The sequence below is a fragment of the Nelusetta ayraudi genome, unplaced genomic scaffold (assembly GCF_046127955.1).
Source record: "Nelusetta ayraudi isolate G7.1 ecotype Tasmania unplaced genomic scaffold, CSIRO-AGI_Nayr_v1 ptg000006l, whole genome shotgun sequence".
Taxonomy (NCBI): domain Eukaryota; kingdom Metazoa; phylum Chordata; class Actinopteri; order Tetraodontiformes; family Monacanthidae; genus Nelusetta; species Nelusetta ayraudi.
The window spans coordinates 7575533-7678378 of record NW_027466056.1 but is presented as its reverse complement, the minus strand read 5'-3'; the positions used below and the strand labels follow the sequence as shown (position 1 = coordinate 7678378).

At 47.2% G+C, this 102846-nt stretch overlaps 1 protein-coding gene across 1 annotated transcript; it reads left to right on the top strand.

Moving 5' to 3' along the window:
• The first annotated feature begins 4040 nt into the window (after window positions 1–4040).
• Window positions 4041–101709, top strand: LOC142882865 (beta-1,3-galactosyltransferase 1-like). The gene is made up of 3 exons (XM_076017571.1): window positions 4041–4300; window positions 51480–51537; window positions 99181–101709. Exon 3 carries the CDS (start codon window positions 99447–99449, stop codon window positions 100431–100433), a length of 987 nt encoding a protein of 328 aa, XP_075873686.1. The 5' UTR covers window positions 4041–4300; window positions 51480–51537; window positions 99181–99446; the 3' UTR covers window positions 100434–101709.
• Window positions 101710–102846: the final 1137 nt, after the last annotated feature.

The window sequence follows — 102846 nt, the reverse complement described above, 5'->3', positions numbered from 1 at the left end:
CGATGAAAGCTACAGTAGGGAAGGACGATGGAGCGACGGAAGCTATCGAAGGGAAGGACCACGCAGCGTCGTGTGAAAGTGCGGATATGATGCTGGAGAGGAGTGAGGAGGAGACAGGTGCAGAGGGGCGGCAGAAGGAGGAAGTGGAAATAAGTGGACGTGACAGGCAGACGGAGTGCGGGGACGGCGAGTGGGAGCGGTGCGGGCAGCGGGGCGAAGGAAATAATGATTCGGGGGCTGCGAAGGTCACGTTAATGGACGAGGCAGGATCGGCACTGAATCCCAACGCAAACAACAATAACAGCAATTACGACGACGACGATGGTCAAACGCTCCCTGGCGGTGACGACCCATTCCGGGGGCTCGCCGAGGACGAGCGCGAAGAGGAGTCGGAGTGGATGCCAAGCGAGGTGCTGCGGCTGGCGAGGAGGGAGGACGCCTTTGTGCCGGCGGCTGCCAAAAGCGCCGCAGTGGCGGGCCACCCTTCACACACCGCCGATTACCCAGATGTGGGAAACGAGGCCAGCGAGCTACGGATTAGCGCGTCGAGCTTCCTGGAGGACATCCTCGCCGGCTTGGGCACCAGCGGCTCCGGCCTGCTGTCGGATCTCCGATGCGACACGTTGGAGGCTCCGCCGCCCTCCTCCTCGGCCCCGGATGACCTCCTGGATTTTGGGGCTGGCGATGCGACCGACGCCCAGGGTCACGGCGCCTCCTTGTGGCCGGAGGATGAGGTGGACGACGACGGCGACTACCTGACGGTGGAGGAACGGATCAAGAAAAACAGATACTACGATGACAACGACGACGGCAGCAACTCTTAAACTTCCTTCACATCGACCCCACAATATCTTGCTTTACCAAAGTCCATGGAGAGACAAACTGCTGCTGTTCCCATGTAGTGTTTTTGTACCGAGTAGCTGATTCACACTTTTATTGCTCTTTTATTCACTATTCTTATGCTGCATTGAATGCACCTGGCGTGCAGAGAGACGTGGATGTTTGTCCTTGTAAATCATGGAGATACATATCTAACTGATTTAAACCCGGCTTTTGTTTTCATATTCACCTCGCGGTATGTGCCTTTAATGACAGACTGTTTTCCTGTCTGTTTTTTCCCCCTACGACTGAATGGCTGCCAGCTTCCTTTTGTGACTAACAAAAGAGGCTTCTTTTTTCGTCCCCCTCCCATTATGTTTTCTGTTTGAAATAAAGCATGAATATCACCTTGTGTGGATTTCTTTTCTTTCTTGTTTTCATCAGCGACTCAGTAATGGCAGCACTTCAGCCGCTGCTGAGTGTTTTAAACCAGGTTCTCACACAGGTAGCAATGACCACCTGATTTTTCTTTGAGGAGAGCCAAATTGATTTTGTACTGTCTTCGCATTGGCGCATTTTTATCTGGGTTTTTCCCAAGGTAACCTTTAAAAAAAAAAAACAACATACTGTAATATTGTTTTTTCTCTCTTCAGAACATGTAAATGACTCTTTATTTAAACAACGCAGATCAAAGTGACAAAGTATCGTCCTTTGATCCATTCCTACGTCAAAGCCAGTGGGTCGCGCTATTTTAATTGTATTGTAATATATCACAAAATTAATTACACCAGCGAAGGAGGGGAAAAAAACTGTACAGCGATGTCAGAAGAAGTGATGGGTTGCGCTCACACATTGTGCTGACGACGTAATTTAGGTCGAGGAGTCACTGTTGCTGGTTGAGCGCTTCAGGATCCCTCACTAAAATGCTGATTGGCAACTTTTTAATTGGGCCGATTTTGTATTCAACGGTCCCCTCACAACAGCTCCATTAATACTCTAATCTAGTTGTAATTTTGTCATTTTTCACTTTGTTTACCCTGCTGGCAAGCGCAGGGTAAACAAATCGGTCCAAAAAGAGGAAAAATCAAAGTAATGCCAAAAAAGTAATTTGTGTGTATGTGTGTGTGTGTGTGTGTGTGTGTGTGTGTGTGTGTGTGTGTGTGTGTGTGTGCACATATATATGTACACGTACATACAAGTAGGTAGGGGAACACAGGTGAGACACTGAGATGCAGGTGAAAATCTTGCAATAACAACGAGTGGGACAGGAACAACACCTCGAAACAACACAAGGGAACACAAGGACTACCGAAAAATAAATAAAATAAAAACCAGAAACCCGGACATGAAAATCACTACACCACATTTTTCCCATTGTGTGTTGCACATTCGCACATCAGCAGAGCGGCCCTGTCCTTGACACCGATGGCTCAAACCCTCAAGCGCCGTGTCAAAGTGTTGCAGGTACTTGTTAAAGTAGTTGGGTGTGTGTCGCCAGTGGTGGCGGTGTCATTAGGAGTGATTGCCACAAATTCCAAGCTCGCGTTGCAGCTGCGTGGCTCAGTCGGCGACGCTGAAAACGATCAAATTCAGCTCGCTGACGGGCGTTTTCAATCAGCCTTACTTAGTATTTCACTGGATTCCGAGATACTCTGCCTTCTGTAAAGAGGCAGAAGGTGTGAGAGTGACTGTTTTCTCAATAGATGAATGAAAAAACATCCAAAGGATTTGGGGAAATATTCCATTCGGGAAGTGAAAAAGAAGTTTAAAGTGGAGACTAAATAGCCCCGCAGCTCACTCCTTTTTATAATATGATTAGAATGCATTGTGGGTGCTGGAGCCACACTGCAAATTTGAACAACTTCAGCTAAAATAACTAACTGCTTTAGTGTTCAGATATTTCCTGAAGACAGCCTTCTTGTTTTATTAATCTATTAAGGAAGTTCTGGAAAACCCTGCTCTCACTGCTGCTGCTGCTGCTGCTGCTTCTGCTGCAACACAACCGCTGATAAACTAAAGACAGTCGATAGATACAAATTTTTCCCCCGCCGCCCTTCTCTACCCGGAGGCCAAGCCGGCGCGTAAAAAACGATTTCTTTCAATTTCATCTCAAAGCGCAGCATTCGAGGAATGTTGGAGGCAATGGCGGCGATAATAATGTTTACCACCTTCATATTTCCTTAATCCCTAATGAAAAGCAGTGTCCTTGGGTGGAATCCAAGTTGGAGCCTTCGTTGGCTAACTCCTCATTTTACAATTCCCTCGTCACCTCGCAAGGACCTTGAATGCTGCAAAGAAAAAAAAAGGAATGCTACCAATCAAAAGGTTCCTTGATGAAAAGAGCCAGGCTCATTAAATTAGTAGATTTTATGGGTGAAAAAAACGTTATCTTTGAAAGTTAATTATTTTGTTTGACATGCTGCACACTTGAAAGGATCTTTTTTTTAAAAAAAAAAAAAAACGGCATCAAGAAGAATGATTCAGGACTGTGAATTAATTTCTAATTCACCAACCAGATGGTTTCTTAATTAATTGTTAACTAACGATCATACTGCACTGAAACCCCATGGTGGTCTTCAGAGGGCAGTGTTTGTGTCCAATTGTAGCTGAACAACATGGGGCACTTACACCAATCAATACTTTATTATGGCCCCAGGGGGCAATTAGAGCTGCCAGTCATTTACAAGCAACTCTCCAAAAATAGACAGTTTCATGAATACAGCCAAAGCAGATTACAGTTGGAATTAAACAATTTTAAAAAGCAGTTCCGCTTCTTGGAGGGATATATACGCCAAATTGTAATATTTTTTTTTTTTTACAATCGGCACCTTCTTAGATATAAGTTGACGAGTACCAATAATTAACACAAATATTTTCCCCTTAAATTAAAAGGTTTGACTCTTAATAGAAAAAAATACCGAAAGTCAAAAGTGCATCGTCAATTGACCGATAATCGAGATGTCAAATGTCAGCGTGTTACATTACATTACCGACAGCATTTAAATTAATCCCTGGCATTTCCCGGTGTCCCACTTAAGCTCATCTCTTTCATACCAGCTGTGATGTCAGGGTATTATTAGCAGATACAAATAAAGTTTTTCAGTCTTACTTTTTACTATCTATTTCCCGGATGTACCGGAACGCACCACGAAACAAAGATCAGTCTTGGTAAGAAGAAGAAGAAGAAGAAGAAGAAGAAGAAGAAGAAGAAGAAGAAGAAGAAAGAAAACAAAACCCTCCTGTTGGCTTTATTAGCCATCCCTGTCAACAGCGGCCGCTCATTGGACGACGCCTGTCTTCCGTCGGCGCTGCCGCCCCGCCCCTCTTACACGAGCGCGCTGCGCGAGGCGCCCAGCAGCGCAGAAGCGGGAAGCGCGCGGCGTGGCGTGGAGCGGACGCCGAACCAGAACCAAACTGAACCGAACCCGGGCGAGTCCATGACGAGTTTTATTTGCCGCCCGCAACTCGGACAGCGACGCAGGTAGGGGAACCAGAAAGCGCTCTTAAAACGGCGCTTTTTTTTTTTTTATCGCGTTTTGTGTCAACTCGCTTTGGATGCTTATGCGTTGCGTTGACGGCTCGCGGCGTCCGTCACCTGCTCGCTTGCCGCTCTTCTTGGACGCGCAGTTTTGATCATCTTCGTCAATTCCTTCCCCGCGTTCCGCGCTGAAGCCGCGTTGAATGTACTTCCACTTCACCGGCCGATGGTCGTCGAGGCATTTAAACTTGAGTGGGAAGCGTTAGTTTGTATGGGCTGGTTCCCTGACGGATGCTGGGTGCTGGGTGGATGCGAGCCGCCTCCTCTGCCTCGCATCCGGGGTCAACAGTTGTAGGCAGGAGCCACTGATGGACCGCTGTCCCATCATTAAATAAAGGGGCTGCCTGCTGTATTGTGTATGGCTTATTCTCTCTCTCTCTCTCTCTCTCTCTCTCTCTCTCTCTCTCTCTCTCTCTCTCTCTCTCCCTCGCTCTCTCTCGTCTTCAGAGGGAACACACAGAACAGGAGAGTGGAGACGGAATAAATCCTGATAAGTAGATGAGTGCTTTGTGCATTTCACAATGCTGCGCCGCACTTTACAGCCCAATATCAAGCACAGTGATTTATCTAGCTGCTAATCCGTGTCATTTAATACCAGCTAGTCAAATCCACCAGTGTGTGTGCTCATTGCATAAAGGGATGAGTGTCCCCACGCTGTGCTTTATCACTTCTGCCACTCTCAGGATGTGGATGTGGATGTTGGGCAATAAAGGAGAAACGGAGAGATGGGCGAGCTGCTGCTCCGCACAGAGGGCTTTGTTCAAATGATTGTTTTCTTTACCTTGTTGTGGGAGGGTCATGATCAGAATTCACGGCTGCAGCGTCTCCGCTGGCTGTCAGGCGCGTGCCCCCCGAGGCTCTAGAGAGCCACCTGATTCCATCTGACACTTGCTCCGGAACCCGAATGCCGCAAATGTGAGATGCTGCAGGTTTGAAGCTCCCTCCTCGCCAAAGTCATTGCATCAGTACTTCATCTTCACGCTGTCTCGACTCCGCGGCGCCGACAGCACGCCCGGGAAGCCGTCTCCTCTGTGACTACGGTTGCCTCGCGACCTTACAGAGGCACCTGTGTTGTTAATACCGTCAGCCCTTGCCAGAGTCGCCCATTTAATCCTGCGTGCTGGCTGGCGTCCGACCAGCTCTCGGAAGAGCGATGAGGGCTCGGGGGTGGGGAGGAAAAAAACCAAACTCCCTCCTCCCCCATAAAGACCACATTCCATTTAATTTCAGAAATGTTCCACAGCGCCCCAGTCATCTGTCCCGTGGCACCCAACACAATGGTTTAATCTCAATTAGGCTGGTGACGTATCGCAAATGGTTGTGCTCCCCACACGTGCTCTGGCACAGATTAGGAGATGTGAAGATCGGGGAGCTGATGGGAAGATGCTAATTGATTATGTTAGCGGACGTGACTTCCTTTCACAACTCTCCGTCCCTCTTTCTGTTGTCATGTCCACGCAGCTTCACTTTTGAAAGGGCTGGATTTTCACGCAAGCGTTTCTCTTTTTTCCCCTTCGTTGAAGCTCCTAGAAAATGTGAGACGCTGTTCCCAGAATGAGGGTCGTTAACAGGCTCCCCCATCATGCCACAGCTGTTTGGTTGTCATGACTGGCGTGTCCCGTGAATTCCTGCTGCATCACGAGTGTAAGAGCCCCCCCCTCCCAATCTCTCCCTGCTTGGAGCTGACAGAAATCATTGTTCTTCCCTTTTCTGCTCTCTGAAAGAGAAAAAAGCCATGATGGCAGGAAAGCACTCTTTGGATCATTTTTTTTTTCCTTTATAAATAGGCAGTTTGCGTGTGCTGTGTTGTGAATCACATTTTATTGATATCCAGCGAGAGGAAGCAACCACTGTGGGTGTGCAGTGAATATCGGATGGTTTTAATTCATTTCGTCCTCGTGCTACTCAAGCTTTCACGGTGCAAATTCATCCAGCCCGGCAGTGTTGCCTCAATTGTGACCTAGAAGAATTGATTTTTATATATATTTTTTGAAATGTTACATGCCAGATGATTTAGCGCTATTATCACTCATGGCGCAGCGCGCAACGTGGGACATTGAAACCTTTTCTTATCGACTGAAACGAATCCGCAAGAAGCCAGGCGAGACCGTGTTCTCTTAATCACGTCATATTTTAGCCCTGCGACTGATCGGAATTCAATTCATAGTGCAACGTGGCGCTGCTGCATGAGATAAACTGCGTGTGACAGTGACAAACGATGTTGAGAGCGCAAAGAGAAAAAAAAGTACATTACAAACCAGCTTATTAACTGATTTGCGATTTTGGCGTGTTTGGCTTTCTCTGCCGCCACGCTTCTTGTCGACATGAATTAAAAGTGAAAATCTATCACCGGGGTTGTGGTTTATTGTTGACATCGCCGTGGCCTCCGGAGAAAGTAACTCCTCCACTTTTGTTTCTGCTGAATAATTTGCCCTCCCCGCTATCATTCACGTCACTGTCACTGGTTCAATTTATGCCACTCGGGATTTATTGCCGCTCGCGATTCTCAGACGTTAACGTTCAGCTGTCAGGCTTGGAGGAGGGGGGGGGGGATCCATCACGCAGGAATATCAGATATCCATTTCTGAGCTGCGCAAGCGGCAAGGAGGGCAATTAAACATGCAGATGGTTTCACTGAGCACTTCCCGTTGCTCTAAGTGACATCATCAGGTTTCGACCCCATGCGCCAATGCAGGGGAGGAGAAATGATGACGACACACCGGCCAAAATGGCCTCTCGTGTTCACACCTTTGAAATTCCCCGCCAGCCGGATGTGTTTGTGGTGTGTTTGAAATGGAGCGGGGGGGGGGGGGCAAACTTTTCGACTGGTGGAGCCACAATGGGTTCTAAAATGTGACAGGGGGGCCGGAGCAGCAGCAGTTGGATGGAGTGTTTTGGTGAGCCACCTCATAGGAGGAGAAACTCTATCACGGGATGTGAAGAAAACAATGTCATTAGAAAATGAACCAAAGCATTACAACAAAATCAGTGTCTTTGAAGCTCCACGGTATTGAACTCTTTATTGAAAGGACTCTGAAAGCACTGCAAACATGAATAAATCCAGCTATTGTATGACTTACCTACTATTAATATCATTTCTTCAAGTTTGGAGGCCCCGATGAAAGAAGAAGAAGAAGAAGAAGAAGAAGAAGAAGAAGAAGAAGAAGAAGAAGATGCTCTCGTGCAGGGGTCGGGAACCTATGGCTGGCAAGGCAGATGTGGCTCTTTTGATGACGGCATCTGGCTCACAGAAAAATCTTAGCCGACCTTTCTTAACACAAGTAATGAATGATTCGGCTGATTTTCAAGTAAAACATTACAAAAATCACAGTGTTCAAAATAATCTTCCCAAAAAATTCTTGTGCGTTTAATAGGCAACAATATATATATTATTTTTTTACCGCAAATGTTCAGGGTTGCGCTGCTGGAGCCCAGCACATCTGTGCTTCAGTATATGGGAGGGTTCGACACCTCTATTTCTATTGGATTAAATGCGGTCGCCTACACGAGTCATTGTGAGGTGAAGCAGAACTTCCAGCCGTTTCATCAGAAAGTTAGAAACAGCGCAAACCCTTTTGCCGAAGAAGATATATCTATATATGTATATATTTTAGCTTTGACAGATAGTTCTGAAGCCCGTGTGGCAATCTGGGTCAATTGATAATAAGGACGCAATTAAAGCAGAAGTGCCACTGTGCTCTGGTTTAGCGCAGGCAGCTGCATTTCTGGACACTGCGCGCACGCCGTGGTTTGGTAATTCGCTCTCGTACTATAAAACAAGACTTTGATGCCAGGACGGTTGCCCCCACGCAGCGCGGACAAAGACAGAGTGGAGAAGGGAGAGGAGAGGAGAGGCGCGGAGGTCAGACGTGGAAACGGCCACAGTGCTTCCTTCAGACTCCAGTTTGGCCAAATCTCTGTTGTTTAGTTGTATTAAGAGTTGCTCATTAAAAAGAATAAATATTGTGCGGCTCCCACGAAAATAATTATTAAAATATTAGATCTTTTTGGCTCTCTGAGTCAAAAAGGTTGCCGACCCCTGCTGTTAGTGTATGGAGAGAACCCACACAGACGCAGGGAGAACATGCAAACTGCAAAAGGCTCCCGGGAGTCGAACCCGCAATTTTGCCGCTGTGAGTGTGACAGTGCTAACCGCTGTGTGCCCCTCGCACAAAAAGCAAGTGGGAGTGTGACCGACTGTATGGACTCTGCTTCTCTGTCACTCCTGCCAGCAACATCAAAAAAAGGAGCTTTAGGTCCGCCGAGCACTTCATGGGAGTCGTGTGCGCGCCAGGAGCTGCGCTTTTATTGCCCCTAGAATTGCCCCAAACCTAAATATGGCAATAAAAAACTGGTGAGGGAAACATGTTGGCTCAGGGAAAAAAGTAACCTTGCTTGCCTCTTTTTCTCCTTTCTTCCCGCCGCTGCATTTCACCTCCAGACGTTTTTTTTTTTTCTCTCTCTCTCTCTCTCTCTCTCGCAAAACGCAATACAAGAGGCAGACGTTTTGGTGATGATCTGCGACGGCAGAAGCCGGCCAATCGAAGTGTGATATACACTGCGTTGGAAGTATCCTCCTCTGCATGAGTCATACTGTTTAAATTGTAAAGATGGAACGATGCGCTGCGGTGTGCAAAGGTGCCGGGAGTCAAGCGCGCACTGCCAGCATGAATACTGGATGATCCATGCGTTGAGGTCGCTTCAGAAACATGAAGTAAATGAGCATGTGCAATATGGGCATGTCTCTGTTTACCATAAAAACATGTCGAGATTTCCAAATAAGATGTGTTCATCCAGCAGAAGAAACATCCTTTTTTTTTATTACAAATTGCTGTTGAACAGGATTGTTTAGTTTTCCTTGAGAGCCTCTGTTCTCTTGAGGTTCCATGCAAAGCGAGTGGAGGTTGTTGCGTCGGTGGTAAACGTCTTTTAAAAGCCTCCCAGGTGTAAATATTCATTGTTGCCAGCCAAATTTGTTGTTTCAAAAATAACTGAACGCCTTGATATCGACCCCTCTTTGACCCCGCGGGGCATGACCTCAGCCACTGTTAATCCACAGTCTGATTCAGAAAAAAATGACCGCGCATTAATTTACACGTGATGTTATGTAAACAAATGCGCACCTGGAGAAAAGTTGCCTTTTCTTGTTTGTTTACTGTTTGTTTCCTCTCGGAATAATAGGCCAACTCGTCACGAGGGAGCGAAACCCGCTTTCATTTTTTAATTAATTTATTTGTTGAGATGGTGAGTTTAGTGCCGCCGTGGCTCCGGCATCTCTTTCTCTCTCTCTGATTCTGTTCTTTTTTCGGGGGAGGAGGGGTTGGGTGTTCACTGGTCTCACATTGATGTGCTCTGTCCCCTCCAACACTGGGGGCTCTGCTCTCTCTCTCTCTCTCTCTCTCTCTCTCTCTCTCTCTCTCTTTCTCTTTCTCTCTCTCTCTCTCTCTCTCTCTCTCTCTCTCTTTCTCTCTCTCTCTCTTTCTCCACGGCTCTCGGCGCCTCTGCGGCGAGCGCGGGGGCTTTGGAGAGCGACACAGGCAGGCTGTGTGTGTGTTTGTGTTTGTGTGTGTGTTTCATCTGGCGGGCTTAGCCCCCCCCCCCCCCCCCCCCCCCAACCCTTTGCATGTTGCCATCGCGCCTGTGACTGCCGTCCAAAGTTTATTGGATCATTTGATAATCTCATTGGCCGGGGCTAAGCCACACGTGTCTGCGTCTCTGCCTATGATTCCAAAGGCGCAGATGATAGATTTTAATCCGATGCCACCAGACTGTGATCACACTGTGATTTTCTTTTCTTTTTTTCTTTTCCTCCGCCGCCAACCCTCTTCTCCCCCCCTCCACCACGTTCCCTCCAACGACACGACACAAGAATCAAACCAAAAAAACCAAACACCCGGCTCTGTCTCCTGGTTTTGCGTAGACTTGACGGATGCCTCTGTTGAATTAGCGGCGCGGCTGATCAAAGTGCGCACAGTCACCGCACGTTATTCGAGGTGGGGAGAGAGAGAGAGAGAGAGAGTGGGCTGCTGTTATCCTGGGCGAGCGGTTGTCTCCTCCAGCTCCGCTGCAGAAGGCGATAACCCCCCCTGTGCATTTCTGGCATCGCCATCCCCTACGTTTGATAATCCAGACGTAGAAGTGAGGAGCGAGGCTGAGTGAGGTGAGACTCCCGGCAGCTGCCTTTCCATGACAGTTTTTTAATTTTTTCTCGTCCCGCCAGACGCCACTTTGAGGAGGACGGAGGGGCAAAACATTTTGCCATGAATCTGCATTTCCATGTGGTTTGCTGTCCGGAATGGTTGTTGTATTTTTCTCTTTAAATACTTGTAATAAAATTCCGTCTCCTCCTCCACCGTCCAAACGTAACGCGGCATTTTCACTTCACAAGTGAGCTGGTCACGTGACCCCGTACGTCACGTCCGCTGACGTGTACATGCGAAAAAAGTGTTTTGCGATACTCCTCGATGTGGATACGTCTGAAAAAACGCCTCATGAGAGCGTCAAAACCTCTCAGCCACATTTGAGAGGTTTTTCAAAATGTAGGTGTTTCCATGACCAGTTTTTTTTATTGCGATATTTAGGTTTCGTGCAATTCGGGGTCGTGGAAATGCAAGTACTCTCTGTCTCGACATATACAGTTGCGAGGTGTCGTTGGTCAAAACAAAAACAGCCTGTGTCTACCAGCTCGTGCATCTGCTGAGAGCCAAAATGAAGTGCGACTCATTTCTTCTTCTTCTTCTTTCTTTTTTTTTGCGCTGCGCAGCATCATTCAGCGTCAGACTCCCTGCAGTCCGGAGCCGAGGTCTGGGATGACGCTCATATTGATTCTCTGGCGAGAGGCCATTACGGCCGCAATGTATAGCCAAGCCCCCGTGACATTCATTACTCTTATTGTTCTGTTCTGTCAGGGCGACGGACGGTCAGGACCGTGTGCCCGAGTGCGCCGTAGTTTCAGCCGCGCTGTTTTAAAACCAGCCACACCCACCGGTTGAGAAACGCCGTCATCCACAACACTCTTGTTGGAAGACTGAATTTTCTGTCTCGTCCACTTTTTTTCCTCTCCTTCTGTGAGCTCGCTGCCCGGAGAGGCGAGAGACGGGCGACGAACCTCTGTGACAAACAGGACGACCTCGAGTCGGAACACGTTGGCCTCTCAGGTTGTTCACGACAAGCAGCCGCAGGGCAGCGTGGGTACGAAAAAGGCGGCGTGAAATTGCAGGTTGAACAGGTGGAAATTTGGGTTTTGTGTGTGTGTGTGTGTGTGTGTGGGGAGGGGGGATTCTCTCCATGCCAATTTCACCCCGTTCCGAGCCCCCGTGCGCTCTTCTTCATTCCTTTCCCTGCGATTGTCACATCAAATAGAGCAGCGGAGGAGATCCTCGGCTCGCTCCCCCGCATCTGTTATCTCCTCCTCTGCCTGCCGCGCTTGAACCTTGGCTGCAGCCGCCTCTCCATTTCCACGCTCGCGAGTTTCTCTTCTTCCCACTGCAGCTGCAGCAGCAGCAGCAGCAGCAGCAGCAGCAGCTGCTGGCACGGCACGAGCTGCAAAAGCACCTCTTTGAAAAGAAAGGGAATCTAATAATTGGGCTCCGACGACAGGACGACGCTGCTGCTTGTGTGCAAAAAGGCTGGTGGCAGCTGCTGCTCCGTCCCCCCCCGCCACCTCCCCACACACCTTGTGGGTGATAAAAGTGAGTGGTGGGAAGCCTATCAGCCGCCTCCCTCTGCAGCGCCACAGGCTGTTTGGCCTCTGAAAGCCCAGACTTGGAGCTTTGTGCCGGGATGCGATTCTGTTTTATCTCAGACAGAAAAAAGTTGATGCTTACATGGCGGAGGGGGGGGGGATCCATTTGAAAAATTCATACCAGGAGAAATAGCTTGTTTATTTCTTATTAGTGAAATAAAGTGCTTTTCGACCGCAGCATTGTTCTTCCACGGTACTTTCAGATTTATTTATTTATGTTCTTTAAAAAATAAATAAATAAATGAATAAATAATGCCACAGCCTCAGAAAAATAATCTCTTTTTACGTGTCCCGCTGCCTTCCTCTAATCCTCTTTGAAAGAGCCCAACATGTTTCCGTGCTGATATTTAAATGGGGCAGGGTTGTGGGCAGGAAGAGTCAAAGTCAGGATGTTTTAAGTGGGCTAAATTAATTAAAGTGACAGTGCGGCTTATCACGCTGCAGAGAAAATATATTGTGCTCCGCTTTCTAGAGGCTCCGTGCGAGACGTCTGCGGCTGCTTTGGATTTTCTGCTTTGCTTTATGCAAGCTTTGTTTTTTTCCTCCGCCGTTGCTGTCGGTGAGAAGCCGGGCCTTTGCGCAACACATTGAATCTTGAAATTTTTTTTTTTTTTTTTTTTTAATTCCATAAGATAGCAACTCGGCTCGGCCGTTATCCTCGGACTAATTAGACGCCGCCGCGTTGCAGGTAGGTTTTTCCACGGAGCGCCGGGTGAATGTTTAAAGCGTCTCAATCTTCAGAGTGCTGCCCGTATGTAAATTTGACATTTTCGCCTGCCAAAACGATATCTGCCAAATTGATTTTGAGGGCGGTCAGATTTAATGTGGAGCGACGGCGCTCCCCGACTCATCCCCCAGTTGGCCTTGTTAACTGCCTCGGCCGTAAGGAGGCGATTGTATTTGCATCCGGCCGACGGATGCGCGTGCTGATTGAGCCGACTGATCTTTTCCGGGGGGGGGCCGAGACAGATGTTTCTGATCAAACAGCAACCAGGCTGAATCACCCCCCCCCCACCACCACCACCACCACCACCACCACCACATCCACCACCTTTAACGCGCACTTTGCGAGATCCCACCCATGAAAAACCGCAGGTGCGTCATTCCGTTGACCAAAGCTTGAGGTTCGCGCTGAGATTCAAAGAGGAAAGTCATTTGCTTGGGTTGCAGCGGCGTTCATCAAAACCGGGCTTTTGGGAGGTGGCTGGGGGCGTCCAGGTCAAAAAAGGTCAAGTGTGTCTTTATTGCATCTGTCACCAGAGTTACTTATTCAGCAGGACTCCAGCCGCAGATCACAGGCAATCTGCTGTGATGGTTCTGCTTTCTTGGTGAAATGTCAGATGGAAATAGAACCGGTTTTGTTCAGTCAGGGGATCCAGTTGTCCAATCCCGAGACCAGGGGTAGGGGGGTGGGGGGGGTGGGCAAACTGGCGGGGTCACAATGGTTCTAAAATGTGACAGAGGGGCCGGAGCAGCTGCAGATGGCTGGAGTGTTTTGGTGAGCCACCGCTCATAGGAGGAACAAAAAAAGATCTATCGTGGGATATGAAGAGAACGTGTCGCTTTAATGTCAGTTGAAAATGAACGAAGCAAAGTTACAACGAAATCAGTGTCTTTGAGGCCCCACGGTGTTGAGCTCTTTGTTGAAATGACTCTGAAGACACTGAAAACATGGATGAAATGCAGCTATTCTATGACTGACTGACTGTTAATAAGTTAATAAGTTCTGAGGGTCAGATTAAAAAAGCTTAATCGGCCACATAATATGGCCCCTGGGCCGTGGTTTGCCCTTGGCTGCCCTAAACCTATTCAGCTTCTTACTTGTAAAAAAAAAAAACGTTTTACAGGTCCGATTGTTCTTTCTTCTCCCACTCTGTGCCGTGGTGATCCAGCGCTCCCACAAACCCCCACGAAGTGATAGAGTGATGGAAAGCTGATGAATCCATCATCTGCCTAATGAACCTCGCCGCTTTTAATTCAGAATCCAATCCTTTGAGGTTGTTTCTTTTAATGAAGCGTGAGGGAAGGATTTTTTTAATTTATTTTTTCCGAACATATCTCCAACCCATTATTATTCCGTGCCGGCTGACATCCGTGAACTCGGCTTGGCTTCCACCGGGGAGGAGCTGCGCTGCGTCTGCAATAATGTCAAAAAACAGCCGAGTGGAAGGGATGTAAATGCGATTGTAAAGTTCAGCAAATGTCAGCCGGCTTATTTTTCCACATGCAGAACGCTCCAGAATGTTACCTGTTCACCGCTTGGGGGTTGCGCGCCCCTGTGACCCGCAAGCAAAAGGTCCACCGCTGGATGCAGCTCAGAGACTGAGAATGGAAAAACCCCAGCTGACCCCCGCACGGATTTGCTGAGATTAAAACTAAAAAACAAAACAAAAACAGAATTTGAGCTTGAAGCAAATAAAGATTTCTAAGAGATTTAGTCGGAGACATATTATTTATTTTTTTAAGTAACAAAATAATTAGTCTTGCCAACCGCCCAGAGTAAAACTGAGGCTTTTGGGTAAAGAAAAAAATGATTTATGCAGTTCAGAAGGAATAATGACGTGAAGTAGTGCCCATAGGTACAGCCTGTGCAGAACACGAGTGAATTTCACAATGTTCGCAATGGGCTCTCAGAAGCGTCTGTCATTTATTTCCTTCCTTTTGCCCGGAACAGCTGTGAATAGTCCTTGAAAGGTCAAATAACAGCAAGTTAAGCAGCCTGAGCGATAAGAAGGCACTTCTCTAACGCTTTTGTTCCGCACTTGTTTCCAAAGGAGAGGTGAACTTGTCGAGATGCGCTTACCTGCAAAAAAAAAACGTGTTTCTCTTTATATTCTCGGCCCTTCTAGCACTCTGGAGATGATTAAAAACACGAGAGGCTCAGTGCAGATCAGATGTTCAAGGAAGAAGGAACGGTTTGAGACTGAACTAACGTATAAACGTGGCAAACAAGAGTCCAAATCAATTAAGAAATACGAGAGAGAGAGAGAGAAAGGATAGGATTGGGAGGACGAGTGAAGCACTCAGACAAGAGGCGAGGTGTGTGAACTCTTGAGGGGCTTTTAATAATCAATGAACAAAACAGAAGTTCAGCTCTTTTCAAAGTTGACTTGCAGAGAAAACATTGTGGCGTAGTAGAAAACTGAATGGAGTCATCTCACGAAAGCTGTCTTGCCCAGATGGTTTTTCCTCCTGGACTCCTGGAGGAGCGGCCTCACGTCTGCCTCATCAGCACGGTCAGGAGCTTGAGATCTGTTCGCTCTGACTTTAAGCAGAGTGCAGCGCCAATGAACTTTTACTGTGACGTTGGCAAAATGTGTTTGATCCAACACGCGGGGCGTTTAAAGACAAAGGGAGAAGCATTGCAATTCCATTTGTGTGAAAAATTCAAAAGGCAGAGAGTTTCATTTAACGAAGCACTTTTAGTCTAGATTCTAGAGTCTAGATTCACTTCTTATTTCTGCGATTGGTTGACTTTTAGTGACTAGATTTGCACAAAATTTGAGTATGTATATGAAACACACCGGGGTGCGTTCATTTCACGCAGGCAGTCAGGTGGCGCTGAGGCGTCCCTGTCTTCGCGCGTTTCCTTCCAACTCTTTATTTATTGCACTGGCAGCTGTTTACTTTACTCTGACTGCACACTCGGAGAGAGAGAGAGAGAGAGAGAGAGAGAGAGAGAGAGAAAGAGAGAGAGAGAGAGAGAGAGAGAGAGAGAGAGAGAAAGCTGCGTTCTTCTCCTTGAGCACCCACAAAGACACGGGGATAAAAGGAGTGCAACATGTGAGAGAGGAGGTTTGTTTGGTGCAATCGTCTCTCGGGGTGTGTTTATTCCCAGGCAGCCAGGGCACTGTTTTGTTATTTTTGTACTCCGGGGGGCAAAAGACGTGCAGCAGCGCCTATTATTCTGGAGAGAAAACAAAAAGAAGCCTTTCCTCGTACATCGCGTTCGGATCAAAATATCACCGAGCAAATTGAAAAGCGCAAACGTGAGAGTGACACTTTTGTCTTCTTGAGTCACTTTCAGGAACGTGGGCCCTCGACCCGTCGCCGACGGAGGGAGAAAAATAGGGAGATGAAAAATCGGAGAGGCTCGTTGCTTTTCCGACGACGCTCCGTGTTTGAACTGCTACCATTATTCAGACGATGCAGGGACGATCGAATCAAGAACAAACGCGTTAAAAAGAACCGTTTCTAGCCAACAGCCCTCAATGCCAGAAAAGCAACACACAGACACACCAAGGCAATTACAATGCCTGTGTTTTTTGTTTTGTTTTAGTTCAAAATTGCATGAATGACTTTAGTGTGTGTGTGTGTGTGTGTGTGTGTGTGTGTGTGTGTGTGTTGCTTATGTATTAAGCGGTTTTAATGTTTTTGTCATAATGCACTGACTGTCCCCCACATTCATTTTTCACAATGTGGTTGATTACAGTCCTCCGGTTGATTCTTCATATTTAATCGGCTGCAGGCGCAGCGTAGGGTGGTGGTGGTGTGGTGGTGGTGGTGGTGGTGGGGGTGGTTTCACTTACATGAGTGCGCACTATGCCATTAATATGCACTGTGTCCACATTGGGGGTGCACGTTTACTTTTTTTTTTTTTCTTTTTTTTCCTTCCATCCACTCGCTGCGGCTTTGTTTTTTTATTGGATACTTGGAGTGGATTTAGCGCTTTCAAGCCAACGGAGGCAACGGCGCCCCCCACCTGTAGCGTACCCAGCCATGGCTTCCGGCAAATCCTTTGAAACTGCATCAAAAAGCGTGGCGTAGCGATGCGCGGGTGCGCTAACGGGCAATTGTATTTATTTTTCAAATATGTTTTATTGAGCATCCACAGTAAAGGTCCTTAGAATTTGTGAGGTGAATAATTTGCTATTTTTTATAAAAAAAAAAAAAAAAAAAAAAAAAAAAACCTCTTGAAGTCAATGTGACCTTCCACACTGGCAGCTAATTTCCTTGGAGCGAAGAAGCGGCTGTTAAAGCGCTTAGTTTTTGGCTCTTGTGTCAAATTTTGCAGAGGCGAAAAGCGAACCGCTCGACCTCTGACCAATCAAAATGATGCCGTCACATCCAAACCTTCTGGATCGGTGGGCTCTCGGTAGTTTATTCTCTCCCTCTGCAAACGTGGAGCCAGTTGACGGAGCGGTGCTCCAAACTGTGCTACGGACATTCTGAAGTACTGGCCAAATTTCACTGGGTAAAATTTCAGCTTCCGGATCGTGGTTTTGAACTCTCCCATTCTCTCTCTCTGAAGAACAATAAATATTGTATTCCAAATAAAAATTTGCAGTTGGAAATTTGGCATTTTCGCATTGCTTATTCGCGCCGCCTGACCTACTGGCCAGTGTGTAAGGACACGAAACAGAATGTCCATAACAGCGCTAACCCGACCCTATGGAGAACCTGTTGTTTGTCTCTTGTGTGTGTGCAGCCCGCTGAACCTTCTAACAAAAATAAACAAGAAAAATAAACAGACTGTCAGACATGTGTGTGTGTGCTCTGAAACCTCTTACTTTTATTCAGCCAAATTTGATTTGATTTTTTTTTTGTTGGCAAATTATTCTTTTCAAAATTTGATTTTTTTATTTATTTATTTATTTTTTGCTAACCACCAACGAACGCTTCTGTCTTCATCTGCCAGTTCTGCAATTCCCTCTGCAGTCTCATGAGAGGGGGACCTTTGATACAGGACTGGTCTTGATTACCGCTTCCTTCCACTGAAATGTGCTCTCCAAGCCACAGTCCAATTTGAAAACATGTTTTTGTTATTTTATTTGAAAGTGACCGCTAGGGAATTCAAGCACAGAGTCCGCGGAGACGCTCTCGAGGAAGCGTAAGAATATCGTGAAGTGTATGTTTGTGTACGGCATCCGGTGTACGCGTATGTTTGGCGTAAACTGTCAATCTGCCTCGGTCTCAGTGTTTTTTTGTTTTCTTCCCGGATTACTTCAATCCCTGAGAAGGAACAACAGAGGAAAAAATTGGCATAGCAGCTCCGTGGGGGGGCCGCCTGCCGCCCTCCCCCGCCCCCACACCCCTCGCTGCTTCTACAGCACGACTGCTGCCGCTTGGCGCCAACAGCCGAGGTGTGTTTGATGCGCTGTGACACCTCAGGACGCCACAATGAAAAGCCCCGCAGGTTCAAAAGCAAAAGGAGTTGCCCTGTTCGTCTGTCGCGTCAGATAAAGGTTCGCTGGCTGCGACCGAAGTCATCAGTCCGCTCGCCTTGAAGCTGCAGCTGCTTCCAGTCACATGAAAAGCCGAGCGTGACGTCGATACTTTGCAGCCCCGGCGTTTATTTGGCGCGTGTGCGAACGCTGGGCTCTTCAATGGGGAGCAGCTCGCCGTGGATAATGCGCCATTAAGACAAAGCGAGTTAAAACCCGGCGACTGGGATGCTCGACGCGACATCAGTCGCCACGATCAGATCCTCGGCGCGCGTGGCTCACTTTGCGCACCGGAGCGAAACATCTGCAGACAAGAAAGGCAAACGGGAAGCGGGGGCGGGTTGAGGATAAACAGGTGTCAGTTTTTTACGCGTTCGAGGAAAGGAAATGAAAGGAAAGGGTTTCTTTTTTTGTATTGTTTGAGTGTGAAAGGATCTCACGTACACTCGCGTCAAAGGTCTTTGCGTTGAACTCAGCCGGAGCTGCGTGTTTTGCGGCGTGCTATTTTTTGAAAAACGGAGGAAGAGAAATAGGCGCTGCTGACGTGTTTTCTGAAGTATTTCCTTTTCTTTTGCACAACGTAAATGGGGCTGAGTGTCGTGCAGAAATCTCCTTTTTCACGTGATGCCATCTTCGATACCTTTGGTTTGACAACAGTTCCACAACAATACTTCTATTTCCAATGAGTGGATGTTTTTTTTTAACCAATTTGATCAACAACAAGAAGCGCAAAACTTTCATTTAGCCATTTTACCGGTGACCCATATCAGGATTTCCTCCAAGGAAAGTCTGTTGTATCCCATATTTTTTTCCACTGCAATGAAGTGGAACTCTAACCTAGGGAAAAGTTTGCGAGTATCTTTGGTTCGCCTCTCCGTCGCCAACGACTTCAGATCTTCACACAGATACACCAAGTCATTATTGGCTCACAGATGCTAAAATTGGTCTTGGATATGAGTTTGGCGCCCGGCCCTAAATGCACGGATCTCAAGAGACACAGCAGCAGCAGTAGCAGCAACAGCGGCGGCGGCGGCGGCACGCGCGAGCACGGAACTCCGCCCAGCAAATTGGCCCTAAACGATCACGCGACTTGCTGGCTTTCTGGAAGAATTCCTGGCGGGCTCCATTGATCCACCGCTCCGGCCTGCCTGGTGCGACGAGCCTATTATTACGCTCATCTCCACGCCGCCCTGTGAGGTGAGCGCGAAGCGCGGACTGATGCTGCGGCAGACGGGGAAAAGAGCAGCGGAGGCGTCTGTTGCTGCATTCGCCAAAGCGCTGAGTCATAGTCTGTGCCGCTTCGGAGTCTCCTGTGCCGCCTTTCTGAGGGGGGATTTTAGCCCAAATCGGCCCAGAATTGCACCAGCAAACAAAAACAAATCGGCCACATTTTCTTCCTTTTTCTTTTTTTTTTTTTGTGCCCATGGTGGAACGTATCTCTCTTTATCTCTATTGGACTTATTGTGGCGATATCACTTCATTGCTCCTCTCCATCACTGAATCAGCAGGCGGCCATTTCGGCCAGTTGGCGCGCATTCATCACCATTAAGGAAGCAATGGTGAAGCTTGGCATCGGGCCGCGGGAAGCAAGTGGCCTGGAAAAGGCGGATCTAAATTGGCCCCGCCTTGCCCCCGCTTCTTCCTCCTCCTTAATCGCCCATCGTTATCGAGTGCTGAGATTAGGGCTGCAACGATTAGTCAACGTAATCGAGGAGTTCACAAATACTGTTGAGGATAGGTATTTCATGGATATTTTTTGTGTTGGGTTTATTATTTGTTCATTAATTATCAACTGTTATTTTGGGCATATTCATTTGATATTTCTTAATTAATTTATGAATTGTAACAAATCTGTTTAAGGTATTTAACTGTGGTTGGAACATTGCAGTGAAACATTGCATATGACCTTTAAATCATGAATTAATATTCCTATGATATTTTACATTGAAAAATATAACAAATGTGTCACAGATAAATGCTTTTTGTGTCATTATTTTTGATATATGCTGTCTATGCAACTGCATAGGTGAAAATAAAGAAGACAATTGTGACTACTGGAAAAAATCTTTGATAGATTAGTCGACAACAAAAATAACAAGTTGCAGCCCGGGTTTAGATGTGTTGAGCGAGAGAGCCGGTGCGGCGCGTCAAATAAAAGCAATAACTGGAAAAAATTTAAAAAGCAGGAGGCGGACGGGCGTGTCCCATCTCCAGCTTAGCCCTCTGTGCGACAGGAGGGATCAGATAACGCAAGTTCATCGTCAGCCCCTCCCCCGTAGACGCCTTATTGCCATTTTTCCGTCCTGGTCGGCCTCCCAGGGAGAGATTAGCGATCCAATAACCCGAGGAGCATCCGCCACAGCAGCAGGAGCAGGTGAATGCCGATGAGAACTCCCCCAGACGGGAACCGCGCCGTGTTTGCTAATGGTCCGTCCTTCTCCTCCCGCGAGGCCTGACCCGCCGCTGATCCGGACTTGTTGATAGTTTTCAAATGTTTCCTCGCACATCCCTGCCAAGCGCCGCCGAGCCTTCCCGCATGAAATCAGTTCCGCCGCTGAAACCCTGTTAAGCACCCGACGGGTGACATTTCTCGGGAAAATGTCGGCTAATGATGAGGAATGGTGAATGCGTTTACTGAAACAAAAAGGTGAGAATTAAAATAGTAAAAGGACATTGTTTGAATAAGGGAACTGTGCGACATTTGCGCTGTTGTTTCACTCGTTCAGGCACTCCTAATTACTCGCCTCGAAGATAATCACACGATGACAAATGAACCGTTGGCGCGATCGATGTCACCGCGATCCCCGGCGACCACCCGGGGCGCTTTAATGAATTCTCGCATGTAAAAATCATCTCTGATGGTGCGATTCCTCGCCTTGGCTTTGCACCCGCTCTAATTTGAGCCCGATGAACGCACCGAAAGCAATCACAGCGTGCGAGAGTCAAAGCCTCATGGAAAAAAAATCTCTTATTTATGGATTGAATTAATGAGAATGTGTTGTTTGTGTTGCCATGTGTCTTGATAGCTGGTGTTCAGTTTTGATTAAAAGATCCACATTGCCTGGTTTGGTTGACGGTTTCTCTTTTTTTGTGGGGAATTTCATTTCTATGCAATTTTAACACACTCGCTTTCAGACACGTGGATATGTTATTTAGTTTTTTCACACACACACACACACACAGACACACACATATAGTCCTCTCAGACATCAACTTGACACAAAACATCTGCAGGCTGTGTATTTTCTTTTTATGGAGCGTACAAAGGGGCTTGAAGGCCCCATAGTGTAAGGCCACAAGTTGTCTCCCGCTTGTCCATAAATCCCCTCTGGCTTTTCTGCCGCGGGGCGAACTGCGATTTGTACGCACTGTGTGCGCTTCGTGTTTTTCTGCAGGTTTGTGGGGAGGCTCGCCTTTTTATGACGGTCTCGGTGAGATTTATACTTCTTACTCTGCTCCCACTCTTGCCCCTCTGTGATGTGGAAAAGGGGTGACACTTCTCCGAGGTTCATCAGACCAGACGTTCGTTCTCCAATTTTTGAGACAACCTGCTTTTTTATGTCCCTTGTTCAAAAGCGTGTCAGGGCTGAAACTACCTCGTCTCAGGACGCTGAAACTGAGCATTTTGTTGGAAGCTGCAAACAGAGGGCTAAAAAAACGCCCTCTTCTTGAGATCAATTCCTTTTTTTTACGACCGATCTAGCAGACTGATCCACAATTCAGAAAGTGGGGGTTGCTCTTGTGCGTAGGCATTTAATTCCAGGGGACAGACATAGACTTCTGCACGCAACTGGATGAACATTAAACCAATCCACTCCGCTGCCCTCCCCTCGCCTCCAATCCAATTCAGTGCAATCCAATCCTTTCCAATGTAAAGCGTGCAATGTTAGCGCCGCGACAGCCCTGTGCAACACGAAATACACGGCCGCCGCGGCCAGGATGACTTTTAGCCCTGTGAAAACCAAGCCGGGAATGGATTCGACACCAGACATGCGTGTAAAGCGTATTCATTCGTGAAGTGAATTATGGGTCTGGCTGCGGCAGGCTGACATTTAACCGAAGACAGTTCTATCTCCCGGCTTCCATCCTGCTCTCTGTCTTTAGATTTGCAAGAGAAAAATACAAACAAAAAACTAAGCCAGCTAAGATATTTTGCCGTCTTCAGATGCTCCACGAATATTTCAAAGTGTCGGTTTCTGATGTTTGCAAGCCAGAAAATAAAACCAAGATAAAGTGGAGACGAAGCTTTACGCATTCATAAAAAAAAAAAAAAGGACGTCTTCGCTGTGCTGCGGGGTATCTGCAACTGTCAGTGGGAGATAGGGGAAGCACAAGCTCGGAAACATGAGGCGCAGGTGGATCTCGCTTAATTGAGTGAAGCTCGGCAGCCCACGAGAGACGGCACAGGTGCTCAGACAGGAGTCGGTGTGAGCCAAGGCCCCAACAAACGAAGAGAATCCTCCCCTTCGCTGCTCTTCCGTTACTGTGGTGAGCGTGATCTGCCTTCCACTCTCCCCCCCCCAGCTTCCTTTCTGGGGGAAAAAAGGAGAATGGGAGAAAAGAAAAGAAAAAAACCTACGTGCATGAAGCAATCACCTGGCACCAGTCTCGCCACGTCAGGCTTGGCGTTCTTTGGCCCGCGAGATGAGGAACAAATGGAGACTGAATTACATGGCGGGGGGGAAATTAGTGGGGCGAAATGAAAACGGATGAACGGGACGTCCAAGGTGCAGGTGTCACAGGAAGCAGAACGACAGATGCCAGGCTTCACACGTTGCCACTCACAAATTCCCAGCGTTCCCGTATAAAGGAAGATGGGGCCCGAGTTGCAACAAGGAACATTTGCAGACAAGCGGCGCGCTGCTCACTTCAGAAGACAGCAGTTCCGCCCCGGGTTTCCTGCCGATCCCTCAGGTGTCACTCTCTCTTCTGTGGGGGGAAAAAAGAAGAAGAAGTGAAGGGTTTTATTTGGCCCGTTGTTGAAGGCACGTTTATTTATTTGGCTGGATTTGATGGAGCAACTGTCAACTGTGCTGACAGAGAAGCGCAGTCATCGTGCGACACCAAAGTGATGTTTTTGGATATTTTGTAAAGGTATGAGGGCCACTCTGTTCGTCATTGGCCCCCTACTTTCCAAGATTCTGAAGCCGAGCCGAAAAGGTAACATCATCCCTGTGACATTTTGCGTTGTTTTGATTCCACAGCCAATTGACGCCGCTGCGGTCTCAGACGTTACGGGGCGACTGATGTTGCCCTAATCTCCCGAGTTTATTTTGAAAATGTCACACGAACTTCAGATATTTCCATAGCTCAAAAAGAAGGGATTAAGCGGCACCTTTTTTTTTTTTTTTTTTTTTATCCCCCTCTCTGTTTATCGTCTTGATGTACACTCGCAATCGCTGCTGCCGTCGCTCTTTGTAGCGAGACTCTTGACTGGCGGGACACCTTCCACCCCCGCACCTCCCTCCACCGTGTGCTTTTTGGATTATAGATCTGGGGCCTTTTAATAATCAATGACCAGTGTGGTTGTCGCGGCAGATTAAGCGGCGTAATCCCAAGAGCCTGCCTTTATAGCGCCTCTTTGCACAGCACTCAGAAGCAATAAAATAGCCCCAGATTAGCAGAGCTAATGTTTGTCCCAGGATTGGTCCCCATTGAGCTACGTTATTGAGTTGTTTTCCATCCTCTTCCCTGTCGGACTCGTCAGCTTGGAGAGTTTCTGCTCCTCCTTTTTTGCGATTTTCGATCGAGTTGATGGATGACAACGTGAATTTGCATGGCACCTGCCTTGCATGGATTTCAACTCCCGAATACTCAGTCTGTCTCGCCGATCCCCAACAGAAGCCGTTTTTAAATCCCTCCAAATTTTTCCCCAGGCGACGGGAGATGCGCCCGACAGTTAGCACAAGGCAGCGGCGGCAGCTAACACCAACCCCGTAGGAGGCCTCAAGCTGGCCAAACTAGCCGAAACAAATCCCGTGATCCCGCTCGGATGCAAAAGACAGACGGTGTTTGTGCGAACACCTTCCAAGTTTTGCCTTCTCCGAACACTTCCCCACAGTCTCTTCACCAGATGGGCGTGTGAGACGAATCCAAAAGATTTCGTAAGGCTTTCCGTCCGGAGCGCCAGGTTGATAATCGTGGCCGTCATTTTGCGTGTTGTTAGTCCTCGCGCCAGACTTTTGTGCAGCACCTTTACCTTTTTCTTTGTGTTTACCAAAGCGTGAGCTTCCCTGGCTGATTTCCCAGTGCCGGTAGCTGATGGGAGCAAGATGGCAATGGCCCGCTGATGGAAAACGAGGTGCGCTCCACTCGGTGCAGCGGTGTAATTATGGAGTGAGGGGCCGCAATCAAGCCTGGACATGACTCTTCAGAGCCCACTCGGTGCAATTTCACAGTTTATATTTAGCGCATCGGTGGGAAGCGGCCCTTTTTTATGTGGAAAGCTCTCAGCGTGAGAGGGATTGTCTTTGGATTGGCAGGTAGGATTTCACAGGCTGGGGTTTGCTGAGGAAATCCTTCTTTTATTTTTTGGAAAAGGTGTGAAGCCAGTTTGAAAACTTTTTTTTTGAGACTTCAGTCTGCTGTGCCCTTCGTGGTTTAATCGCAGGGAGTGTTTGAGGATTTGAAAAATAAACTCTGCCTTGTGCTGCCAGTGAATTCCGACAGCGAGCGTTTCTCGGAATTAATCTCATGCACGTTTCTTTTTCTTTTTCTGCCTGCCTTCCGCTGGGAGCCGCAACTGAAATGGCTTCGCATCAGACGGGAATCGTTCACCTGAAGTGACTTTTAGCATCTTGCTTTCAGTCGACGGATGAGCTCAAGATGCGCCACCTTCTCGCTCGTTTTAATTTGCCGGACTATCAAAGCAATTTTCTGCGGATTTGAAACGTTGACAGATGACTTGCTCTTGCAGTCAGCCTGGTTTTCCTGCTGTCCAACACAACAGGGGTCGAATTTCACGCGACTGCGTGCTCACGTTCACGGATGGTCATCGATCCGATTGAAAAGGAGTTTGTGCCTTACGTTCTAAGCTTACGTGAAGCAAAGAAAAGCCAAGATGTCGTGAGCAGGCATGTATGATTCAATATTCCATAGCCCCTAATAGGATTTACCGCAGTGAGACTACAGAGGCTTCCCCTTCTTCGCTAAACCCTTTGAACCTGTTTTCTGTTAGATTTATGGTTTCCCTCCTTTAAACCAAACACCATTCAGTACATTTGCACGTTTGCGTCTTTTATTTCGTGCAGGGTTTCATATTTTTGGCTTAATCAATAGAGAATATAGGCTTTTTAAAAGCTGTCACATTAGGCTCAGCCCATTATGATTGGATGATACATGATTTGCAGAAGTACCAAAAAAATAGACTTGATCCGAAACACAAACGTGCTGCTTTTATGCTGCCTGGCATTTGGAGGATCTTGAGAAATGAAAACGTATTTGTGACAAACCTGGCCAACACAGCATGAGTCTTAAGACGAGGTTCTAACAGTGTAGCCTGTACATTTTTAAGGCGTAACAGCGCTGTGGTCTCGACTGCAGTGTTTCCAGGTCAACTGCCTGTGCAGGGCATGCTGGGACCCGAGGATGGGGGAAACTTGTTTGTTTGTTTGTCCTCTGTTGTTTAAGGCCAGCGGAGCTCAAATCCTGTTGCGCTGCTGCAGGGGAGCTGTCAAATTATTGATTTCCGCACGGACGTCATATTGCTCGACGTCTCAAAACGCGCATGCACGCGCAAATTCTTTGTGCAATTAGAGCCGGCGATCGGCACGGCGGGCAAAAATAGCACAATCGGTTCAGCGTGTTGACGTGCTGATTTAATTCGTCCTTGGTAATTAAATGAAATTCAAGCGTCTCGTCCTCGCAACTCTCATCCCAATTAGGGAACGGAAAAACTGCGAACACATGGATTGGAAAAATTATCAAACGAGCCGTCAGAAGTGAAATTCTCTCGGAAGGACGGGTCTCTCTGTCTCCCTCTCGCTCTCTCCCTTTGTATGAAGGGAATGTGCAACTTTGTTAGCAAAGGTTAACATGGTCATTAGAATTCAGCAAGTGGCGTCTCTAATCTATGCCCAAAGTGGTGCTGTTCATTTATGGATCCCATCCAAACATAGGCAACGGCAAGATTTCTGTAGCACAAAGCCATTTGACGACAGATTTGGAGATGTCCGGTCTTTGACTCCCTGCCCAGGGTGGTCGGAACCTGTAAGCGTATCTTTAGCATTTGATAGGGAAAGTGGCTCCAGGCTTCCAAACATCAGGAAGTACTTTTGTTTTTTTTGTTTTTTTGGCTGGTTACATGTTTTTTAATTTCTTGTTACTTATTTTGCTTTAAGCGACACTCACTCCACTTTGCACCTCCAGTAACCTAATGAAATGTTTTAATTAAAGCTGCGTTAGTCGTCTCTGTTAACCTATAACTTTCAGTTCATTCGCTGGCTAATTGCTAAAGCGAGCCTGTGCCTCTTCATTACGGGTGGCCCAATTAAACGGCCCTGAATGCTGCGCGTACGCTGCGGCGGCTGCATTGGAACCCGTCAGGCGCGACCTTCCAGTCGAAAGGCGGGACAGTTTAGCTTGCATGAGGCCCACTGCTAAGTCCACGTGCGCTTAATCAACGTCATCACCGACCGGCCGTGGCAAGGTCCTGCTGCCATGATGTGATCATGCGGTACAATACTGTGTAGCTTACATTAAAAGCGGTTATTATTTCCCACCCAAGCGAGTAGAAGGTTTGACCCGATGATCTCTCCCTGTTTTCGTACATTACTTCCAATTAATACTCAAGTGGTATTTAATTAAATATCTCTAGGAGGGATAATCTTTTTCTTCCCCCCCCCCCCCCGAAATCGTGTGCCTGTACCCGATTTCTAATTTCGCAGTCTCCTCTATTGAATTGTTGTGTTGTGCTCCAAAAAAGGTATTGAATATCAAAATCGAAAAGCAGCTAAGTGGGCCACTGTTTTTCTTTTTTAAGCGAGCCAATCGGCGTTAACCTCTTCCCCTCGTCCGCCTGCAGAAAAGTATCTCGCGTCGCCCAGCAAGGGAGAACATTTTGTTGTCTCTGTAAGTGCAAACCCTTTTAATGGCCCCCCATCTGGTCTGGTCCCTGCTATTGCTTGATTGCTTCAAGCGTGTCAGTGGCGCCCTCGATCAGCCCCATACTAAGACCTCTCCTCTAGCCCCGAAAAGAGATTGCCAAGGCCTTCCCGCAGCCAAGGTGGATCTAAAACTTGATTTCAACCTCAGTTTTATCACCTAATGGAGAGGGGGGAGATAAGATGATATATGAGACAATTACACTGGAAATATCTTGGCTATTACTGCAAGCTACTTAAGTGGCCGCTAAGATCCAAATTAGAAGTTACTTATGTGGTGTTGGAGCAGCTTTAAAAAGCCGGCTCGGACATTTAATTAAAGATTTGGCCCCATAAATTCTTCCGTGTCCTGAACTGAATCAGTTCTCATCCAATGGCAGGTATTCACAGTACACATTCAGAGAGTTCACTGTCAACAAGAGGTGAACAGCAGATGTCATTTCTGCTTAGTTTGGTAATGCAGAAAGAAAATAAGTTGTTTTTTATGTTTAGATGAAATAACTTGCTGCTTCACTTTTCTAATCTTGGCTTCTTAACTCTCTCAACACTTTTCGCCACTTCATCACAGTTCCGTGTTTGTCTTGCACCCCATGTTTCTCGGGTCTGTGCCGGCCTTCCAGCTCTTGACGTTGTTAAATTCATTTTTTCGAAGACGTCCTATCGTTTCTCTGAAAAGTCTCGTTGCCTTGTTGTGATTGCAATCAGTCACACAGCAGAGACTTGCCCCCCCCCCCCCCCCCCCCCACACACACACACACACACACACACACACACTCTCCACACCTCCCAAAATAAAAGTCTTATTCAGCGGGAAACGCTCCACTTGACCTTTTGCTTTAAGCTCCGCCCACTCACGTGATAAATACAGTAAGTGCCTCCCCTGTTGTGGAAATGGAAAGCAAAATCTGAGCCACCGGGGAAGTTGATGTTCGTTAATTCAGTCGTCCGGCCTGGGGTAAAAACTTCTCCCAATTGCTCTTTATTTTCCGCCCTTTCAGGTGAAAAAGGGAAACAGTTGTCAGCCTGATGAACTCCTCGGCCCAGGAAAAAATAAAAGATGCAAAGGCATTTTGGAGGCGCCCCGTATCTCTGATTAATGAGTGGAGGTGGAGGACCCATGTTGCGCCTTTGATGAGGCAATTTGTACAGTTCTGCACAAAAACAATGGCAGTTCATTTCATTGCAATGTGTCTCCGGGGATGCATCAGTGTGGCGGCCGCGCTGCGCGATGAGGAGTTTAGCCCGGTGATAAATCAAAGGAATGCCGGCTTACCAGGGGATGGGTGGCGGCGCCGCCCGGCCTTTTTATGGCGGCGCGCGTTGGCTGCAGTTCCATTTGGCTGCAGCGCTTAAAGTCAGCCTCACATTGTGTTCAGTTGCGAGCACAAAGTCGGGGGCTGTTAACGCCGGCGCTTTGATGCCTCCCTCTGGGCATGCAAGAAAGGCAGCAGTGGATCATTTACCCGTTGCGTTCTGAACATTTGCTTTTTTCCCAGATGCACGAAACCGGCAGAAAACGTGTGGGAGTCACATTAACGGCATCACAGGCCCGCTGTCTGCTGCGCGTCGAGAATAGGGACGCTGATAAGCCACAGCCGCTGGGAATCTGATTTCCCCCTTTCTTTTGCTGACTTGAATGCAAAAAGGATGGCGAATCGTCCATTTTCTGGCAAACACATTTTTTGATTGCTACTGAGAGTAGCAGCTGAAAGTCATCAAAAGGAAGGTGTCGCATTCTTGTGATTCAGTAGCTGCGTATCCATTGCAGTTTTCCGCAAAATAAACGCAAATTGCAATTTGCAGGTGTTTCCATTGAATGGCGTGAAGCGTACAAGCCGCGATTCTTGTAAAATCTCGTCCTGCAAAAGCCCACTTTGAGGTGGATGGAGGGACAAAACATTTTTGCGATGAATTGCTGTCAAGAATGTTTTTTATATATTTTTTCTCTCAGCCGTAGCTAAGGGTACATTAGCTGACTTGCGAGACACGGATGTCAGATAGCATGCAAACACTGTCAACGCTCCAAATATTAAAAGTACAACGTAGCGTAGGCAGAAGTATGCAATTTACCTGAAAAAAAAAAAAGGTTGGAAGGTTGTCCAGCTACAGTGTCAGGGAGACAAAATTGCGCTCTTGGTTTACGAACAACAGCTGAAAAAGAAGTGAGCAGTGGAACACGGCGGGAAAAACGGACACGAGGGAATATTTAATTGCATTAGAGCGAAAAACCTCTTTCCTCTCGCTCCTTCAGGTGGCGCCTTTCACTGGTCACTGCCGGCCCGTGACCCTCTTGTCGAGTCTCACGCTGACTGTCATCATCATTAAGTCGCCCAATGAGAGCAGTGGGAACATTTGGCTCACCCCTCCTGAACCGTGCACTTTTTTTTTTATTTCCCGTATGTGGCCAGTTCGCTGAGGCGGGGGAGCGTAACCACCTGCTGCAAGCACGAAGCCAGGCTCTACAGCGTGCTGCTGATGAGTTGAGCACAATAGCTCGAGCTGCAGGGATTTCAATTTTCCTCCCGCTTTGACAAACAAACGGATGGTAATAAGACGAGGCCGGGTAACCGGTCTCTGCGGTGTGATGAATATTGATCAGGTAAACGCTGATTATGAGGAGTAATATTTCATTCCGTCCTTCTCACCTGCAGGCACACTTTATTAGATTTTCTGTACGACTCCCCAGAAGTGAAATTCTCATTACCGCTTTCATATCTTTGCAACATTTTTTTTTTTTTTTTTTTTTTTTTTGTCAGTGGGCTTTTAAAAAGTAATCAAGCTGTTGCCGCTGCGCCCTGGAGCTGCTCCTGTGTGTGTGTGTGTGCTGTGTTATGCTGAGTCTGCATCGTGGGTTTTATTTTTTGGTCAGCCAAGAGTTAGCAGCAACAACTTCAGCCGCATGTTTCCCTGCGTTAACAAACGCCGTGGCCGAGCAAGCGTTAAAGCGTGCGTGATGGGCCATTATCGCTGCGTACGTGTAGGATGTGTGGTTGGTAGCGTAACAGCTCGGCGGCAATCAGCTCAGAGTAGAGCAAGTCCGCGTGATTGACTTCATGCGGTTTTTCCCATTTGCGGGCTCGGCGGCGCCGCTAAGCCTGGTCACCTCTAATTAAAGACATGAAGTGCCTCTTTCAGAAAAACCAACTAAAAAGAACAAAGGCGGGAGTACATCTAAGCCGTTCAGATGGATTTTAGCATTTGCATTGACCAGTGGTCGGTAGCTTTAATTCTTAAAGTGAGGGAAAAAACAAAAAAAAACAGGAAGTTTTATTTCTTTTTTTTACTCGCCTTGCAAAGCATTTTGGACATGCAAGAGGTGCCAAGGCAGTGGTGTAAATAATTGAATATAGGATTAACTGGATTCAGTGCATTTCACCTTCATCGCCTTCGCTCTTTGGGACTCTTACAGAGCAGAGCCAAGGTTCGGCGCACCAGTCTTTTACAAATTCGTGACGACCAGTGGCGGTGTTGCACCGACAAAAACAATGTTTGCCATTTGGGGTGTATGATTCCTCCCATCATGGAAAAAGGCTCAGAAAAACCTGCTTTTGAACCATTGACTGCATATAAAGATTGGCAGAGCCCCCAGTTTCAGAAAGAACGACTGAAAACGATTAGCACTCAATAAGTACCATTACAAACTGGCCGAATTTTGTTGTCGGCCATTAAATAGGCCTTAATGTCCATATTACCTGATTTGAATTATGGGCATGGCTACAGTTTAGTAGCCAAGTGGAGTCTGATTTCCAGGAGGCAGGCAGGTGTTGAGGCCCACAATGCACTCGCGCTCCAATCATTGCTCACCTGCGGTGCCGCCCCAACACAGCCAAACATGGAATCATCCAGTTTCAAAACAGACGATACACGCAGGATGGCAGCCTGGGGCGACTGTGGCTCAGAAGGTACAGCAGGTTGTCCAATGGCCGAAAGGTTGGCGGTTCAGATCCCGCTCCATCCTAGTCCGTCGTTGCGTCCTTGGGCAAGACACTTAACCCTAAATTGCTCCCAATGGGCAATTTAGGGTTAAGTGTCTTGCCCAAGGACACGACGACGGACTATTGGTGTGTGAATGGGTGAATGAGAGGCCTTTATAAAGTGCTTTGGGGTACTGTGAAGGTGCTGGGAAAAGCGCTATATACAGTAAGTGCAGTCCATTTACCATTTAACCAACCTCTCGGCTTCAAAACAGATATTTACAAACCAATTTCAGTTCTCGGCCTCCAACTTCACCAACAACAACAAAATGCTGGCAAAGTCGATGGAAAACAGAAGTCCAAATTTGCAAAGTAGCATCCAGGGTCTCAACAGCTTCTTTGCATCGGATTTGATTGCAGTTTTGCTCATTCTGTCAACGGTATTGATTGAAACGATGTACATGGGTTCGACCACAAGAACACAAGGGAAAACACTGTGAAAGCCAGTGCCAGAAATCCAATAAAACAAACAGGTGCGAGGGCTCTTTTTGCAAGTTCTGAAGACTTTTCTGCTTTTATCCTGATGTGTGATAATGGTGGCAAAATAGCTTTGAGTGCTTGGTAATCATGTGTAATTTCAAGTCATTTGGTTATTGTTCGAAAGTAAGACTGTTCCCGAACAGTGGGGGAGCTGCAGAGTGGCACGCTTGTGCGATCCGGAGTTCGGCGCGGATAAAAGACGGAAAAATGAGCCTCATCATATTGGGGTGAAAACGTTGCGGCAGATGAGGACTGAGAGGTAGCAGAGAAGGCTGCGGCGAATACCAAGAGGGACGCTGGCGGCCAAAAGAAACTTATTCTGTGTTTTTTTTTTGTTCGTTATTATTTATTTGCGTGGCCGCTCGCTCTCCACGGTCGGGCCCATGCATAAATGAATACAGATGGCCTCGTCGGAATCAGCCGAGCTAAGAAAGAGCTCGGCTAATCAGTCCAGTCGACCCCACCGTCCGGCTGCGTGCACAAAAACATTGCACGCGCGCACCGGCCGCAACCGAGCACGTCCGCAATATCCATTCGCTCTCCCGTTTCGCTTTGCTGGCCATGAAAAAAAAAGCCCAGCGTGAAAAAAACCCCAGCTTATTAAAGAATAAATAGACCCTACATCACTGCGCGCGGTGACAGTATTCTCCTTTTTTTTTTTTTTGCCTTTAAAACAAAATTTCTCGCTGCCGTTGTCATTGCGCAGTCACTTATTTTAACGAATTAAAAACACTCAGCGCTATTCCCGGTGTTTTTTTTTTTTCCCAGATTCACCCCCCCCCCACCCCCCTCACCCCCCCCAGCAGTCTGCCAGAGTTCCTGTCAGCGTTGGAATGGGCTGGGAACCTGACGGAGGGCGCTCCAAGCTGTCATTCCACGCGGCGGCTCCTCAGAGAATATATTAGAGCAGATTATAATAAAGGTGATAGAGAGCGCCCTGGAGGTTCTCCACAAGATAATGCACGTTTTTTTCTCCCGTCTTTTTATTTCTTCCACAGCCGTGGAATTTTAATGCCACTTCTGAATAAAGCGGCGTTTGGAATATATTCGGACGTCAATAGACAGCGACGCGTTTAATGCGGAGGCCGTCGTTGCTGCAGCGGCTTCATTGTTCAGTGATGGAATGTCCCTTGTTGACAGATGGCTACTTTTGTTTTCTTCTTTTGGCCCTTAATTGGAAACCCAAGTGTCAAATGGGCTCAGACTCGATCCCTGAAGAGATGCCTGTTTGTTTTTTTTTTAATATATATTGGCCCTCGTCGCAGACCAGTCGTCCGCCAAGTGCGGTGACTCATGGAAAGCACCTGCCGGTCAAATTGATCAAAGAAATTGGCGGAGGAAACTACAAAAAAAAAAAACTACCCAAAGAAATAAAATGAGGTCAGTGATGAGGCAAGTTGTCAAAATTGAAGCAATCCCTGTGCAACAGCGACTGCCTTCCCCACTAGTTCCACCAGCTCAGTGGTCTAGTGGTAGAAAATCCACCCTGAGACTTGGAGGTCGTACCAGACTGCCTCCCTGCTTGGCACTCAGTAGTTCTCAGTTGTAGAGAACCCTGATATAACTTAATAATGAGTCAAACAGTTCACAGAAACAATGAACAAACAAATAAGAACCTGAGGGTCACCCGCTGTCACTACTGCAAGAAAAGTTTAGAATTACCATACGGTAATTAAATCAGTGAATTGAAAACAAAGCAGTACCAGTGAGGTCAGAAAAAATTTACTCTAATGGAGGTTATGAATAAAGTGAATTTGTTCCTGATTTGGTCAAATTTGTACTGTTGGAATCATAGCTGGATGGTTCTACTTATATATATATATATATATATATATTTATTTTTTTTTTTCTCGATTTTTGATTTTGATTATGATTTTTTTGGTTGATAAAACTACAAAAGACAATGGAATCAATTATTTCAAATATTTCATCTTTATTTCATCTTTATTTTGTTATTTATTTTTTTTTTAAAGAAAAATAGGAAATGAAGTGCAACTGAAAGATACTGTAAATCCTCCTTGGGTTTAGTAAAGTGACAACATCTACAGTCTTCTTGACCAAACAAAGATGAATCCCTTGGAATTGATGAAGTGAGAACCTCACTCTCAACAAACTTCACTTGAAAATGAATAGGTTCTTCATAAACAAAGACATAAACAAAGATTTATTCCCTTGTTTGGGAACAAAGTGAAAACTTAAGAACCAAAAACAAACAAATCCCTCTGTGGATAAAGTGACAAACTGAACTGTCTTTCACCAAACGTCACTTTAAAAATGAAAGGTTTTTCTATCATCTTGAACATCGATGAATGAATAAACTGCAAAACATTTACATTTTGCCTGGAAGCATGTGAGACGAAAATTAACATTAAGATTTTCCTTCTTTTTTTTTTAAACATTGTCTTGACTAATAAATCCGATTTTGATTTAAAATCGATTAATAGAATAGGATAATAGGAGTTCTGGGCGCTAGCGTCACCGCTGCTGCTCACTGCTCCCACAGCCAATGGGTCAAATGTGGAGGACAGATCCTTCGCGTCCGTTGGGTGTGACGACTTTAACCGTGACTTTATCTACTCGCTGCCGTCTTTGCTCTCGGAAACAATCCCACTGCTATTTTTGCGAGACTCCGCGATCTGTCGGTGGTTTGTCGGAGTACAGAGTCGCCCCGAGAGAGTGGGGCCACGCCAGCACCTGCGTCAAAGCTCTGTTAGCATCTGTGCTTCGAGAGCATGGCAGGTAGCCACGCGCTCTCCTTTCCAATTACTGTCACCGCTCAAAACGCCAACGTCCTTTTTAAAAAGCTCCAAACAGCCGCTGCCAGGGTATAAATCCAGCATTTGTGTCATACGATTTCCCGCCCAGGCATTTATTGTTGAATGAATGAAAAAAAAAATGAATGAATGAATAATTCATTTTTGAAGATGTAGGTTATACATTACACAGATCAATCATGAAGGGTATTTAACGACGTTGTTGATAGATTATCTACAAATCCAAAAAAAGAGTAGGAGGAGTCAAAGCTTATTAAAACCGACCCCTATCTGTCACTTGTCAGTTAGTTAGGTAGGTAGTCGGCGAGTATTCCGAGTTCGGAGTTCACTCTGCACATTTGTTTTTGCCGAAACCACCTGAAGCGAGCCGCGCTAACTTTATTGCAAATCAGAGGCAGTTGTTTGGAATTATGCAAATGTCAATGCAAATTCCTCCTCGGAGCGCATTAAAAGCTTTTATGGGAGCGCAACTAAGTGGCAGGGCCGCCGTCCTTCCCCCCATCGTGAGTCTACGACTCAACCCATGCAGAAAAAACGCTGACTCGCTTTGGGCAACGGAGCAAAATCTGAATTAAAAGACGTTGGTTTGTTTGTTTGTCTGTCGCTTTTTCTTTGAACCGCTGTACAGAGGTAACAGGAGCCAAACAGTTTTCTTATGTCTTGTGTAGTTTCGCTGACTAACCCAATGAGTATCGCGACCTAAATTGTATTTGTGTGTGTGTGTGTGTGTGCCAGGCGTAGCTTAATGCGTTTAGGATCGCCTGTCTAAGTAAAAAAAAAAAAAAAGCAAACAAACGAGCAAAAAGGAAAGAAGGAAAAAAAAAACCCTTCTTCCCCTTCCTTGAACACGTGCAGTCTTGAAATACATAATAGATGGTTAGATGAAACAGTGATGGGATGGAGGGGGTTGGAAGGAGGCAGAGTGACATACTTTCATTTGCTCGCACCCCTTATTAGCGGCGGAATCGGGCACGAGACGGCGGCGGCAACGAGGAGGAAGGTGGCAGTCACTCACCACAACCTCCCTCCTCCACCCCTCCGTTTTTGCATCAGAGTTTCACGCGTTTGCGTGCATGTATTACTCGGCCTCCTGCCTTGCCAGCCATCACTCTCGCCTGCTTAGCTTTTTCCGGTTGCAGCAATGCATCCGCCACCTGGAGGGGAGGTGGGGATGGGGAGGGGGGGTATTGTGTGTGTGTGGCTGGGTGGCATTTTGACATGATGTTTTGCAGCTGACAGCTTCGGGATAATCACCTCCTGACTCCCAGGAGAATCCCTAATAAGCTGAACACTGAATGTCAGCCCGACTTTAGCTCGCCGAGTGTGAATTCACGAGAATCCATCCTCCTCCTCCTCTTCTTACTCCTCCTCCTCCCTTATTCCTCCTTTTGTCTTCATTTCCTTCCTTTCATTTCCCCCACACACACCCCCCCCCTTCTCGCCCGGCGATTTCAACAGCTGTTGTTCTTAATTTTCTCCCGTGGCTATTTTCCCCGGGATCCATCTGGTGCTTGCAGAACGCGAGGGTCGGGTCGGTGTGGGGCAGTGGCGGGCGGGGAGGCCGAGCGCGGGTAAAATGCACGGCAACGCAACGGTGGGGAAACGGCGGCTGCTTGCGCCTCGGCGAGGGAAAAGGTAACACGTGCTGCACACTCGCGTGACGTGCAGCCCGCACGCGCTAAGCCGCCGCCGCCGCCGCCGCCGCGGTGAATCATGCGGCGGACAGTTATCGTGCAGAGAGGAGGAGGAAATGTAGAGGAAAACACAAAACTGCACTGTGAATAAATTCCCAGGCAGAGGCCTGCGCAGCGCTATTTATCTTGGAAGAACATTCTGGAACACAACAATCTGGAACACAACAATTTAGAAAGAAAAATGTACGTCGTGAAAGTGTTCCGAACCTCAGCGAGCAGTTTTTCTGCACTGAGTATGAGTACTCACTCTTGAGTACTCGGCGAGATATATATATATGTATATATATATATCTTGTCTGTATACATATGACGACTGTCAGTCGATTCAAATTTTTAATCCCGATTAATCGCACAATGTCCTGAGTTAACTCGTGATTAATTGCAAATGAATTGCATTTCTTTTTTTTTTTACCCTGCTCTATATTTCATTTAACAAGATATTTATTGTGTTTCTTATACTCTAGGAAAAATCGGAGAGGATACACCCATACATATATTGCATATTTCCAGCAGCACTCCATTCATCACTCGCCACTGTAGATGTAACCATGCAGCCCGACAAGCTGAAACACGGCGTTCTGCTGCTCTCTTCCTCTCCTAACACTTGCAGGCAGCGTAGCCATCCTGCGGGTTGCTGTAACTCCGAGGCCAATCACACAAAGTGTGTCGGCCAGCCACTGTCACCTTTTGTTGCCATCGGAAGAGTTTTAGTTGGTGCAGGACGAGTCTGCGTGTGTGTGTGTGTGTGTGTGTGTGTGTGTGTGTGTGTGTGTGTGTGTGTGTGTGTGTGTGTGTATTACACCCATCACCGATGCCACAAGTAATTTTGATACCCATCGCCATATGTAGAAATTAAATTACCACAACGAATTTCAAACAAAGACCTTGAAGAGTAGAATACTTGAAATGGACCCAATCCCAAGTACGATAAAAAAAAAAAAAGGATAATCTAGTCAGATAGCAACAACAATTGCACGTGTGCACGCTTCACTCTGACTTCACCCCTGGTTGCTTTTCTCCACTGTTCATGTGCAGACAGGGGGAAAACAAACAAAAAAAACAGGCGTCGGGCAACCTTGTGTGTATGTACAATACGTCCGAGCGTAAAACAAGCCCCAGCCTCAGTGGACATAATGGCTTGAAAGCAACACAGAGCGGGTTTGATGGTGGGTATTGACTCGCGTGCACGCCGCGATGCAGCCAATTATTAGGTGCAAGGTGGGGAGGGTGCGCGCGCCGTCCGTGCACCTCTTCAAACGTGTGTGTGCAGAGGCAGGCCAATTACAGCACGCGCGCGTGGATCTCCTCTTTGGGCTCCCACAACAAACTGTCTTTCTTTTCTGTCTGTTCCACAGTGCTTTTGCTAATGTTCTGCCACGGGCAGTTTGGTTTTTTTTTTTTTTTTTCCATTTATCTTTTGTCTGCTTCTCAGCACAGATTATTCCAGCTCGTAGTCAGTTTCGCCTCCGTTTTCATAGAAGCCGCAGCACTGGCAACTTTTCGGATTTTATTTTTGGTTGTTGTTGAATTCGAATATCCCCGCAGTTTTTGCCATTTTTTTTTTTTTTTTTTTTGCCAGGGTCAACGATGGCTGTAATCCCATTCATCCAGAGAACAAATCCCCTCTAATCCCCTTTACATTAAGGCTGGACACTGACGCTGAGCGCCAAACAAGTGGCGGCTCATGTGTTTTTATCAGTCATTAGCTGTGTTTCCATTACCCCCAGAATTGCTCAAAACCTAAATATCGCAATAAAAACCTGGTCATGGAAACACCAACATTTTGAGAAACCTCTCAAACATGGCTAAAAGGTTTTCATGCTCTCATGAGGTGGTTTTTCGGACGTGTCCATAACGAGGTATATCGCAAAAGTGTCGTGGAAACACTTCTGTCGCATTTACACGTCGGCGGACGGGACGCACGGGGTCACGTGACCCGTTCGCTCCGAGTGAAAATGGCGGGTTATGCTTGGACAGAGAAGGAGACGGAATGTTGTTTGTTTTTTTTAGTTTTTTTACAATTCATCAAAGAGAAAAATGTAACAAAACATTCTTGACAGCAAACAAAGCTAAACAAACAAAAGCAAACGTAATTCTCGGTAAATCACGCGGGACGAGATTTGACGAGAATTAGGGCTTATGCGCTTCGCAACATTCAGTGGAACTGCCTGCAAATCGCAATTGCACTTTGTCGAAATTTTAGAAACATTGCATGGAAACGCGGCTCGTGTTTGAAGATGAAGACGGATGGAAGAAGACACTTCCTCTCCGATCCACTACCGACTTCCTGTATTTGGATTTTTTTTCTTCGCCAGCCGTCGGGAATGAATCAGCCTGACTTCACTCCTCTCACCCCTCTTTCCACCTCCCGCCCTGCTTTACAACTTTCTCACCTTGCTGCATGTAAGCTCCTTCTCCCCTGCCTCTCCCGAGTCTTGCCCTCGCGTCCTCACATCATTCCCTTTAAACCCGTTTCTCCAGCAGCCTCCCCCGTCTTCCTCCCCCGAGAGCCTCGTCGGGTACGGCCAGAGGGCTAGGTGGCGCCGCCCGTTCCGTGGCTGACAGTCGACCATGCCAGTTAATGACACTCGGGAGGCTTCCCGCGGGTTCACATCGCCGGCGCTTGCCAAGCGGAGTGGCTGGGCTGAATCAGCAGCGGGGGAGTCGCAGGTGGGGGAGTCGCACTTTGGCAGAGCTCCCACTGCAGGGGAAAAAAGCGAAAGTGACATCAGCGACTTGGCTCTGGCAGCCTCCGCGTTCCACGCGCTCTCGCTGCTATCGATTTCCTTTGCGTGTGCCGCTGGATATGGAGATAACAGATCGGGAAGTTATGAAAGTGGTTGTACTTTGCCATCAAGTCCAAGTAATGTTCAAGGATGAAGGGGGGGGGGGTTGTCAGAAAAGAATGCGAGGGCTCAGCTTTGTGTTCGAGGACGCTTCTGTTCAGTTGTTGCCGCACCAGGCAGATTTCTTTAATCAAAGAATTTGTTCAAGGATATCTAACGTAAGCTTTTGAAACCTTTTCTGTTAGGATGTGCTGAAAATGTTGGCCTACTCTGTAAAGGGCCCAATATGCAATATTTAACAAGATCTAGAGATTTACTAAAATATATGTGTGTGTGTGGGTATATATATATATATATATATATATATATATATATATATATATATATATATATATATACATATATATATATGTATTTGTGTGTGTGTGTGTGTGTGTGTGTACTGTGTATATATATATATATATATATATATACATACATACATACATACATATATATGTGTATATATATATATATATATATATATATATATATATATATATTCTATATGGATATTGCCATTGTAGATGTAACCATGCAGCCTGTTCCCTGCACCGTGAAACAATTTTTTCCGACAAGCTGAAACATGGCGTTCTCTTCCTCTCCAGAATGCGTGCAGGCAGCATAGCCATCCTGCCGGTCGCCATAACTCCAAAGCCACCTTTTGCTGCCATCGGAAGAGTTTTAGTCGGCGCAGGACGGAACTTTTGTGTGTGTAGTTTATGCGCGGCGATGAAATGTCGACTTTCGGTTCGGCTGCAGACATGGCTCTTATGAATGCTCCCATTCATAAAAGTGCCCTTTGGCAGGATGATAATAACGTGTAAGCCAGCCAACGACATGGCCATCGATCCCAGACTGCTCTGCCCAGTGGTCCATTGCCGAAGAAAAACCTCCAACGATGGAACACAGGTGATCAAATGTCCTCGGCATCCAACGCAGGCTATTGTGGTTGCTCTCTGGGTTTCTATGGCAACCAGCATACGGCAAGTTATGAGTCATTTGTAAGTTGGCTGTTAAACAACTTCTCTGCAAAAATAAAGCACGTCAGACAGTTACTATCATTGAAACTCTCGGCAGCATTTAGTTGCATAGAAATCGTACACGGGGCCATTACTTACTATTTTCTTCTTCGGCCCCAGTGCTGTGATTATAGTGATCGTTCCATTTTATTCAGCCTTTTCTGCATCTTTCAGCGGATCTAAGGTGGCACAAAAGGGACTTACTTCGACGACATCTCCCCCTACTTTGTGATTTCTCCCGTGACCCACGTCGTCTGCCTCTCCCACGTCTCATTTTGGAGCACTTTTGTCCTTGCCTGCATCATTAACCTCCGCCGGTTTTTGCCCCGCGGCAACAAGGGATCCAATCAACGTGCACGCTTTGTCGAGCTCGCCGCCTCCTTTCTCGGAGACTGTGACAAAAGAAATTAACGGCCTGCATATTCATCATCATTACACTGTGAGGGGACTTTGAATTCTTATTGAATATATAAAGAGCAGACGAGCGCTGTTGTGTAGGTACAGACGCTTCCATCTGTCCCTCAACATTGAAATTCTGCTTTGTGAGGCATCCAGTAGGGACAACTGAGTCTTGCGTGGAGGTGAATCACCACCCCCAGTATACACGAATTTCATTGCAAGACATTGTTATATGACAGCGGTTACATTTCCCATCTGCCCTCTGAGGTTGAAATAGCCCTTTTGTCAGGCACTCAGTAATGATAAACAAGATGTTGAGAGGCCTTCAAATGTTTGATCAGTGACAGGAGTTTGAACAAATAAACGCAAATATTACAGAAATTGGGTATTAACTTTGCATATTGAGCAAAGTTAATCAGTGTTTTTGGTAGACTCATTTTTTTTTCAGTATTTTAGTATTTATTAAGCAAGTGGACCAAACTCTGATTTTCAGTCATGTCGTTTTATAGGATTCATCTATTTGATAGATGAGGAAACAGTATTGCGGATCGTTAAGGAAAGTTAATGAAATTAACTCGGGCAATGAAAAAATATTTCAAAACACGACACTATGAGACCAGAAGTTGTTGAAACTGTAAAAAAAAAAGATTGCTCTATTCAACAGACAAGTAAAACTAGCCGTTCCCTCAGCAGCAGCATTAGCGCCATCTTCCAAAGAGTCGTCCGAGTTTTGTTTGTTTGTCGATTTCTCTGCATTGGCCCGTGCAAGGGTGGGCCGCGGGCGCTCGAGCGAAGAATAAGTCCACTTCACACAAGAATAGCAGCGAGTCGTCACTGGGACTCATACATCATACTGTCTTTGCTTCGGCGGAGCAGTTGCAAGAAATTAGCCGAAACACTGACAGACGAGCCGACTACATGGGCCGACAGACAGCGCTCTGAACGCGAATGCTGGCTTTGATTAATTGCGGGGCGAGAGCTTCTTGGCTTGTGGCTGGCGGCGGCTTCGGCGGCGGCGGCGGCGGCTTCGGCGGCGGCGGCGGCAGCCGGGTCCTTCCGGGACCCGAGCCAGCCCCGGCGAAGCGCTGGGGCGCGAGGATGAAAGAGCCCGGAGACGCGTGATGGGGAACTGGGGGAACAGAACGGACAGATGCAGCCCCTGCGAAAAACTTTCGACGGCTCGCCGGCTGCCAGCGGGAGGATGACGGCCGGCGAGAGGGAGAACAGGAGGAGGAGCAGGGCCGCCTCAAAGAGATCAAAGGTGCGGCCGTCGAGGGCTCGTCTCTCCTTCCCTTTGACAGAGGGAGGCTCGGTGACCGTGACAATTTGCAGGCCGGAGCTGTGGAGGAGAGCCGACGTGTCCCTCTTCATATCCGTGCACTCGTCTTTGCTGTAGGTCATTTGCGATATTGCTTCTGCCGTTCCTGGAAAATGCTGCTTCTATAACCCTGTTGGTGCTCCGGGCAAAAGAGATGGACGGAGAGTTGCATCATTCTTAAGCCGCACTGAAAGACGGCTTATTATTATAGATATTATATAGGACCTATTATCTGAGCCTGGCCTTTTGATTTCTGCTGTAAGGAATCGTCATCATCATGTGGGGGACCATTATAGCAAAGTCGTCTGGAGGGAGCCCTCCTACCTTGCCGCAAAACACAGCTCTCCAATGCAGAGTTGAGGGGTTTACAAATTTCTTTGTGTACGGCCATTTGTGACACTTTGAAATTCGAACATTCTGTTGTTGTTGATTGGAATCATTTTGATATTGTCAGTGACCACAATGGTTGTGGTGGAAAGGAATAACACCGTGCTTTTACCACTGTGGTGGTGTGTATCCTTGAAAAGAAAATCGATGAAAGTAAAAATAAATAAATAAATAAAAAAGAACTAAAAAAAAAAAAAACTCAATTTGGGGGAAAATGGATTTTGGAGCCTTAGCTGCAGGTCAAGGTCTAGAGACATTGCAGTACAAGTGGGACCTGCAAAATTCTTCCTGGAAAACAAACAAATCTGACCTGACGAGCGAAACTTGATCATTTCAGGTATTTAAATGTTGTTGATTTTCATTTGTATCCGTGTCAGATATTAGAATTGTTCAGGAAAAGTCAAAGTTTTGGTTTGTTGGGGGGACCTTGTTATTGTTGGTGTTTTTCAGCCTAATTGCACGGGCTTGAGGCCTAATTGCTTAATGTGATGACACATTTCGCTTGGATTACTTGTAGGTAAAATAAAAAAACAACACTTTTTGTTTTTTCCTTTTTAGAAATGGTAAAACTCAACATTTGGTCTAATTTTGGCGTAAAAGTTTGCTCGCATTGCCGGTGGATTGTAGAGGATTCGTGATTTGTTTGATCCCTCGTGCGTAGCGCGCTATAAGTCAGGCTGCTGTGAGCTCATTTCGAGCGAACACGAGGAGGCTGCGCCCAGCCGTCACAATTACACTGACTGACCTCAGGTGCAAATCAACGCATCCACCATGTAATTTCCCAACGCGACCTCACGCATTAGTTAACCGTCCTGTCCCGTGAGGACGGGGGCGACGGCCACGGGGCTTTTTAACGCCGTTAAAAGGTAATGCGTGTCTACGACAGGCTTCCGTGCCGATACAGCGCGTGAGGAGCGTCTTGCTCGTTTTAATGCGATCCCGATGGGAACCCAGTGGTGGCAGAGGCGATCCGGGGAGGCGCGACCTATTTCTCTCTCCCGAGTGCTGCCACTGTCTCACCGATGTAGGAGGAAGGACAATAGAAGTGGAAAGAAAAGGAGGACAACTGGATTTTATCTCCAATCCGCATGACGCAACAGTAGCATTGAAAACCAGGCGGAGTGGGTTTTGTTGTGTGTCCAAGGATTATAAGGTGATTTCTAAGCCTGAAGTGGATGTGTTATGAATATTCTAGCAAGCCTTTGTCTGGCCCGTCTCTTGTGTCAATCTCTTTCTTACGTCATGTGAATGTCCAATCTGTAAAATTTGGCTAAATTTATCATTTTTCATATTGATAAAAGCTTAATCACATTGGTTTTCCTACCCGCAGAACTGTTCTCATATGTATTGAGCCAGGGTCTGGCTCCCAGTTAGCTGCCATCTTGCACCGCCATACTTCTAAGGAAGCCTGTATGGACAATCCAGGCCGTCTGACAGCGCATTTTGTATTCATGGTGAACATTTGCATCCTTAAACAAGCCAACAAAAAGAAGGTGGACAAGGTATCCAGGTTTGTGCTTGCAGGACACTGTAGTTCACTGGCAAACTCTGGAAAGAGTCCGTAAAGGGACATAAGTGAACGAGCGCTGCAATCTAAAATGTAACCACCTGATGCTGCTGTTTCTTTTTTAAAATCTCCAAATATTACACACTTAACCTTTAAGATATAAGGGAAGTTGGGGGGGAAAGTCCTACGTGTATCTGGGACAATTGTGTTCCCGCTTAGTTGCAATTTATTTTTCATGGAACTTATCTTATAACTATTCAGAGAAACCCCCACTTAGTTGCAGACAAACTAGGCATTATTGGCATTTTTCAAACTGATCTCTCGCAGATGGGCACAAATAACACATTTCACTCAGCTCACTTTCAGGCAATTTGTATGGACCAGCACAGAAATTACTAACATACGGTACTGTGACTGTACGTTTTTCCCTTTGGCGCTTAGTAGTTGTAGCTGCGACCTGAGCAGTTAGTCTTTTGAAAGGGATAATCACAGTGTTTATCAAAAGTTGAATAACCCTGGAACATCAGCACTAGCCTCCTTTTACGCAAGACGCTACCTTAAAAAGATTTTTTGATGGTAACTGCTGTAACTCTTTGAGGACCTAATTGACTGAATCTTAGATTCTAATGGAACCCCTTAATTAGGGGCTTTCATAATGCCATGTGGTTTGAAAAGGTCAACCACTTAAAGCTTACAGTCACGTTAAATCTCCGAGACAGGCTTCCCTCTCCCGTGGAAAGAGCACAAAGCTCTGTGTTGTCTGCGCCAGGTGCCTAATTAGGCTAATCAAGATCTGGGCCGTTTTAAATTAGATGTGGGCCGTTTCTATTTAAATAAAAATGTCACCAGCCATCGTCTAATTCCTGACTTGACGGCGTCTGAGGATGGTCTCGATGACGAGCTGCCCGCGAGGGTGAAAGAGTCCGCAGATGCGGGCGGCTGTGCGTGATGGGGCAGCAGGGAAAAAAAATACTTTTTCCTAAAACATTTCCAAATATTTCTCAGTGTACCTGCAGAATTTGAACTGATATTTCTTGTGAGAATGACAAAAGGTGATTTATTTTAGTTCCATTAGTTATACGAGTATCCGTAAGTTGTGTGTTGTGACAGTACAATACTTTGTGGTTGATTGCAATTTTGTTTATTCAATGGTCCAATATTACGCTCATTAGCAAATGCGCATTTTTCATCCCCGGATTGTCAACAATTTCCCCCCAAAAAAAGTCTCTGTGCAAATATCGTGGTTTTGGTTTGATTGCTCCGTCAAGCATAAACGTACCACAGTCTGTCTTGATCTTGTATTTCCAGAGGGAAATTGATATTTTTTGAAAACACCCTTAGTACTTTGGCTACAAACAAAAAAGGATTGTGTGGGTATCTCACAGTCTGTATGCATTATTTTCATCCATTCAGCAACGGCAACAGTTAGTATTTACATCAGCGGTAATGATTCTTAACGCGTCAATAGGACGTTGAGATAGCGCAGCGACAGACGCGTCCATTAGGATTAGTTAGTCGCCGGCGAGAGGCAAAAAAGAAAGATCTGTGAAACCTTGATGAAATCTGGTCCCTGGTATTTTTTTTTTCCCTCCCTGATAGAATGTTCGTCCATCCCGAGCCGCACTCACTCCCCTTGTTTGCTCCCCGTTTTCTGTTTGAAGGGCAGCCGTTTACCGCTGAAAACGGCTCCAGCTCGAATCGCCATGTTTCTATTAACGCCGGCTGGAATTTGATTGGCAACTCTCTTTGCGAAAGGTCAGTCGGACCCCTCAGCACTGGAAAAATCTGTGCGTTCGGCTTAAAAGCCCCTGATCTCCCTGGGAATATCAACACTGGTGAGTTCAGCCCTGCCAAGAATTATTACCCCAGTGCCGCTTCTGCTTCAGCCTATCATGAAAAACATTGCGTTGTACATATTCTTTTGTTGCCTTCAAACAGGAAGTTTATCAGCATTCCAGTGCTCACTAACGGGGCGGTTCAGAGTTTGCTCTTTGTCTTTGAAGCCAACGGTCACACAGAAAATAAACAAATCTTTGCTTTACTTTTTTTTTTTTTTTTAGAGAAGGCTTTTCACAAGCATAATAGAAAAACAGCATCTCCGCATCTTCTTTGATGTGTAGTCCTCAAGTACGGCTCATTATCATTGAATTGTTGAACTGATGGACGCGATGCTAATGACGCCGATAAACTTTACGATGCTAACCTCAAAATACAAGGGAAAAAAGTGATTGGATGATGACTTGGGCGTCTCGTTGTTATCGTTTTAATTTGTCTTTCTTTCGCCCCAGTTTGCAAACGTTCCCGCGCGAATGACATACAGTGCACCACCTTTCCTCGCTGCAGCCGGCGAACGCTACATTTTGATTCTGTTTTCACGCGTGAGCTGAACCAACAAGTCTCACAAAGGTCAGAAGTCACTGTGCAACGTCTTCTTAGAAATTCAATGTGTTTCCAGCATGGGTCTGTCCTCCCCGGGAACTGGAAAAAATCCAAACTTTAACTCTCTCAAGTGATGCGATTTTCACTCCGTTTGCTAAAACACGCTGCTCTGGAAATGAGCCACTTGTGAGGCAACAAAAAGCACAACAAATCTGGGATACCTCTGCCAGGCTAGGCTAGGCTTGGCTAGGCTAGGCTAGCGTAGTGGACCCACCCTCTTAGACCAACTAAGACAACCCTCTTGCTTTGTCATCTTTCAAATCTGTGGAACATTGAAGACGGGATAGGTTTCAACAGGAAAATAAAACCAGACATTTTAGCAGAAGGCTACCAAATTTGATGGAAGCCTTTGGGACTAACTAAGGAGAGTAAAAACTTTTTTTAAAAAAAACTTGAAGACTTGTATCCAGCCGTCTCGACACAACGATGCAGTCGCTTCACTGCACCCCCAAAAATACGGTGCAACAACATTTCTGTTCAGCATTTCGGATTATTTTCAATCTCAGAACGATGTTGGCGAGTGAGGCAAAGTCAAACTCATCGCTCATTCCAAGGATTTGTCCTGCCCCCGCCCACACACACACACACACACACACACCCTCCACCCTGGGGGGATACAGAGGGATACGCACTCTAATGATTTTTGGCAGCGGAAACAAAAGGTGCGTTTGCTCCCCCTTTAATTTTCCCTCCACCCCGCCATTGTTGAATAATTAAGACCCGTTGTTATTCCTCGGCCACCCACTGTAACGACGGCAATAATTCATATTATGCTGATTAGCGCGGCGACAGGGGGTGGTGCGCAATATATTCCCCAAATGATCCCCCCTCCCCCCTTCTCTTCCAACCTCAGAAAATTATGTTAATGTTGAAATGAGTCATGTTTTCTCGACGAGGTGTGAGGAAGGGAAAATGTCTGGATTAGCTTCTATGCGGCGCTGAAAATGCGCCATATGGCCTCCGAAGGCATGCTTGTGACGAGCTAATAGGTATTTCCATGCGTCCGTATAATAACCTACCTCGCAAATGCGCAACAGTCACGGATGAGGTTGTGCAAGGTTTTTTTCTTTTATTACCGCTCCATCTCCCCCTCTCTGCCTTAGCGCGCTAGCAGCTTGATAATGGGAAGCAGTGATTACTTGGTCGCCGTGCTGACAGCTCGACGTATCCCAGCGACGGCGGGCAGGAAGCCCACAGACCAGACCTGCCACTCAAATCTGAGGCCCCGGGAACTTCTTCCCCAATTACCCAGCGTGCACTGCACTCTGCCCTGTTAGCGGAAGCCGGCGGCGGCGCGCTGCCTTGACCCGACGCGGCCTCTTTCCTCCCTCAGCTCTCCGTGGCTCCAGTCAGACAGGCGCGACGTGATGGCCCGATAACAGTGGACGGCTGCGTTAGCCTGTCTCCTCGCTTTAAGAAAAAAAAGTAACCGTAATCACGGATCTAAAACAATTAGCTGATTCACTGATAAGATAAGTCGAGGGGGAAATTAAGAGCTCATTGCTAATGGATTTGTTTTCTCAGATCGCTTGGGTCTTTTGAACCCTTCTTATTCCTTTGACACCTGCTGATGTATAATGTCGCTGCCGCAACAGGTCCTAAATGCTCTCAAAGGTCCAGTGTGTAATATGTGGCTTGATTTATGATTATTATATTGGTAAAAACTTAATATTCAGCTCATAAATATATTAATAAAAGTGCATAATTGCAGTACCTAAAAGTAATTTGGTTTTCCTACCCTTAGAACGGTACACACACACACACACACACACACACACACTCATACACACACAAACACACACACTCACTCACATACATATGTACCGTATTTTCCGCACTATAAGGCGCACTTAAAAGTCTTGATTTTTTTCAAAAAACGACAGTGCGCCTTATATATGGCTTGATTCTGGTTGTGCTTGCTGACGTCGAAGCGATTTTGAGAGGTACACGGCGCTTTGTCAAAGTGTTTTACCGTAGTACAACTTAGGTAAATTACAAAGCCGCACCGCTCGCAGCATTACGGCTATCGCGGAGTAATACATAAGCCTCTTATACACTAAGATGAAGATGAAGATCGCGTAGATGAAGTGAGACAGTGTTCAGGAGTCCGGCGGTGCTGTAGAATCAAGCGCTGATGGAACGTAATCGAACACCTTCCGAACCGTGGTGGAGAACCTCCGGTGGATTTCAACTCGCGTTGGTAACATATTTCTAGCGGTATCATTCTGTTTTTTATTTGTTACAAACAAGTTTTAGAGTTACTGTGAACGCAGTTAATAAAGTCTGACGGACTTATCTCTGATTCTTTTGTTTCGCTTAATGCGCCTTATAATTCGGTGCGCCTTATATATTACATAAATTAGAAAATAGACCATTTATTGACTGTGCGCCTTATAATCCAGTGCGCTCTATAGTGCGGAAAATACGGTATATATATATGTATATGTATATAAGCATATACATATCGCAAGGGCCTTGCTCCGAGCACAGCCATATTTCTAAGGAAGCCTGGTGTGGACAATCCAGTCCGCCTGACAGCGCGTTTCGTGATTAGGGTGAACACTCGCGTCTTCAAATGAACCAACAAAGAAGAAGGTGGACGAGGTATCCAGGTTTGGGTATGCAGGCCACTGTAGGTCACTGGCAAGCTCAACCATGTAACCATGTTGCTGTTTTTCCTTCGAAGTCTCCAAAGATTGCACATTTAATCTTTAAATATAACAATAAATGAATGACATTTCTATCCAAAAGTAGACCCATGAAAGTCCTTTTCATCTCGTGACATCAGCATAGTTGAGGCACACCTGCTCACCTGAGCTTAGCGTTCTCTTTGGTCAATGTAGTTTCGATTCCTGCTGAGTTTTTTTTTTTCTTTTAAGTACCTTATGATTAAATTTCTGAAGTAATAATGCAGCCTCAACTGTACTGTCTCTCTCAGGAACATACTGACACACACAATATTACATCCGATGATTAATAACATATACGTCTTTATAAGGCCTGGGTGTGTGATATTGTAACTGCTGCTCAAGAAGCAGAAAAGTTTTGTTTTTGGCGTTTATGAGAAAATGTTTATGAGAAAAACATGGATGGAAAAAATAATATACTGTATATATTAGGGGTGTGATGACACATGATATTGGGTTTGCGAGAACGAGGCCGACGAGATTTTGACATTACTTTACAGAAAATGAAAATGTCAAAATACACGACTTGACAAAGAGGTTTTGTTGTAACAGAGTAACGAAACATTGCAGAGGCATTTTGCCATTTTTATAACTTGCATTTATTACTTCCATACATGAACTTTTGAACTGCATTGCACAAGAAAAAAAATAAAATAAAACCAATATTGTAGTTTTGCAAACAATTCTTGTGGACAAAGATGTGTATGTATATACATATATATATATATATATATATATATATATATATATATATATATACATATATATATACATATATACATATATATATATATATATATATATATATATATATATAAATAAATAGATGTGCGCCCACGAGACAACTTTTTTTGAGAACTATCACCATCATTTTATCTCTTCACATCCTCATTGTGATTCTGCTCCTGTTTTTCCAAGATAAGAAAACCAAAGAAATGTAATAAAAGATTATACTTTTAAAGTCGAGCACAAACTGCAAATATTTGTTCACTGCAACTTCCCCCAATATTATGTTTCACTGCCTGGCTCATGTATTTTAAGGCTGGCATAATTTCTCTCTTTGCCTGCTGGTTGGACAGTGTCATTTGATTATTACATTTGTTGTCAGCGTGCTTGGAGTTATTGGAAGAAAAAGATAAAGAAGAGAAATTATTATTAGATTTTTAAAAATAAATCATTGCTACTGGCCTGAAGCAGACTCACTCACACGGATTCACTCGTGAAGCCCACTGCGTTCTTTAATTGGGCCAGCTTTAGGCTTTTTGATGAGGCTGGCATTGGGCCAATGCCTGCGCCTGCCTGGCTGACTTAAATAGACGAATAAATCAATGAATTAAAAAATAAGTCTGCAAGTTTAAGTCTCGTCATGGAGATTGCGAATGCTGCGGTTTAGTCCGCTACTGCTAGCGCTGTATGCAAACCATTCACCACTAGATTGCCAGACACTGTACACATCGGCTCCGAGCACGTCCTCGTTTAGCCTCCTTCAGGACCTTTTTCACAGGTTGCGTTATCATTGGCACCAATCAGCGACTGCACAGTACATCGGAAACAGTCGCACAATGTATATTTCAACATTTATTATATCGACATTTTTCAACACTTTTCTCTGTCTACATTATCTTTCTGAAATATCACACAGTGATCTGCACACCAAGCTAAAGCTAAAGCTCCCGTCAGTTCGCACCCCAGACTGCCGTCCGTCATCCTCCTGAGTTCTCCCAATCAAACTGGTAAATTAGAAGTACTCACAGTTGCACCGAGTGACCCAGGCTTGCAAACAATGCGTAGCGTTGTGATACATAACACGGACCTGAAAGTCAGCGAGTGAACCCTCCCTCCCCCGACGAGGCATCGCGCTAATTGAGCCGCAGCACCGGCCCTGATACATTCTTCTATTATTGATGATTATGTGTTGTGCGCAGTTCATTCATTACCTTCCTCCCAAGGTGAACAAGCACCCTTGCCAAATGTTTACAGGGAGGCTTTGCGTGGGCGCGGCGGCGGCGGCGGCACTGCCTGCCACCGCCGCCGCGTATTAATCAGGTGGAAAACTGGCCTGGATGGAAGGGTGCGGGGGCGGGGGCGGGGGCGGGGGTGGGGGATTATTCCATTTGACCTTTTTCCGGGGCGTGAGTGAGACTTGAATGATAAAGTTGCACATCAGTGGATTCCTCCGCCGCTCACCCTCCCCTCCCCCGCTGTTTGTTGCTGCTGCTCTGCCCCCCCCCCCCCCCCCACCAACCCCCCCGCCCACACTCCGCGATAGCCGCGGCATATTGATGAGCCATCGGCCTGATTACTCTTAAACTCGCCTCGCGGCCCGTGTCAGGATCGATCTCCGCCCACGTTGGGCCCTTTATGCAGTTTTGCCCGGCGAGTCTGATTTATTGGCCGGCTATCTGACTTGGGCCGATCTAAATATAGACGACAGCCTCCGTATCGCAGCGCGTTCATTTCGTTCGATTATTGCGCCGTCGGCCAGCAGAACCGAGGCCCGAGGCCCATCTCGCCTCCTCTGTTTTTTTGATGCGCCTTGTTCTGAAATGGCCTTTTTTTTCTAACTGTCCTCTGTCCTTCTCTGTTCTGTTTTTTCCCCCCCCGCAGAGATCACATGAAGAGAGAGGAGCTCATCTCGCCGCGGGGCAGGAGCGAGCTGTGCCAGGTAGGGTACGCTACAGTGACCCCCAGCTTCTCAAATAGTTGCTCAGTCGGGGATGCAGGGCATTTCTGGTTCTGAAATGGCCCTCTTACGCTGGGCAGACGCAGCCGAGGCCTGCATTTCACAGAGTTAACGCCTAAAAAAAAAACAGCAGGCCGAGAACTTAAATGGAAGCCGGCGCCGCCTCTGAGGTACGCCGCTTCCGAGTCGCTGCTTAATCAAAGCCGAGGGCTTTGTCGCCCCTCGCGTGCCTTGAACGTCTTCCCACTTCCCCTTTTGTCATCAAAGGGAATTACTAAATTAATTATTGAAGGGAAAACACGCCGTCCCCCGTCCCCTCCCCCCCGTGTCATGTCAGCTCCTTTCACAACCCCTCCATCAGTGCGGCGCAGTAAACATACGCCGTATGTCCCCGATACGTTTCACGCATGGCTTCAACAGGGGGGGTTCGTCACCGCAGTCAAAGTGAATGCATTCGCTCCCACATTGGGCAAGAACAGGCTTGAAACGTGTTTTTGTGAGTGGGAGGTTTGCCTCCCAACTGTCACAGTGCAGGCCTGCGATGTCACAAAGGTCACTGGGACCTCAGCAAAAACCCCACCTGGCTGACCAATGACATCCTTAAACAGGCATGGGCTAATTAATTTAAGCTTTTTAATCTGTCCTGCCGAACTTGAAGAAATTATATTAATAGTAAGTAAGTTATGAAATAGCTGTATTTCATCCATTTTTTCAGCGTTATCATAGTCATTTCAAGAAAGAGCTAAGCACAGTGGGCCATCAAAGATGGATATTTTGTTGTAATACTTTTATTCATTTTCAATAGACATTAAAGCAACATGTTTTCTACTGACCCCATGATATATTTTGTCTCCTATGAGGTGGCTCACCAATACACTCCATCCATCTGCTGCGGCTCCGACTCCCCACTCGGTCATATTTTAGAAGTCTAAAATCTCAACAAGAATGTTTAGGGTTCTACACATGCTAATCAGACTGATTTATTATCACTTCCTTACACAGAGTACAGTTAGATCTACTGTGGCATTTCTTGTCATATACAATAAATCATGGCCTCATTTATTTTTTTGCAACACTATCCAAGAGGTCGTAATAGCTCCGCTCCATGAAGTCACCTCTTCTCCGAGCGGCCGTTAGCTTCGGAATCGCAGGGGAGGAAATGCGTGTATTTCCGAGGTGCGGCGGAAAGTGCGAGCGCACGTAAGCGATCGGTGACGCACCGCTGCCTGCCGCACGTGCTCAGATCTGCCGGAACGGGCTTTTATTGTCCTCAGGTGTCTTTCGGCTCGACCTCGGAAAATGTCATTTTTTCCACATCGATGATGTGTCACTTCTCCACAGCTTGTTCATGGCTCCCAGTCAGCACATGTTATTGACCCTGTCAGAAGATTTCTTTATCATTTATTTCTCTGTAAATCCCAATAGTTTATAGCACCGTGAATTTTAGGAAAAACATCCTTTTTCTCCCATTTTATGCTCACAGCAAACCGTGTGTTGCGCCGTGTTTCCGACTATCACGCTGACAGAGTTTACAGTTCAAATTCAGACAAATTTCTGCATTGGACTCCATTTTGATGATCTGCGATCATCATGAGTGCACTGTCAGGCAAGATGTGCATCACAAGTACAGGAGAACATTTTAGTGTTTGATGGAATCCATTTCCAGTGCTAAGTCCTAATTAAATGTGATTGAGATAATTCCATGTGCGCAAAATTCTGTGATCACACTGAAAGTATGCTGTTATAAAGAGCATAAAATATAATCCATGATTAGCACACACAACTAAGTGTGATTTTAAATTAAAGCTGTGTTTTAACAATGTTTATGTATATGTATATATACATATATATATATATATATATATATATATATATATATATATTGAATTAGACATTCTAGGTAACAACTGTCAAAGCTGTTTAGCACATCCTGACTGGTTTTCCTGCACTAGCAATGATCTCAGAACATTTCTCTAAATTATTTCATGAAGTTGGTTATAATGGAGTTCAATGCAAAAATGAGTCGGTGACCCCAAACTTTTGCACGGTCCTGCATGTATGCAAAAATCATATTGGTGCTCGACAGGTTGATATTTCTTCACCAAGAAGCTAAACCCCCATAACAGAGGATTCACTTTAAAAGAGGTGTTGGGGTGGGCTCAGCTAATCGCGCAGATTTGGCTAAATGTCCCTTTTTCTCGCTCTGAGGGCAGTTTGTGATGTCACAGTTTCCGTCTCATCCGGAGGTGGGAGGCTGCCCCGCTGGAGCCAAATGAATCCATAAATCACGGCGCTCATCTGCATACAATTTGCATTTTCTCGCCTCAGAGACCGCTTTTAAGCCTAATGTCATTTTTAATTGCCGTGGGAGAGGTTTGCACCAAAGGGTGGGGGCCAACCCATCTGGTTGCAGCCCTTATCGCTGCCACCAAAAAAAATCAGAGTTGCACCGGAGTTGCATCCAAATCACGCTGAGGTGACGCGGCGGCGATCCGAGGGCAGCCTCGCGGTGGGAAAGTTGGCGGAAAAGGGCGGAGCGTGTGGACGGAGCCTGTGGACGGACCCTCGGGGACCAACAGCCCGTATCAAAGATTCAGCTCAACTCTCTTTGAACCGCGAAAAACTGCGATTCCGGGAGTTGGCACCGGGGAATTCTTTGTGAATACCCGTACAAATACTCGAAGTAGTTGATGTTAAGGCTGCAGCGCTTGAACATCTCATCTATTTCATTTATGAAATTCCCTCCTTTTAAAATATTTAATTGCCTCTGGAGATTGTATCGGAGGATACTCACACACACTCACGCGCACACATATTTTCTCTTCTCTCTCCTTCTCGTGTTTGCTTGCTGAATTAGAAATTATGTAGATAAAGCTGTGAAGTACGTCCACAGGCGGCTCTCTGGGGCTCATCGGTCTATAAGAGACATGCTAACGTTCACAACTTCCTGTGTAAAGACACTTTTTTGATTGTTTAAACACGTCTTTGTCAAGTCAGTTTTTTGCCTTCCCGTTTCGCAAGGCCCAGCGTGAACGATTCGGCACCGCTCGGCTCAGCTCCGGCTTTGAGATGTAAGACGGTTTAAAAAGACTCCCTAAATATGAAGTGTTTTTTTTTATTTTCGCGGTGCCCCACCTCTCCAACCGAACCTGCGATATTACTCCTGATTTCGTCATCATGCTGGCTGTTAAACCGGTCTGAAATTTCACTAATTGTGGCGGGATGCTTGCTCACCCGGCGCGAACCTCATCTTAATTGAACGGCGCAGCATCCCAGATCCTGCCGTAGGCCTGCCGCATTTGCATAGCCGTCGTCGTGGTTGTTCATCAAAGACACCTCGGCGGTCTCTTCGTCACGTCTGAAGACAGATCTCGCCATCTTTTTTTCTCCTCCTCGACCGTCGACCACGCGGCGACGCTGCGGCTTGATACGCCCGGTTTCGATCAGATTAAAGGAGTCGATCAGATTAAAGGCGACGCTGTCACACGACGGTCGTAACTCATTAGTCGATTTTTACTGATCGCTGGTCTCCCTTGAATCATTGCGGGTCTTTAGGAACGTAAAACCTTGAAACGGCGGCGGCCTCGGTGGAGGCCCGGGGAGGGTGGGGTGGGGCGGGGTGTGGGGGGTGAAATGTGCTCTGGCGCAGTGGGGAGCTGCAGGGCTTCGTGAGCGGGGAGAGGAAGTGTGTGTGTGTGTGTCTGTGCGCATCCCTTAAAGCTGTCAAAAGTGTTAGGAGAGTGGATCACGTTCAGCCTCTGAAGCTTCCCTCGGTTACAGGAAGTTCTATGGGAGGACGAAGCTGTCAAGTCTTTTTTGTGGGACGGGGGGAGACTCGCACTGGCTTTCCCAAACATGGCAGCGGGGACGGATGGAGATGATGCTTAAATGAATGAATGAATGAATGATTTCATTTCACAAAGCTGAAATTGTGTGCAATCAGCTGACAAAAATGTGCACGATATGTTCTCTCACAAAAAAAACAAACAGGCAAACTCTGTAGATGACAAATGGAGTAAGTTGAAGCGGAGGCTTATTTTTCCCTCTCCTGTACAATCCATGAGATTACTCAATATCAGTAATACAAAGAACATAAAAACACAACAACACAAAATATGCTGTAAATTATTCTTCTTAATTAAGTCACATTTCAATAATTGTTCATTATAATCATGAAATATTTTGGCTTTTTTTTTTTTTTTTTTTTTAACTCAATAGAGATCTACACTCTTTCAATTCATCACTGAGCCCATTCCACAAATTTACTCTCAAAAAAGAAACACTTTTATACTTAACATTGGTTCTCACATTACTTAATTCAAAGGCCCTCTTAATATGTATTAGTTTTCTTTTGATTTAAAAACATCTTTGAATACTTGGCTTTTCAATCAGAAGCGCTCGAGCAATTAAAGTTAAGCGCCCAGTGATTGTCACATCCAACCCTGAATACTGAGTGCCAAGCAGGGAGGCAATGGGGACCATTTTTACAGTCTTCAGTATGACCCAGCTGGGGATTAAACCAACAATCTACCAGTCTCAGGGCGGTCACTCTACCACTAGACCACTGAGCTGGTCTAGTGAGATCACCTAGAATATCCGTAATACAAAGAATACACACCGCGGGCCACACTTTGAGAAAGCCGGAGGAAGTTCTTGCGGGCTCTGGCGTCGTTTTGCGGTCCCGGTGAGCTCTCCGAGGTCAGAAAGGCTGTTCCATTCCCCTCATTGACACCGGGGACAGATTTCAGATCACATCTGCCATCGACCAATCCGAAGTGGGGCTAGGAGAGCGCTGTGCCGGAGGGGTCAACTTGGTAAATGCAAATCGCATTTCCTTTTAACCCATCGGTAGCGGGGGTCGCGCGAAGGGTCACGGTCGCTCAGATAGCATCAGCGAAACTGCCAGTCACTCCGACGCGACCCCGGCCGCGCAACGCTCGCCGCCTCACCTTAATACATATCGACCGCTAGCCGGTGTCAAGCAGGTCAGGCGGGCCGTGCAAACATTATATTCTGATTAAGTCTTAAATGATGAAGTTGCCCCGGAGACGCCGAGCGAACCGTAAGCGCTGAGGCAGCGGCACTTCATCTATTGCTGATTTCTCGGGCAAAATAAAACTGTATGTTCTCTTAGTTTGACAATGTAGAGGCAGCGTAGCTCTATTTTTTTTTTTTTTTTTTTTTTTTTTTTTTCAGCGTCTCGTGCTTTTTGCGGTGTGTCTTCATCGACGCGGTCTGCGGGGGTGGCCGTGCAAGTATTTTTAGCTCGGTGTCAAAAAGTGCAGAACAACGAAAAACTCAAACCTCCGTGCCATTCTCGTGGTGTTACGCACAGCATTTCGCGTTGATGATGTGTAAAAATGTGTCTTCTTTTATCAGTTTGGTATTTTTTTAATAATTGTTAAATGTTTGGACTTATTGTATGCCTTGTATCCATCTAACAAAGAGCACCGTATAAAGGCACGAGGCCTAAACCTTGGTAAGTTATAGCCTTTCAGTGCGCGTTAAGAAGAATACCTCATTCATCATGCATCATTTGGAAACGACTTCCTCTCGTTCACAATAATGTCCTTACTCTCGCTTGAGGGGGTTTCGGTCTTTGAGCAGGTTTCAGCTCCGAGCTGAGGCGCGACATGTTTTATTAAAACTGCCATTATCGCCCGTGCTAATCGCATTAGCCGCAACCGAACGGCTCCTCGTGGCCTCTCCCTCCTGGAGCTCTTCTCCGGCGCTCCTGGTACTGCGGCATCTTACCGCCTTCGCCTGATAAGGCGCCGAAGAGCCGTCTCCGGGGCGAGCGATTAAAAGTGCCGTCTGTCGGAGGTCGGCGCGATCGATCTCAGAGATCAAAGGTCACGCGACGCGGATGGCTGTCTTTGCGCATCTCTTCTGGTAAATGCTGCAGCACAACAGCAAATCAAAAGGAGTTTAATGAGACCAGTCGATGGGTCTCGACGGCGCCGCTGATCTGCACGGAGCTGATGTCCGTCTTTAGCTTGCGGGGTCAAATCTAACAGTTTCCGGTTTGCCACGTGACCCCTAGCGATTTTCCCCTGCTAGGCATCACAGTATAGTTGCTTCCCTTAGCTTAAATTGCACATCAGGTTGTCTTCACTTTGAACCGTTTAAAAGCCTCGTTTAAAAGCCCCTGTTGTGAATGTTGTCAGCCTAGCGGTAAAAAACACAACTACTTGTGCAGAGTGCCCCCCCCGCCGCCCCGCCCCCCCCGCCACCCCGCCAGCCGAAGCATCACTTGACAAATGAACGTTCCGTTCAAAGCGAAGGTCGCAAGCTGCTTTTGTTTTGGAAAATCGCTGGAGTGGAGCCACGTTGTATTTCACTCCGCCTCTAATTTAAAGTTTTTGGCTGACACGTCCTCGCACGGAGCGAGCGAGCAAGCGGTCGGCCGCCAGCTCCAGCTCCAGCTCCAGCTGCCAAGCCCTTATTTAAAAGGAGCTGCGCCTGCTTTGGAGGAAGACGGCGGCAGCTCAGCTACAACCGCCAGCGCGGTTTAGACATACTTGCATCCAGCAGATTATTGTATTTACCGTGTGTGTCGGTAGATCGTTATCGTTTCTCTCAGCCCTGTCTCGTCTGCCAGACCCATTTTATTTGGGACAGTGTAATAGCCTCTCATCCCGATCATCCGTCCCCACACCCAACTCAGCAGAGATAAGAAGATTTACTGTTTTCGACATAGGGAGAACAAGAACCACGAGGCTGCGAAGCCGTCAGTTGATGTTTCAAGGGTGGCAACGACGACAGATGACAGCGACGCGACTAATTAGAAGCCCGTCACCGCTCCCCACCCTTCCTCCGTCACCCCCCCCCCCCCCCCCCCCCCCACTTCAATTTCTATATTCCACAATTTGAAATGAAAGGGGAGAAGATTCATTTTTCATGCCTTGCACGTTTACCTCTGGTGGTTCGTTCCCCTTCTGGCCTGGCTCCTTCTGCTTCCTTCAAACATTTAGCCCCTGTCCCTCACATGTTTCTGAAATGTTTCATGTAGGCGCACACACACACACACACACACACACACACACACACACACACACACACACACACAAACACTCCCTTTGAACAGTGGCGTTTGATGTTCGACGTGAGCTCAAGTGTGTGTACGTTGAGGCTTCCGCCAAAACCCCCGACCCCTCTGTCTAGCTTTCTTCTCCAACAAGTCAGCAGCAGAATTTCCTTGGCTGCATTTGCATTGCGCGAGGATTACCGGACCGGACCGCCACCACTATGCATTCACAGCACACTTCAACAGGGGGCTGTTTTGGCCCTGCGTCACATTTGCACTAATGTGCCAGGTAGAATTAGAAGTGCATTAAAAAGGAAGGTGATTTTCTGAAGCCATTCATCACACTTGCCTCGGGCTTCTCCGCCATTTTTCATGTTCCCCCTTTTATTCAGAGACAATGAATAAAAATAACCCCCCCCCCCCACACACAAAGAAAATAAAGAAAAGCGGCAATGCGGCAAAGGAGTGCTTAAATGGAAGCGGCAGTGACAAAGCTGAACTGATGTTCCTCTTCTCTTGCTGCGTCCACCGCGTGCGTCTCCGCCAAGTGTCCGTTCTCCCTCTGAACGCGTTGACATCCCATTTTCAGATATTTGTCGCCGTTCCGCCGCCGCCACTGAACCGGAGCAGACAAGAGTAAAACTTGCAGGGCGCTCCCCCGAAAAGGGAAAGACAAAAAAAAGAAAAAAAAAGAACCTGCTCCTTTAGACTGAAGCACCCTGCCACACGGGCTAACCCTCCACTCCCATCCGTGGGAGTGCGGCCTTTGTGGCCGTCTCCGGCGGCTCAAAGTGGGCCGCAACGCATATCAAGTGCTTGCTCCTGGCATAGCGGCATTCCATGAAAAAAGAAGCACTTCCTGGGCCAATTTCATCTTAAAAAGCCGCAGGCTGCAGTGGCATGGACGCCTCTGGTAAACCTGTTTAGCCGTCACGCTCCGAATGAAAATAAGAATAAAATATCAGGTGTGCATTTAAAATACAAGCGCAATTGGTCGCGGGATGCAGAGCAGGCTCCAGCTAATATGACCTCTGGTGGTCAGTGATTGTAAGTTGATTGTCGAAGCGATTAAAGGGCTAATTGGTTTATAAATTGCACATTTAATGCACTCAGACTGCCGGTGCTAATTCCTAAAAATTCCTCGGCATCCGAATCGCAGCAATTGGTTGAGGACAGCCGCGCTCGCGGCACACGCTCCCGAGCATGACATCCCACCAGCCGAGGACCTTCCTGACGTGTCCGGCATGAAATTAGCTTACGGACCGGGAGTCTGCATGTGTGATGCATTGTGTGGCCGCCGCTCGACAAACAGACAGATGTTCAATTAAGCGAGCGATCAAACTAATTTGTCAGCGTCACAGTCCGTCCCGGGCTTGAACGCCGGCGTGAACGTACCTGGCAGTACCCCGGGAAAAGACCGAGGTATTATTTGGCGATTGCGTTTGGGCAGTTCAAGGTCTCAACAAGGACTCGTGTCCCCAGGGTCTGCCCCTCCTCCCCCACCCGCTGGGACGACTGTCCTCCCACCCTCCCGTCCACTTGCCGCCGCCCTTGCCTTCCTCCGACGGGCGCACAACCTTGCGGCGCCTTTGCAAATGCGCCGCCTGCCCGGCCTTGGCAAACGCCCGCGGCTGATGGGCCGACGCTGAGCCGATGGCGCAGCACTTGCACCGTGAGTGCATCTCTCCGCGGGGGGACTCGTTTTTCCAGTCCACCAGCCCACCGCCTGTCTGGCCGCATTTACCCAATCAGTGGGCAACTTCGCAATTCTCCTCCCCTACCCATCATACCTTTCAAAATAAAAGGTGTCTGCGGCAGTCGCACCAAGGGGACTCAGCAACCCACTCAATCATCAGTGGCGTCCCCGCTGCCCCACCCCGCCTCCCGTTATGGGCGAGACCAATTTACAACCTGCCTACCTCCCTCTGATGCCGCCCCCCAGCCGTCCGCACCGCCGTGTTGTTTATTTATGACCCCCGGAGCCCGCGACGGAGGGCATTATGAAAGAGATTACACAGCCAAACAGACTTGGCTCAGACCCCAACTCTCATTACTCACAGTCGGTGTCGGTCCGGGGATGATCGGGGGGAGGACTCCGGGAGGGAGTGAAGAGTGAGTGCTGGGCTGTTTGATCACTCGCTGAGAGTCAAGGTAAACTCTCTGGCGCCGGTAAAGGATCTTCGTCTTCCTCGGGATGCGATGAAACGCACGGCGCCACTGCTGCCATATTAGAAGTGGCAAAAGAAACTCTTGAGCCGGGAAGGGCTTAGAGCCCAGGGAGAAGCTGGGCCGGCCGCGATGGAGGATTTGACTGCACATTCGTACAGTGTGTCATGGATGCCAAGTCCGTAGAGAGCGATTTTCGTCATTATTTGTTTTCTACGACACCTCGGATCAGACAACTGTGGATCGTCAGGGCTTCGCGTTAACAGCTGAAACGCTGCATTTCAAGGTCACCACAGAAGGACAAGAAAGGGCTTCTGTTGCCGCCGCCTCCGCAACGTGCAGGTAGCGATATCGTTTTTTGTCGTAATCCATGTCGGGAAGTCGCTGTCAGGTGTCCTCAGCCCTAACGTCCGCACCGTGCTCCGGTGGTTTCACAGCCTCGCCGTCCTAACTGCGCTCAGTGCCGGGAAACATGAAAATTTGACATTTTCGGCAAACGGCACTTTCCACTTGACTTGAGTCCATGACAGAGGACGGCTGTGCAGACGGTGGGCGGCTTCCCTTCAGGAGGCCTTTCACTTTACAGCGCGCAAGCACAAAAAGCCGTCCGTATGAGGATTTTTCATAGGCTTCCATTAATTTCCTGTTGTTTTGTCCCCACCCGACCCTGACTTTAAACTACAATTCACGCTTTCCCTTAAAAATGAAACCTTCTACCGCAAAACTTGACAATAAAATTGCAAAGACAGGAAGGAACGCCGCCAGAGCACAACAGAACGCTGCCTGACACAGCGCGAAGCACTCGTCTATTAGCTGAGATTTTGCTGTGTGGCGTCGAGAGCCTGCTGTGTCCCCCGTGTCATCATGTCATCCAGTACATCCTGAGATTAAAAAGATGAGGGAGATTTGGAATATTAGCTTTTTTTCTTTCAAAGGGAACAGGGCGGTTCGCAGCAGGGTGTTTTCAAATACAGCTACAGTGCGAGGATATTTGTGTGTTCCATTACTTTTTTTATTTTAGTTTTTTTTGCTTTGTGCTGTTCCTCACTCTGGCCCCGCGGCAGGCGGATGTTTCCGTGGTTAGCTCAAGGTTAGAACTCCATGTCAAAGCGCGCAAGGAGTGCAGAGCAGGTTGCTTCGCTATTTGTTTCCTTCCTCTCTCATGTTTGGCCTTTGCATCTGTTTCGCATCCGTGTTGCGTCGATGCCCTGTCTGGGGGCCTTTATTGTGGGAAAGTGGCATTTTCTCCCCCTCCCTCCTTTTATTTATCTTTTTTTATCAGCGCAACTTTGACTTTAACCTTTAGCGCAATCGATACCTGCACGGGAGGCCTGGAGCAGCATCCATCTACCTCCCACTGCTCATCTCAATAGAGCAACACGCTGGCGTTCCAAATCTTATCTGTACTTGTAAACAGCTGATAAACTCCAACTGAATCTGAGAGGAAATGCATCGTTTGTTGCTTTGTGTTGATTGCAACCAGATAAGCAAAAGCTTTAATTACAGTTTGCCATTTTACAATATTCAGAATAAATATCCTGGTACACGCAAAAACATACAAATGGGTTTTGAGAGACCATCAACTTCAGTTTTGATGGCTGATGTGCTTCAAATCACACAATGCAGATATGTGACATATTTCTAGATTGTGATGAGGAAATCACATGCTTCAAGAAAACGGACCCAACTATCTAACCTTCCCCTGAAAAATGCATTGATTGCCCTCCGTCACTCTTCTTTAAATAATAATGTCACTAATTATTTACCAGGATGCACTGTGAGACCTCCTCGTATTTATGGGGTTTGATCCTGGCGGACTTAGAAATTGGACGCCTTTAGTTTATTGTTGATGAATGGCTCATGTAAATTAGGAGAATAGAAAAAACAAATCCATGCACACTCATTCATCCTATTTTGTCACCGGCTCGCCTCCGCCCTCCTGTTAATTGGATGGAACGAGGCTAACGGCACACTACTTCATGGGGAAATGGATGGCTGTGGCGGCAGCAGTGGCCACTTAATGCTGAGTCGCCAGAGCACTCCGGAATGTACACAACTTAAAGGGAAAATGAACGTTTTTCCCAGGAAAAACTGTTGGCTGCTGAGTGGATGGATGTGTTTATTGAGGACCGGTGGGATTGTGCATTAGAATGTGGGATCATCGGGATTAATTCAAGATGGGCTGGATTGTCATTTTCCAAGCTTCCTTAAAAGGATTGCAGCTAACTGAGAGCAAGACGCTTGCTAAATGTCGATTTTATGTATATATGTATATACGTATGTACAGTATGTATGTGTGTGTGCATATATATATGTATATACATATGTATATATATATATGCGAACCATTCTAAGGATAAGAAAACCAAATTACTTTTATTGTTCTGCAATTATACACTTTCATTCATATATTTTTGGGTCGAATATTACGTTTTTACCAATGTAAAAATCATAAGTTGAGCCAAATAATACGCACTGGATCTTTAAATCTCTCTAAAAGTTAAGTCTGTTTGTCTCACATCCATGTCATCAACCTCTCAGGAACAGAAGCCATTCACTGCTTGAGCATAATTTACGCCCCCTCGGTTCTTATTACACTTCCTTAAAGGGACGGCAGCCTTCAGCAGTGCAGATCCGTGCCGTCCACAAACCTGCCAAATTTCCCCAGTAAAAACAGAACTAAAAAAAAATCAATCCGGCACGGCCCATTCAGGCTGTCCTGGTAAACATTGTTAAAAACGTCCTCTACATATTTGACATGTGGCTCGTGCGTCGCGTCTTTTGCGACGGCGACCCCTTCATTTTGAAAGGTTATTGCGCATGAAACGAGGGGAGGGAGTAAAACAAGCCTGGGCGGTGCGGATGGGGAAATGATCTGCGAAGAGACGCCCCTGTGATTGAAAGCAGGCACTAGCGGACACAATCTTCATAACGTGTGCTGCTCTTTCTCAGGTGGTGGTGGTGGTGGTGTGTGTGTGTGTGTGGGGGGGGGGGGGGGGGGGGTCACGAGAGGAGTGTTAATGAGTGCTTCAAAAGTAATCGGTTTTACCGAGGGGCGGGGTGAGTCATGGAGGCGGGGGGGTGGAGTGTGCCAGATGACTTTGGCTCACCTTCGATGATTCGCCTGGAAGGTGGGTCCTGAATGATTTGTTTAGGACCCACGTAGGTGTCTTTTGACGCGTTGCATCAAACACGAATACGGCAGTTTTAAAAAAAAACAATAATTTTCGTAAAACTCTCTCTCTCTCTCGAATAAAAAAACGTCTTTTTACGCAAAGCCGTCTTCAAAAATATATCCCCGTTTACGCAAAGATCCTGGCAACGACTGCAAACGCTGCACTGCATCTGCCAGACCTTGGCTGTGTCTCAATTCAGGGTCCGCATCCTTCGAAGGAAGCGTCCTTCATCTGAAGGAAGCGTTCTCCGAAGGACCCGGCCGAGAAGGACGAACCAAAACCCGCCTCCCCGGTAACCACACGGGGCGGTCTAGCCTTCGGCGTATTTCCTGGGTGCGTCACTGCCGTTCCCTCCTGCTGGCCAACATTACAAAGCCTCAAAACTACATGATGTGGTAGTCGTGCCAGTTAAAGTTTGCTGACGTTCTGTTCATTTATGTGTTCTGGCTCTTTATCCCTGTCAGCCTAGCGCAACAGGAGGTTTTCAAATCGCTTTCAATGTGTTTTTTCCGCGTTCTTGTCCACTATTGTTTGCTGCTTGTTGTAGTGAAGGGTTAAAGAAAAGATTTTAGACTGACCATCTTTAGTAGCAGCAACACAAATCCGTTGCCCGACGTTGTTGTTGTTATTATGAGAGGTTGTCTGTGCCTCACAGCCTGCTCGGGTTGCAAGGCAGGGTCAGACTGGGACTTCATTATTTCCAAAAACGAGAGTTTTCGACGTTTACACGAACGTACGGGTGATTTCCAGCCTGATTTTTTCTCCCATGGCACAAATTGCTACCCCTCAACAATCAGGGCGGTTTGGCTGCACACAATTATTTGTCCAAATACTCCTGGAGTGCGCGATGTCAACATGATTATTTTACAGTTCCCCTATCGAGGCCGGAACCGCCCCAATCTCGAGTCGTAAAGGCCAGACTTGTTTGATATTTGCCAATCTTGCTCCTGCCTCCGATAGAAGGCCAACTAGGGAGAGACAGACCAGGAGGCGGAGTCAGCGGGCGCTCGCAACGTACTTTTGGCTCCAAACCTGTGGAATTTGCAGCTTTCGGCTTGGCTTTCATTGCTGCTTTGGCTGCAAAAAAAAGATGCTTTCTCGCCTCTCATCAAATCACTTTGCGCGTGGCTGTATCATGGAGATGCGACCGTTGAACGGCCAATAAAAGCAAGAGGTAAGAGAGAGAGTACTATATGCTGTGTATAAACTAGACATGAACTGAGGTGTGAGAGTACCAGCAAAAAAAATCTGTGCAAGGTTTAAGTGAAAAATGTTGTAGAGTAACAGGGTGGTTATTGCAAACTGCAGACAGTGGTGTATTGAAATGACGCGGTAAAAGAACGGACGGTTCCAGCAAGTAACACGAGGGGGGGGCGAACAAACCGAGGACACGGCGTTGCTATTGGCTGATGGAATTGAAAGGCGTTCGTGCCTCGTAGACTGTGCACTGAGCTGAGACGAATGTCCTCCGCGTCCAAAAATTTGAAAATAAACTAAAAAATGAATTGGCGCGTCAGCGGCACTCGTCGTGTTCGAGTTTGTCAGACGAGCAAGACGAGGACTTGGGCGGGGAAAGCTAATGCAGCCTGTTCGGGGTCCGCCTGGCGCGTGGCGAGGCGCCGTCTGCTCGTTTGTGCCACGCGCCTGTGATTAAACGCCGACGTTGGAGCAATGTCATGCAAATCAGATGTAAAAAGCACAGGAACGAGGGCTTTCCATCTGCTCACAATCCACAGCCCTCTGGCAGATTGATGCCAAAGAACAGGGAGTGCTTTTACAAAAGCAGCAAAAAAAAAGTATGAGAATTATCTTTATGGGAGTTTTTTTTTTTTTTTATTTCTCCCCTCGACAAACACATGTTAGGCAGAGAGGCTTGCCACACTTTTAACCCTGCTAAATGAGCCAGCAAGCAAAGCCAAAGAGCTATAAGCACGAATAAGCAAGAAACAAAACGAAAAAAAAACCCGGAAAAATGTGCGGGCAACACTTGACAAACGCAGCGCTGAGATTTTCAAGGCCACGGAAACACTTACTGTTGTCCTTGTTGGTACATCAAACACGGCAGCAGGGCAGGAATTATTAACCGGGAGGGGAAATTGGTTTTTAGAACTTCAAAAGGCCGGCAAGACAACGGACAGAGCGCAGAGGCGGATGGTTGAAACGTGGGGGGTCGGGTGGGGGCTGGGGGGGCGTGAGCATGATTATGGAATGGTAGGGAACGCATTAGAGGCGGTTCAAATGAGCAGCAGAAATCTGTCTGTGACTCAGGTCAGCGCAAATTGGCCGAAAGATCTATGGAGTCACTGCAGGTAAATATACATCTGGGTAGAAGAATATATATCTCGGTATCAGGAGGGATCATAACCCTCCTGATACCGTACTGATGGCCCCAATCCGTGTCATCAATTCATACCTCACGTCATCGTTAGTGCTAGACTGCGAATGACTGAAGTGAGGGTGCTGACGTTTGTGATTCTTCCGCATCATCGCGCCATTGCTTGAATCTGGAAGCCGTATTAGGGTGCGTGCAATGGAACTGCATAAAAGTGGATCCGTCCATATCTTCGTTCCAGGCTGGAAAAGCTGTGAACAGCAAACCCACAGCTGCTGATGAGGACAATAGACAATAGCAGCCTTTGTTTTGTTTTTTTTAAGCACGTTTTAGGTGGCTAAGTCGGAGGGATTGTCTTCATCACTTTTTTTCAGTTATCCGCATGAAAAACTAAAAATCGTCTGCACCCAGTCGCAGAGAAAAGACGGGGCGAGTCCTTCCAACATTGCTATTGTGTTACTCTGCACTTCCGCAAAGGTAACTGTGAGACATCGGGACCTTTCCCTTTGTCTGTGAGACAAGCTTTGTTCAATTTTTCCCTTACATTTCACCCCAATGCTTGGATGCGGTGCTGCCATTCAAAAGTGCAGCGGCGAAGACACCTCAGGGTCAAACGCTCACAGCTCAAAAACATTCAACTGATTCATCGGTGAGAGGGGCACGAACTCAGCGTCCGCTGAGCCTGGCATGAATTGTCCCGAGCCGAACGCGAACGTCGGAGTTTACGTCCTCGGCTCGCTAATTGCCACAGCGTTTTGTCCCGCACAGCGGGGCATCGTCGGCGAACAGTTGGCGCAAAGTGCAACTTGACGCCCACCCGCGCACACCTACACAGCCGCTCTTTGTTTTGCCATTTGTACTTCCACAGCCAGCTTTTCTGTAGGAAGGAGAGAAAGAAAAAAGTTAGCAGCCTTATTCGGCTGCAGGCATCTTTTCTCTTTTCCCTTCTTCTTTGCATTCTATTTACACGTAACGCACAGCGTCTCTCACCCACGTGCTGGAAGCGTGACACGCGAGCGAGGAGCGATTCCACCTTTGGCGCGAGAAAACGTCGGATTCACAGGGATGAGTCAATGGGAGCAGTCGTCACTCTCACCCGGCACGGGTCTCAACAGGAGCCCTCATCTGCTCGAGGCTGCCTCTTTTTTCTTTCTTTTTTTTTTTCTTTCTGCTGTTTATGCACACGTTTGCAGGCGGCGGAAAGCAACCCTAACCCTAACCCTAACCCCGGCACAAGAACGGGGGGGGGGGGGGGGGTTCCGCTGCATTGGATTATCTAGGTCCGTTCTTATGCCGGCAGTCGCAGAGGACTATTCCGATGTTGCAAAAGGCCCAGTTACTGACTGAGGTCTTCCTCCTGTGCACTGCTCTCCCTTCCAAATACTCTCCATTCAATACACCGGCCTCTTTTTTTTTTTTTTTTTTTTTGTTTGAAGTCGTGTGAGTCACTGTGAGTCACAGGGAGACGTCAGAATGTGCGAATGTGCCAGTAGCCGTTGCACTGGCGGAGCGGCAACTGCTGCCCCACGTTCCCTTCACACATGTGTTTTAATTGTGACAGTGAATCCATTAACCAGTCGACAAAGTCTGACAGTATTCTTAGCAGCTTAGCGTGTTATGCACTTTAAGACGGACCAGCTTTTCTTATTGTTTAATTCGAGCACCAGTGAAAACAGAAGAATCGAAAAAATAATTCTAACAACGACTCGAAAAAGACAAAGGATGTAACGTTCCGGATGAGAGCTAAGCATTTACATTAGCTTTTTTTTTTTCCTTACCATTTCACTGAAGGCAGAGATGTTAATCTTTTGACGTGAGAACCGATCCCGAAGTGTTCATTTTTAGCACAATGCTACACAACAGTGTGTCGCACACTGCGTTTGTTGCCCCGCCGCCCGCAAACACACCGTTTTGTAGCACAGAAAACAAAAATAAGTCTCACTTGTCCTTCAGTGAAGCGGCGGCGCCGACATTGACAATATTTACTGGAAAGAAACTTCTGAGTGAGACAGGTCAACATTTGCACAATGAATACTGATTAATAAAGACTGTTTACTGTAAGGAAAATGTCACAAATCGAATTTCTCTGTTAATTTTAGGCTGCTGCGTGTGTGTGTGTGTGTGTGTGTGTGTGTGTGTGTGTGTGTGTGTGTGTGTGTGTGTGCCGGCACCTCTCAGCCTCTCTTGCATTCTCTTTGATGTCACCGACGTGTCGACGCGTTCGCCCAAACCCGGACGCAGCCACATGTTCAAAGAGCAGCGCGACACCCTGCGCAACGTCTCGGCTGCTAATGAGTCCAACACGCTTCCCCGCCAGCCACATTGCACCACGGTTTGCTCCCTTTTTATTTACTTCTGTTTCATCACAATTCCTGTGTCAGTTGTTTTTTTGGGGGGGGGTTCTTTTTTTTTTTTTTTTTTTTAAACATTAAAAATGAATACCGGATAAATATTTAATATTCCTTCAAGGGTCAGTTAGTTAATTGGCAGATGCTTCTAAAATGCCTTTGACTCTGTTTTGTACATTGAAGATGTTTTTGTACTAGGTGTTTCTCAGTTGCCGTTTTACCATCTAAGGGTTTTGCAAGTTTTTTTTTTTTTGCTTCAATATTAAATATTGATAAACTATTAAGTGAAAGCTGCACTACAGAAATAGTATACTGCATTTTTTTTCTCAGCAAAGGAAATTATTCGGGGGAAAAAACAAAAACAAACATTAGCTTTAGCGAGGATTTAAGGGGACGTTCATGGTTTATTTAGTTCTGTAAAATTTGGAAAATGTACGCATTTAAGTATATTAAAGTATAAGTAGAAGCATGCATTGCTGATTCTTTAATCTCAAACAGTTTAATAAAACAAACGCTAGCAACATTGGTGGGTACACGGTAATAAAATAAATATCAGTCTCTTGTCATGTGACCCTGTTGTCACCCATCACGTCCTTGTCTCATGGACGCCCAATGCCGGTTCCCCACTCGACGCGACCCGCAAACAATCGACGTTTGGCCCCTTTCCCACTGACCATAACCAGTGGGATCTCACCCCCCCCCCCGCTAGGCAAGCTTCACAGCTTCCATTTTCACCGCTGCATGTCTGTTGACGTCATCACGCGGAGACGCGGTGATGAAGTGCGACAGAATTCAGGGAAGTAAACAATGAAGAGCAACACGGAAGAGGGGGTCAGTGTACATTCTTGTTGGGTTTGAGACTTGAGAAGCTCGCAAATTTCACTGTCTCCTATTGGAGCTGAGCCGGTTAAAGCTGATTTTAAGCCGGGTCGCTTGCCGGGTTGTTTGACGTGGGTTGACGCTGGTCGGTTAGCCTTTCCCACTGCCACCAAATGCCAATTGTTAGCGGGTTCAAACGGGTTCTTTGGGTCAGTGGGAAAGGGGCTCAAGAGGATTGTTGGAACACAAACTGCAACTGAAGCAGTTTAACATTTTAGTGGGAGATCCACGGAACCCGACAATCGTGATTATGATCGTTTTGTGACTAATCTCCTGTTGGAGAGCAGTTTGTCGAGCAGCGAGCAGCGAAACCCTGAACAGTTGTGAATTCAAAAGTTTGAAGAAGGCCAAAATGAGGTTCACCCTGCAAAGGCCACAGCCAATCGTTAAGTTTCATCGAGGGGCTGAATAGCGCAAACTTTGTGTGCCCTGCTGCATGAACAAGACAGCAGAGCTGTCGGAAAAGACAGAGAGGGGGTTTTCAGCAGCTCTGGACTGGAACCCGCGCTCGGCTCCATCGCCTCAGGTTTCCTCTGACTTTCCCAGAACCATAAGAGCGACAGCAGCAACCGGTGACTTTTTTTGTGCTTGTTTTGGGAACTTGCAAACAGTTGGTGCTGTAGAGGAGGCTGGCAGGATCCTGTTGAAACCCCAACCCCGTGTTCTCGGTCCGCCCACCCCGCTGCAGAGAGAGTGAGAGAGCGAGTGAGAGAGCGAGTGAGAGAGTTCACACTTGGGTATGCTGAGCATTAGCAGGCAACAGAGTCTAATGGGTGTGTGCAGCCGGAGCCCCTCGGTGGCTTGGCGGCCGGAAAAAAATATCGCAACTAATTGGCCATTAGCGTGTTTGAAGTAAAAGAAAATGGCAAAACGTAGTTTGAATAACGCCACTGTTTGTCTGCGTGCGTGCGTCGCCTCCCCGCATCAGTGTTTATGTTTGAGAAAGTGGCGACGGAGGACGGCGCGCGGCAGTCATTACCACACAGCAGGTGACTGACGGGCCATTGCGCTCCCCCTCGCCGCGCCCCTCCCCCGCCCGCTGCGAGGCTGGAGAAATCCCGCTCATTACGCCGTCTGGCTTCAGACCTTTGCATGGCGTCGCGTCTACCATGTGGGTGCCGCAGCATCCCGCGAATCATCAGAACAAATCTGATTAAATGAGAAGACCAGCGTTAGAATGGGAGCCGGGATCAAACCCTGCGGGGTAAAATACTGACACGGCAACGAAGGCCAGAGCAGCACCGCCACTGTTAGGTTTGTTTTCATCCAACAGTTTTCAATGTTTTTGTTTCACTTATTTAACTTGCTGCATTAATACCCAGACGGTGGAGTCAGTGATTTCGTCAAAAATAATTCTGAACTTTTCCACTTTTTGCCATAATTGCTGCTGTTTTTGAATCCCAGATATTGCAAAACAAATAAATACATTTGTCACTGAGCAATATCCCCACATTTGCCAGCTTCAGTGTGATGCACCATCAGGTTCCTCAAACCATCATGTTCCAGCCATCATCTGCTGTCCTGAAAGTCACTGTACTAATTAAAAATTAACTGTGAGTGACTAAGTGTGCAACACTCGACAAACTCCATGTTGACGATGGTGGAGAAGCGTTGCAATGGTCTCGGTGTGCCAGCCCCTGAGTGTAAATGTAGTATGGTTTGCTTTGCAGGTCAAGTGTTGCAGTACAACACTTTGACTGGAAACGCAAGGAAGGTTTTTGCCGTTATGTTTGTAAAATTTCCCGATGCTACGATGGCCGCCGACAGTACTGGAGGGAAAGGGTGTCCGAGCTGTCTCGGAAACATCCAAGGACAAACATTCAAAACAAAACAAAAAGACACTTGAATGGAACTGCTAGTGTACCAAAAAACAAACCTTGCAAGCAAAATGTCTCAAAAAAATGGAGATTTTTCATTTCAACCCAACTCTTGTCTCATAATGAAAGAACACCGCCATGATTACATCATTTTATATTCAATTGGGTTTGCAAAAAAAACCCCACATTTATGTGCAAACAGCTGGGTGAGCATATGCCTGAACTGCACGTGCTGAATGCAAATGTACAACATAATGCATAGACTGTAAGGAGATCCAAAAAGCTAGCTGTGTCTCCGGAAAGTTAGTTATTTTCGGTTGTAATAGACTCATGTTGGATTGGAGCCTCCTCAGCTTAACTCGAGGCAACGCAGAATGAAACTTTGACATAGCCGCAGTCGGGAACTTATATTGTGGGGGTAGGATGGAGTGATATTTACAGAGCGGGGGTAGCTCACCTGCTTTATTTCCCTCTCCATCGCAGCTGCTGCAGCGGCAATAACGCCGGGCTGACAGCCCTCACTAACTGGCCTGTCAAACCGAACGAGTGCTCTGACCCTCGGGCGCCGTGTCTCACACGGATCTGCAGCCGCTTTCCTGCAGAGCATCTGACTTTGGTGAAAATATCTTCCCCGAAGGTCTCGGATTGTATTCGAAAAACTGGGAGGAAACGGAGGACGTCAAGTGCGGTGTGCGTGCACGCACGCGTGCGCAGGCGCTAAATAGTTTTTTAGAATCCCTCCTAATGGGTCCCGTGTATCCTCCTGGTGAATTGCCAGCCGGAATTTGAAGACCCTGTTCAAGTCTGAATTTAAATGGTAATGCCTTACCCGGAGAACCCTCTAATTTGCTGCTGTACATGATGGGAGCGGGCAGAGATCCATGGCGGGGCTGGTCGATGCAGAAGGCCCAATCGTTTCGAATTCCTGTCCAGAACAAAAGCACTGCTTTGGAGAGATAAGCAGGTGTTTTCCCTCTCATCCTCTCCCGTCATCAGCCATGCTTCTATCATGTAATTAAATCTAATTGCGCGATGGAGGTAGTGCGGCTCGACAGGCCTTTGTAATTGGCATCGTGTTAGAAGCTGTAATTACCGCTCGTTTGCAGGATAGTGCAGGGTTTTGTTGTTTTTGTTTTTTTTTGGGGCGACGTCACTGTTTGTGGCTCAGTCTTGGCAGGAAAGTCTTCATCTCGGTTCTCTTCCCCAGTGTTGGTCTCTATTGGCTTGCATAGGTGTAAATGTCACTGCACACGTGTGAAGCGCAAATAGCGGCAGCGCTGTTATTCTGAGACAAGCACAGTGGATAGTCACAATCCTATGTAAGTTTGCCCTTTTGGGTTTTTTTAGGAATTAATGTGGCACACCAAAAAAAAAGGGATCAGTGCCCTTTTATGACATCAAGCAATGCTGATTTCTATGACGTGAGTTGGTGTTGTCACGATACTGCATTTCAAACTTCGATACGATATTTGGGAAAGTATTGATTCTTGATACGATTTTCGACACTCGCCACCGCGGAAGTTTGGAGGGGCCAGAGGGGGGGGGGGGGGGGGGGGGGGAGATCGCGCTGAAGCCTCGCTGAAGTCTCTTCGCTACGCGATCTCCCTTAGCGGAGGGAGCGCTCGGAGCGTTGGTGTGTGTGTTGTCGCCTCGATGTCGTACCGATATATCGATACGACGGATAGATCACATTGTATTGTTTTCTTCTTCAGTATTGAAAAAATATCAATATATTGATATTTTTCCACAACACCAGTGTGAATTATTTGCAAGAAAAACACTTTTGCCCAATTTGTAAAGACTTTAAGTACAAGGGGCGTGACTATTTGTCTCACTGCGAAACCATTTCAAGATTAAACTGCACGACCCGAATTCGATGTAGCTTTTTGCGACCTCAACAAAAAGCATCCGTACTCGGGCTCCTGCAGTAATCCATCCTGCGTGGTGCCTTGTTTGCGGTATCACAGAGGATCCCTTCCAAACCGTCGCCTATTTGCTGACACGTAAAAGATCCCATTTCAGTCGTACCCTCAGACCCTCCGCTGGACGCCCTCGCTCCCCCGGACACCGCGCTCACGCCTCTGCGCCTGGAGTCGGCGATAAGGCGCGCGGTAAAGCGCACGCCTGCTGGAGCCCATTATCTGCGGGAGGCAAAAGGCGATAAGGCACAGAGGCATCGCGGGTTCAGCACACCCGCGAGGGCCTCGCCGCTCGCTCCCACATTTACTCAGGTGTCGTAAATTTACAGATTGTTTGGCGTTTGGACGGAGGGAAGCAGAAGGACGTCGTCGTCCTCCTCCTCGTCCTCGTCCTCGCTCTCGCCCTCGGGCGTCCTTGTCGCCGGCAAGTTTGCTTTAATTAGCGCCGCGGAAACAAACAGCGCCTTAGTGGCCGCGTTTACGAGGCGGCGAGCGATCTCGTTCTCTCGCCTGAAAGTCAAAACGGCCGAGGGTGCCTCAGAGCAGCACCCGGAGACGTTCGCGGATCGTCTTCACACGAGCGGGCCCGCCCGGGGGAGTCGTCGCGGCGACGTGTTGGACAGATATGTTATGAGATGTGAGCGAGTGGAGCAGTATAAATAAAATAACGCGCTTTCACTGGTAGGCGGTGTCACAAACAGCAGATGGTGCAGCTTTTGATTTGAGACGCAAACCCGCGAGCGGGAGAAGAGCATACATTTTCACGGCGTCCAACCGGAATCGGGCCTCTGCCTCGTCAATCTGTAAACCGATACGATTCTGATCTCTGACAGTGCATCGAATAGTCGAATATTCCCCTCGCATTTTGCCGGTGTGCGCGTCATTGAGAATGCAGAGCGCGGCTCTCTGCCGCCCCGCCTTGAGGGTTTCTTTCTTTCTCCTCCACCTTAGAATGCAAATGAATTCATTCCACTGCCGCTCTTCTAAAGCCTTGACAGATTGCACGATGAACACGCTCACGCTGCTTTACATATCCCACTTTGTGCCGCTTTTTTTCTGGAACTTTACAATCAGCCGGCTCTCTCCTTGGCTGGTGCTCTTCACTGCCACAGTCCACCTACTATGCCCACTATGTTACTACTGTCACGCCTGCAGTGCTGCTACCCAGTTACAAAGTGTTAAAATGTAAAATGTTGTTTACTTTTGTCGCCCGGCACGTTTCTTAAAGTTTTCTGGGTTAGCAACCAAATCAAGTCTGTGCAGGTGAGTCGTTTGTAATTGTTAGCAAAATTGGAGTGAGTGTAAATGCAGATAAAAGGGGATTCAGCGTGTAATTCCTGGCTTGCTCCACTATTTACGAACCATACATATTTATGAATACCAGCGCGAGACAGCTTAGCACAACCTTTCATCTTACCTTCTCAATAGAAGTTCTATGTTAATTAGGTGCTGCTTATTTTGTGTCCACTTACTCAACTTTTTATTATTTATATTTTTTTTTACAGTCACTTAAACAACTCACCCTGTCATTATGTTCGTTTTATGCCCAGCCTAACATCTTTTCCAGCGTTCACTTCAACCTTTCAGCATGACGCTTAAAAGTTCACTTCAAAACTTGTTAACTTCTCAATAGAACTCAGAGTTCAGATGTCAAGCACGACATTCAGCTCGGTCTGAGGTTTCCATGGTGCCGCGACAGTGTTTGGCGCCAAACATTTGGAAAAGTGAATATATTTCAAATTCAAATTTTCAAATTTGGCTTTGTTTGCGGATCATGCACAAAGTTTTTGAAGCTGTATGAACGAAGAAAATGATCTGCTTAGTCTTACAAATGTATTTTGGATAGTATGTTACATTACCAAGATACAAAATAGTCTGAAGCACTCCTATGAGGGCATTTATTGCCTTAATAAAGGTTTAAAGGTTCAATTTGTGTGTCATTGTCACTGAAACCTGACAGATTTGAATGTATTTTCCTCTGAGTGGAACCCCGATGACAGAGAAAGAAAAACATCTCTCATCTCTTGACGGATGATGCCGGGACCAACTGCTGATCTAGTGTGGGATGTTGGTGATGGAAAGGAGGAGGATGGACCATATTTAAAGAAGCAAGGTGATGATTGGCTAACTATGAGTAAGGGCCCCAGAGCTGTTAGCCATAAGAGACCGGCTGATCGCCAACAAACAGGAAAAAAAAAGAGGGCATGAAAAGAGGGGAAAAGAAAGAAGCTATTGGCCATTGAGGAAATGATTGAGGCCTCACTGACTGGACTGATGAGAGCTCCATCTGTCCTGGTCAGGGTATTCCGATGAGAAATGACGGTATCAGCTGCCTGCAGCACACCCTGCTGTTTCAGCTAAAGGTCGTCCTGGCGCATAAATACCTCAAAACCAAGAGAAGATTAGAAGAACGTTTTGTCAGGCAATGTTTCATACCGGCGCTGGGAAACAGTGAGGTAGAGTCGCGTTTCTGTCACAGATGATTCACACGACGCCGCCTTGTAATCTTTCACACCTCACCCACAACAAACGCCCCTATTAACCAGTGCTTAACGTACCGCCGGCTTATGTTTGTAAGACCTGTCTTCTCTTCGCCGCCGCCGCCGCCGCCTTCTTGTTAGCTGCTCGCGGCTCCTTTGACCCATTTTTCAAAAACCCGGGGGATCATCAAACTTTCATCTTATCTCAAATCTGAACGCCACAGCGGGAAGAGAGGAGGCGAGACAACAGAAGAGAGGAGGCAGCTAAGGGGATCAAAAAGTGTTAATCACTGCCCCGCATCTCATCCTTTTGTGACTTGCGCAAACCGTCCAACGCAAGCCGCTCTTCATTCGGAGCCCAGCCGGTTCTCCTGCTGGAGGTCGACAAGATCGACCCGTCAAACGCTCCATTGATCTCCGGCCTTCAAAAGCGTCTTTCCGATGCTCTTGCAAATCCATGGGGGGGGGGTTATAAAGTTTTTGTTTTCTTTTGTTTTTTTATGTGCAAACTTGAGTCATTAGCAGGAGTCTGATAGGGAGTAGATGAAAAAAACGAATCCTTGAGCGTGTTGCATTGCGTGCTAAATATCGTGACAGAACTGCGCCTACAGTTTCACACATAGCCGCCGGCCTCCTTGTCGTCGAGCCACACGATGGTTCTAATACGCGCTTAAGAGGACATGAGAGCAACTTATCCGCCTTGCTGGCCGCGGCAAGTCACGGGGTGGTGTTTTGAATGGATCAAGTTTTTTAACTGCCTGTGACTTCCTGCTCTATAAGAGTCGAGGTGGTGGCGATGTGAATTAAAAAAAAAAGTATTCCGAGGGAAAACCTACAGACAGAAACAACAAAAACAGACAATTTAGCCGACTAGTCGAACTTCATGACAGTTTGCTTGCAAAGAGCCGAAGTATGATTCCAACCACCCATCTGTTTTTCCCTTGCCGCGTCCCCTGCACTTAGTGTCGCGGGTTTGCTGGACCCCATCATGACCATGACTGACAAGTCCCCCACCCAGTCCATCACAGCCAGGGCCAACGCGGAGAGACAAACAACCATCCGCTCTTACTTGGGCAATTTGGAGCTGCCAGCTAGCCCTAATGAGCATGGCTTTGGGTTGTGGGAGGGAAGCTGTAGAGAAGCCATGCAGACACGGACAGCGTCCAATGTCCACGCAGAGAGCTCTTTTGGGGCTCAGAAATTGAACCTGCAACCTTTTGGCTGTGAGGCACCTACCCAAACCACCACAACACCTTGCGTTTACGTGTTTCGGCAACGCTTGCAAAAAACGCAGTAGCTTTGCTCAAAAGCCTCTCTGATTGAACTCGCACCCGTGATTATTTGATAGCAGGGAGTATGTTAATTAATACTGCAACAACAACAAAAAAAATCCAAACCATATGCTCCTTCTTTTGGATAATTAATACCCTGCCTATTGAATAGCTGATAGGCCCACCACGTGCCATTGTGTAGCAAGTAACACCACGCAAAGCAGGTCGAAAAATGTGTTTCAAATGAACTAAAATTATCATCATTTATTATGTTTTGTTTTTGTTTAAGCCGTGTATTGAGCATACATAATGCAATTAAGATAAATATACTCATATTAATAATGCAGCGATTACGCCTGAGGGGCAATTATTTTGGGGGGGGGAATGTATATTTTGTGATAGATTTTCAGAACTGAACAGTGAAATCAATCCAATAATAGGGTCGAGCTATGGCTGAAAATACATTTTTGCGTCCCACGTGGCAAATCAACCCTCAGCTCTCTTCAAAGACAAGATACACTGTTTTATTTCAGTGAAAAAAGCAACATGTCTTTAATTACACTAAGCGAATCCCAGCCCCTCTTTTATTCCTCAGTATTGAAAGCATGTATTTATGTTCTAATACCAAAGAATGGAGCATCCTGTCAGAACCAAATCTGAGTTGTTGTCAGATGCAGTGACTTAGTTACAGTTACTTAGAGGGGGAAACCACAGCTAGAAGAAAACCAAACAGCTCTTGGTCCTGCTGTTGATGTCTCCCGCAATGATAAGTAGAACCGTTTCTCGCCCTTCCTCGGCAAGACGGATTACTTCAGGCCGCCCTTTCGGAGCCGCCACCTCATCACCGTTGACGCAAGGCTCATAAAGTGTTGCTTGCTATGCTGGAACGCTGCCTCTAAACTGGTAAGTCCTTAACTCCCAGCTGTAAAAACTGACAGCCAACACACTGGGTCCCGTACGGTGCATCTCCTCCTCTGGCCAGGAGTCACGTGATAAAGTTCTCACAGCCTGTTTGAGGAGAAATGTCAGATAATATCATGTGTGCTTACGTCGTTTTCCTGGTCCACTATTCAAAAACTGCACAAAAAAGTCAAAATAATATCTTGAAATAAGAATGATTATAGTTGGATTACAGCCCATCAGCCATCACCGAAATTAGACTGCGCACTCACTGGCAGGATGTGTCCAACAGCCACAAACAAAGTGTATCACATTCGCATTTCAATTGGTAAATTCAGGCAAAAATTCAGATACTGTTGGAAAATTCCAAATTAGGAACAGATTTAGGACTAGACCAGGAATAGACACCCATGCAAACCAAACATTTGCATGGGTGGCTGTAAACAAAGGGCTAATTGCACTGTCTTCTGGACGGCTGTAATGGGATTTTTTAATTACGTCTTTTTTTTTCTTTCTTTCTTTGAGTCAGGAATAAAAAAAAAAAAAAAAGGATCTATTCTATGCATTAAATATTACAACTTATGTCCGAACAAAAATGAAAATATCAAATGCTGTGCTTTCGCCGTCGCTCTGTTGCACTTGGCCAAGGCATCTCGCTCCATCTCCTGCTCGGTTTCATTAAAGTTGGAGAGGTTTGATTTACTGGCAGGCCATGTGGCTCCGTTCCCAAAAGGTCGAACTCCTCTTAACGTTATTAGAGCCGACCGTGTTCATTTCAGGCTCATTTAATTATGTACATAAGCTGTAATTTCATTTTCACTCTCACCATAGGCGTCACATTAAATTAAATAAAATGGCAGTCACGTCACTACCCCCCCTGCTCGATCAAGGGCCACTCCGAGCCAGAAGGCAGGGAACATTCAAGCAAGAAGAAATAAGAGGAAAAAAGCCCTCGCGATTCCAACCTCATTGAATCATTCTTTTAATCTTTTGAACAAATTAGCAGTTGGTTCTGCACGACAGACATCAATTAAACACATTTCTAGTGATGGGAAGATGATCCGCCCCTCTGACCATTGTGTCTGGGGTTTATTTTAATTAGTGGTGTAATAAAAGCGTCGCCTGCAGTGACGCTTTTATTACACCGCAGTCGGAGGTTTTAGTTGCCGTTGTTCCCAATGCTATCAGCTCATTAATGGCACACTGACATGGCGTCAGTCTATTGGCTCTAGTGTATTTGATCAACGAGACGGGAGCGTTTCATTTCCGCGCGCGCGGACGTTTTTTGCCACAACGCGTCGCCCGTGCGACAATTGCATATTGCAACTCTGACTGCGCAGCGCTCGCTCGCATCAGAAGATGATGATAACAATTGATTTCGGGGGCTTAGGCTATCTATCCATTGCCACCAGTCAAGTCCACCTTGTGTCACGACCTACCGTTTTTGGCATCTGGTCAAATTCAAACACGCTCTTGCTCGACGGCCACAAAGTTTGTGGCCGTTCTGAGCAGGCATCGGCATGGCAGCTCTTCCTGATGTTGAATTGAATTGAATTGAATTGAATTGAATTGAAATTAAAATTGGGATTGAATTGAAAACCTATATTGTCGTTATACTTTACAGAACATGGAAAATTCAGAGTGCAACTCCGCTGACGACAAAAAAAGAACAAGATAGGTGCTCATGTGCAAGAGGGCAGCAGGTTTATTTAAGTGTTCGTCGAGCATCGGTTTTGGCGCTACAGCTACAGCGAACCAACTTGAGGGGAACAGGTTTCTGTTCTGTTTTCTTGCCAAAACACGTCGAAACAAATGTCCAAATCTCCTCCCCTTGAAATGTTGCTCGCGTCTGTGCGGAAAAACCTTGAGTCCACTGCGTGCCTTGCCGTGTAGGTGGGTCTTTTATGAAAACGTCTTTTGAGACACCCTCGATACACCCTCGCTGCATTATCCGACCGCAGCAGCTGCAGATGGAGCCACCACTTTAGCATTAATTAAGCGTTAACATTAAGTGCGGATCGAAGCTTCCTCGTGTGCGTATTGATCTCTTGCGGTTTTGGTGAACTGAGCTTGAAGGCAGTCTGTGTGCGTGAAGAGCAGGGGAACAAAAAGCCAAACCAACTCTTGGGGGGGGGGGGCTCCGAGAGTGAGGCTGCACTCGCCCTTTTGTCACATTTGAAGCTTAGTGGCATTTTTTTTGTTGTGTGTATGGTAAAAGTGGCAGTCTATCGACTACCATGACAAAGTGCCTTCTGAATACGCTTGTCAGTCTCACTCGTATCCCTCCACCTTTTTCCGATTGTGTGCTTTATATTTGACATGTCAGGGAGACAAATCAATCAGGCGAAGTGAGTGCCTCGCAGCGCCGACCACGAAGTTCCCCACGAATGCCGTTTCTCAAGGACGGCGGGAGAGGAAAAAAAAAAAAATCATTTGCATCAACAATGACCGGGCCGCGGCGAATGACAGCTGCAGCTGCCGGAGAGTCTTTGAGAAAAGGGCGGGAGGTACGCAAAATCGCCGCCACCGCACGGCGCCGCCTGACCTCCTCGAGTGCCTCGGCGGAGTTGAAATTGAATGCACCGTGTCCTTTCCATTCTTTCGCGAGTACATCAACACGCTTTGTGCACTTCGCCCGCTCGGGCCAGGAGGTGCCGAGCGCTTGATTTTGTTATCGAGGTAACAGCCCTCGAAAAAAAAAAAAAAAACTAGCGAGAGGAGCTAAACCTGAAACGATGCACCACGGTGGACAGGGTGGATGAGCAAGGTCTTTGTTTTCTCAGCGCCGCGAGAGATGAGGGCGGAGAAGATGACGGCGGTGCAAGACGTGCTTGCTCGGAGTTGCCGGGGAAACGGTGAATTGAAAGAGAGGAATCGCTTTATGCCGCTAATGTCTCAAAAGTCGTCTTTGGCGGCTCTTCGTTCGTTCAGAGGCTGTAAAATCATCCTTCAACCAGGAGCAATAAAACAGCTTTTATTAATACAGCCAAGGAAATCCAGATAAGTTCAGGCAGTGTCAAAGCACGCATTGTGCTGACACATCTCAAACTCTTTGAAAGCTACAAACCTCATTAGAATTTTATTTTTTCCCCCTGCTATGGCTTGAAGTTCTTTATAATTTTCTGCGACTGTCGAGCAACTTGGAAAAACTCCTGCACCCTTAATAACTTCACCCACTGCATGCTTTAAAAAATCAGAAGCTGTGCTTCAAATTGCACTGTGTCGATAAGTGCAGCAAATGCGGTGCACCACAACATGGTTAGTCTTGTCCCAGAAGGCACGCTGCTGTTTTGCACTTTGCAAGAGCGAAGACGCTTTCAACACAGCATTCTCTTTTTTTTTTTTTAGTCTTCTTCTCCTTTTTTTTTTTTTTTTTTTTTTTTAACGCCGCCTCACAAACAAGCATGCAAGCAGTTATGATGAGTTTCCAGTCAAGGACATTTTCAATTTGAGAAGAAAATGTGCTGTTTTTCTCCTCATGGGGAATTAGTGTGACATGGGAAAAACCATAAGCATAGGAAGAAGATTACAAAATGTTTTTCATTTAAAGACTTTGTTGTGTTTAGTGTGCGTTGTTTTCTGAGCAAGAGCGCCGAGGCAGCGAGGACCTGAGCGCAGGTCACGATAGCAGCTCCCTGCCCGGCTCTCTGCTCATGAGGGCCGGCCCAGATGAGTCATGTATGATCAGGAATATAAGAGAGGACTCGTGGATAATGTCGCTCCGACAATTTTGGTTATCAGTGCGAGTTTTCTGCCGACACCACTCGGCTATTGGCCAGCGTGATTAGACTTTGATGGCACGGACTAGCCTTTCAGAGTGAGAAAAAGAAAAGGGGTCCCCGAACGAGGTCGCTTCGGATCCATCCGTCACACGACACCCCACCCCCCTTCCTGCCCAACCCTGGTCAAGCTCTATCAGCCAGGTGATTCCCTCCGCCCCCACTTTGAAGACTGAACCCGAGGGACGCGGAGGAGCCGAAAGATGCTGCTTTGATGGAGGCCGTTTTCTAGTTTGTTCAAGGACGGGCTGTTCGATGGGGGGGGGGGGTGCCTCACGAGGAAGAAAGGGAAACGCAACCAGAGACAGTTTTGCGCTCCAATTTTATACTGGCCGGAGGTTCTGTCGGTGAAACGCGTTTCTGTAAATTTCCTCCTGAATGCGTCATAGCGATTCTTCATCTCATGCCGTCCTAAACTACATCTATACGCGGCTTTGCCTCAGACATATAAATACATATGTGTGTCCGTGTGCGCGCACAAACACAAACCTTTATGTGGAAGCATTCAGTGCAAGCGTACGCACCCGCGCCGGTGGCGGGTGTCATCCCTGCGTCCAGCTCGGATCGATCCGTCCCAGCAGAGAGCAAAGCCCGTCCAGCAGCTAATCATACAGATAGGTCGGCGGTCTGACAGCTGTCGCAGGCACTGAGCGTGCTGCTGGATCACGGTGGGGGGCGGGGAGGACTCGCATACGCATGCTACCCAAATGTTATGCTGGAGGGAAGGTGGTATAAAACATTTCTGACCTCGCGTCTATTTGTTACTTCGCTCAGCCTCTGTGCTGTTTACCCCTAATTTTCCCCCCAAACAGAGCTTCGGTCCCGCCCTCTCAATTAGAGGGCGACTCTTCAGTGTGCAGTCAAGGACTTGGGTTCACTACAGCCCCCGAAGCCTCTCTTGAATCCTCTCCACTGCCTGTCCACTTAAACCCAATTAGAGAAACACTTCGACAACGTGGCGGGGGTGGGGGTGGGGGTGGGGGTGCCAAGTCATCTGATGGCCGCTTTTATTTACAGGGCTCCAGTCGGCCGGATCATTTTAAAGTCCCCGCTATTGATCGGGATTAGCCGTCTCGACTCATCTAAGATTTATCCCAGTCATTCTGTTTTACTGGACAGTCAGAAATTTCGAGTCCTTTAGAGTATCATTCCTTTCGTTCCCCACCTAACAATCGCGTCTTGATTCAAACTCGTGGCGAATCTTCCTGGAATGCACCTCTCTCGCGACGGGAAATGTGTTCTGTTCTCTGGTTTCCCTGTTTGTCCAAACTTCCCCTGCTTCCCTCATTCCTGGTTGGCTGAAGACACGGCTTGGAATTTCGTCTGAGCTGCTGTTTTCTAGTAGTAACTCTAAAGTAACACATGTCAATGGCAAACACATATCCACATCTCTCTCGATAGAGAGAAAGACACACGAGAAATGTGCAGGTGAGTTTGGAAACCTGAGAGACTTATACAATGACCTCACCTCGATCCAGCCGTAATGTAAACAGTAAAGAAACAATATTAACACACCTTGTTCCAAGTAGATTACTCTAAGTAACACGACTCAGAGGAGCGTCCACTCGATTGCAATATTATTGGTCACTACTAATTGTCACTCAATAGTGGACCGGTCCCTCAGTACCGCTCCTGCACCGGTTTGTTTTGGTGCCTGACACAGCTCCAACATCAAGGGACTGGAGGGATTTTTACACATCATTTCACAGCAAATTGGAAGGCGGAAGTAATTCACATTTACATTATCACTCTCTGTTCCTCTTGTTCACGTTCAGAGTGCGTCGACAAGCCACCCCTCCCCCAGCAGAACTACCCTTTTGCCTCCCTTCAGGAAATTTGTAGTTTTGGCGGTAATTGTCTTGCCGCTTTTCATTTTACAAGTCGAAAAAGAAAATGATGCATTAGACATCTTAATGGGAGGAAAATGCAGCTAGTGGCAGCTCTGTCGAAGGCTGGTCCTCGGGCACTCATTAGTGTGACATTCAGACGTTGGAGCTGGAGGTACGTTCAGCGGCGAGTACAGCGGTTAACCTTGTCCGCTTGCACGGGAAGGCTTTACATATTTATTCCGCTGGCTCGCTCGCTCACTCGCCGGAGGACGGGCGCATCACCGTTGTATTTTTTTTCCCTCTCCCACCCCAGAGGGCCTATCAAGAGTCACCTATGTGGCGTCATGTGGCAAATCGGGGCGGAGCACACATACACATGTTGTAAAACATGCACATAAAGAAACACCTCGCCGGTGTCTCACCCACGCTCCAGTTCGTCCCCCCGCCGTCCCCCCTCTGGCTCCTCCACACACTTGACATGCTCACCCACACACCCACACACACACACACACACACACACACACACATATACAATCCCTCTGATACGGGTGTTACCTCGAGGTGTCTCAGACACAAACACAAGCAAAGTCAAAGGTTAATGTTGCTTCTTTTTGAATGCTCCTGCTGCCAATGCTGACGTGTTTGCCAGAGGTGAAAGGTTCAACGCATTGGGGGACTATGGGGGGGGGGTATTGAGGGGTTGTTGTGCGCGTGGGCAAGTGCTTATAGAAGGTACGCGTGCGCACGTGCGCACGTGTGTGCTGACAGAACAATGGAAAACCAACCACCACGGTTTTCTCGTTCTCGTCGCGCAAACAAAAAAAAACGAGATAATGAAGTCAAAAGACACTTTCCAGCGGACGGGTGTGACAGGAGGGATCATTTATTTAGCGAGGGCGTAGCGGTCGACGCACCCGGGCAGCCGAAGGAGCAGCCGTGCCACGCGCGCACGTTGGTTCCGGCTGAACGACCCGTCGCGATTTCCGCAGATTTCCAGCGCGCGCGCCGGCTGTGTGTCCATTAATATTTATCCGCCTCCCATGACATCCGCCGGCTGCCTTTTATCAGATTTTCATGATGGATTCCACCCTGTGTTTATGCAAATGTCCGCCGCTCGGCCGCCGCTGGAGTTGTAGCACTTAATACCGGCAGGATTTATTATATAGCCGTTTAAATTGGCTGCCAAATTGTAACAAGAGCGCGAATAAGTCGAGAGCAAAGAGAGGAGTCAGAAAGGGAGGCGCCTTCTGCTCGGAAACCACAAAGCGAGCGACCGTCCCGCTAATGAAAATGCAATTAGCCGTCTCTCCGCCTCTTCTGAAGGCCCGTCAGAAGATGAGAAGCGTTTTGATTCGCACGCTTCACATTAAAAACAAGTGGCGACGGGATCCTTGAAAGGCCCACGCAGAAGATTAAAATCACTATAATTAAAGCCTGGTGGTAATTCAGTATTGTTTGCGGGCCGATAACGCTGTCATCAGAAACTCAAGTCTAAATATCAGTTTGGGCACCACGGGGTTGCACTCCTGGCTTAACCCTTGACTTATGTTTAGAGGCCCATTGATGTGATTATTGTCGTTGAAGTGGACACAACGGTGTGCTTCATAAGCAACGAGGTCGCTCATTAGCTTGTTCTCTCTCTCTTTTTAAATTTTTTTTTTAAATAGAATTAAAGTATTTTAGGCCTTTGACTTCCTTGTCTGGCCGTGTCACAACTTTAACTTTTTTTTTACATGTGGTGTTGCTTGGGACGTGATAGAGTTTTTAGTCTTGAGTGACTAGAGTCATGCACTCTGCAAAAAACAGAAGATTTTATCAGAGATCACTGCAAGTGTAACTACCTAACAGTGTTAAAGGGCCAGCGTCTGGGATTTAGTAGCATATGGTGGTAGGGAAGCATGTTCTAAACAAATGAATGCGTTCTTATTTGCCGCGAAAAGGACTTATTCCCAAGGACCCGGTGTCACATTAGTTTTTGCAAGTTGAAAAATAATACGTTGCAATCTGGATCAGTCGGCTAAATGACCCATTTACCATCTGACTTCCCTGAAAACAGGCGGTTTAGCTGGAACTCTTTCATCCAGGCAAGAAATGCAAGAATCCTTTTTTTTTTTTTTTTTTTTATCCCCCTGCATTTTCTTTTCTGATTGGCATCCTACTTTCTTGAGTTAAAGCAAAAACATTTTCCACTCGTCAGCCTTTGACGTCCCGCATGAGCGAGATCAAAAAAAAAAAAAAAAAAATCACATGTGACAGTCACAAGTCTTGTTTGTCACCACGAATTAGGCCGACGACTGACGTCTGTGGCTCTTCCGAAAGACTGACAACGGGCTCTCGAACGGACGTCAGCCCGGTTGCTCCAGTTGTTTACGACTTGATTTCTTTTCTTTCTGACTCTGGCCGTGGATTCTGCCAAACAAAGCAACAGTTGGAAGCGAGCGAAAGAACTTCTCCGATGAACCTCAGCAGCGATTAAAGAGACGTGAGGAAGGAAAAGCATCTCATACATAAACACACACAAAAACCTTGTTTTTCTTTCTATAGCATCAGTGTTTGGCAGTCGGTTGCTGTGACAACTCGCCCGCCAGACAACGCCGGAACCCTAAATTTCCTCAGCCAGTCGTTCAGTGTGATTGAAAACATTAAGTTTGAGACGCATTTTATATTAACTGGCATCTCTCACGTCATTTGGCGGGGACGGCGACGCGGAGAGTTTATCAGAATCAGGGAGAATAATTTTGGCTCGCGAACAAAAGATAAACCTTGCAAAGACTGATTTTCCATTTGGTGTTTCTTATTTTATTTTATTATCATTATTATGAATAAACGAACAGCAGCTGTGCTTCCACAGGTAGGTTTTTTTTTTTGTTGTTTTTTTTAATCTGCCGTAGCAGACGGCCGTTAATTTGCCGTCAGATCAGCCGGCCAATCCACAAAGACGTTTTAATCAAAGGGCTGTCGACATCAGGTGGGGACGCACAACTGCCCCCCTCTCTCTCTCTCTCTCTCTCTCTCTCTCTCTCTCTCTCTCCTTCTCTCTCTCTCTCTCTCTCTCTGTCTCCTCACGTCCTCGTGGTGCTTTTAAGATCTTTATTAAAGGTGGTGGGGGTTTGGGGGAGGCGACTATTTGCGGGTTACGGGAGGAGAGAAGACGTGAGGGGAGCATAATTTAGTGTAATGAAAAGCGACCCGTCTGGCGGGAAACAATGAGCTGGTAAATGTGGGCAGCAGCTGTTGTGTATTAGGCCATTTTCCCACCAGAAATGATTGGAACTTCTTTTTTAAATTTAATTATACTTATTTGTTTTGGTCCCACATCGGACTGAAAGGATGTGGTTGTCTGCATTCCCGCCAGGCTGATTATACAAATCACGCCTTTTACACACTGACATGGTTGCTGGTCCAATTGCCGAGCAACAATCGAAAGGCCTTACGTGAAACGAACGATATGCCACTTCTTAGACCAGGAGTCACCAACCCTTTTGAACCCGAGAGCTTCTTCATGGCTCCTGAGTCACATGAAGGGCATCCAGTTTGCTACACTCTCCTGAAATATGTATGCAGCCGCAGCTTCGGCTGGCGAGAGGTGGAAGCTCCGAGTTTGGACGCTGCCGCCGCTCGCTGAATTCCTGGAAGCGTCCTGAATTCCACGTTCACTGCCACGGTGTGAAAGAAGTTGACTGTGGTGCTGGCTTATCGTTTCCTCTATCATGATCATTACTATCATTGTGCTTTGGATCAATTTGGAACCTGGCGTCTCTGCAGCGAAGGCACCTGTCACATAGAAATCATTATTCACCTAAATTGTTATTGTTTTTTTTTGCTCAGATACTGCACTCAAATAGATAACATTTATTGATCGCGGCTTGGAAGCAGCCGTCACTGTTTGCCTACGTGCGACTCTGCAGGTGAGCCACTTTTATTTTTTTTTTATTTTTTTTTTCGGCTCTCATGCGTCTGGACAGTTATTTACCGCCTTGAGGGGCCTGAGCTGCACGATCCAGTGCTGCGCTGCCCTCGGCACGCCGGAGAACATCATTTCTGACGTCCTGCGCGGTGCACAGCAGGCTGTGTGTGTGTGTGTGTGTGTGTGTGTGTGTGTGTGTGTGTGTGTGTGTGTGTGTGTGTGTGTGTGGCCTGAAGCATTTTTTTCTTTGACCTAGACTCGAGCCAAAGAAAAAAAAAAAAAAAAAAAAAGGAAACGCGCTGTCTACTCCGTCGTTGCACCATCCTGTGCGTTCTTCTCTTTAGCTTCCCGTGTTATCTAGACAGGTGCAGTGGTGCTCGCCCAGCCTGCTCTCCCGCCCCATCCGTCTGCCCAGGAACATGATGGTGTTGCTGATAACTCCTGCGCCGCCCTGGTAGAGTCTACAGCGGGAGGCGGGGGCGGGGGAGGGGCTTGGGATGAGAAGCTGCTACCATCCGGCAGCAGCGCCAGCTGCACATATGTTTGAACGAGCCGGTCTCCGCCGGCTCCCTCCAGGTGTTTTCCTACATAAATTAGTGAGACGCAGAAAATATATGTGTGTGTTCAGGAAGCCCGTTGGTTCATTAGCCAGCTTGCAACAGACAGAACTTGGTTCCGCTGAAGCGACCAGAAGCGACGCCGCGGTGTGTGGCGCGCGTGCGCGCGTCCGCTTAAACGATACCCGCGGCGCGGCGGTTAGCAGATGGCGTTTTAACGCCACCACGACGCAGTCCATCACCGCAAACAGGTCCCGGGAGAACTGCGCTACATCTATTGCATTTCACCGGCTGGGGGGGGTGGGGTTGGGTTGCCTCGTGTCGAATTGAAAGAGTGTGACGGAAACAGCGAGGCCCGCGTGATATGTGTTGGGAATTTATCATCACTGCAACGTGGGGGCTGATTTTGGAAAGCCAGTTGAAGTGCAGGAGGTTCTTGCTCCTCAACTGCCTCAACAATACTACATTTCCATTTTTTTGTGTTGTTGTTGTGGTTGTTGAAACGATGCCCTTCCGACTGAGGTGGAAACCAGGCTGTTCATGTTAAACATATTTTTTGATTGTGAATTCCCTTTACAGCTCTACATTCCATACATTGTAATGCACATGAATCAATTAACATTTTCCTCCCCGAGCACTCATAAGTGTCAAACAGCGGCTGTCGTTGACACCGGTCTAATAAAGAGCAGTGAAGCGTTTTGTTGCGGTCCTTCGTGAAGGTTTCGAGATAAACGCCTTACAGGCTGCCACTTTATTCCAGCCAGCACGGTGCGTTCTCGTCCCAAAGACCCGCCTTTGGAAGGGACAAGTTCCGAGGCAAGTGAATCAATCAATTAAAAAAGGAAAGGCTTCACATCTCACAAAGGAGGAGTTATTTTTTCATTATTGTCATTATTGTGCCGCAAAGCGTGGCTGATTATCCTCAAAGTAGAGACAATGGTGTTGGGACCCGACGCTGCCGAGAATGGAGCCTCACTTATCTCAATTTCTGCCTGAAGTGCTGCTTTTCCCACTTGATGGTTGCCTCGTTTTTAGGAGAGACACACTCCACACAAATTAGCTAGAACTCACGCGGTTCGGCTCATGTGAGTCGCCCTTCTCGGAGGACCACATTCCCTCCCTTGTGGAAGCTGTGGGCAGTCAATGGACAGGCAATCCAGCAGAGGACAGATCACGTGGAATGGCAATGTTGATGGTGGCTTTGAATATTTTTCTAAAGGAACCTTGAGGGTTGTCTGTCTTGCTTTCAGTCAGTCTTTGTTACTCGTGATCAGCTATCTTTTCTTTTTTTCTTTGAGCGAGGGCGTTGACTTCAGGCTTTTGTCCTCAGAGCCCTAAGACTTAATTCATTGCCTCCCCAATGGTAGTAACAAAAGGGAAATAAAGTGCCCGACCCCAGAGACTATCTGGAGTCGGATCAATAGCGGTGGAATTGGCGAATCCGTAAGGGACCGCCGTCGCCGCTTTTAGTATCAGAGATGCTTGTAGACGCTTAGACAGCCTTGTAGTTGTGAGCGATCAGGTGTCAGCGTCGGGAATGCGGGAGTGGCGGCGTGAGGAAGCGGGTGTCGGGAGACGAGGCTAGCCTCGCTCGTGCCGCAGGCGGGCCGAGGTATCGATTGCCCCGTCCCACCGCCCTGCGTTTGTTTTCCCGCTCGGTACAGAATGGTTTCCGGCATATCTGGCCCGTTTTATTCACAGATTGCCTCAGTGGTGTGTAAAAGCCTTTTCAGGGAAAGATTACACAATGACCTTACGAGCAGCAATCCCGAGGTGGTTTGCGGTAAAGTGGTGGAGTCGGGAAGTTGACCTTGTCTGTAAGGTGATAAGTGGTTCTATCACACTCAAGCAGACCAGCCAGGTTTGTAACTGTGCTTTGTTTTTTGCACGTCACCCATTACGCAGCACGGTGTTGGACTGCTTACTAAGATCGACTGATATCGGGCATCAGTCGGACGCTGGCGAGAGACGGACAGGTGAGCTCTCCAAGTCGAAACGTGCCAACGACCAGACCGATGACTCCTGTGGCCATTTCGGAATGGAAGGCCTTGTTATACACTGGTAGGCCAAAGAGGATAAACACTAGTCATAGTCATTTTTCATGCTTTCACTTTTCTTCCGGCTTTCAGAAGCTTTCAAACAGCCCACTCAAACATGTTTCATTAGTTAACTCACTTGAAGCCAAGTACAGTTGTTGAGGACTTAATGCATTACTGGGCAACAGGTCTGTTTTGGATTTCTTCTTCTTCTTTTTTTCTTTTAAATTGTGTGATTTGGTCTGGCAAGATTTAACGCGACCAAGGCAAGATCAGCAAATGATAAACAAGAAAAGAAGCTGCAGAATGCAGCTGAAGCATATCAATAGGTTTATGCAACCTGTCCTAATTATTTCAAATCAGCTGGCCGATGGATGGACAGTTGGATTAGGAGACAGTGGCGGATGGATGGTCTGATGGATGATGGATGAATAGATTTATTAAAATCAATCAATGTTGCTCAACAGAGATACTTACAGCAGGATGTGCAGTAATGATGGCATTAAAAAAATAATAATTAAGAATCGCAGCTGACAGCAGGTCCTTACTGCAGGAGGCCCGAGGCACACTGACAAATACTACAAGAAGCTTGATTTTCTTGCAAAAGAACAGTAAGTAGCTCCGGAGCAGGGTCAAACGCTGCTTCTCATGACTGAACTGTTCCTAAACAAATTGGGGGGTTGGCTGTCGTGCAGGCTTGTAACCGCCAGGCCGGCCAGCGCTGAGGGCGCTGGAAGTGTGAACTCAGCAAAGCTCCAGTGTGGATAATGTAAAAGTTTAAGGAAGCGAGCACCGCCTTGCCCCGGGCACCTTGTCTCAGGGGTGGCCGATACATTTTATAACTGTTATAAAATCCTGCCTTCTCTGGCCTCATCTACAGAGTCCATTACCATCTCATTCTCTCATAACCAGCCCTCAGCTGCCCCTTGCCCCATTTCATTTTCCTTGTTAGCCGTGCGTTTCTTACGAACATCTGTTTTTTCTTCTTTCATTTTTTTCTTTAAAGTGAAACGTGGAGTTCTAAGTTCCGCAGCCCCGGCGTCCCGCTTCAACCCCCGAGCTTGAATATTGTATAAGAGCAGCATCGCCCCGGTCGGACAGTGAAATGCATTACCTGCATGAATCGAGTTGTCATTTCCAATTTATGAGACGGCTTAGCATTCATAGCACTGGGAAACGGCAAAGCTAGCCTGTGGAATCCCATCAGAAACATGCCAGTGCTGCCGCATTACATACCGACTGCAGCTGCGTCGATTTGCTCAACTTGCCTAAGCGTATCACGGACTATTTAGTTATAAGAAGGATAACTGGTTTCTGCAAGGGCCTCTTCACATTGTTTTGTTTTTTTACCATTAGAGCAGCATGCGTGTTCTGCATTTTATACTTGGACTTTGACAATGGTTCTAAAGTACAGGGTTCTTTTGACTTATTTGAGTCCTTTTGGAGTTTGTTGGCATCTGCATTTTGAAGAAAGTAGTGACTTTGGTAGTTTTAGGGAGCTGTGAGCAGCACTCGTGCCGTGATCAGGAACATTTGGGTGATTTAACCCCAAGTCCAACCCCACATCCGGAGTAGGTGGTCAATGGATACCATTCTTATAGTCTTTGGTATGAACTGGCTGGGGATCGAACCCGCAACCTCCCAGTCTCAGGCCCTGTTTGCACTTGGTCATTTCAAGCGTTTTTCGTATTCCGATCAGCAAAAATCACACAAAGTAACCAAGTGCAAACAGTCCAAATCCGTATTGTCATCCGATTACTCAAACCACCTCGGGGAGGTGGTTTCGACGCTTCGCATAGCATAGCATAGCATTCCTCACGGACGTGTGAACAGAATGCGAGCTCAGTCCACATTAAGGACCGCCTACTCCACTCACCTCTCCCGTGGACGTACTTGGTCGGCGTCCCACCTCCCGGCGTCGTCATTATAAAGTTACAAACAAGAAGCCAAAACAAATCATTTTTGTTAGACCCTTTTATTAGCATGCTAATACATTTCATTCCGCATTAGCGTATTTTGCCAGTGGAGCAGTGGTCGCGGTTTCCCACATATGAGATTAAATGTGCGACGTTGCATCCGAAAATTTGCCAGCCGCTGTCGATCCGAAAATGAAGTCGTCACCACTCTGTCCCACCAGCCGTTACTCCTCGTTGGGATCCATACGAGCTGCAGTAGAATTAAAACCAGTGACTTGATATAGTCCGCAAACAGGAAGTTGATTCTTATTCGTTTTCAGGTGAAACTAGCCGTAGTTTGCGCTTTACTGCCCCTAGTGGTTAAAAAAGCACTAATGCGATCACAAGTGGCACGCTCGAGACGCATGTTAATGCCATGTGCGAACAGATGCGTACTTGTGATACGATCCCCCAAAACAGTTACAAGTGACCAAGTGCAAACAGGGCCTCAGGGTTCGCATTCTACCACTAGACCACTGGATTGGTTTTGTCATGGTCGTCGGTGTTTCACCACCTCTTCAAGTTCATCTGCAGCTCTGTGATTTTCGGATGTCAGTTGCCCTGAATTTCTGGCCCTGTTTCGTCACCCACCACGCACGAAGAGCCAAAGTGTCCCAGCTAAACACATAAAGAAAAAACCCAGCTTGACTATAAACTGAGATCAATTGTCCTCGTCCCCCTTGAGGGAAACGGTTTTCAAAGAGTGGGGAATTTTTCTCTGTGCGCCGCCTGGCTGCGGACTCCTTGCCTCGCTGGAGACCGAGGCGGCATCGGCCCTCATCGTGGCGGCCAAATCTGTTGGCCACTATCGATATTCCATTTCCTCTGTCACTCCTAAGCTGCTTTGCATTCAGGGGCTTTGTTTCTAAGCCCCCGCGGCGCCTAGCCGGTGAGCCCATCGTGACGACACTGCTGGCTGCGGCGCTACTCCGCAATCGTCGAGTCTTTTGCCGTCCCATCGGCAAAACGGCGAACGCCAGGTGCCATGCCGCCAGCCTCCAGCCGCAAAAATTGGGATTGTGCTCTCCGTACGTTAGGCGGGATGGGAACCAATTTGGCCACCCCGGTTAGATTCCTCCCACATTAGTACTTCCTTTCGGACGATTAGAAGCCTGTGTAATGGGTTTTAAAGTTGGCCGAGAAGCGGGAAAAGACTATGCAATACATTTTGCCAAGTGTCTTTGGCGAAAAATGATAAGCCTCCTGTCGAGCTTATCGCAGAGTCAACAGTGGTAGCTCTCGACAGAGCTTCGTGTTTGTTGGCTTTGGACAGCACGCGTCAGCGTTGGCTTGGTGAGTGTCTGATTTGTTTAAATATTCTTGTTGACGCAATTTGAGTCCCCCCCGGTGGAAAAGGTCTGTCCAAAATCCCCCTCGAAGCAGCCCAAAGATTCGGCGCAGGCAGATTAGCATATTCACATCCTGGCGCCTCCAGTATCACAACATCTTGTGCAGCTCTCCTCGGCCCTGAAGTCTGTTTTTGTTTTTTGAGGGCAATGAGCGCTGGAGTGTCTCTCTCCAGGGAGGCTTCTGTTGTTGTTTTCTTCGACCATCGCCGACCAGTCGGAGACAGTGTCATAAACCAGAGGAGTCCCTCTGGCAAATCTGTTTGATGAATGCAATTTGTTTCTGACTCGCCGATCATTTCCCGCTCAGAATCCTAAAATTACTTTCTGCGGACGGCCCAATTCGTTTCTTTGTTGGCTATCGAGTAATATCCTCTGCTGGCGTCTCGACTTCCCCGCTCAAAGCATCACGGTGAGTTTGCTCGTGTCAGCAGTCGACTGGAAGTGTGCGTGTCGCCTCTCCGCCAATCAGTGACTGATCTCGTAGCGCCGGAGAGATGTCACAACCCGAGGCTGGGATATGATTTATTCACCTCGAGGTGGGCTGTCGGCGCGCTTGAGTCACACGCGTGTTCCTCCGAATGCACACTAAAGTGCACGCACCGTGTCGTAGGTGCAACTCCCCCGCCCCCCACACAGTCACCACTGCTCAACGTCATACCGTCATCCTCTCCCACCCAACCCCCGCCAGCAAGGTCAACCCGCGACGCTCTAATGACTACAATCAATTTATCTGCTGCCGCGGTAAAATGAGAGCGAAACACCCACATCTCCGCATCCCTCTGGCATTTTCATCCGCGCCCGCTCGCTGGGGTCACGTGACCGCGAAGACGACGGCGTCCATAATTCACATCTGCTCATTGTTCTTTTACATCTCAAGGAAGTTCTGGAGTGGAATGATTTGTCCTAATTGCGTCTCTTGGCTTCAACGGCAAACTGGTGCGAAAACCCAAGGTTTCTGAGGGCAACCGAGGCGCCATGCTCGCTTCTGGTGAGAAAAAGAGATATCCACGACTACTTGGGCTGTATATTTTCAGCGCACTGATCTTTTTCTTTATTTTTTACAACATGGTAATAAAGCGCTACAGCGCCTCAAAAATATGCGCAATTTGAAAAATGACGTCGTTTCGAGAAATCGACATCGCCGAAGTCCCATCCAGCCAAGTTAATTTCAGCTTTTGCCTAATATCAAGCGTTGAAGCGTTCAATAACCCCTTTGAATCAGATGCTAATCAAAATCAGATTTCCCCCGAGACATCTATCGCACCAGCTCTGGTAATTACCCCTTTCATGTCTCTTTGAAAAACCTCAGACTTATAGATCTTTGAATCATCGTTCTTGTCAATAAAACCCCGGAAAGCTTCCAGTTCGGAGTCTCACATTGATTCATACTTTTTCCGCCCCTTTCCAAATAAGCTGTCGAAAAAAAAATATGAAACATCCACTTGCCAGTTTGTCAAAGTTGACGGTGGGCCGGCAAGCTGTGATTTATTTATCTATTTGTTTTATTTTCAACGATCGACGCGGTTGACGGCGGGTATTTTTTTTCCTCCGGCAACACTCAAACAAGTGTTTGATTACCACTGTGTCTTCAAGGAGCCCGTCGCCTTCTCGGCACAGTAGTAATTGCGACGCCTCGGACCAGCGTGAGGTGTAATGGTTGGTGGCGCCAAGCTCGGTGTGAGGTCGCTAAATTGACTTCCAGGGGGTTGGAAGGTTGGGGGGTGGGGGGGGCAGCTGAGCTCTAAGCGCGGTGTGTGGCGCCCTCCCAGCATCCCGCGGCTCCCTCTGCCTTGTTGATGCCTCACATTAGTGGGTCATTAGCAATAACCCCTATGAATGTTGGAGGCGTAGGGGCTGCGGGGGATGCGCAATAATAACTGTCATTATTATGCTTTAATTTTTCTATCTCTTAATGCCTGTTTTTACTGCGGCGCAGCACTCGGCTTTTAATTCTCTCCTCGCCAGTATTTCACCTCCCTGTTATCAGCCTGCTTTTCCGTGGCTGTGATTTAGAGCTCGCTGGGCAAAGCCATTAAGGCGGTCCAGGTGTTGAAATGTGGCACTCTGATGAATCAAGATTGTGTATCAGGTGTTCAAGGGGGAGTTCACCCAAAGTAAGATTTCACCCCTTTGCCACTCACCACTTCTACGCTGGGTCTGCTTCCCGAGCTGATGCTGATCTAGCTGAAAAGTGTGTTGTGATGAAACAACTGCGCTGCACTGCTGCTCACGTCAATAGACGCGTCACTTGTAAAAGGAAGTAGTGCTGCAAATTGGAAGCTACGGTGGGTATTTTGATTTGTTGCGCAATGTCATCCTCGCCATTTGGAGTCGTCCCGGAGAGATAGCTTGGCAGCCTTTTTTTTTTTTCACATTTTTCCCCTTCTGCTAGTATTCCCTTTGGCCGTCATTGGCTGGAAGTCTCACCTGCCATTCTTTCCCGGCGATCTGACAAGTCTGGCAAGTTGCGAACAAGCGGGCCAGCAGTCACGGCAGCCCCAGTTATTCAGACGTCCAGCAGGGTCCTGCGCCTTTTCGCGAGGTTATCGCCGGAATCATAGGTCAGCGCTTGACAAAGCTTGACAGATGTTCCACAGTTTTTAGTCTTTTTTTTTCTTTTTCTTTTTTTTTCTCTGACAGTGCACCTTGCCGTCCTGACAACATACAGCGCTGAAGCTTTGCTATTTTCTTTTACCACCCTGTTTAGTATTCTCCTGATTCTCTCAAATGGTTCAAAAACTGAACAACCCAAGCTCCATAGTTGCGGTGGGGAGGGGAGGGGTCTTTTGCATGACAAAAGCTAAAGTCCTTTTATATTCGAGTGACCTCTAAGCGATGTGCACGCTTATGCAAATCATCCGTTCGCTGTGATATGAAGCGAGAGGTGGCTTGTTGGTTTTTTTTCTTCCCTCCCCACACGCTCTCTCGGTGCTGCGTTTCGCTGAAAGGCTACTTACTCTTTTCCATCCTGTTATCACTCGGGTATCAGATCGGTCCACATCACCATGAGCACCTTTTGAAAATGCAGGAACCACTTGGAGAGAAGCATCAGAGGAGTATTATCACACACACACACACACACACACATATATATATATATATACACATATATACACATATATATATATAAATCGGCCTTGCACAATTTTAGTGCATGAAATCAAGATATGCAGCTTCCGTGTCCAGGTTTTTTTTTTCATTAAGGTTTGTGAATTGAACACTTGCTGCTTACACCGTTTCCAGCAGCATGACATGTCAAAAAAAAATATGTACTATAATCCAATTTCCATTGCCGCTGCCGTGTCCGCCGTGTCAAAGCAAAAAGACCCTTAAATTTCCTTTGCGTGTGCGGCCTGTTTTGGCCGCGCTTAATTGGTCCGCTAACCGCACATTAGCACATTCTAACTACGATCCCCAGAGGTGCGGCGCATTCGGGACTCCGACGAAACGAGGCGGCCGTCTCTCTGCGCGCTCGGAGGGAAAGTCAGGTCGTGAGGCGCATCGGCAAAGCCTGTGTTGTCTGCATTGTCAGGCTGGAGCAACACCAGCGTACCGATCATTTTTCCATAATTAAAGCTAACGGAAGACTCTCTCTCCTTCGGAAACGGCAAGGAGGTGGAGGTGGTTGTTTTGTTTGTTTGTTTCTCTTGAAGCAGCCAGGGACGTCCAGCTGTGGTCAAAATAAGAGGGAAAGTATGATGATTTAAGGGTTTAGCCCACAAGGTAGGGAGAGAGAAAGAGAGAGAAATAGAGAGAGGTTGCGAGCCGGAGGAGATGGAGTGTCTGGAGCGAGACAGAGGACGTCAATAAGTTAGAGGTGAGTTATAAAGGCAGAAGTCCTTATCGGGGGGGGGGAAGAGACACTCGGGGGAAGGAGCGGAGGTGCCTCGAGATAATGTGAGGAAATAACAAGGAGGGGTGTCGGGAAGCAGGAGTGAAGGGACAAAAACAATAAGGAGGCGGAAGGACGGAGACGGACGAGCTAGGCGGACGGTGGGACATATAAAGATGGATCAAGCGCCCAGCGAGGTGGAGAGCGGTGGCTGTGATTGAGAGGGAGGGGGTGTGGAAAAGCAGCCATGATTAGATGGATTCTACTGGACCGTGAGATTGATGACACCGCTACGGCAAGGGGGAGGGGGAAGGGGAGGGAGGAGGAAGGAGGAAGGAGGAAGGAGGAAGGAGGGGCTGAGGCAACAGGAACGGGGAGAGGAACCGGGGGGAATAAAAGTTCTGGTGAAAAGAGAAGAGAACCGTCGAAAAATAAAAAGAGAGAGAGGAAAATCCGCAGTCTGATAAAAGAGGGGCCTGATTTATTATTTCTTTTCCTTATCTCGACCCTTCCATCTTTGCGCGGAGGCGGCCCCTCTCCTTGCGCATTTTTAATATCTCTAATAGGATCTGCGGCACCCTTTCTCCTCTCATCGCGAGCCACCGACGGGGTGGGGAGGGTGGGGGGGTGGAGCCACATCAAAAGGGCGGCAGCGTCGAGCCGAAGCCCCTTAAAAAGGACGATTAGACCGGAAAAACACCCGTCGGCCTGTTTGAATACGACGACACCCTGAAATACGCGGAGAAATAACCAGGCGTTTCCCCGAGTTGTCGACTTAAGATTTCCATCCTCTCGCCGCCTCGTCCAATTAAGAGCGGCGACTCTAAAAGTTGGAGATCGGGCACGGTCCGGGCGGCTAATGAAGCTCATTACAGAGCGGACTATGTAAAAATCCCCTGCGCCACGCTGGGTTCCGACGTTGAGGCGGGAGGAAGGGAGTAAGAACCAGCGGAATGAGCGGTTGCGGATATTATCCTTCTCCCCTGAGAACGCTTCACTCTCACCTTCTCTCGCCTTGATCCTTTTCCCAGCACGGGCCTCCTCCTCCTCCATGCCCCCCCTCTTCTTCCTCTTCTAACCGCCTGACTGAGCGCCTCTGATTTGCCAGCCCCGCAGGTCTGGTCCAGTGGGGGCATCAGAGGGAGATAAACAGCATTTGCAAAGAGAAAGTGGCAGGGTGGAGGGCCAGAGTTTCCTGGGATATTCACTTTCTTCAGACCTCACGACTCACATCACTGGCACTAATCAGACGATGGGGGGCGGGGAGGGGTGCCTATAGCCCATCACAGCCCACCCAGGAAAGCTTATGTATTAGTTTCACTTAGTGTTGCAGTACTTGGGTCCTGGTCTTGGTCTTGGTCACGGTCTTGTCTCGGTTTCAGATTGGGCAGACTTGAGATTTTTTGATCAACACCGGTAGAGACTCAGCCAACACTGTGACAGATAATAATGGAACAGAAAGCTTTTGTTAAACCACCTCATCCGTAGAGCCAGGCAGGACTTTGAGGTCTTTCACAACAACCATGAGTGAGTGTGTATTTTTAGTGTTGAGCTCAGACATTAAGGCTTTTTATACATTTTGTTTATGCTTGGCATGTCATCATTTTCAGTTAAACTATTCCTAGTTATAATAAGCGAAATGATGAAGAAAATAGCTGTTCCATTTATGTAGGAAATGCCTAGAACTAAAAAGTCAATCCTGGTCATTTTGTTCAGTTTTGTTGTGATTTTTGTTTGATATATATACAATCTTGGTCTTGTCTTGGTCAAATTCTTTGGTCTTCGTAATATCTTGGTCTTGGTTTGTGCAGTCCTGACAACAACACCAGCTTCCCCATTGGAAATAATAAAAGTAATTGTTTTCTTAAGGCTTTAATGGCAAACAAGTAGATTAATGGCACCAGCAGTGAAGCAGTGAGAACAGAAAAATCTATTTGAACACGTCGCGAGTCGATGCTTTTTAGTAATGGAGCGTGTTTGAGACTGTACCTCCAGTCAAATTACTTATCAAGCTGCGGTTTCATTATCGCCTCCCTGACACAGACTGTTTTGTCATCTTCCTTCAGATGGTGCTGCAGTGAGCCGGAAGTCCTCCCCGCCAGCTGGAATGGGACAAAATAAGATGGAGGACGCAATAACGACTCTCTGCACCGTTTCTTTTCAATCACGGCACCGGTAGTCGGCGATATAGAGGCTCCCGTTATTGGAAGTTAATGTCAGCAGCGCCGTGGACGCAGCCCCCAAGCTGCTCCGCCGCATCTGAAGCGCAACACATGGGGGCGGGGCCCGAGCGTTTCCATCGCTGCTGGTGAGGCCGGCCAAGTGAACAGCGATGCCTTCGAAGGTCTCCTGCTTGTACCTGCTGACTGTGGTTTGCTGGGCCAGCGCCCTGTGGTACCTGAGTCTGTCCCGCCAGTCCACGTCCTACGGCAGCCAGCTGACCGTACCCGTGCGCAAGCCGCCCAAGCCCAGCAAGAACACCACCCTTGCCAACGTCCGCGCACGCTCGCTCAACCCGCACGACTTCGGCTACCTGGTCAACGAGGCTAAGAAGTGCGAAGCGGAGGCACCCTTCCTCGTAATCCTGATCAGCACCACGCACAAGGAGTTCGACGCCCGCCAGGCCATCCGGGAGACATGGGGCGACGAGAGCACGTTCCCCGATGTGCGCGTGGTCACCCTGTTCCTGCTGGGCCGCAGCACCGACGCCGTCCTCAACCAGATGGTGGAGCAGGAGAGCCAGATCTTTCACGACATCGTGGTGGAGGACTTTGTCGACTCCTACCACAATCTGACACTCAAGACGCTGATGGGCATGCGCTGGGTGGCCACCTTCTGTGGCAAGGCCCAGTACGTCCTCAAGACAGACAGTGACATCTTCGTCAACATGGAGAACCTGATTTTCAACCTGCTCAAACCCACCACCAAGCCCCGAAGGAGGTACTTCACCGGCTACGTCATCAACGGCGGGCCCATCAGGGACATGCGAAGCAAGTGGTACATGCCTAGGGATCTGTACCCAGAGAGTAAGTACCCACCCTTCTGCTCCGGCACCGGCTACGTCTTCTCGGCCGACGTGGCGGAACTCATATACAAGACGTCCCTGCACACCAGGCTGTTGCACCTGGAGGACGTGTACGTGGGGGTGTGCCTCAGGAAGATGGGCATCCACCCCTTCCAGAACAGCGGCTTCAACCACTGGAAGATGGCCTACAGTCTCTGCCGCTACCGCCGTATCGTCACCGTCCACCAGATCTCCCCGGAGGAGATGCACCGCATCTGGAACGACATGACCAGCAAGAAACACCTCAAGTGTTAGCGGCGGAGTTGTGTCGCCTCCCTTGCAATTTTTGCGTCTTTGGCAAAGACTGTACAGTGCGTAGCGCCAAGCCAAGCGACACTGGGTGTGTCGGGATGTGTGCAAGTATGGAAGTGTCAGTCGTTCAAGGCCAAAGCAAAACTCCTCGCTCATGTCGAGGCATTAACAGGCGCCACTCGGCTCCAGTTCACAACATTGCAGGACCCCCCGTGAACTTATTTGCCCGCAGTAAAAACGTCCAGCATGGTTGGGCACCACGGCCAGAAGCTTGATTGTAAGACAGCGGGATACCACAATACATGGCCAGGGTCGCCCACTTCAGGATTGATGGGAAGAACCAACTCTGAATGTTCCTCTTGGGATTTTTTTTTGAGGTATAACACTCCGAAAAAATGTGCCAATGTTGGAGGACGATCAACGAGGTCCCCCCACGGCCCCTCCCGCCAACTTCAAATCGTCCAAGCGAGCCTGGACACGGGCTCCATCTCCGGAAAAAAAAAAAAACAACAACAAAAAATAGTCTGACTCGGTTGAATATCACTGCAAAGACGTGTTTTATTTTCTTCAGAAGCAGACATATTTTCTTACAAGAGATTTGCAGATCTTTGTATTGTGCGACGAGAAAAAAAGAACGCATAGCCTGCGCTCCCATGTGAATGTCACTTCTGTTAATGTGTAACGTGCAGTTATTTGTCTGAGGCAGCGCTGGGACCGAGGCTGCAGACGATGACACTTTTTTTCTATTACTTGAACACGAGGAAGAACAGATGCACTGCGAGAACCCCTGCGTTGTTCCCCGGGATGAGTATTCCGCTTTCCAGTGCCATCTTTCTTTTCATTTTACTTTATATCAAATAAAAAAGAGGCTTTTGTAAGACTTGATAGTGTATGTATTTCAAAGACATCAGTAAGTTAATACTCTCGGCTCAAACTAGATTATGCTTCGGGATGCCTGCTGGAAAACGCGGGTCGTATCGACGGGAGCGTCCCACCACCGTGCTCAGGTTGAAGAAGTAACCTGTCCATCCGTGCTGGCGAGAGGTCAGATCAGATGTAGCGTCTGAATAACTAGCAGCCAAATGGCTGTTTTCAATTAAACAAACAAGCCAAAAGAATTTGCATTGTAATAATAATAATGGGAAGAGAGAGATTACCGAGTGATGAGTAAGAAGAACAAAAAAGACGGTACATTAAGTTTGTCTCTGTTGTGGGTGTGCCGCGTTTGCTCATTAAACACGAAACAATTGGATGTTTTGAAATAAAGGAAAGAAATGTATGACTTGGCTTCTTGCATTTTATTTGGGCTGAATGAGAATGAGTGTTTTCTTGTCATGGGTGATGTAATAAACGACAATAAAACATGACTAATAATCTGTTTCTTTTATTGCGCTCTGACACTGTGAGCTGTAAATTCTTTGCGCCTTGATGCGACTGCAGCCCTCTGATGAAATGCATTTGCTTATTCACCTTTTTCCCCTTGAACTTTGCTAGGTTGATCCACCGGAGCCTTGGAACGTCACTTGAAAGGAGAACCAGTCACGGGCCTGTTCTAGCGGTTGTGAGTTGCGTGTCTCACGGCTTCTGCTGCACTCCCACGTGCCCCAGATCACACAATTCCAACGGTTTTCAATGAAGTGAATGACTTGTATTTTCATCCCTGTTTCTCTTTTGTAGAAAATTGTGGCCAGGGGGCGTGGTAGCACACTAGGTATACTATATACATTAAATTGTTTGGATTTGTTTTTGTTTTGTTTTTTGGTGTGTGTTTTTGTCACTTCCTGGTGAGCAGTGTTTTCGTGGAAAACAACAGTTCCAGGGTTTGAATGATTCTGGAAAAGCACAGTTTGAAAAACTTGATGATGGCCGCCTTCAGAAATAAAGTGTATTCTAAATGTGCTCTATCAGCTCCGACCTTCCCTGTTTCCTGAATCTGCTCCTCTCCTGCGGTGCAATATTTTAATCGGGGGTAGACAATCAGGGAAATTTGTCACTGGCCCTCTGGGCATTACTCAAGTTAAAAAAAAAAAAAAAAAGTTCTTCCTCCATCTCCTCCTCAGTTGGCTGATTTTTGTGTCCCCCTCTTGATGCCCAGGCAGTATAACCTGGGCATCTGCTTCTGGGCCCTGACTGCCACCAGCTCAAAACGGCCCTCCCCCAGTTTACATGCACACAAGCTGAAACTGGAGGTGTTTATTGTTAATTAACTATTAAAATAATTGTATCATAATAATTCCCAGATATTAACAACATTATAAATAGAAATAATAATTCAAATGCGATGTACAGTGTCACAAATGGGACACGTGTGCTGGTAGACATGCGTTTTCAAGCGAGGTACACAACAGTGTGAATGTGTTATCACGATTATACACGTTAACTTTTCTCCAACGAGCCATTTACACAGGGACGGATT

Coding starts and splice junctions, on each gene's coding strand:
- LOC142882865 (XM_076017571.1), top strand. CDS start 99,447: ATGCCTTCGAAGGTCTCCTGCTTGTACCTGCTGACTGTGGTTTGCTGG.